The 144,179-nt window shown below is 42.4% G+C and overlaps 2 protein-coding genes across 3 annotated transcripts; both read right to left on the minus strand.

Annotated features, from left to right (window-relative positions):
- Positions 1-12,284: 12,284 nt before the first annotated feature.
- On the minus strand, positions 12,285-52,463 carry PGGT1B (protein geranylgeranyltransferase type I subunit beta). The gene is given in 10 exon segments (XM_054810148.1): positions 12,285-12,868; positions 12,871-13,002; positions 17,782-17,890; positions 18,186-18,370; positions 19,941-19,986; positions 26,411-26,543; positions 29,284-29,435; positions 37,154-37,221; positions 45,607-45,725; positions 52,300-52,463. Coding segments are annotated over 10 exon segments (1,122 nt in total). The 5' UTR covers positions 52,431-52,463; the 3' UTR covers positions 12,285-12,821.
- A 167-nt stretch (positions 52,464-52,630) lies between these two features.
- Positions 52,631-65,742, minus strand: CCDC112 (coiled-coil domain containing 112). 2 transcript variants are annotated; one of them, XM_054810146.1, is made up of 10 exons: positions 65,633-65,742; positions 64,827-64,942; positions 62,945-63,066; positions 61,256-61,345; positions 60,083-60,158; positions 59,111-59,501; positions 54,424-54,828; positions 53,620-53,715; positions 52,899-53,017; positions 52,631-52,814 (listed from the first exon to the last, which is right to left on the minus strand). In XM_054810146.1, exons 1-10 carry the CDS (start codon positions 65,687-65,689, stop codon positions 52,784-52,786), a joined length of 1,503 nt encoding a protein of 500 aa, XP_054666121.1. In that variant the 5' UTR covers positions 65,690-65,742; the 3' UTR covers positions 52,631-52,783. The 2 variants fall into 2 exon arrangements, with proteins under 2 accessions (XP_054666121.1, XP_054666122.1); XM_054810147.1 differs by having other exon boundaries at positions 52,899-53,045.
- Between the last annotated feature and the right edge of the window lie 78,437 nt (positions 65,743-144,179).

The following is a 144,179-nucleotide window of genomic DNA, read 5'->3' on the forward strand; positions in this document are numbered from 1 at the left end:
AGGGGGGGGTCTTGTCCCACTGTGCACCTGTACACCACGTTTGAAATTGTTGGCCATTATTACCTAAGGCAATCTACTTAAAGAGTGTTTGAAACCAGTTGCAGGTGGTGATATGGGAAGGGCTAACACAAATAATTCTGTGCGGAGGACAGAAAGAGCATTTTATAGGGTGCATGGGGGAAATGGATCTGTGTAGATGTACTTCCATCTCAGAGGACTCCAGTGCTGCTGACAATTGCAATGCCAGAGCAATGGAGATGCAAGAAAGTTGATGTTAAAGGTGGTGGAAAATAGTGCTGGTATTCAGTACGAACTACTTCAGTATTGAATTGTACATTCAATCAAACATTTGAAATCATGAAAAAACCCACCACTTAAATGCATATCCAAGTGTGCATGCCTCTGGTAAGGATTGTGACCTGCTTTTATTCTCTTAACAGTGTTCAGAGGCATGCATCCAGCTTAAGCAACACTAAAGAGAATTTGTGTAAATAGTTTAGGAATTTTATATAAACTGCTTCCTTCCAAAGGGAGTGACGTAGATGGGAACTGTCACTAGCAGAAAAAAATTTGCCATGAAACAGATGAGACCTTCTGGTGACTGGAAAGGTTTTACAGGCAGGACAAATGAGACCAAACTGTATTTCAAAGCTCACAGTACCTGCATGCAGACCTAAACGTCTCCCTGCAATAAACCCCAGCCCCACTAGTCCTTTTAGGCACCACAGGGGTATTTCCCCCGCCCCCCCCCCCCCCCTTCCCACCTGTGCTGCTCTGGGGAAGAAAAAGGAGCACAACTATCTGGAGTCTCTTGATGAGTGGTCAGGGAACCGTCTGCTTCTGCATCTCTTCCACATTCAGCTGAGGTCCCACCAAGGCCACCTCAAACGGACAAACTCCTGCACCTTCTCCCTGACAGTCCTGTCAATAAATCCCACTCAGGAATAGTATTTGGCCTGTGATTCCCTGGGAACCCCAGATATCTCTCTCTGATGCAGCTTCCAATTCACATCTTCACTTTCTGTTGTAGAATTTGATTTTTACCTCCTCTAGCCTTCCTTAGCGATCAAATTTTTACTCCCTGTCACCACAGACTGAAACAGGGTTTTATTTATTTTTATATACTTTGTTCTAATAGATACTGGCAAAACCAAAAAGGTGTACTAAACCCATGACACTAAATATGGCAAACAAACTGCAACAATCAACACGAGATACCGAAGCAGGTCTGCTGCTGTTCTGTGGCTGAGTCAGACATCATCCATTGCTGATGGCCAGAACAAACAGTCTCACCTTTAGCCTGTACCTCTCCTTTCCCTGTAGGGGCAGGGGAGACTGTAGGTCCTCTGGCAAGGGCAAATGTAATAAAATTAAAAGGTGAATTTCAAATCCATGATATTTTGGAGCCAGACTTTTTCTTCTACTGTGTTCAGACCTTTTTGACACCAGCCCTATCTTCCTTTAGGCTTTTTGTTCTTGCTCCGTTTCAAGACCTCCATCCAAATACTGTAAACATATTCATTCAGTATTTGTGAGGCACAAACATACAAAATAAAGTACAGAGTGAAAAGTGCATCTATACTATGTGAAAAATTCTCTTTATGTATGATTTCTTCCAAGCCTGTCCCACGTGACATGAGCCCAGTATCACATGCCCATGGGAACAAGCTCATTTAAGAAATATGGGTTAAGTATGTAGACTACTATTAATATTTAATATATTGAGTATGTTATTAGATATTTATAAGGAATCAGCTAAAGTACGTAATGATGCGTACCATGAATATGTAATGTAATTGCCATTTTTTGCTACAACTACAGTTAATCAAGTTTGACAATATAAAGAGAATTTTGGGTATCTAGAGTTTTAACAAATATTAATTGAGCAAAACACAGCAGGCTTGAGTCTATTAATTTACTGATTCTATTAATTTACTTAAAATAATGTATCTACTGAACAAATCAGAGACATGCAAATCAGGGAAGGATAAGGGTAGGATGAGTGCTACAGAGATCTGGCTGTGACTGCGGTGATGTATGTTTTAGTGATTTTGTGTGTTTTGCAGAAGGGCCATATCTGTAACAGCAAAGGCTCTGAAGAAGGTGGCATACAGTGGAAAGCTTTTCAGACACAGCTGGCCTTCAGAGAGTATTATGCCTCTCTAGAAAGCTTGTCCAATTTATGCCTTCAAGGTTTACACGCGTCAGCTGGGCTCCTGCACTTTTCTTTCAGCTTAACTTCACCAGGATTAGGTTTGAGTTAACTTTCCTTTTTCAAAATGGCATGTCCTGTGTTCCTGCAACAAAATTCTTCCCCTGCACTTACCCGTGGGTTAATACAGTCTTTAATCCCCACTGAAACTGGATTAAGCTCCCTGCGGATTGAATTTGCTGAGAGCAAGGCTGGTGCAGACCCTGCTGTGCTCTGCACGAGCCAGGCAAGCGCTGACCCTCCCGGCATCGCACTGCACCAGAAAGAGCCTGCCCCCTTACCCATGTCCCCTCTGGGCGTCTGGGGCTCTCCAGGCCCTTAGCACCAATAAGCTGCTTTTAACACCAGTATCCAGCTGGGATCAGCACTTAGGCAGACGTCGCACTGCTGGAGTACCTGCGTGTAGTGACCGGCCTTCCTGCGTCTCCTTCCCCCTCTGAAGGCTGACTAAAGTAGGTGCTGGTGACCCCCAAAGAACCACTGGCTTAAACAAAGTTACCTTATGTATATAAAGGGATGTGCAGTGCAGAGCAAAAGGCCAAAAATAGCACTTAGGGGAGTTTATCCAAAGCAACAACAAAGTGAAGTGTTCCTTGTTCTGTTAACAAAAAGCTGGGGGTGAAGCACAGTGACACTCCTGCTCCCTGGTCCCATTGCGTGGAGCATGGAGAGAATCTGGGACAGCAATTTGTCCTGGATGTGAGATGGAGATGGATGCCAAGGCTGGCCGTCACTGTTTGGGGCCCCAAATCATGGTTCTGTCTAGTTCCCCATGCGTGTTGCAGTGCAGAAAAAGCTGAGCACCGCAAGGTGCAGAGGCAGCTGCAGGGTGCCATGTAAGAGAGAGCCGCAGCCCCCAGTGCTTGGCTGTTGCTCTGGAAGATGTTCCTGTCCCATACATGCTGCAGTGCAGAGCTGTACAAACATTGCTGCATGAACTTGGTCGCTTTTATCACATGGGTGATATGCAGAAAGATGGTCCCTGATAATGGGAGTCCAGGCCCTATCATGGGCAGACAAGCACTTACACACTATGCTGGAGTTTCTAGAAAAGGAAATCTCCCTGGTTTTCCATGCAAGTTTCTTTTCATTCCTTTGACTTCTGCAGGCCTCCAACAACTTCAGCAGTTCTCCTTGGCATCAAAAGGCCTCCCTAATGCAGCAGCCTAACTGAGTGGAACAGATTTCTCTTTGATTCAGCTATAATATGCTAACTTCACGGAGGCATGCTCGCTTTGCCCTGCTGTGAAGGAGAGGAAAATTAAATACATGTTGGTTGGCCAAGGGTGGCTCCTCCCAGCATCCTCCCCAAATAACTCACCAGCTAAGGATTTCAAAGTGGTTAAAGACAAGACAAACCCCTCTCCTACTAGCTAGGAATACTGCATTATTTATTATCTTTTTACTGTTTTCATACAGAGCTGGGGTGGATGGGTGGGTATGGCATGCTATCCAGAGGGACCTTGACAGGCTGGAGAGGTGGGCCCGTGCGAACCTCATGAAGTTCAACAAGGCCAAGTGCAAGGTCCTGCACGTGGGTCGGCGCAATCCCAAGCACAACTGTAGGCTGGGCAAGGAATGGATTGAGAACAGCCCTGAGGAGAAGGACTTGGGGGTATTGATTGATGAGAAGCTCAACATGAGCCGGCAGTGTGCGCTTGCAGCCCAGAAAGCCAACCATGTCCTGGGCTGCATCAAAAAAAGTGTGACCAGCAGGTTGAGGGAGGTGATCCTGCTCCTCTACTCCGCTCCTGTGACCTGGAGTACTGCGTCCAGCTCTGGGGGTCCCCAGTACAGGAGAGACATGGAGCTGTTGGAGTGAGTCCACAGGAGGGCTGGAGCACCTCTCCTGTAAGGACAGGCTGAGGGAGTTGGGGTTGTTCAGCCTGGAGAAAAGAAGGCTCCAGGGAGATCTAGTTGCGGCCTTCCAGTACCTGAAGGGGCCTACAGGAAAGCTGGAGAGGGACTGTTTATCAGGGAGTGTAGTGACAGGACAAGGGGTAATGGGTTTAAGCTGAAGGAGGGTTGATTTAGATTAGATATTAGGAAGAAATTCTTTACTGTGAGGGTGGTGAGGCACTGGAACAGGTTGCCCAGAGAGGTTGTGGATGCCCCACCCCTGGAAGTGTTCAAGGCCAGGTTGGATGGGGCTTTGGGCAACGTGGTCTAGTGGAGGGTGTCCCTGCCCTCAGCAGGGGGGTTGGAACTAGATGATTTTTGAGGTCCCTTCCAACCCAAACCATTCTATGATTCTATGAAATAAACTATGTTGGCGAAAGGACATTTTAGCCTGGCTTGATTTTTTAATTTATTTTTGCCATTAGTTTAAAGCAATCAAGAATAATCTGTTCCTGACTGACACCAGTAGATGAGCATAAGTGTGTAGGTTAGAGCTGTGTCAGCCTGCTAGACAAAGCACCTCCGAAGCGTCTGAATCTTCCTTTGCTAGTGTTTACAGCGTATAGACCTTCACCAGAGTGACTGACGTCGGAGCATTTGTTTTTGAAATTAAAAAAACCCACCAAACTTCCTTTACATTCCTGTTCACTCCAAATCCAGCTAGCATCAAAACACACCAGAAGGCTCAGCTTGTTTTGATGCCGAGAGTCATCTGTGGGTAGCTGGAGCAGGCTGGGCAGCCAGCAAGGGGCTGGGAGGGGGATCCAGTCCAGACTGGCTATCAGATCAACAGCTGCTGCAGACTTTAATTTCCTTTTATAGAAGGGCAATCATGGGAACTGTTGCTCTTCATAGGCTGCAGAGCCTGCCCTCCCCTGGGACCAGACACTGTAACATCTCAAATGCTGGTCTGTGTGTTTGCTCAGGTTTCTGCCGCAGCCAAACACAGCGTGCTCGCCTTGGCTTCACACTGGGACCCGTGAAGCCTCCCTGTTCCGTGGCTGCTGGACCACAGCTTGGGAGTCACGGGAGGTGGGAAAGCCTGCAAGAGTCCAGAGGGGTCACAGGCGGGTGGTAAGGGAGATGCAGGGTTAGGGTCACCCAGGAGCAGGGGGAGAAATGTGCTAGGAGCCCACCTGCTGCTATGCATGGGGTCCCGCAGGGCAGAGTGCAGGCTGTGCTGCTTGTCTGGGTCCTGTGCTGAGGGCCACTGAGCACAGGAGCGTGCCAGCAGCCGTGACGGGGCTGGGGAGCAGCTTTCCCACCCATAGCTGAGTTCCCAACTCGTCCTCGGAGCTGGGAACACCCCTCGGCAGGGAGGGCTGTGCAGGTTCTCTGCACTTCCCTCGTATCTGTGTTTAATGAGGATAAGCCCGAGGTGGCAGAGGGGAAGGGGACAGGACTTGGCATGCAGCCAGGGAAGCTCACCTCATTAACACAGTTTACGCCTTTTCTTTAGATGCCCACCATTGCAGTCCTCACTTTTACCAGCAGCTCCTCATTCTGCAGAAGGAAGTTGCTTGAGGCTGGAGTTTATTTACTCTGAAAACAAACGTCAAGGCATGGAGCCATCAGAAAAGTTTGATGGTAGTGCAGTTTCCATGGTCTGCGTGGGAAGCTATCTATAGCAACTGGGAAGCCACAGAGGGCACGTGTTATCACCACTCTGCAGGGCACACTCTCTCTGGCCGTATACAGGGAGTTATATATAGAGCCATATACAAAAATACAGAAGAGCTCTCTGTTGGAAAGTCTCATCCAGACACATCTCTAGCAGAATCCTGCCCTTGGCCCCACCAGAGCGCTGTGTATTTTGGAGGCTATTTCAGAAGGATGCTGGGCAGCCAGCACTGCCTGAGGACAGCTGATCTGTAAAGTATGAGCGTACAGACCAGAGTGCAAATATGCCCAATCCTTCTAAGATTTCTGATTTCCTCTAAAGTATCTTTGTGCTATTTATAGAAACCCCCTCATTCTCATCTATGCACCTTGCAGATCAGCACTGTGTTAAACAGTCCCACCAGCAAAACTCTCCTTAATTTAAGAATTTACAGGCTGGGGTGGTGGAGGGGGGAGGGGGAAGGGCAGATTAAAAAAATTTCAGTGTTGAAATAGAACTAAAGAACTGTAAAAAATAGTCCAGGATGGTCCTTAAGAGCCTGCCCCAAGGCAGGGTCAGATGTCCCTAAATCATTCCCCACAGTTGTTCGTCTATGCTGTTGTGAATCATAGAATCATAGAATGGTTTGGGTTGGAAGGGACCTTAAAGATCATCTAGTTCCAACCCCCTGCCATGGGCAGGGACACCCTCCACTAGACCATGTTGCCCAAAGCCCCATCCAACCTGGTCTTAAACACTTCCAGGGATGGGGCATCCACAACCTCTCTGGGCAACCTGTTCCAGTGCCTCACCACCCTCACAGTAAAGAATTTCTTTCTAACATCTAATCTAAATCGACCCTCCTTCAGCTTAAACCCATTACCCCTTGTCCTGTCACTACACTCCCTGATAAACAGTCCCTCTCCAGCTTTCCTGTAGGCCCCGTCAGGTACTGGAAGGCCGCAACTAGATCTCCCTGGAGCCTTCTCTTCTCCAGGCTCAACAACCCCAACTCTCTCAGCCTGTCCTCATAGGAGAGGTGCTCCAGCCCTCTGATCAGCTTTGTGGCCCTCCTCTGGACTCGCTCCAGCAGCTCCATGTCCCTCCTGTACTGGGGCCCCCAGAGCTGGACGCAGTACTCCAGGTGGGGTCTCACAAGAGCCGAGTAGAGGGGCAGGATCACCTCCCTCAACCTGCTGGTCACGCTTCTTTTGATGCAGCCCAGGGCACGGTTGGCAAAGAGCACCCCTGATGAAAGCTCCCTGGGCAGCAGGTTTATGCACATGCCTTCCAGCATGATGCTCCTCCACAACGGGTCTGAAGTTAAAGGAGGCTTTGATGGTATAAAAAGAAGTACAAAGGTTGGGTTCAACCTTAAAATGTAATTTTGTAAAGTAAGCCTATTTTTGTAAGGCATGGTCATAATTTAAAGAAGGTTGCTAAATGAAGACTCCTGGATAGCATCACAGCAAATAAATGTAGCTCTGTGCCTAAGGAAACCTTTAAATTAGCCAAAGGCAGTATGTAATTTAAACAGCAGTCCTGCACTAGATGATCTTTAAGGTCCCTCCTAACGCAGGCCATTGTATGATTCTATGATATTTAGCTTTCTAGGCAGCATGAGCACCACTCCTTTCCTACAATCACTCAGGGTGGGTGATGAACAACACCAAGCTGTGCCTTGGCTTCTTTTCTGTCGTTTTCACATTAAATGATCCTTTTGTGGATTCCCCATGAAAGGATAAGGTGGGAACATCCCTCCTAGGGTGAGGTGGAGCCTCTGTCTCACGTGCTGTAGGAAAGGAGGCATGGGGAGAGGTCTGGATCGAAGCTCAGGGATGGCTCTTGCAGAAACAGCTTCATGAAGGCCTTCATGTTCTCTCTGATGAGAGAGACTGCAAGCATGTAAGGTGGTTGGTTTAACTGGTGCACAGGGGAGCTCCTGCTTCTCGTACCAGAGCCTGCTTATCATCACTGTTACACCTTAACACAAAAGCCAACTTCACACATATACATGACGAAAACTGTCAAAACACAGGCTTTGGTGGGTTCAGCTTGAAAACTCTTGGAGGCTGTTTTTCTCTGTGCCCTTGAGAAGACATTGTTCTTCACCCAGAACATCTGACTGGCTTGCAAAAAAACCCACTCCACAAGAGCTACAGCTTACAAGGGATAATAGAGTTTTCCCTGCTTCCCAAAGCAACAGTTCATTGATTTTTATTAAATGCAGAAACTAATGAGGCAAATAGAGACCAGAAAGACAAAAGCTTTAAAATGGCGGGCTGAAAGGGTGAATCTGTGACATACAGTAGTTACTCAGTGGAGTAATTGAATAATCATTTAGTTTAAAGATGATGGGACTTTCTTCTCTTTCACTCGGTTCTTGTCTAAAGCAAGCAAAACTTGTGGTCTCGATTTGCAATAGCTAAACAAGAGTTCAGAACAATCACAGTATCTAACCTAAACAGACCAGTATTCTCATTCAACTGGTGAATTTCAGAGACATTTCACATTTTAGTTGCAGCAATAGAATCTCCTCATGTGGGGGTCTCTCTCCTTCTCACGTCCCTACAGCAAGTCTTCTACCTCCGCAGGGACACCAGTAGCAGGGTTCTAAAATGCAAGGAGATGGGCTGTCTACAAAGGCTCTGACTTTGGAAACCATTGTTCTTTCCCCTCCTCACAAGGTAACCCCAAACCGAATGGCTGAGGACTTGCTGCAAAGGTGAAATGTATTTTTCTGGGAACGCTATTGTTTCAAAGGGATATGTCATTTTTGATACTGGCTTCCATGGAGAACGGCATATTTGATGTAGCTTCTTCAGCTCCTCTTAGGCATGAAGCAAGGTAGACTTAGTATGTCAACATACATATTTCAGATATTTCTTCAATGCCCAATTTACTTGTTAGTTTTGGGAGGTTTTTTTTTTTTTTCTTCACAGCTGATGATTGTTCCATTTAGAACAACATTTCTCAAGATGAAAAGTTCATAAATACAAACATACTTAGCAACAGTCTTCCAAAATGGTGCTATTGTACCTGCCAGCAGCTATGTACAGATCAAGTTGCTGTGAAAGCCCTAATGACAATGTTTAAAACCTCACTCCTCAGATCCTATTGAAAGGATACATTTAACTTCCTTTGTTCAACAAGCTAGTTCAAAGCTGTTTTTCTGGAACACAGACATAGTTTGTGATCCTTTCAGGTAAGATCAGGGCACCCAGCTGGCGTACATTTGACAGCCTAAGCCAACATCAGCAAGCTCTGAGTGGTGCTGAGGACCACATAAGGCATTATTTTTATAAATACAGCCTTGATAAACAGGAAGAATTAGGGAACAGGTCTGTTGTACATCATTGCTGGAACATCAAAAGGTTGTGGCAGTGTAGCCATCCATCTAGTGCAAGCTCTGATAGCCAAGACGTTTTTTACATCCTCAAGCACATGATAAAGCCATTTAATTTATTAGTTTCTTATTTAGGTTCAGCCTCAGCAATGTAAAGCTGTGGTTACCACAAAATTATTACAGGTTGATAGTAATCGCATGATTTGCTTTTTCTAACTACATTTAAGCTTCACAGTTCACTTTTAAGTTTTAGCTGCATTCAGATGTCTCCATTTTGAGAGATTTAAGGTTATGGATTCCTCTTATCTGTGAAACTGCTGTTCATCAATTTATCATTTAACATTTTTCTAGTCAAAAGACATGATAACCACAAAAATAGGAGAGGCAATCCAATCTAGCATTCACCATACAAGTAAGTCAGAGTCAAAATGTCTGCTACAGAGGAACATTCAATGTTCACCGTTTGTTTGCCTGACATCAGCTGGGGTATTTAGAATGGCAAATCATGCATGCAGAGTTAGTTATTAGCACAGATTTTTGTCAATTTAAAAAAGGATTGAAGATGTCAAACCAATTAAAGTAATTAGATTCTCAGTGTGGGGTGAAGGTATACACATTTTGTTGGCCTCAGAACAAACTATGGGAGTTAATGGGAAAGAAATACGTCTTCCACCGCCTTTAGAAAAGGGTAACTCTGCTGCCAATGTTCAGCCTGAAATGATGCTGTTATTTAGCTGGGAAAAAAAAGTTGTAGAATAACGGGGGCCTAAGGAGATGTGAAATGTAAAATCCATATAAAGAACTCAAGGTAGCTTACAGATCCAGAAACCAAAGCAAGAAATATTTGCTGCTTTTTGAAGCAGAACACTGTTTAATTACTTGCCATGAGAAATTAACTAGTTATGCACAGAATATAATTTTTGACTGTTGTCCCCTTACTTCTGCTTCTCTACCCTGATATCCCTCACAAATGAGAACTTGGACATAGATAGGGAAACTCAGCATTTTGCGAGTCCAGATTTGCCCAAGATAGTCAAATACATCATTCCTCATGAAGCAAAGTGAGAAAGTATGGATTGAAAGCAGCCCTGAGGAGGACTTGGGGGTGTTGATTGATGAGAAGCTCAACACGAGCCGGCAATGTGCGCTTGCAGCCCAGAAAGCCAACCGTGTCCTGGGCTGCATCAAAAGAGGTGTGACCAGCAGGTCGAGGGAGGTGATCCTGCCCCTCTACTCGGCTCTTGTGAGACCCCACCTGGAGTACTGCGTCCAGCTCTGGGGGCCCCAGTACAGGAGGGACATGGAGCTGTTGGAGCTAGTCCAGAGGAGGGCCATGGAGCTGATCAGAGGGCTGGAGCACCTCTCCTATGAGGACAGGCTGAGAGAGTTGGGATTGTTCAGCCTGGAGAAGAGAAGACTCCGGGGAGATCTAATTGCACTTCACAGTATCTGAAGGAGCCTACAGGAAAGCTGGTGAGGGACTGTTTATCAGGGAGTGTAGTGACGGGACAAGGGGTAATGGGTTTAAGCTGAAGGAGGGTCGATTTAGATGAGATGTTAGGAAGAAATTCTTTACTGTGAGGGTGCTGAGGTACTGGAACAGGTTGCCCAGAGAGGTTGTGGAGGCCCCATCCCTGGAAGTGTTTAAGACCAGGTTGGATGAGGCTTTGGGCAACGTAGTCTAGTGGAGGATGTCCCTGCCCGTAGCAGGGGGGTTGGAACTAGATGATCTTTAAGGTCCCTTCCAACCCAAACCATTCTATGATTCTATGAAAGTATCAATATTTGGGCTGTTTCCCAGCAGAGACTTAGAGTACCTTATTCAGCTCTTCTGAAATTCACAGCTACTTCCTCTAGCAGTGGGTGTACTAAATGCTAAAAACCTGGTAGACAGTTCTCCAGCAAGGCAGAGGCATGGGTAGGGATGGATAGCTACCATTACAATTCATCTTCCTTGTAACTTTACCATGTTCCAAAAACATCCCACTCTACATGGGTCAACTTGTGGCATCTGATGTCAAGGACAAGCAAATACTATTTTGAATGACTTTTACCCCAAGGGGTTGGTTTGTTTTCAATGGATGCTCTTGCTCCCATGACCTGAGAGTCTTCTGTTCAGGGAAGCTACCTCAGCCTTTGCTGCCCAACATCCCATTAAGCCCCTCCAGGAAAATGGAGTTCCCTGAGGAAATGCTGTAATGCACCCTCAGCCTGGTAGATCCTCTCTTTCAGGGACCTCTACTATGCATTTTTATTTGCAGGTGAATTTCAGGTCATCTCAGGATGTGGGGAATAAAACTGATTCCTAAGCGCTATCTTCCTCACTTTACTCCCTCATGTTGCTTGAGTCAGTACATCCCTCTTGCTTTTGCCCCCATCTGTGTATGCACTTGTCCTAGGCAGCTCAAATCCTTCCCACCATTTTGGTTCCACTCTTATTCCACATTCCCTTCCCTGTTTTTCTCTTGCCTCCACCCTCCATATCTCCCAGTTTTAAGACTCTGTTACTCTGCACCAGTCCTACTCAAGCACTCATTCCCCCTACACTACCCCAGGTCTATATCCTGTCTCTTTGGGCTCAGCAGTGGCAAATGGTGCACCAATCTGGCTTGAATGGTCTTCAGTTATCTGTTTGGAAATCCTTTAGAAAAAAGATGTGCCTTAGTGACTGGCAAGTACAAAGACATCCTGGTGTCTACTGTATGCCTGAAATGCACAAACTGACCTGCCAGAAACGCAACAGCTGCAAAGTTACTTGCTTTGATTCTGAGCAGCACTTCAAGCTTAGGAATTAAGGCACTATTGCTAAATAAGCTGAGAATGTTCATCATATCTTTAACAGTAAACTACTGCCACTTACTTTAAAGCCCAATGTTTCATTCTTTACACTGAATGGTTAAGAAACTCAGAATTATTTCACACTAAAAGGGAAATATGTATAAAAAAATAATCAGAGTGCAGTTGTACAATTTTAATGTATTGCAAAGGCTTGACTTCAGAAACAGGTTCTAATGCTACTCTGGCACATGGCTACTCATCCAAAAGACTGTGTAGAGTATCTCTTACGGACATACATCAGTATACCACACTCTTATTGAATTTCACATGAAGAAAGTATTTCAGATGAAAACTCTATGTCTGGCTAATGATCCACTGCATCTGTGTAGAAGCTACTCAGGAGAATTATGAAATCCATTTAGTAAGGCCACACAATTTTAGAAGTCCAGTATATTGAATAAAATAATTTTATTTGTATTTAGCTTGCCTTTTTTTTTTAACAAAGTTTATGGAATCTGAAAGTAGACGATAAAAGGTAACTTTTAACTGAGACTTAATATGGGAGTTCTCTACCCAAAAATATGTCAAACATTAAGATCATTAAGAACTCCAAGGTTCTGTGCTATACTGTATGATATGTAAACAGATTTTGAAAATACTTTCCTATTATATATTTTGACGCAGTATGCACAAATTTAAAAAAATAAAATAAAAATGAAGTTTAAACGCCTCAAGGGATTTCTTAGAAGTAAAGCCATTTGAAGAGCCATTTACAGTCTGTGGTGACAAACTTCTATATAATCAAAATATTTCCTTTTTTTTCACAATGCAGAATAACCTGCTGAAGGCAACTCCCTATCGAAGTGATGCCAGCAACACAGATCTGATTGTATGACTCCAGCACTTAAAAGAGCACATTGGTTATACATGGCTTTTAACCTTGGGCTACAATTATGCTACCAGAACTAAATTCAAGTCTAAATCAGTCATGTAGAGAGGTGCGTGTTGTCTGAACACTGTTTAGAGTCCTTGTTTTCCAGATCTGATGAAGGTGGTGAAGGTGCTCTGAGGTTCTCGTGCTTACATTCAGGGCGGGATGAACTTTGCTAATACCAGGTTCTCCAATTAACGACAAACCGCAGATCCCAAAGTACGCATGTAAAGCATCTGAAAGGACAGAAAAGGAAAAAAAAAAAATTATGTCAGGCTGTCACAGCCAAGCGCTCCTGGATTCCAACACCCCTGAATAATTACAGCCAAGAAAACAAACAGGTCCTACATTTTAAATGTGAGTTCTGACAGAAGAAATCAATTTCTGCTCAAAGTCACCAGTGTGAACTGACAGTCTGCAATCTCTAAAACTAGAGTCTAGTTTTGTTTTATAACAGTTCTTGCCCACTACTTTATTTCCTCTAACTGCTCAGGCCAAACAGCAAAAGAATTTGAAGAGCTGGAAATAATTTCTGTACACAAAGCAGTTATTTTTCCACAAACATTAAACAATTTTTTGACTGATTACTTGATGAACAGCTGACTAATAAAACACTAAGTGCCAATAGCTGCCAAACAGCAAGATTTAGAAGTAAGAAAGAAGTCATCACTTTACCTAGCTCCCCCCCTTCCTGAAAGAATACTCTAAGGATAGGAATGAGGTGGCTTGATCAGCCATAACAGATGACTGCCACCAAAAAGGGATGCTCTTCTTCCCCTGTCCCATGCTGCTCCTGCTGCCTACCTTATACCAGCACTACATCTTGCTGAACACCCTCCATGACCTAAAGCAATTGAAAAAACATGGAAGAAAATTAACCCAAGCAGGAGAAAATGGACAGTTTTCTGACATTTTAGTGAATTAAACTGGTTTGCAGACGGTTTTGATACACACCAAAGCTAGTGCAAAAAGGAGAAGGGACGTGCAGCTGTACTTGGGGAAGCTGGGAGGAAGAGAAGTGAGCCTGCCTCCTCTGGGCAGCAGCAAGCCATTAGATTGGATTATCTGCCCATGAAATCACAGGCTAAAGATGGAAAGAGGATGTGAACTTCATGTGCCCCTTACAAATTCTCGACATTTAGTAATCTTTTGGAGGTATCAGTAAATTGACAGTTCAAGAAAGTATCTGGACAGAGAGACTCTGGAAGAAGGTTTCTGCTTATCAGCATTAACATGCAGAGAAAAGCATCCTCAGCAGACAGAGCCCCTACTGACCTTGCAGAAAGTATGTCACGCAAGGAAACCTCAACTTCAGGAAGTATAGTATATTAACCCCTGTGGACAGCTGCACTGATATGCACTAGAAAACATACACAAACCTAAATACCTGTATATGGCTATGTGGCTGGTTTAACTGCAAAGTTCAACAGTTTGGCAAATCCACGCTGACTTAATACTGAAATTAGTTCTAGACAAAACATACATATGCAGCCTGTGTACTCCTCTGTTTCAAGCTGTGAAATACACCGAGCTTTTCAAGGTCAAAAAACATAGGTCCAAATATTTTGTTTCATAAGTAACAAATATAGAATGCAGCATGCAATCTCGCACCTGCTTGGCTACTGTCTTAAAAACATAACAAAGTAAGGTGTATTTATACTTCTACAAGAGCAAATCTCACTTCAATGTTTTCCATGCAGTGACTGTGAACAGTCATTTTCATCCTCTCACTCTTACGTTAAATCTTTTGATCTTTCTCTTGCAAAACCTATAATTCACAGGTGCTTCCAATTCTTTTACACTGTGTATCATTTAAAAATAACAGGCAAGATGCATCAGAGTTGAGGCATGACCTCTTGGGGCATGCAGCAGTACATCTAGTAATTTAAAATAAAAGTTTATTTAAATCTAGTCATGACTTATGCACAAGTCTGAAGAACAACACAAATCGCTCAGGTACGTACGTGTTCTAGTGAAATGTTATGGATTAACCCTGGTAGGCAGCTAAGCACCGCACAGTTGCTTGCTCATGTCCCCCCCTCCACTCCCAGTGGGAGGAGAGGAAAGGAACAGTAAAAGTGAGAAAACTCATGGGTCAAGATAACGACAGTTTATAGGGAAAGCAAAAGCTGTGGGTGCAAGAAAAGCAAAATAAGGAATTCATTCACTACGTCCCATCAGCAGGCAGGTATTTAGCCACTTCCCAGAAAAACACTGCAGCTCCAAACATCTCCCCACTTCCTTCTTCTTCCTCCAGCTTTTATGGCTAAGCACAATGCCACGTGGTATGGGGTACCCCTGTGGTCAGTGGGGTCAGTTGTCCTGGCTGTGCCCTGTCCCAACTTCTTGCGCACCCCCAGTTTGCTCACTAGTAGGGCAGCGCAGGAAACAGAAAAGGCCTTGATGCTGTGTAAGCATTGCTCTACAACAGCTAAAACATCAGCTGTTTTGACACTGTTTTGGTCACAAATACAAAACACAGCACCATGTGGGCTGCTAGGAAGAAAATTAACACCATTAAACCACATTAATATGGTTTAATGTTTGTCACAAGCAGCATTAATACAAGGCAGCAGATCTAACTGCTTAACATGAAAGACTTGGGAAAAAACTACGTATCAGTCACTTGTAAACAAAGAACAAATACAGTATGTGTTCAGTTCTGTTTTGAAGTATAAATCTCCCTACTAAGCCAGTGTCCGTGCCTGCTTTCTAAAACAGTAATACTACTACTACAATTATATTCAGAAGATTTTTCAGACAAAAGTTTTTCCTGTATTTGACAACCTGCAGATAAACAAAACAACAGTCATGTCCTGATTCACTTTGTTATGCTCATGTTTTCAGAGGATTACTAGCATTTAAGAGTCTTGTGACTTTTTAAATTTATTTTCGAAGGCAAGAAAGTTTTCTAAGCTCACTGCTCCATAAGCACGCTGGTCCAAACACTATTTTAAATCAAGAAAAAGTTTCAAATAATGCTACTGGCCTCCAGAACCAACAGTGTTTCATATCTGTTAGCATGGGAACTTTAGGACTATGAAAGAATGTTTCTCTGAATCATCAGTTGTGAGAAGTTACTTGCAACTTTGGAAGTCCATGTAATATATAGGATATCACAAGCTGTTTTCTGCAATTTCTTCTAGTCTTCTTCCTAAAACCAGTATTGCCCAGCAATGACAGGTTGACTATCCAAATTTAAACAGAGCTTTTATAAAGTAGGAGCTACAGAAATTCAAATTCTGAATCCATCATAGAAAGCACCTTTGAAAAAAATGGCATATTCTTACTTTGCAAACTTTCCCTGGAATATTCTGTCACATCTGAGTTTTGCAACAAAACCAAATTGAGGCCACTGTTATCAGCTTTACAAATGCTAAATGCTTCAAGGAGAATGAATCATTTCTGTACATATTCAGTCTCAACAGAACTATTAACTCATTTGCCAGATGACCCATAGCACTTGTGTTACCTTCACATTTTGCATTTACACTGAAGTCAAGACGACTGTGTACACGTAATCAACAGTATGCTTTTGAGAACAACTGAGCTGCACAGATGCTTCATGTTAGTAAAATGTGAGATCTTTATTGCGGAGACATACAATGATCAAAAGACAATTTGCCTTCCAGATACTAGACTGAGCCTGTAGGAAGCTCAGCTGTGTATATACGACAATGAAATCACAGTTCCATAGAAACAATCTTTACAATGCTGCATTAATAGTCATTCTTCACATTAGAACTGCATTAACTTTTCACTCTTTCTTCAAAACATTGAACACAGACTTAGGTCACCATCTGCCTGAGGAAAGAATGCTGCAATAAGCCCACCTATCACGACAAAACAAAAGAGAAGGCAAAATCTTGCTTTATAGGCAACAGCAGCGTTCAGGCTGGCACACCACACAGATCAAAGGAAAACAGCTTTATTGCTAGTCTTGCCTTTCTCAAATCTTATCTCAAACAATCACAGCTACGCTGAAAGACAGGCTAAGAAACTTGGCACATGACTGGGGTTTTAAACAGATTTTTTTAATTTCTAGCTCACTAAGTAAATGGTTCATCAAGATGAACAAGAAATATTTCCTCCAAGTGATACAGAGCGATCTATATAAAGCAGAGTAAATACAGCTAAGTCCTCAGGAATCCTAAGCTGGTTTTCAGGGGAGTGGGAGGAACACATCTATCACAAGCACTGTATTTTCAGTGCGGGTCTACTTTGAAAAATTTTCAACTGTTGTTCAGAATGAAATGATGAAAAGCTAAGATATCAGGGCACAGATTCTGAACAGACACATCCTTTGTTATGACTAAATTTTTATCTTATTTGGTCGGTTTACAGACTGTTTATATTCCCTGAACAAAATGCCACTGGGCAACACTACTGGTACAAGGTTCGTTTTCACAGGTTTGCAATACGTTTGTTGAATTCTAACATTTTTTAAAATTATGTCAAATTAAACGATTTTAGCTTCAAGTTTTTGACTACTTCAAATTATCCACTTCCAAAAGGGTAATAATTAACTTTCAGATATACTACATATAATTGCTATGTGCAACTACAATCTGTAAATCATAATATGTAACTATGTAAACTTTGACTATTTTTACGTACATTGCCATCTTCTGAATAAGCTTAAAGGATTCCTTTATTAAGGAAACAAATGTTTTGAATTATTTTACTCAGACGATTTACAAGGACACCCACTGCACGATATTCCCTTTAACTACAGGTAAACACATACGGAAAGGCTTGTCCAGCTCTAAATAGGCAGTAATACTCTTTTAGCAATAATCTAAACAACAACAGCTCACTTGCTCTGTGGCTAAACAAGGAAAAACCATACCTCTCTCCACATAAATCACAAAAATCTCATTGTATTTTAAGGGGCTTTTTCCATTTTTTGAAGGAGACTGAGGAGAAAACTTCCTTTACGCCTCTCAGATGTCTGACTGCTGGAACGAATTTCTAACTTAGAAGACACTCACCAAAATTTTGAAAAGTAAATTTACCTGGATGGCTATCTGGCCACTTGGCAAATCCACCAACAAGGCGATCTTGAGTTGACAGGATGTAATTTCGGTTTTTCTCAAAATTTGTATATTGGAATATGTTCAAGAGCTGAAAAGAAATTAGACCATTACGGTAATAATCTAAATCTTAGTATATTTTTAATACTAAAATATAATGCCTATTTATGAGATAAGCAGTGATAGCAGATAGCACTAATCTGGTAAACCTCCATAGCACTAATCTGGTTAACCTACATTTTTGTGAGATGAAAGACATTTATAGTGATCTGTGCATCTTCATGCACTTGTGTCAAATATGTAAATCTTTCAAGCAAAGAAGAAATACGATGCTTAAAGAAATCAAAATGAGTCAGTAACTATCCTGTAGCTGTTCTGTACTCTACCTTCAATGTTGCTCCCACCCAAAAGGAATAGCAAGTGTCTACAGGTTTGTTGGGTCGTCCATGGTAGCCATTCTGTTGCCTCATTATACACCACCTTCTTATTCTGTTCAGTTCTTTTTCCGAAAAAACTTCCTCCAGTTTACCCATCAAACACAGCGATGCAATACCACAAAACGTAGAGCCACCTGTGAAGAGAGAATTCTTTTTGCAATGGTTTGATACCCAGATTTTCACTGAAGCCTGTATGATCTCAGTCAGAACTTTAACTAGGGTAGTAACAATTAAATCAATGAATTTTTATAAATATGCAAGTATTAAGTCTAAAATCCAAATAAATAAAAACACTTTAGTTCAGCACACATGTCAAAGGAGACAAAAACCTCATCCCAATTCTTGCACAAATAAACCTGAATTCATTTTCTTAAAGCTGGATTGCCCCTCAGTGCTGTGCAATTTACATTACACAGTGGTCCAGAAATAAGTAAACTGCAATGCAACAGAAAACATTTCTTCATAAGTAACTTAAAAAAGAAAGCTACTGGGATGCCAACAATCGGACTGAAGCAAAGATGCCAAAGGCAGTCTCAGACACAATCCCCAGAGGATATAAACAGACAGAAGTGTCTGATGAGCAGAAAGAAAATTAAGGAAAAAAGAAAGGCATGGTTAATACCATAAAAAGACTGCTGGACTCTCATGGTTGTAATAAACACAAATTATGCTTCTAAGGAATTTTTTGTTGTCAAGGAAACTGCACAGTAAAATGTGAAATTAGAAGAGAAACTCATGTTCTTTGTCTGTGTATCATGGCCATCACTTTTTAAAGCCCATCAAGACATTATGAGTCTATTACCTGATATGATAAAATTACAGCCTGGGAAAGACCACAAGCCAGCTATTGATACAAGACCTGGGGCCCAAAGTTTCTTACACTATCCTGATGCTAGAAGACCCCAGGAACTCTAAGGTTATTTTCATTCTGGTGCTGAAATGCAGCAGGAGAAGGATGCTGAAGTAATGCTATCTGTTATCACTAGCATTCTACACTTACTTAGTTAACTAATTTGTTAAATATGTAGGGTATAATTTAAGTTCTTCAACTTTATCCATCCTGCAGGATGAAAACAGATGCAATCCTATCAAAGCTCAACAGTAAGGATAAAGCTAGCAAACATTTGATAGATTTATTATCAGTCACATACAAGTCAATAGTTTCTCTGTCACAAGCAGACCACTACTTCATGGCACAGAAACATTGTGTTTAAAAATACCAGTCTCTTGGGAATTCCTATCTTCCCAACTAACAAAAAATAACTGCCACTTCAAGATTTGAGAGCCCAATGAATGCTGTAATCTATCAGAGGAAACGTTTCTAGGTTTTACTAAAAGCTGCTGAAATTGGAGATTGTCAGGTGCATTGCACAAAATCTCTTGCAGATAAATCCAGAGCAGCAATGGTACATGTGGAAAAAGTTTGTTCTGTCAGCCAGAGATGAGAACCACAGCCAACACCTTTCAACAAAACATTCAAGAGGTAAGATTCATGGAGTTGATATATTAAGAGCCCATCTGGCCTGATATTAAGCTGGAACTAAGGGAAGAAGACAGATGATATTCTAAAGCATGTTTCAAGATTTACTGCTCCTCATCCCACTTCCTTAAAATAAGAAAAGAAGGAAAGGCATGACCTGCACCTCTTGCAGCATTTTCAAACCCAGTCTTAAAAATAGGCATAGAACATTTTAACATTCTTACCATGTGATTCTAGTCCAGCTCCCTGTGCCAGGCCGTTATCATAAGACTGAAGGGAAAAAAAACCCCACAAACCAGTTACTTTAAAACCAAATCACTTTCATAGACATTGCAATTTCTCAGTTTACTAGCAAAATTATAATCAGACCATAACCATCATTTCAACCTGATTAAATTCTGAACCTATGCCTCAAAAAGCTCTTGGCACAAAACAGTTAACAAATCAGCCTTGTTTCAATGCAGGCAGCTTTTACGACTTTCATGGAGTTCATTTTAGTTTGTGACGTATGTTAAAATGGGTAAACATGTCTTTGCCAAAAAGGGAAAGAATGTGATGCAGACAGCCATGAAATACAAAAATACACAACAAAAACACAACAATTTTTTTGTCTTTATAAAAAGAGAAAATGGGTATGTAATTCCAAACAAAATTAAATGGACAAATTAAATCTGTCTCTAACCCAAAAGCTGGTTAACATACAAAACGGCAAAATGTAAGGTACTACTGTGTGTACAATACTCAAGTACAAGAAATGCTTTAGTAATGAGCAAGAACATTAGGCTTTAAAAAAGACTGGGGAGAGGAGAAACCAGAAGCGACAACATCATAAAGCATACTATTGGACTAAACTTAACCTGCTCTAGAAAATATTATTGTTAAAAAATATCTTAACAATGCTGAAAAATCACTTTAAGTGAAAGAAAAAGGCGAAACTTGAGTCTGACAAACAAAGCACCAAGAATATAGTACACCTGTGTTATGAGCAATCTTGGAGCAGATGGTATCTTATATGTAAGAATAACAATGTTTCTTCCCTGAAAATTCATTAAATCATTTTGCATGATAAGAAACAAGAGATCAGAGTAAGCAACTCATAAAATGGAAAATGTTTATTTTACAAGAGTTCATAGAATACTTAATAAATAATCACTGGACAAATACCAAGCTGATAAGTAGCAACAAAAATGAAATTTAACTTTTCAAGTTCAATTACACAGGTCCTATATCTTCTATATTAACTGCTCAATTAATGATTGGTTCAATATCTGAACAGACAGTTAGAAAGCAATTTTAACCGCCCCCCACCCCTGACACTAACTAGGAATTTCTCCTGTTTTCTAGAAAACATTTACCAGTGGCTAGTAGATACAAGACACCTTGACAGACCGCTAATGACTCCTGTAGTTCTAACCAAAGAATGGCTACAGGAGCTAGCATGTCTTTAGGAATGACCTAAGGATTATTTTGTAGATCTGTTTTTAAAGCTGACATAGGCAAGAAAAAAGAAAACAGAAGCACACACAGAGGCTACATTAAAATTATATTCCTCAGTTTTTGAGTTGTTTCTGCAAGTTGAAGCAACTATAAAGACTAACAGCTGATACATACACTTCAAGCTGCAGCTTGACCTGAACCAGTCGATTTTAAGTAATCCCTGCGAACATCTGAACATTGAAACACGCAGTGTAAAGTTACTTTAAACTCCTTGCACTGCCATTTGAGAATGCAATCCAAATGTGCTACCACACTCCACAGGCCCATTAATTGCTAAGCAAAGGCAAGCTGATTAACAAAGCTATGCTGGCAAAGCTAATTAACTCTACAAACAGTAATTGTAAGAGGAGGTGGTTTGCTTTATGTATGACAAACTAATTAGCTCTGGAGAAAAGCTGTTAAGTGTGCATCCCAGTGTACAATGTTGGGCTGCACAATTAGCTTGAAAATTTAATAGACAATAGTCGACCTTTGGCTGACTGGTGCCTATTTATTTACGCACAGCAGCTGCTCTTTCGGGACTTACGTGCATTAAAGATTTAGGGAAATATTTTTCTTTCTTTGTCCTTTTGAAAAGACTCAGGAAATTATATGCAAAAGAGGCTCTAGGTTACTGCAACATGTAAACTGCATAATTAAACACTATCATCAGGAAATGTGTAAAGCCATTTGGGTGCAACCTTTGCTTCACAGTCTACATGTTTCACAACCAGCTTAATTATATCAACAGACCCACATACCTGCATTTCAAGAGGACTCCACTATACTTGAAGAAGCTAGAGAAGATTTAAAACTTTTTGCAATATCTCTACTTAAAAAACAAATTTGCTGTAAACCAAGCAATATTACAAAGAGCAGTATTTTAGAGTCTGTGGAAGTAATTAAAAATTTCAGCATCTCAGTGTCTGTTGTTTTTTGATTAGTGGTGTATCAGACTTTGACTGTGAAAGGCAAAAATCAACCTATGCTGATAAAAATTGTGTGATTGGAACCTATTTTACTGACAGTAAAACTGATTGGGAATTATTTTTGTCATCAGTATTGTATAAACACTTTTTAGTCAAGTCACAACAAGAGGGCCATCCATTCCGTATGAAGATTCAATTCTTTTTTAACATGATTACTTTTCCGAATAAAGCAACACCATTGTTTCATGTTCCAATCTTCTGCTGTTCTTGACATGCCTAATGACACAACCCCCCTCCATCCTTCAGCTATAATGAATTATCTCTGTCACAATTTTTATACTGCATCACTAAAGAGAATAAATTCCAAAGACTAAGCTAAAAAATCCAGGAGCTTATTACAAAGATTACTGTGTTTAACCAGTCATGTTACTCTCCATCCAGATTAGTTGCACTAATGCATGTATGCCAATTTGAATAACTAAAAAAAAAGTTTGTGAACTATCACTTGCTTCATCTATGTGCAAATGATGACATATGATAGTAAAACAAAACCACACCTTTCTGTCACAGCAGTTTACTACTAAGCAATGCAATTTCTTCTGTTTTGTAATTAATGGGAGTACCAGAATGAGGTAATACTGTAGCAAAAGAGGAATAAACATTTGTCAGAAAATCTACAGCACTATTCACTGTATAGTTAGTTATAGAAGGAATAATAAATGAAATAATCTCAATTAGAATTTACTTTGAATTGTAATACAAAATCTTAACAGGAGAAATGAAGCTAATATTCTTGGATACCACATTTCATATTAATTATATTTATTTAAGAAATACACTTTAAGAAATATTTAGTTTGTGTGACAGGTAATTGAATTGGAATCCATCTCAAGAAGGGTCATGGAAAGAGATTAATGAGAGGAAGGAACAACTACCACTGTGAAATGATTTTCACAAAGGACTATTCCCCGAATGTTTGAGACTTCTTCAGACACATCTTCAACTCTGCGATGTGACCATGTAGGATGCAAAGATTTTGTGTACTTGCCTAGAAGTGCCAGACACTTTGCAACTGAGTAAGTGCACTGAAATATTGGTCTGAACAAGCAGTGCACACCCAGAAAACCCAAACAAAACTAGTGTACATGTGCATACCAGTGAATTAGCAGTATACCAATGCTTTTAAAAAAGTCCTACTGAACACAGTGTGTAGTCAATCTACTAATTCATACCAAACCTGGGCAAAAATAGAGCATCTCTTGTTACACATTAGCATCTGCTAAGACTGCCTACAGAACACTGCTTACAGGATCTCTTAAAGTTACTCTTGGAGCTAGCCAGGAAAAGACCCAGTCTTTGTGATAAGCCACAGTGTCTTCTGGACTTTGACCATGCCCAGACTCCAGCTTTACTTCACTGGTCAACTGAGGTATTGAGCCCTTCTAAGAGGTCTTGTTCCATTCAGGCTTCAATTATTACTATTATTTTTTTAAAGTGGTGTCAATTTTCCCAGTAGGAACGTAACAACTGGAATTTGCAGGTACAAATGCTAAGGTTCTAGAAGCAAACTATAAATTTGGTTCAAGATCACTGTAGACAGGAATCTCCAGTGCTGTTTCACAGCTCCAAACTTTCAAAAAATCTCCACTTGCCTGGTCTACCAATGGCCTCATATGATGCTCTCTAGTTCTTGTCTTAGAAATAATTACTCCCTGCTCACTTCACCTTTTCAGTGCTACATATTACTTTACATACCTCTGTCATACTCCACATCTCACGTCCAGAATGAAGAGTCCTAGTAATATGAAATGCTCCTTTTATACAAGCTGGTTCATACCTCTGACAATTCAACTCAACTTTCTTTGTAACTTTTCCAGTTCCACAATATCCTTTGGGACAAAAACTGCACTGAAGTGTACAAAATCATAAACTAAGAGTTGATGTATAGAAAACCACAGTGAGGATTTTGCTCTTTGGTTTCATTCTCTATTCTTTCTTAATATTTGATTTTCCTTTTGTGTCTGTGCTAAGCTATCTGACTAAAGGCTAATCCAGTAAACACAAGGATCAGAGAAGGAAGAACCCTCCTGACCTAATCAGTGAAAAGTGAACACCCTGACCCGGCTGCTCCCTCAGACTGTGAAAGGAGAACAGATAAATCATCATCCCTGGGTGAAACCCACCAAAAGGAGCCAGGAAGGATCCTCTCACCCTGAAAACCCATGCTAACTGAAGTGAGCTACTAACTACTGGGGTACAGGGGCTCTTATGGGATGCAGGGGAATAAAATTTTGGGATTGTATAAAACTTGTTACAGGGTGTTTTCTGGGGAAAGCAGGGGTTGTGCACAACTTATTATGGGATGGCTAGGTAAAGGACCAACGGTGAGAAAGGGAAATATCAAAGCAGACTGGGGAGGAACAAGCAAGGGAAAACAGAGGGAAAAGGGGGATAAAAGGTGCTAGTAGAGTGTGAACAGACTGCTGGTCCGTATGCTTGTATGATTGAGCCCTGCCCTTGACCACCTCGGCCGGTCCAATACTTACTAATCCCATTTTTAACTATCTTCTGTGGACCTGCACTATCTATTCCCACTGTGTGCGCATGTGAATGCTAGCAAACTTTAGTTCCAAATAGCTTGTGGGTGAGACAGGTGGTCTGAGTACCAGCAACCGGAGTGGGATGACAAACCTCAGGGGCTTGTAGGCTGACCTGCTAGAAGTGGGGGAGACATGGGCTCTGGGGGACAGCTGTTGGATGGACTGTCGGCATCAAGCACAGAATCAAGGCTATCTTTTTTTTTTCCACTTCACCACCCCTGCAGCGAGAAGGCTGGAGGTGGGGAAGAAGTTGGGAGGGGACACAGTGAGGACAGCTGAACCCAACCGGCCAAAGGGATATTCCATATGTTGTAACCTCATGCTCAGCAATAAAACTGAGGTAGCAGAAGACGAAGGGGTGGGGAAGAGGGAGGTGTCTTCCAAGGTAGCTGATGTGTGGAGACTGGCTGGGCATTGGTCTGCTTGTGGGAGGCAGTGAGTGACTGATTGCCTTTGCATCACTTGGGGTTTTTCCTATTTTCTTCACTTAGCTAACTGTCTCTACCTTGATCCATGAGTTTCCTTGCTTTTGTTCTTCCTGTATCTGTCACCTGTCCTGCTGAGGGGTGTTGGGGAGAGTAAGCAGAATAGAAACATATTAGAAGGCATTAAAAGCAAATTAGGTGTGATAGTATAAAGTTTTGTTCATACGCTCAATTCCAGTATGCAGGCTAATGTCATGAATGCACAATGTATGAATTAGATTGATTTTAAATTTTTTTAAAAAGAACATATGAAGAAAATTATGTTCCTAACCAGTGTGCCAGAAAGCTTCTTGTGATGTACAGTAGGAAATGTTTATGCATCTACCTACCTCCTTAAAAAATAAACAAAAAATAAAAACCAATTTGGTTTGAAGCAGGAAATTAAGTCTTTTTTAGACTTGTTTCTCACTTAAATTTTACAATCTCACTGCTGGCAGCAACTACTAAAACATACTGGTTTACAACAGAAGTTGTATGTCATCATAAATTTGGCTCTTTTTTGTGGATTGGAAGATTTTACTATGTATATTTACTCACATTCAGGGAACTGTAGTTTTCAAGCTTACTCAGCTTCTTTGAACAACATTTATTTTAATCTTGGAAAATAAAACTCAATTAAACTAAGAAAAACATAATGAAAAAACCCTGAGAAGTCTTTTACTCCAACCAAATATGGAGACAACTTGCACAGACACAGAAAAAAATGTGTATATAATACACATTCCAAACATCTAATAAATAAATAATGAAGTGCATGTCTGGAAACACTTATTAAGCTTGACCTAATGTCAATAATTAGTTTCTCCTTTGATTCTGTATCTCGTTTAAAAAGCAGGACTACAGCTCATTGAAATGTGAGGATTTCATTGATGCAGTGCTTTATTTATGTTATAGGAACATCAGGACCCAGTTTTCAAAAACTTGCTTTCAATTTTAAACGGAGTTTTAAAGAAAAAATATCAGATTTAATTTTCAGTGAACATACCAAATAAACATACACACTATCTTGCTAGTACACACATTACAATGAAAATACAAATGCAAAAACCAATATACCTTTTCATTTTTAACTCACTAAAATAGGAACAGAAAAGAAATAAATTACCATAATATTTCAATTTGGATGGAGAGATTTTTAGTCATAGTTAAGAAATAAAGCTAGTAACTTTAAAATGTAGTAAGAAATAACACTGCGAATACTCACCATACTCCTTCTAATGTAGTCTATTGCTTTTTTCACATCCATGCCTGACCAGTTATCGAGCATGTAGCAGATGCAGGAAGCACAGTACACAAACCTCATATCATTCTCACTTCCTTCCAGCACTGCACAGAAACTGAAAAAAATGTTTCTGCCATTATACACTGTACAGCCTGGTATATCAGAAAATACGAGAAACAGTTTAAGGAATTGCATAAGTTTCCCCTTCAGAATGAGTTACTTCTACTTACAGTATCCACATAAATATAACCCAAAGCTATGCTAGATTTTCTTTACAGAAGACGTGATTCTAACTAAGCCAAGAAAAATTAGTAGAATTATTAACAGTTAGGGGCTTGGGTGATTTTATTTCCAGCAGTATAATGACACTGATATTCATTCTAAGATGTTAACGCTTACATTCTTTCACCTATCACAGCTTATGCTGGTGTGTGAGTTAATCATTTCAACATTTACTATTCTTGGCAGAATTCTTTGCTTCGTGGAAAACTTGATAGCTCACAAGTTTTTCTTTCCTGTCTGCAACTTCAGGATCAGTTTTCCATGTACGTACAAATGTAATTGCTATTATTATGGTGATAATAACCTTCAATGTAGGTTTGATTTCTTATGGCTACAATCTTTCCAAAGTTTATGAACATTTCAGAGTTGTGGTATCTGGGTTATCTAGGTACAATTCTGTGCTCTCTCTGAGACCCTCAAAATGAAGATGAATGCTGTGATTTGCTGCTTGTCAAGCCTCTATTTGATTCAAAGAGCTAATTAGAATATTTTAATGAATTAACCATTTGCAAGAAGCCAGCACAACAGAGTATCTTCATAAGTCCACCTGACAGATCTCCTCTAAAAAAAAGGAAAGGAAAAAAAAAGGTACTTCTGATTTTAAAGGTAGCTTTGTAAGACTATCACCACTATGACACCCTCTCTTTGACCCTGCAATTCAAGTATGCACCCCACTATCTTCTTGCATAGAAAAGCCTCCAGCATTTACTGGGAGAAACTTTCATCTCTCCTAATCGCAATGGTGCCAGGCCCTGCTCTTTGCAGCTCAGGTGGGGACGAACTCTATTGCTCTCTATGGCACAGGACATTCTGGGAAACTTAAGATCTGCCAGTACTATGTCCTCAGGGGACAACTGTATTGATTGTTATCCAGATATTTCAAATCACGTTCAGCTAAGGTAAGACAGAAATACACACATTTATTCACAACGTAAAAAAAGACAACATAACTACATTTATATTTAGGTTTTGTTTCTTCGCATGTCTTTTATTAACTAAGACTAGCACACTTATACTAGAGTAACAGAAAAATGTTTCTTTTCCTCATTCAGCTAACTTGCTGCTTCCACCTGGACAAGATGGTAGCTCAAGTTCTGGCCTTTGCACTTCCTTCCCCTTTGGTGCAGTAAAAGTGGTTTTCATAGGTATGGAAATGTCTGTCACACTAGAAATTGACTCCTGCCGCAGCAACAATTCTATACCAGAGATGTGCAAAGCACTCTCCTTTCCCTCTAGGGGCTAGCTGGCATTCTTCAGCAAGGCATATAAAACACAGGATTGTATATAAGAGTTATCAGTCTGTACATTAAAGCCACACATTATACAAATGTGTAGAAAAGGTTAACTGCATGTAGCTTATTACTGTAATCAGGCAAGATGACAAGTAACTACTTAAGATGCTAGTGGGTTGGGAGCTAGCATATTCCTTTTGGATCGACTTTAACAACAAAAATGTCCGACATAAAATAGGAATGCTTAGAGCACTGGAACAGGCACCTTCACATGCCTGAAGAAACTGCAGACTACAGCAGATCAACAAATACATGTATATCTATCTGCACGCACGCATTAGGACTTGGCACATTAAGGTCGGTCTGCTGTTATAAATGACAGAAAATTGTACATCATATAGTTCATATTCACTGCTTACATTCTGATCATTCTGGTGTTTTGCATTTTTTTTTCTTTTTAAAAAACATATGCAACACTGCATTTTAATAGTTGTGGTTAAAAAAAGAGTAGTTTTAATTATAGGAGATGTCAGGGTGATACAAAGATATATGACCAAAACAAAAGCTTTCTTAACTCATAAATGGTAACAACAATTTCCTTGGGAAGTCAAACATAACTCCTTTAGGAACAACATTTCTATAATTCTGCATTTCTTAAAGTACTCTTTCAAAAATTACATTCAGTAAAATTTAACAACACAGACAGATCATTTGCCCTAGCGGAAGTTTTCATTAGCTACCAGCTTCAGCTTGCATTAAAAACAATCTACCAAAAGAAACAGATCAAGAGGTATATACCATCTATTAAAAATGCATGCAAAAAGGATGAATCTTACAATGAAGTTTAGTAATACTGTACTTGTATCACAAGTAATACATAGGCTAATTTATCCTGTATTTCAACATCTTGAATCTCTCAAAACTAAATAAAGCTCATCCTCCAACAAAGCAGAGCAAACATCAAGACAACAGTGTTCCAGGGCCCTGCAAAAACCAGAGAATATGAACACAAAAAACCTCACTTATCTAAAGGACAGAGCAGAAAAACTACTATCCCCAAGACATAAACCAATCCATTAACTTTCCAGTAATAATTATCTACGATTGTAAGCAAAAATTGTCATTCTCTAACATGAAAGCAATCTGTAAACAAAGTGCTGTCTGGCCCTGTAAAAGGGCATGTGTTCTATTACTTATACCTATTAACCACAAAAGTATTTTCTAATACTAAGAAAACATTATACAGCTATTTTAATAAAAAACATCTTTCTTATGTTTCATTCCACACATGGGTTTTCTATTAACCCTCTGGAGAGTTGTAGAATATAAAATATCTTTTACCTTCCATCCTCCAGCTGGAGAGCTCTCAGTCCTGCCAGTAAGGCATTTTTATTTACTCGACTTAAATCATCTCCAAGAATAACCAGACATGACAGACCTGTGTAAGTCATTGCTATGTGCCCACTATCATAGGGATGAGATATCCCTGGACCCTAGAAAAAGGGGGGGAAAAATAAAAATATTGAAACATCAGATTACAGTCAAGCATTCATTTATAAAAAATAATTAAGAAGTAAACAAAGTTATCTTCCCCGTTAAACTGAAGGCATCCCACTCAACTTTTCTGAATCAAATGAAGCTACTTCATAGCTCTGCTACCCTTGTAAACAGTTGGTCAGTAGGAAGCTTTGGAACAAAGTTTTGCCAAGACTGATACTTATGCAAGACTTAAGCAAAGAGGCGGGATGTGCTCAATTGTACCTAAGTTTATCCTGACACACCACTGGGCATTAGCTTCCTGGCAGCTGGGTAAGCACTGTTAGACAGCCGAAACTCTGGAGAGTTTCCACAAAGACTTTATAATCTAATGATCTACAAGTAGAAAGCAGTGTGAGGGATTACTAGTAATCTCTCAGTCAATTGAAGCAATACCAAATTAGCTTCTCATCAATTTTCATGTCTTTTCTAAAACAATAATCAGAGCTTAAACGAAATATTTATACAGTAAATAATGTCAACTGGGAAGCTAAGATGAGACTTAAAGGCTGACTAGTCACACAATACAAATCGCAATAATGGGTGGGGGATTGATAAAGCTGTGCTAAAATTATAATTTTTCCTTCTGATATTTTATAGGCACATCCTGGACTGTTCCACTTCACGACAACAGAAACCACATGTAACAAGATGACCTTGGATACTTGGGACGGTTCAGTTTGGAACAACTGGAAGACAAGGTTTTTAAACAAGATAAAAGCTATTTGTCTCTACTGAGCAGCAGAGACAATAAAGCTTTTAAACCACATTTAACTGGGATTATTGCCTAGTTAGCAGCCATTGCTATTTTGCAATTCATTCTAAAAACACATGCAAAAAGTAGTATACAAACAAATTAAAGAAGATTATGTTATATGTATGTGGTATTTTTCAGGCAAGTCACACTTATTTCCAAAGCCAAGAAGCTTTGCTTCTAATAAGAAACTGGGAGAAAAATACTTATTACCCATTAGGCAGCAAGGGACTGTTCTTACGCAAGAGAATCACAGTTGGGAAAGGGGAGCACAAAACAAGGTGAAAGTGGCTGCAGCTGAAAAAGTGCTTGCTATGCAACAGAGAAGGGGAATAAGGGAATGAATACTGAGCTGCATCTCCTCTCCCTCATTTCCAGCCCTGGACTCTCTGCTGAGAAGAGGGCACAAATCTGAATGGCTCCCACTCCTACCCCCATCACTGTCTCCTGCCCTGCACGTCCCCCAGCGACACACCAACAGTCACAGAGTGGCTGAGGTGGGAAGGGATGTCTGGAACTCATCTGGTCCAACCTAGAGCCGGGTGCCCAGCACCATGTCCAGGAGGCTTTTGAACATCTCCAAGGATGGAGGCTCCACCAGCTCCCTGGGCACCCTGTGCCAGTGCTCTGTCACCCTCACAGGGAAAAATTGTTTCCTGATGTTGACAGGGAACCTCCTGTGTTTCAGTCTGTGCCCATTGCCTCTGGTCCTGTCTCTGGGCACCACTGAACAGAGCCTGGCTACGTCCTCTTTGCACCCTCCCTGCAGGGATTTGTATACATTGATGGGATCCACCTGAGCCTTCCCTTCTCCAGGCTGAAAATTCACAGCTCTCTCAGCCCTACCTTGTAGGAGAGGTGCTCCAGTCCCAGACAGACTTCCCCATGGGGCATCCCACAGATGGAGGACAGCTGTGCCCTCAAACGGCTTAGAAAAAGCTACTGTAGTTATGAAACATGTTTTTCTAACTTGAGTAGATGACAAGCTTTAATCCCAGAAGAAAAAACTTGGCCTATCGTACCAATTATAGGCATTCTAAATCTAACAGAACTAAAAATCTTCCTTTCAGAATACCCTCCCCTTAAAGATTTTATTATAAGCAGCTTAACCCTTGTGATGCATTAACTTACTTCATATGTAAAATTCTTCTCAAAAAATCCAGACATATCCAGTGATACAAATTTGCCCCAGCACAGAGAAGTATTCAGTTTAATGTAATTGATAAATTTACTTTTAAGCAAAGTAAGTCTCTATTGTAAAGAGCCAAATTTGAACCAGTTCTTCCCCTAACAGGACTCCGAATGTCCCAGCTCTGTAGCTAAAGCTTCTCACATATTTTGTCAAACAAAATACAAGATACACACTAGCCAATGAAAAAAACATCTGTAAAGGTTCTCCAGTATCAGGACCAACCGCTTACAAAATTCAGTTCCTGTCAGCAACTACGAAGAAAACTGAATTTCCAAACATCTATATATTTGAAGTTAAACTGGAATGACTTAGTTTCTCCCTACTTGGAATAACATGGAGCAGGGAAGTGCAGAAGATGCTTCTGCTCACTTCACACAAATACAATGAAAATGCCAGAGCCTGAAAATCAATGTTAATTGCTGAGCACTGCTCTGTTTACACACTTTTATAGGTAGTTCATCTCCAAATCAATATTGACATCGGGAATAACTTAACAGTAATAGATATAGTGAAACAGTTCGATTTTACTTTTGATAATATGATTTCCAGAGAAAGACTACATTCACTAAGCAAGGAAGGTTTGCTCTAAGGATATTCACACTTGCTTTTTAAAAACATATTTATGAAAACTCTAGTTCTAACTACAATAAATGTGCTTGGATATTCAGGAAATTTTCTAAGGCATCTATAAATTAGTACTGCCATCTGCTTCTGTCCTTGAACATCAAAAAATATTTAGGTACATGTAATGCAGAAAACACTTAGGATACATGATTTTCAAGTGTCATTTTGTGGGGAATCAGGGAGATGGTCTGAGCATTCAAAACCAGCTGCTCATAGGTCACACAACTACCTTCACTACTAATAGTTTCATCACAGGATTATCATGTGACAAGTAATTAAATTATTAAAGCCAGTGGAAGTGACAGAGGGTCCAACATACTGGTATGCAGCTAATGTCTTCAGAACATTTGGTTTTGGGCCAAAAATCCCAACAAATATGGCCACTATTTCAATAAAATTAAACACAGAAGGACCTGAATCAAATACAAGATCATACAGCAATTACTACAAGGCACACTCACAAAGGCCAACATGATGTTTCCTATGTGTAATTACTGCAGGAATTTGGAAGCTTTTGAGAGCCTAACAGATCTTTGTTCACCATATGCAGTTTTAAAAAAAATAAACAAAACAGATATACTTTCTCACCAGAAGAATAATACAATAATAATATATCCTGTATGCTAATTGTAATTGTTCAAATTTTAAGTGTACTGGAATTCACTTTATCTTCTAGGCTCCATATGATTATTTCACGCTCATTGGATAGTACTTACAGAATTTTATGTTGTACCTACACACATCAATACATACTTCACACACTAATGCAACAAAAAAACTGAGCCCAAGTAACAGGATGTCTTTGAGGGGACAACAATCAGAATAATCAGACATTTCAGATAAACTCCCCTCCCTGCCCCCCCCCGAAAACAATACTTTTTTTTCATAAAATTGAGAATTCATAAAATCTGTAGAATTTGATAATTTGATATCCCAAAGTAGGACTGGAATGGCTTCTCCGAATGAAAAAGATTACAGCGAGTCTCAAATCTTTCATGAGATAACTACTAATACCTCTAAAATTTGCATGACTCGGAGGAAGTGTTGCTAGACTGCCTCTGCTATGAAGGACAAAGTAATTCAGACATTGTGTAGAACTCTGTCCCAAATTTATCAATGACACTGTAGTGAAAGCAGCTGATTTTTAATTGTCATCTTCAGGCTTGGTAAAAAGAAGTTCCTTTTTAAGTTCTGTATTATGAACAAGCCTACTTTTAGTGAAATAAAACTATTTCTGCCTCATAGATACTGCAGACTAAAGCAAAGGCAGCAACTAAGCAAACTGTCAGCCTACGCACAAAAAACCCCACTGCTGCCACCACCTCAAACCATGACGTTCATGGACAAAGGACATAGAAATAAACAGAATGAAGTTATTTTAAGAATGGTAGTAGTTACATTTCAAAAACTATCAACAAGAATGTTGGTGGACCTTAAACACTTAGACTAAACAACCAGAAGAAATACACTTAATCCAGTAAGGTTATGTCTACATGAAGGAGTAACGCAACAGGAGCAGGTCTGGTGAGCAGAACAGTCGGTGCTGTGGTGCTGGTGTCCACTCTACATGCATTTCACAATTTGTGCCAGCTGTTCTCTGGCTCCATGGACTAACAGCCCACTAATGGAGAAGTTAATTCAGAGTGCATCTTCTGGTTCAGTATCATTCAAAAGGAGCCCCGTTTGTATGTCTTGCTCTTTTGGAGCAAGCACATTAAACCACTCTCATAAAGTCCTCTCTACTGATCTGAACTAATACATTGGTGCAGACATACTCTGAGAAGATAACAATGGGAATATGGCCAGGTCCTGTTCTTTCTATATGCTTCAAAGAATTAACACTTAAAGATGCAAGGCGAGGGGAAGCTTTCAAACATTTAAATCTGTTTCAGTGACATGATAATGTTCTCTACCACATTATCCAGAACAGTTACTTAAACATAACTCGTGGTCACCAACAACTCCTGCTGAGTACTGCAGACAGGGTTAAGAAACTCCCTCTGCTGTGAAAGCATGAGAAAGATCTCTCCAAACACTAATAAAGATTGCTGCTAAACATACTCCTACACAGGCAGAGTCCCACTTTCAAAAAACTGTCTTCTCACACCTGGCTTCAATGTCACATACACAGATTATTTCAGCTTTGAGAAAACGCAATGTTGTGTCGGGAACACAAAACAGATCTATTTTTTCCCAAGTGAAAGCATATGTTATTTACCTCAATCTTACATAAAAGTTCCGGGTATTGGCTTTCAGTATAGCCCCTAAAACTGATCTGAAACACTTTAAAGAGACTGAAAAGACCTAGGCCCGTCTGAAATGCTAATGAGACTGTTCACCTTTAAATTAGAAAGCTAGTTTAAACTCCAATAACACCTAATCAATGAGACTGCAGAACCTGGAGCCAATTCAGAAAATAATTGTTACCTAATTTTAAATGATTCATGTTTAGATGCAGTGACAGAAGCAGAACTCTTAGGCTTCATTTACAGTTAAGACTGTTGAGGCTTGTTAAGGCCGTGCGTGGTGAGTTGGTCAAGTGGATATGGTTTTGCTTCACTTTGGCTACAGTCCCAAAAAGCTGCATTGACACTACCATCAAATGCTGAAAGGGTAACAGCTAAAAAAACCCAAATGCCAAACCAAAAACAAATGAGCTATCCTGGTAATATTTGGTAAAGTTGGACATTCTAACATATCCCTTGCTTTTTACTATTATTCTGAAGGGTCCCTGGTGACAGAAGAGATTTGGCTACTTCCAGTATGGCACTTCCTTGGAATTCAAGAATGAAATCACAGTAGTGGCATGTAACAAATAGTAACTGTTAATACAAATCCAAAATGCTTAAAGGCTTTTTCAAAAATTACTTTTCAAGACATAGATTTAATATAACATTTTTAAATGATGAATAAAGAAAAATGACAAGACTTTAAACATAATTCAAAGTCATTGCAGTGGATTTCCAAGTCTCTCTGAGTTATTTCAGAACTTTTTAGGGCAACAGTGCCGGAAATACTATAAACCTTTGTATGCCAATAAATCAAGCAGATCTGATCCCTGTAATGCAGATGCAACGAAAAAAAGTATTGCAATGCTTGAATAAAGAGCACATCCATCTGCAAACAGTTTTCTAGAGATAATGACCTTGTAACTAATTTCCACAGGTTACATGATTCCACCCCTTTGCTCCTTCTGCAGATTGGCTAACACATTATGAGACACTGATGGGCCACAAGAAATCTCCTGAAAAGAGAATATTTAAGTATGAAGCATGTACTATTGGAAGTTGGCAGTTAAATTAAAACACCAGAAAGTGCTGGAAAGGGATAATGACACTTTGCCGATCTTACAGACTTTTTGTCTTCAGGGGCCTTTACAAGATCTGAGAATTATATCCAGAACTCACTCTTCAAGCTTTATACACTGCGGAGGATTAGAAAAAAGTTCCAAAAAGCATGCACTGATTTAATATACTATACCACATGGCACTAACCCAAACCTCTGAGGAAACATGACTGCTACATTTTTATTAGCTAGTTTGGTAAAATTATGTCCTTATTCATTTTGTAATGCTGTTATGCCACAATAATAGCATGACAACCTAAACTTCTTTAGATAACTATTATCAAAGACAACCATCCTCCTTCTGAATAAACCCAGTCTTTTTCTTACGCAACTACGCTGAAATTATTGTCTACTATTTTGTCTTAAAGCTCTATTTTTAACAAAGTATCTCAGTAAGTCACCACTACAGATCTCAAATTGTTTTAGGTTTTAAGCAGTAGTTTTCCTTTTTTCCTTCAAGATCAGCGGGTGGCTGGATTGCCACTGAGGTTAATTCCAATTAAAAAAGATGATGAATTCATCTTGCTACTACAAGCTCACTGCAGGCACCATCTGTAGTGTAAAACAGGATAAATATCAAAGCAAACTGAGACACAAATTACCTTGCCTGTCGCATGCTGCTGTAGCACCCACTGTAGGATGTAAAAAAAACCCTCTTCACAATTATTTTTTTCCTTGTTAGAAAGTGCAACCTCTGAATGTTACCGCCATAAGTACTTGGCTGACTTGCCATGCAAAGAGGCATATGTAGTTATTACTCCAATGCAGATTAACATTTCCACAAGTTATTCAGAAGCACAAAGTTATGCTGTTAAGAGTAAATAAAAAAGGCCCAAACAGGCTGCTGTACTACCTTCATACACAGGTTCAAGCATTTTAACACTCAACTACTACAGTGTAGCTTGTGCATCCGATGTCCATCCTTGCTTTCAATTTCAGCTCTCAATATTCATTCATTCATTTATATTTAAAATCTTGCTATCTGTCCACTACAAAAATCAAATACTTGGTGCTAATTTAGTGCTCTTCCAGATTTTTCATCCACTCTTTAGTGAGATTTGACTCTTCACTCTGAAAACATAGGATGGAACTACTGTGCCTCTTTCACAGTCCTTCCTACACACTGGCCCCTCCACTTCCCTCTTCCAACTGTATCAGACCTTCTGTAGCATCCTTAGCAGCCTCTGCTAACCTCATTTTTCTCTTGTGGTAAAGGCATTTTCTTTTTGTATACAGATTTAACTCTCTTGAACCTCAGTTTCATGGACTTCAAGTATCCTCTCTTACGGTCATGACAAACTGGGATGAGCAGAGCCTTGCCTATGTTTGAGTGGATACCAGGTGCAATCAAACACACGTTTCATTACAGGAAGAGGAATATCAAAGAACAGCATGTGCTGCAGCACTTAATATGGAGCTATTCCACCCTTCTCCACCAGCTGACAGTTCTTGAGTGAGAGAAGTTTCCCTACTTCAGTACAGATCAGAAGACGGGGAGAGTGCACTGAGACAAGCCACAATTTATATGTCAATTTCTTCACTGTTCTGTAAACTCAAGCAGTATCATTTTAGTATGTTTCTTATGACTGTTTCTTAAAAGCTCTGCAAACATTTCAATGTATTAACAGTGTAGAAATCCCTGCTTTCCAGGTATTCCATAATTATGCAGTTAATATTATACAAAAGATCATGTATACAAGATCATGTATTGGCTAATCAAAAATATTTCCCCTCACACACACAGACACACTTAACTGACCTTGGAGGGATTGAATGGCATCCCTAAATACGAAGAGCCTCTGAAGCCACAGCGATTCAAGTTTGATCCTGGAAAGATAAAAAAAACCAAAAAACTAAAAAAACCTCAACTAACTTGTTTTACTGAAACACTCATTATAAACCATAATTCTCCAGTCCAGATGAAAACCTGCTAGTTCAAAACTATTCACAGCATTACTAGAGTTTCCATGTGTCTTTCAGTATGTTCCCAACCTCAGCTTGTTACAACTCTGATTAATAAAAAAAACCAAAGCAAAGCAAACCACAAGCAAACTTGATCCTGCTGTAATAACAAAGCAGCAGATTTTTTTGATTTGGTGGAAATAGAGTGTTCATATCAGCACAGAATTGTCTTCCATGCTCACAAAAAACCAATAAATATTGCTGCCCTGGAAAAGTGACCAGAGTTAACAGTTTTTTTTCTTCTATGGATTCTGGCCTGCTAATACTGTCTGTTCCCAATCGGAATTGTTTTAAGATACTTTGCAACGTGTACAAGGACAAACAAACAGTGTGCAGTTTTAAGCTAACTCAATACTGCCAGAGTGAAACAGTTAAAATGATGTGAAAGGTAAATTTTTAACTGGAGCAATTCTTCTCTCACCCAAAACACAGGTACAAGAACAGCTATCAAGCATTTGTTAGTGATTCAATGCATTTTTTTTAAAATGTGTCACGGTACCTGAGCTTGCAGCATACAAAAGTGTGCACCACAAACTGTCTAGAGCTAAGTACAGGTTTGCAGGGCTCAAATCTGCTTCTGCGTGGCAAAAACTCAATTACTTCACTCCTTTGCCTCTGAAAGTAAAAGCCTAATGAGTGCTGTAGTTCAACAGTGCTTGGCTGTTCTTAAATTCTCTCTCCTTTTTAGCTCTTCAGCCTTTACTCTAAAAATCCTCATGGAGATTAAGAGACAATTGCACCAGACTAACCAAACAAGAATAGCTATAAAGCTGGAAGTCCTCAAAAAGATCACTATGCAATGTGGTCTACCAGTTTTGGTGTCATTTATCAGCACATTAGCTTCTAATTTTAAATACATTCTGTGCATATGCAACATTTAAACTAGGAGCTTTTATCAGTCTTAACTACTTCAACATGGTTAAAGTATGCAAGTTTCTCTACCAGACAAGTCTTTGGATCTAATTTACTTAATCTTATTATTCACTTATTCACTTATTATTTAGCGGGGAAAAAAATGGTGTAATGAAGGTCATTTCAGCCTGCACTAAAAAATGGTATGCTATAGTCATACCCACAAGGAGAAAACAGAGTATCTGTATTTGTAGACAAAAAATATGCATAACTTGTATTTTGTTATAATATAAAACTTCTCTGCAAAGGACATTTGTCCGTTAGCTCCTGGAGTCTTGTATTTCATGTTGCAACAGGTTCTGGAAAGAACAATAAATATTATTCTTAAGGACTAATGTAAAGTCCTGAATGACACTGCCCAAAAAGCATCACGATTTGAAAAATGACACAATGTGAATGAATTAGTAAGAGGAGAAATAGAATTCCTAATTCTTAAATACTAGATTTGCTAGGTGACATTGTGGAAAAATCACCATTCACTTGGCCCATTTTCAGTAAAAATGAATCTGTGTCTTAAGTGCTTAAATAAACTACAAAATTCACTTTGAAATGGCACCGATGTGGAAATCCTTCACCCAGAGAACAGTTGCTAGCCTACTAGCACACAGCTGTTCTGGCCTGCTGCAAATGAAAACGTGCTACAATTAGGACAGCTCTGCAGTTGGACAGAACTCAGCTGCTAGTTGCTAGATGGAACGATCCATCCCAGAAAGACTGATCCCCATCACTGGCCCCTTAGACTGCATCTTATAATTCATTATCAAGGTAGAAATGGCAGTACGAAACCCAAATGCACTGTCCTGTTAGTGGGTCACTTTGACTGCCTTCTGACTTGACAGCTACTATGAAAAAGACAGGTTAAAGTACATGAAGGAAATCAGGATCTATTATTGCCTTTAGCCATTCAATTTTAGTGTAGCATTTCAAAACTTTTCTTGTACTACTAAACTGCTACCAACTAAAACCCAGCATTGGTAATTTTAAAATGCTGGGTTTCTAGCTGTATTGCTATGATTGATTTAAAATCTATTTTGACTCTTTATGTCAGTGACTTCTGATCTCCCATCCTACACTGTACACACTGGCTGGCTCCTAGGAGAAATAGAACAGTATGGCTCTTCAATGCCCTTACTACTGTGCAATCTTTAAAGGGAATTTTATCCCCTCCTTCAAACAAAAAAACTTTGTCATTAATTTGCATGCAATAGATAACTTCCTAGACCTTCAGCATTGCAAGTGAGTTGCTAAATTTCTAGTTACAATTCTTGAATTAAAAAATGGAATGCTGAGCTGATAAAGGAAGTGTTAAAACAGGAAGTGAAAACAGCTCATTTCTAACCAGAGGACTCTGGCACATTGATGTCACGTCTCAATTTTTTTTTCTAGCTTCCTGTGAACACACGCATTCAAAACCAAATGGGAACCAAAGAGGAATTAGGGAAAAACCACTGTCTTTCAGTTTATGCACACCACCTCACCTTCTGTGAAGTTCACTCTACTGTTTCATTGTAAAGTACTTTTACGTTATCTTCTGTAATAGCTTAGTAGTGCTAATCAAACCGTTGCCTACCTTCCTGAACCACAAACAGCCTGTCAGAATCAGAAAGAGAATTAGAAATTAAACATATCCTAATTAAAAGAATGTTATCATAGTTTCTGTCCCTTGCAAAAAATTTCTGGAGTGACCCGTTCAGCTCCAGCAGTCTGCTGAAGCATCAGGAATAACTGCAGTTATGAAACGGTACCACCTAGTGTTCACTTCCAGAAATAGGCACATTTAACCACTTTCTGAAACCGCTTAAGGCAGAGCAAAAAGTAATAAACATTTCATCAATCACTGCATGACTACTGCAAGCTGAACAAAACACACCTGGAAAAAACTTTTCACATTTGGCAACAGAACTAAAGACAATTGACCCCCTCCCTAAACCAAAAGATTCCAAGCTTAAATCAAGAGCTGAGACTTTCCCATGAAGAAAAACGTATTATTTATGTATGCGTAGGCCAGAAAGTCCTTAAAACATGTAACAGAGCTCCAAGTGATGACCACAGACGGCTTATCTTGGGATCTCTTTTGTTACAGACAGGACATTTTTGGTTTTTATCTTTTATGATTTGCCTTGCATCGGAAGATTGATAATTTACCACTACTTCTTCCGTTTCAGGTTACCCATGCATTCCTCTGGTACCAAGGCTTTTCTCATTTTGCTAAGTACAGAAGCAAGCTTACCTACATCATTAAAATCTTCATACAAAAAAAAAAAAAAATCACAGCTTTAACATAGGCTGACACAGTCAGTACATCCAGACAAAATTAAGCATAAGTAATTCTTACTGAACTAGCCCTACAAATAATTATTCTTATAAATCAAAGCACTAGAATATGTCATAAAATGCAAAGTTGCATTCTCTAAATTGGAGGTCCATTATACAGCCAGATAAATACTTCAAATGTAGCCATTAAAGAAGTCTATGTTGGAGGAAAATTCATATTTCTGCTTAAGAAACTCATGATGAGAAAGCTCATATGTAACAGTAATCTCAAAAACAGTCAATGACATTGTATTAATTTTTTTTAGTACTGATACACAAGTAAAGAAGAAAGAAGCATTACTACAAACCTAAATTTAGACTTTGACAGAAGGAAGTTTTAGGTCCCTGACATAGCGTAATGGTTTTCAGCCTGCTATGCATGGGTCCTGGGGGTTCAGATCTTAAATTAACTACGTCTCAGCTCTCCTTTTGGTGCCATTTCTTAGTACGGCAAAGCCAGCGAAGCATCCAGCTGTCAAAAAGCACAATCTTCTTGCCCTCTCCCTTACTGGGCTGGCACTAGCACTCCCAGTCAACACAGTTCACCAATGCAACACAAAGCTAACATTCTGTTAGGTAAGAGAATGCATGCTTTTCTGCCACTTCAACAAGCTAAACCAGCTCTCAAGCAGGGTCAAACAAATGCCAGTGTTGCTGTGGGGGAGGATGGTGGATTAATATGGCCAAGGAGCATGCCTCCACTGTCTCTCTGTAATTAGATTCCTTTAGTACAAACCTCTGGATTCACCATCTTTCAAAAGTGCTGTTTTTAAATGTGACCTGCAAGAAACTGGGATACAACTTCCTTACACTGCTAAGAGTTGCACTTTAAGATAGTTAAAATAAATTTGAAATTCTGTCTAGGAGCTGCTCTATGAGTGAAAAAACAGTAAAGCTCTGACATGACAAGAATCTTAAGAACAAGCAGTTGAAACAGGGTCTTTTGTCAACCCTTTTCCAATTTCACTAACATTTTAAAAAGCATGTCTTAGTCTAAATACATCTGATAAGGATTGTAAAAGAGCACCACCCTCCTCAAAATGTAAAAAAGAAAAAGAAATACTTTTTTAAAAAAGATTTTGAAGTCTTTCTAAAAGGAAACACAGCCTGCTATTTCTGCAGTGAGCACACAAACAAAACAAAAACATGTATTAGCCATGCACCTAAGCAAAGCATTTACTACAAGTGAAGAAAAAGAAACAATGGTCAAAATCTACACAATATAAAGCCAAACTATTTTGCAAGAGTTACAGAAGACAGGAAGCCTTTCAAATAAGCAGAAAACTATTGAGAACAAGCACTGAGCTAAGGATGGTAGGTTTCTGTGTGAGGGTCAGCTCGTGCCTGTGACATACCATTCCCTCCTAATTAGAACTGGTATCAAGTCAGTCTCTAAAATGCTTGAGCTGAAATTATGGTACCTAAAGGACCTTCTCTGTTTGAATCACAACAAACCCACAGAATAATACAGTCTATCCTGACAGACCTTAATCTTTATCTTCCTTTAGTGCATTTGAATTAGGCTCACACAGTATATATTTGCTTTTTTACTACAGTGAGATCAAGATCTCACCACTTTGCATTCATGAGCTTTAGTTTCACATAAAAATTTCAAAGGCTACAAACCTCTGAATTGAAGCTTTCATTACCCATGAGACATATCACATACCTGTAAATACAAACACGTTACCTGAAACTATCACAGTATATTGCGAGACTCTACCTAAGAAGTATTTTAAAACACCAAATTCTGAATTTTCTACCAGGTTCTGTTATGCCCTGCTGTGGTGGGTTGACCCCGACAGCACCCACACAGCCACCTGCTCACTTCCCCCTCCCATGGGAGTGGGAGAAAACAGAGAGAAGGGGAGAAGACTCACGGATTGAGACAGACAGTTTGAAAGGCGAAGCAAAAGCTGCGGGCACAAGCAAAGCAAAGGAGGAATTCATTCACTACTTCCCATCGGCCAGGCAGGTGTTTAGCCACTTCCCAGAAAGCAGGGCCTCAGCACCCGTAAGGGTTACTCGGGATGACAAATGCCAGAACCACAAATATCACACCCTTCCTCCTCCTTTCCCCAGGGTTTTTATTGCTGAACATGGTGTCAGATGGTATGGAGTATCCCTCGGGTCAGGTGGGGTCAGCTGTCCCAGCTGTGTCCGCTGGCTGTATCTGCTGGGGGAGAAGGGGTGCAGAGGGGGAACAAGAGACAGCCTTGATGCTGCGCAGGCACTGCTTAGCAATAGCTAAAACACTGGCGTGGTACTGACGCTGTTTTAGTCACAGACACAAAACACGGTAGCATACAGGCTACTATGGGAAAAATGAATTCTATCCCAACAGTACACCTACTGTAATAGTGATAAAAATAAACAGATACTAAGTTTGCAAGGCATCAACTGCTCTGTCTCCTATTCGTTGGCAAAATGACTGTGAGGTAGGGGTCATTCTCAAAATTTGCAGTTGGCTTCTTAAAAACCTGCTTTAAATAAAAATCAACCATAATGCTATAGATATGGAAGCTTTGGAGAAACAAACATGAACAGCAGAGAAAGTTATTTTTCTGATAAGAATTACAGGAATTCTCTTTTTGCTCAGTTTAGGAATTCAACCAGTTGTGTGATCAAAACCAAAGAACCAAGGTTCTGTAAAGATATATTCCAATTTAAAATGTAAGTTTTAAATAGGTTTTCAGTCCCAGAGCCAAAAGTAATGAAGACTTATATCAAGTACAATACAGCTACTTAAGGCAAGGTTATTGAAATTAATCATTGCAGAAACTCCATAATAGAATAGTGCTATAACAGAAATGTTTGAAAATCATTTTTCCGTGGAAAGAGGGATTTATCAGCATACGTCAAAGAAGCTGCAATAGAATGTTTCTTTAAAAGCAGAGTAAAGATTTTTTTAATTTTTTTTTTAAGCTGGAAAGATTCTGATGCATCAAGCTAGCAACTGTTCTCATAAACTAGAGATGCACAAACATTCTGAAACCAAAAGCTTCAGTGCTGCAGCCTACCAGAGTTTAGCCACTTCTTCAAACAGGCCAAAAGAGGGAGTCAGAGCCCTACTGCTGTGAAGCTGCCAATTAACAAATATCGCACACAGTAGATATTACAGGAGGGTATACATTCCTTTCTAAACATATAGTCATCCAGTATCCAACTTGCTTCTGTTGGTATCATTAACATTTTGCATCATCTTTGTCCATTAGATGAAATAAAAATAGAATTAAAATAATGCTGAAGTTTTAGGTGTTAAGTGACCAGACAGAGTAGTGTTATTACCAAAAGCAAGAAAGCTTAAGAAGAACAGAGTTCTTATGATGTGATAGAAAAATACAGGATTGGAGGGAAGTTTGTTGTTCTGGTAGAAGAGAGAGATTTATTACTTAAAAGCACACAACACACTGCCAAAAGCACCTTCCGCAAAACTACTGTTTTGATGGGATGATAGCTAGAAAAAGAAGGAGCGCATCTCAGCTGTGCCCTGGACTGTTAGCCACCACTCCCCATCTGCATGCTGAGATTTATACTGCCCTCCCTGAGAGGCTCTTCACAATGGGACTATTCCAAACATTGGCTAGGTAGAAAAAAAAGCTGAGAATTACTGCATACTATCAAAGACAAACAAACAAACAAAAAAATGCCTATTCTAATCTCTGTTCTTGCAAACTTCATTGTTCTTCCACAATACGCTCCTAAAGACTGGGATAAAGATCAGAAAGTGAGCAACTCCTAAAAACAAAGCATGTACACCCTGGAAATTTTTTTCTGTGTTAAGGGACAGGAACCTTCTCATGATTAAAAACGTTGTGGGAATAATTATGCCATCCAAACCCCTAATTTTCTATAATCAGTCCTAGAATACAACACAAGAAAAAAAGAATCTATTAGAGCTAATGCCTAGAGTGAATCTGATGGTTTGTAAGTCACCACAATAAGAAAAGGGATCTTTTTATTACTGTAAAAATCAAGCATCAGCGATCTTGAATTTCGTATATTTCATAAAACTGCTTGTATTTCATAAAAATGCTTTTAGGGAAGACACCTCATTTGTAGTATATAATTAGACTAGATATTATACAGAAATGCACAATTTTCTTTCTATGACTATCTAACATAAAAAGTACTTGTTCATGATTTTACAGATGGAATTATCTCTCCTCTAGAGACCAGCCTGGAACTATCCCCACACCAGCACTTAACATGCCAGCACCTCCTGTCATAAAACAGCGGTGGCTCGCCCACACCTCCCACCCTCTCTCCCACCCCTTCTACTGCTATTAGCCATTCACCTGCACTGCCGCAGAAAAAATTGCCAATACCACCTAGCACACAGAACCAGCACCTCCCTGACTTCCCTCAAGTCACCGGGAAAGGGATGCTTCCTGTGTGCTCCCTCCCTGGCTTGGATTTGCTAGGCAGCTTCCAATCTGAGGACAGCTGGGATGCAGCAACAGCACTACTCCTTCTAAAAACCTTAGGTGAAACTAACCTTCACAGATCTAAGGAACAGATTTTTCATTTTAAAGCAGGAACTGCATTTATCCCTCTTGCTTCGTAACCTTACACCTCCCATTTTCCAAAAGCTGTTCCAAATAACCACCCCTGTGCTCAGAGCTCCTGGCATAGCTACAATTAGTGGAAGTCAATATAATCACTATTAGACTTAGAATACTTACAAAACATATGCATTTCTTTTAGGACCAGGTGAAACATTACTCTGAGATGCTTAAAGATGCAACTTCATTACTATTCTATACTGTCTTAACTTCAAATTATTTTCATAGCTTCACCTTGTATACATAAAAAGGCCAAACTAAGCACTTTTTCTAGCTTTATTACTTTAGAGGGATCTATTTTTAGGATTTGCTCAACATTGCTATCTGAAATGATCAGGACAGCACTTCAGGAAGGTCAACCTTGTATTTCATAAAAACCAAGAGCCATCCACTATTCCCCAGGTGAAAAGCAAAAGTAAAGATGTTAATATCAATTAAAAAAACTAAAAAACTCACTCACTGTCTTCTGTGGGAAGGACCTGCAGGGAATAAATCCATTCTATTATATCATCTTTGTTCACCACATCTAAGGAATCCAACATATCCAGACCAGAGAGTGCGAAAAATGCAATTGTCAACCTAAAAGAAAAAGATAAGACTTACACTTCCCACCATAAATATCATGGGGAAAATAACAAACGGTTGCAGAAACAGAAATACCTATGAATTCTCAGCCTTTGACAGTGGTGCAACACATAGTGCCTAGGTCAGAAAGTAGGAAATTTATCTACTGGACAAAATTATGTTCTTTGTACTGTAAACATTTCTCTGTCTCAACAAGGCTTTTCATGTAAGCCACCCCTCCTTTTATATAGTAATATAGTATAGACATTAACCTAAGGGCCTGCTTAGCTGAAAAAAACGCAGTACAAAGTAAACCTGGTTATTAACATCAGGAGCACTAGTTCTCTGTGGTGAATTCTTACATGAACAGTCCCCTAAATATGCAGTAAGTGCAAGCTAACCCTGAACTGCAGTAAGCTGTCTCTCATTGTGTCCCAACCCAATTTCAGATGCTTGGCAGTTAGATGTTAAACAGCAAGGCTTCCTTTGTAACCAATCAATGTGTAATAGGCATGCAGGATGTATTACCATCTAGAGGTACTTATTTCTTGTCCTTTGATATAAAGGAGCCTAGATGACTAACTTAATTAAACATCTAAAACTAAGTACGTCAAATTCAAGTATCCAGTACAGGAGTGCAGTAGGTAGCATGCTGAATGTCCTTCTTGCCCACAGCTCGTTTCCTTCCATAAAGAGGTGCTACCAAAGCCGTTAACCACACCTTCTTTGAGGGCCTTGTTTTTATCTCAAACCATTGCAGTCACCTAGCTTACAGCATGGCCCCTCAAACAGCTGCATTATGTGCTCTGACAGAGCATGAAAGCAACAGCACTGGGTTAGGAACTTGAGATAGCTTGCTATGAGAGAAAATGTTCCTGTAATGGTACCTTGGAATTTCTGACTCAGATTAAAATTAGCTGGATGTGTATTTTGCCACCCACACTTGCATCTGCCTATCCTTCTTCTAGAAATTCTTGCTCTCCTTTCATCAGGTAAAATGATGGATTGTGAAACAGCTGCTACACAGGCAGAGACTAGTTTAGCATGCTAAGGAAAACCAAAAAAGTTAATGCCAGCTTTCCTTAGGAGACTAAGTTATAATTTGCAGTTACCTCACACACTGGTGAGCCACCTTGGCCATCAGTAGTAGGCACCTCTGAAGAGGATGAGGCAGATGTGGACAGAAGCCTCTACAGCCACTTAATTTCTGCATGCGGTTCTGCATCAGACCCACAAACAGTAAGACCAAAGAAAATATGGTGACGTAAGCCAGACCAAAACACACCTCCAAAAGAATTCTTCTAATTAAAACATAGCAGCCAGATGATGATGCAGCAGACACTGATCTCAGTAAAATGGCACAACCTGACTGGCTGCTATAGTCATCACGTCGCCATTCAAAGGCAGAATTTAAGTCAACAACTTCTGCTTCAAAACTGTTATCATGTAGGATTACATAGCACAAGTGGTGGTCACAATTCAGTTGAATAATGATGACTTGTTACGCTGAGGTTACTTGATTTTACACTCTCTTTTACTTTGACCCTCAATTTTTGCATTGTTCTTCATACCACTCTTACAAACAAAAAGTTTTAATCTATAATCTGTTTGGACATTGCACACTAACATTCCCTCTTCAAAAAAATCCATTCATGACATTCTAAGTTTTTGCAGAAAAAAAACCCAAAAAACAACCAAAAAACCAAACACGGAATAACATACAGCTCCATTGCTGCATGTATTCATGGCAGAAAGTGTACACTTACTGTGTAATCACTGGATTCTAAAATATGTCTCTTCACTGTTATTACTACAAATAAAGTTTCTGAGTATAAAAAGCCAAAAAAAGTATGTTGCACACAAAGGTATTTCTATGTGGAAAAAGAGTATCTTTTAAGCCATCTGGTGACTAAAAAATTGTCTTCCAAAGTACAAAATTAATACTTCAAGGCTTGTATCAACTTTTGCCATTGATCAGATCTGCGTAACCCAAAATCTGACTTTGGATAAAACCCCACAATTTCAAGTAAAACCACTACTTTTGTTAAAACCCAAGGAATTTACTGTTCGGCTAGAGTCTATTATTTCTTTGAAACCTTGCGTATATTTTCCGATTTTCACAAACACTAACTTTAACAACCTTTTAGTGAAACTACTTAAAGACATTTTCACACAATGGTAGCCAGCTAAGCGACATCCAATAAGGCACAAACATGCCAACTTCAGCACTAGAAACTGCTGCAAACTAGGTCCAGAACCAGAAGGCTGTACATAAAAGACAGACAATAAATCTCATCCATGCTTAAAAACACATCTATCAGATAAATGAATGTAAAAAGTGGTTTTACATATAGTTCGGTTTCAGTTTACTTGTTTAGAGCTGATTCTCTGTGTTAATAGTACCAGCATGACTAAGGAACAGCATGTTGGAATTCACATGATGGGCAAGAACCTCACAGCAAATTAACAGACACGTGTTCCAAGACTAACAAAGACAACCTCTTAGCAGCACCTTAGTTGGCACATAGCATGAAGTGTAAAAACTTTAAATACAATGATTTCCATAGAGGGCAGCCCTTTGTAAGACAACCCCTAAGTTTGGCATCACTTTTGTTGTATCTTTTCTTCATGCCTTCTACCGCTGTACTTATTGCATGTGTATTAATTTAGGAAGTCAAGCATCAAAGCTTGACAGCTGCAATTTAGCTGTTAATTGACCTACTGAAAGCTTACAAAACAGGTATCATTTGTCTTAAGTTCCTCCCCAAGACAAGCACGTATCCTTATCCTTGGTGGATAAGAAGTTGGCTGGATGGTTGCACTTAAGGAGTTATGGTCAACAGCTCAACATCCAAGTGGAGATCAACGAGTGGTGTTCCTCAGGGGTCAATATTGGGACCAGCACTGTTTAACCTCTTTGTCAGGCTTGAGAGGTGGGCCCCTGTGAACCTCATGAAGTTCATCAAAGCCAAGTGCAAGGCCCTGCACATGGGTCAGGGCAATCCCAAGCAGAAATACAGGCTGGGTGGAAAATGGATTGAGAGCAGCCCCGAGGAGAAGGACTTGGGGGTGTTGGCGGATGAAAAGCTCAACATGACTTGTCAACATGCACTTGCAGCCCAAAAAGCCAACCGTGTCCTGGGCTGCATCAAAACCAGTATGACCAGCAGGTCGAGGGAGGTGATTTTGCCCCTCTACTCCGCTCTCATCAAAGCCCACCTGGAGTACTGCAGGCAGCTCTGGCATCCCCAACATAAGAAGGACATGGAGCTCTTGCAGCAAGTCCAGAGGAGGGCCACGAAGCTGATCAGAGGGCTGCAGCACCTCTCCTATGAAGACAGGCTGAGCGAGTTGGGGTTGTTCAACCTGGAGAAGAGAAGGCTCTGGAGAGACCTTATAACAGCCTTCCAGTACCTAAAGGGGCCTAACAAGAAAGCTGGAGCGGGACTGTTTACAAGGGCATGGAGTGATAGGACAAGGGGTAATGGGTTTAAGCTGAAGGAGGAGAGATTGAGGTTAGATATTAGGAAGAAATTCTTTACTGTGAGGGTGGTGAGGCACTGGAACAGGTTGCCCAGAGAGGCTGTGGATGCCCCCTCCCTGGAAGTGTTCAAGGCCGGATTGGATGAGGCTTTGGGCAACCTGATCTGGTGAGGGTGTCCCTGGCCATGGCAGGGGGGTTGGAACTAGATGATCTTTGCGGTTTCTTCCAACCCAAACCATTCTTTGATTCTGTAAGTAAAGGCACTTCTGATGACAAATTCAGAGCTCTTTGTCTTCATGGACAAAACCTGCTGTTTCTCAGCAGAATTCAGAAAGCATTTTAAGTGACAGATTTGAGAAACTGTGCCACAAAGAGCACCATGAAGAACTACAATCTGAAAGACTTCAGAGACTAGGAGAGTTGCATTCTCCTGCAAAACCTCACCGTACTGACTGATCACGTATGAAACGCTATTAACCAAACTACTTAAAAACTACTGTTGCTGATGCTGCATGCAGTAACTACAGATAAAAATAATTATGAAGGCTCTGAGCCAGTAAGTTGAATAAAGAACGTGAAATCAAATTTCTTTATTGTTGTACCTACTCCCTTAATGTTTGACAAACTACAGTTTAAGTTAGAATGGACCAGCACTGTATGGAAAATTTCATCCTCTACCACCCTGCCTGGTGACAACAAATGCAGTTCTTTCTGCTGCAGTGCAGTGAACCAAAACCAACTCACTGACAATTTTTTTTTTTTTTAACAAATCTCTCTTCAATTTAGTTGAGTCTCCCCATCTAATTCACCATGGAACCACACAAATGCAGGAACAGCGGAGGTACGAATAAAAGGGTAACAGCATTTCTTTCTTTCTGCAGCAGTACCAGCTCTGAAGGCTTGCTAACTCAGTGACCTTGAACTTGTCCAAAAGGCAAACTTAGTACCCTCAAGGTCAAACTGGGGAAGATACATTTATGGCTCAATACCCCACTTGGATTTGTTAACAGACATGTATGTATATCTGCAGAACTCTGATCTAAAAAACAGCATAAGAGAACTGAAAAACCTCTCGCTGAGTAAACACTTCATGACTTCAAAAAATGCATTAATTTAGATGACCGCTATTTTTATTCCAATTGAAGGCTTGGACTGTGCTCATTGGCCAAAAATTAAGGCATCCAGAAATAGTTTCTAATTGACAGTTCCAATTTTCAGAAAACAGAGGTTTTTCTGTGTTGCACAGACATTATGTACAATACACTGGGCACTGATTATCTAACATGTTGTGGCTACTATGACCACACATTAAATTTAAGCTCAAACAGCTCATTATTTTCTTAAAACTTCTCAAAAGAATTAGTTGTAGTATTAGCATTATTCATAAAGTTTTGGGAAGACCCCATGTAAACTAGAGCCTCTGCTTCAGCTCAGTGGCAAACTGTGACAGCTTGGGAATGTAAATCACAGAACAGAAATGTCTAGGCTGTCAAGGGCCTCTGAAGATCACCAGCCCGATCTTCTGGGGAAAGCGAGCCCTTAGATGAGATGACCCAGGACCCTGACAAGCCAAGTCTTCAAGGGAGACTCCAGCACTCCACTAGACAACCTATTTGTGGTTAAGTATTCTCATGATGAAGAGCATTTTTCCTACCTACAGCCAATATTCCCTGCAGCAACTTGTTCCCATAGGTTCCTGTCCCTTCGCCCTGCTCCCTTGAGAAGGGTGCACCTTCATCTTCCTCTGTAACTAGTTAGTAAAGGAAGACTGTGATGAGATCCTCCATTCTCTACGCTGAACCACCCCATTTCTTTAGCCTTTCTCCATATGTCAGTCTGGCTAAAGTTAGCTCTTTGCGTTATGATGCTACTACCTATGCACATTAATGTACCTTTAATGCCTAGAAAGAGTTAAGAGTACAGCATACTTAGACTTCCTCTTGTCATTGTTTAAAATACTGGCAAAGTATAGCAAAGCATCAGCTAATTCTTAATGAATAAATTTATGTCTCTGAAATCAGAATTTCTAACTTTCCTTTTGAATATAGAGCTATGTGTCACCTTACACACAGTTCGGCACTATCCATACTAATTCTTGCATGTTTTTGTCAAGTGTTTGTACTTTCAACTGAAATTATGTTGATTTAGCAGGAAGACTTAATCCAAACCATTAAGCATTCTTTACAGCGTGACATGTAGGAGATTACAAAGTGAAAAGCATCTGATGATTTTATTGATTGAATAAAACATCAAACCCTTTACATGTCTCCAAGTTTTTATCAAATGCAGCTTGACAATCAAATTATTGATCCTCTTGTGCCTCAGATGTAACTACCTCACATGAAGACTTTAAGAATCTGAAATAAATGCATTCTGAAGCCATTACTCTAATTCAAAGTGAGGAATTTACCTCATTAGTATTTTAACTCTTATACTAGCTAATGAAGACTTAACTTTTTATGTTAAGTAAACAAGTCTGCATGCTGACTTCGAGCTACAAAAGGCTTAAGACGTTTATTTTAAAATCGGCTTCCAGGGTGGATTAAAAGAGTGAAGCACAGGTCTGAAAATAGATTAAAAGGATCAACAAGTCTTCCCTCGTGGATATCGGAGAGTTTAAGGGAGCACAGGTTAAACCCCTGCATCAACACATAGGGGTTTTTTTTTTTTTTGAGAGCCGTCTGCTGGTGGGCAGATTTAGTGGGCGCTTTCCTTTCGGCCACCGCGGCGCCCAGCGGTGCGGGCTGCCGGCACGGCGCGGTGCTGCACCCTGCCCACAGCCGCGGGAGGCCGCGCCGGGCGCGATGTCCAGGACGGATTTCGCGTCCACGCGACTGCCCGCCCGAGAGGGAAGAGCCGCCGCCCCCCGAGACGGGCGGGGGGCGCCGGGCGAAAAGGCAACGGGGTCAGTCTCGCCTTCCCATCGCGCGGCCCGAAGGCGACGAGGGCGCGCCCACGACCCCGACCGCCAACCCGAGGGCAGCGAGGCCCGGCGGCCCCAAAGGCCGGCACGGCGGCCACCGCCGCCCGGGCGCGGCGCCGACCCTGGGCAGGCGGCTGGCCCGCCCACGGCCCCTCCGCGGCAGGAGGAGCCCAGCCCGCTACCTGCTGGTCTCCAGGGACGAGTAGCGCTCGGGCAGGATCTGGAGGCAGCGCTGGAAGAAGCGCACATGCCGCTCCCGCAGGAAGTCCAGCCGCTCCGCCTCCCCCAAGCACGGCGACGCCGACGCCGCCATCTTGCCGCCGCCCGCGCTCGGCGCGCACGGACTGCGTCATGCGGGGCGGTGGCCCCGCCCCCCGTGGTGACGGCACAACCAGCGGAACCCCGGCCCGCGGACGGGTGGGGGTCCGCGCCTTGTATCACTGCCACAGGTGGCAGACTGTTGGGAAATGGGCTTTTAACACAAACGGAAATAATATGCTGTCACACAAACTCTGCCAGTCTGAGGTTTCCAATCTGACACTCACAAAATACAAAGGTAATATACGTCATTGCGTCAAGCAAATTTTGTGACAACTCCTGAGAACTGCTGGCCGCTTCACAGGCAAGGAAGTCATCATCGTGCGACAGGGACAGGCAGGTGCTTGTCTATAACCCTTGTCTCCAGGCTGGGATAGCTCTAAAAAACAAGGCAAAAAAGCATAAAGAGAACGTATATAACTGTATTTTGGTCATGCTACACATCCACCATTCTCCTCCTTACCTATGAGGAATACGTAAAAACAGTTCTGAAGCTGCTGGTGCGATCTCTTTCATGCGTTCCTCCCAGCCCTTGGTAGGTCTGTACAACCTGGAGCGGTCTCTGGCTACATGAATCTCGACCTCGGAGCAAAACGAACAAAAAAGTGGTCTTTTTCATTAATCACAGAATGAGTTACATACCCTTATTAGGTCTTCATTGCATGAATATGTGCGGAGTAAACAAAACACAGCTGGCTAGCTAGAAAGAGACTTTTACCTCCACATTATCACAGGAAATGGCAGAAACATGAAATTAGTAAGAGGGGCAACAACTGCTTGCTCTCATTAAATTTTAGTAATTGAAAAGGTTAAACTCCAAGAACCCAGACAACATTCCCGAAACTTTTCTGGAAGTCAGCCTACTTATTTAACTAATGGTACAAAAACATTTTTTAAAAAAAATTAAGCCCCCATACATATATTGCAGCTCATTCCTATGAACTATAGGCTTTACCTGGAATAAATATTGCCAGGAATAATTTTTTTTTTTTTTTTTTAAAGCACAAAAACAACTATGCCTGCTGCATTTTTGTCTCCTGATAACAAGTATAACATCTAAATTGTTTTCATTTATCAACATTTAGATAAGTAAAAATAATTGCTTTTTAGATCAAAGAGGAAAAACATTGTTTAAACAACTAAGCTGAACACACCTCAGATTAAACCAGAAAAAGGTAAATTACCTTCTCTCTTAACTTTGCCAACCTTTTTTCTTTTTCTTGTTTCTCTACTTCTTTAGCTTGTTTTCGTAGAATCCTCAGCTCCAGTTTACGTAGATCCTGAAACATATAACGAACAGAAAAGCATATTTTTCTTTGGAAGCAAAACAAATATATATGCAGCCTTTTAACAGTTTTTTGGGGATTTTTTTAAATTATTTTGTCATAGTACAGAATAAAGTTGCACTAGGCAGCTACATGCTATAGCTTGTCCTGCACAAACAAATTATAATTCCACAGCTGGGGGAGGGGAAGGGAAGAAAAAAGACTGTGTATAATCTCTGTTTATAAAAATGAACTCTAGTATGAATGCTGAAAATACTATCAGTTCTCCAGTAATCAGATTTACACTGATATGGGATCTAACTTGACCTTACAGCCTGCAGGATCTTCAAACATCTCCTTTTCTTTCAATCTGCATACAACAATCAGGTCTTCTGACATTTTCTATAGCATGGAGAGCAAGGCAGCCCAAGCTGGTTTTCCCAAACATTTTCACGTTGAAGTAAATAAAACCACTTCTATATGTAGAAAGAAATATGGACTTGAATAATCGTTTAGAACTTAGATATTGAGGAAAAGGAGCATCTTTGTCTAAAATAAAGTTTCATACTGTTTCTTGCATGTAACAGATGTTGTTACTCATAGTGAATAAAAAATAGATTTAAATGAATGAAACTTGGATTTTAAAGTGTTTAACAGATTATATTGTAGGATGAAGTAGGCAAATTTGACACAACATGCAGAAGTGGAGATGTAATTACGCACACGTTCTTGAAACTTCGTAATTTCTTCTGCAGCAATTTTCCTCCTTTTCTCCTTTTCAGCTTCCTCTCTCTTCTCCTTCTCAAGCTTTTCCAGTTCCTCCTTTTCTATCTTCTGCAAGGTATACCCTTCCAACAGTAACTTCACGTGGTGTTGACGCTGGTGTTCTTTTCGTTGCTTCTTCTCCTTCTCTTCTTCTAGTTTTAGTTGTGATGCTTGTTGCAATACAAATGCTATTGCTTTCTGTTTCTTCCATGCTTCAACTGCTGCTTGTTGTCTTTTTCTTTCTTCTGCTGCTTTTTGCTTCTGAGCTTCACGCTGTAGCCATTCTTCCTTAATCATTTTTTCTGATTTCTCCTTCAAGTTTCTTTTTTCTTGCTGCTGCTTTTCTTTCCACTTCTTAATTGACTGCAACAGAACAGCAGGAAAAAAAATAAGGTTTTCCTGAAAACTTTACATATTCCTGTTGATTTGGTCTGATGAAAACATATGCTCCAAGGATACAGACTGCAGATAGGAATCAAGAGTCTACTAAAAGGAAAACGTAAGGCAAAGAAGCACCTATGTCTGCTTTCTCACAATTATTTTTCTATGTTATAGATCACACAGGAAGGTTTAATACAGGCCTGCTAAAATTATTTAAGTTATGGCATTCATATTAACTTTGGGTAGTTATGAGTGTTGGTGTAATATGCTTTAATGCAAACATAGTTCAAGTCAAGTTTTCTTCAAATTAACAACTCTAGATTAATTAACTCTAGATTTTATGTCGATGTATCTTTTGTTACTTAGATGGATAGTTCTTGAAGGAATCATTCTCTATGTCAGTATGGCATAGTATACTACCTGTACACAGAATAATAGAATGGTAGGGGTTGGAAGGGTCCTCTGGAGACCACCTAGTCCAACCCCCCCCAGCCAATGTAGCATCACCTAGAGCAGGTTGTACAGGATTGCATCCACACAGGTTTTGAATATCTCCAGAGAAGAAGACTCCACAACCTCTCTGGGCAGCCTGTTCCAGTGCTCTGGCACCCTCAGAGTGAAGAAGCTTTTCCTCATATTGAGATGGAACTTCCTGTGTTCCAGTTTATGCCCACTGCCCCTCATCCTGTCACTGGGCACCACTGAAGCGAGGCTGGCCCCATCCTCTTGACACCCGCCCTTTAGGCATTTATAAGCCTTGACAAGATCCCCTCTCAGTCTTCTCTACTCCAGGCTAAACAGACCCAGCTCTCTCAGCCTTTCCTCATACAAGAGATGCTCCAGTCCCCTAATCATCCTCATAGCCTTCCGCTGGACTCTCTCCAGTAGTTCCCCTTCTTGAACTGGGGAGCCCAGAACTGGACACAGAGCTCCAGATGTGGCCTCACCAAGGCAGAGTAGACAGGGAAGATAACCTCCCTCGACCTGCTGGCCATGTTATTCTTAATGCACCCCAGGATACCATTGGGCTTCTTGGCCACAAGAGCACACTGCTGGCTCATGGAGAGCTGCTTGTCCACCAGGATTCCCAAGTCCTTCCTTCTCTGCAGAGCTGCTTCCCAGCAGGTCAACTCCTAACCGGTACTGGTGCTTGGTGTTACTCCTCCCTACATGCAGGACTCTCTATTTGCCCTTATTGAATTTCATATGGTTCCTCTCCGCCCAACTCTCCAGCCTGGCCAGGTCTCACTGAATAGCAGTGCGGCCTCCTGGTGTATCAGCCACTCTTCCCAGTTTTGTATTGTCACCAAATTTACTGAGGGTACACTCTGTCCCCTTGTCCAGGTCACTGATGAGTATGCTGAATAGGACTGGACCAAGCACTGACCCTTGGGGCACACCACCAGCTACAGGCCTCCAACTAGACCCTGCACTGCTTATCACAACACTCTGAGCCCTGCCAGCCAGTTCCCTACCCACCTCACTGTCCACTCATCCAACCCACACTTCCTAAGCTTGCTTAAGAGGATGTTATGAGAGAGTGTCAAAAGCCTTGCTGAAGTCAAGGTAGACAACATCTACTGCCTTCCCTTCATCCACCCAGCCAGCCATGCCATCATAGAAGGCTATCAGATTGGTCAGGCATGATTTAATCATAGAATCATGGAATGGTTTGGGTTGGAAGGGACCTCAAAGATCATCTAGTTCCAACCCCCTGCCATGGGCAGGGACACCCTCCACTAGACCATGTTGCCCAAAGCCCCATCCAACCTGGTCTTAAACACTTCCAGGGATGGGGCATCCACAACCTCTCTGGGCAACCTGTTCCAATGCCTCACCACTCTCACAGTAAAGAATTTCTTCCTTATATCTAATCTAAATCGACCCTCCTTCAGCTTAAACCCATTACCCCTTGTCCTGTCACTACAGTCCCTGATAAACAGTCCCTCACCAGCTTTCCTGTAGGCCCCGTCAGGTACTGGAAGGCCGCAACTAGATCTCCCTGGAGCCTTCTCTTCTCCAGGCTCAACAACCCCAACTCTCTCAGCCTGTCCTCATAGGAGAGGTGCTCCAGCCCTCTGATCAGCTTTGTGGCCCTCCTCTGGACTCACTCCAACAGCTCCATGTCTCTCCTGTACTGGGGCCCCCAGAGCTGGACGCAGTACTCCAGGTGGGGTCTCACAAGAGCCGAGTAGAGGGGCAGGATCACCTCCCTCAACCTGCTGGTCACGCTTCTTTTGCTGCAGCCCAGGGCACAGCTGGCAAAGAGCACCCCTGATGAAAGCTCCCTGGGCAGCAGGTTTACGCACATGCCTTCCAGCATGAACCTCCTCCACAATGGGTTTGAAGTTAAAGGAGGCAGCGCACACTGCCGGCTCATGTTGAGCTTCTCATCAATCAATCAATCAATACCCCCAAGTCCTTCTCCTCGGGGCTGCTTTCAATCCATTCCTTGCCCAGCCTACAGTTGTGCTTGGGATTGCGCCGACCCACGTGCAGGACCTCGCACTTGGCCTTGTTGAACTTCATGAGGTTCGCACAGGCCCACCTCTCCAGCCTGTCAAGGTCCCTCTGGATGGAACCCCTTCCCTCCAGTGTGTTGACAGCACCACACAGTTTGGTGTCATCGACAAACTTGCTGAGGGTGCACTTGATCCCATTGTCCATGTTGCCAACAAAGATGTTGAACAGGGCCGGTCCCAGTACCAACCCCTGAGGACCACCACTCGTCACCGTTCTCCACTTGAACATTGAGCCGTTGACCACAACTCTGAGTGCAGCCATCCAGCCAATTCCTTATCCACTGAGTGGACCATCCATCAAATCCATGTCTCTCCAATTCAGAGACAAGAATGTTGTGCAGGACAGTGTCAAATGCCTTGCAGAAGTCCAGGTAGATGATGTCAGTTGCCCTTCCCTTGTCCACCGATGCTGTAACCTCATCGTAGAAGGCCACCAAGTCTGTCAGGCACGACTTGCCCTTAGTGAAGCCATGTTGGCTGTCACCAATCGCCTCATTTTCCCATGTGCCTGAGCATAGTCTCCAGGAGGGTCTGCTCCATAATCTTGCCAGGCACAGAGGTGAGACTGACTGGCCTGTAGTTCCCCAGGTCTTCCTTTCTTCCCTTCTTAAAAATGGGGGTTATGTTTCCCCTTTTCCAGTCGGTGGGAACTTCGCCGGACTGCCAGGACTTCTCAAATATGAAGGTGAGTGGCCTGGCCACTTCATCCGCCAGTTCCCCTTGGTGAATCCATGTTGCCCGCTCCTGATAACCTTCTTGTCCTCCACATGCTTAGAGATGACCCCCAGAATGAGCTGTTCCATCACCTTTCCAGGGGCAGAGGTGAGGCTGACTGGCCTATAGTTTCCCGGCTCGTCCTTCCTGTCCTTTTTGAAGGTCGGAGTGACGCTGGCATTCCTCCAGTCCTCAGGCACCTCTCCTGTTCTCCATGACCTCTCAAAGATGATGGAGAGCGGCACAGCAATAACATCTGCCAGCTCCCTCAGCACTCATGGGCGCATCCCATCACAGCCCATGGATTCGTGAGTGTCAATTTTGCCCAAGTGTTCTCTAACCTGATCCTCCCTGACCAAGGGAGAGTCTTTCTTTCTCCAGAATTTCTCTGCTACCTCCAGGGTCTGGGATTCCTGAGGGCCAGACTTAGCAGTAAAGACCAAAGCAAAGGCAGCATTCAGTAACTTGGCCTTCTCTGTAATCTCCATCACCAGGGCACCCATCTCATTCATCAGTGGGCCCACATTTTCCCTAGTCTTTGTTTTGCTACTGATGTACTTGAAAAACCCATTCTTCTTGTTCCTGACATCCCTTGCCAGATTTAATTCCAAGTGGGCCTTAGCTTTCCTCCTTGCATCTCTACATACTCTGACAACAGACAGACAACGGTGTCTGACATTCTTAGGGACAGATGTAACAAGAACTGCAGTTTCAGACAGGATCACTTACTGCTCTGGGACTGGCATCTAACTTGCTGGACCACTGCCATTAAAAGTATTTATAATATACTTTGGCAATCCACAGCTCACCTCAGTGTGCTATTAGGTCTACACTTACTGGTAATTCTTTAAGACAAATATTTTTGACAAGTGGAGGATGCTAAAGACTGCAGTTATATACCATCAACTATAACAGAAATCCAACTAGCCCTATCACCAGAGAGGCAAATACAAAACGAAGAAATGCATGCATTTTAAAAATAAGTACTTTTTCTTAAAGCTATAAAAGCTCTAGAGGGTTTATTTTACCTCTTTCTTTCTTTCATGTAAAATTAGAAATTCTTGATACCATTTGTCATGCTCTTCAATATCTTCTTTTGTTCTTCCACAAAGATACTCAAGGGCTTCATCCACATATGACAGCCTTCCTTTGTGTTTTGTCCATACTTTCAGAAAATTTTGATGATCGTAATCATCCCAGCCTCCTTGCCGCCCTCCTGTTCGCTGAAGAAATCTTTCAAACTCTACTACTTCTTCAGGTAGATTATTTTCCAGTGTTTTACCAACTGAGACCCTGGCTGATGGTAATTTCGAAACTTTTTCTGTTGTTGAGCTGCCTAACGCCCACAGTTCCACTTTTCTCTCAAAGATACTGAGCTCATTAATGGCAGTTTTTTCCTCCTTCAAAAGCTGTTCATATCTGAAAAGAGAACACTGAAATGTAAGAAAAGAAATCCAGTATTCATTGTTCATTCACTGAAAATTAATTTTGGAATTGTTCAATGCCACACAAAAGCTATTCTTCAAAGATTAAGAACTGAAATTGTAATACAGATGACAGCACAGTTGTAATGATCTCGTAATAAAGCACTACACAATTAGAATTAAGTTACCCTTTTAGTGAAAGCATACATTTATGGCATTCAAACAATTAACTCAATCCCCTCCTGACACCAGGATAGAGAAAGAGAAAAAAACCACCCCAACCAATTAAAAATAAAAACCAACAGCAACAACAACCACCCCTCTCCCCAATCTAATCTCTTCCGCAGCTTTTCTCTGAAAAGCCTTTTCATACGCAAATGATTGTTACATTGGATCACTCTCTACAAGGCTGTTTATCAAGATTCTAACATTGATAGCTTGAGTTTTGATTTACATACCACAAGAATCACTACCAAAAGAGTAAAACAAAACAATAGTTTTACTTTATCAATGCAAAGTTTTCACTGTGTCTTATGAAAGCACTTTTTCTTGGGGCCGCAGAATGTATAAACATACATTTGCCTCTGTTCCTCTTTAAAGGCATTGATTGCATTTTCAACTTCTTCCATCATTTCCTTGAGCTTGTCAACAACTAAAAAGGAAAAGAAGAAGAGAGCATATCACTTAAGAAGCCTACAGTATTTATCAGTAATTTAGCACTATCCAGAAATGTAGGCACTTGCAGAGACCTCTGGGACACTTATTTCAGTGTACGAAAAAGCATGCATTTCCATCTCAAACAGTCTTAAAAGACAGACTCTCATTGTTTCAAAAGGTGTGATTTCATAGTGATTTAGCTAACTCAATGCAAATCCCAGTATAAATAGTAGTCCTGATACAGAGAAAGTCAGTAAGACAGCTGTCTAGAGAAGATCTAGATTTTGCAATGGTAAAAAAAAAGTTTTAGAATCTGTTTTAAACCAGCACAACATCCCTATGGACACATACTGAACACAGTATAACCTGGCTTTAAAAAAAAATCATAAACTAAATTAGTACAGTTATATAATCTAAAACTCTTAGTTCAGCTTTTATGGTTTGGTATCTTTGTTGATAACTTAAGAAGATGATACTTTTTTTGTAGAATAGACACTGAATAAGTAAAATGAGATGCATTTAATCTAGCATCAGAAAGCCCTCAGCTATTAGGCCACCTTCAACCTGAGCTCCATATAAGCTAGTAGAGTATCACAGGAAAATGGTTCTTTCAGAGCCTATTTCCCAAATGTTTCAAAACATCCAAACTGAACGAGTTGTTTCAGCATTTTCCACAGAATATTCCAACTTACACTTAAAGCCATGTGGACAGCTGGAAATGAGTTCCCTGTAGATCCTACCTGCCCTGTGACCTCTCACCAGACGAAAGGGAGCTATACCTAAACAGGACTAGAATACTAACTTTATTTTACATAAGGCAAAGATTTACATATAGAAAATATCTGGCTTTCAACAGCCTGAAGAAACAAACCCACACCACTTCTAAGACAGAGTAAGTTTCTCTGTTTCCACACAGAACTGTACCATCTTTCACTATTTCTTACATTTCTGCATTCTTCCCTTCCCAGATTCCTGGAAAAGCAGACAGACTGGAGAAGCAGTATCCCAAGTCAGCAGGAGAATCACAAGCCCAACTATGCAAGAAACCTGTCTATAGAGGAAAAAGTTTTTAAATCTGTCATCACAACTTACATTCTGGTGTAGGCTTCACATCTTTTAATTGTTGCTGAAGTCTCTTCACATTATTTTGTATTTTTGATAGCTGCTGCAGGATTTTAGCTTCTGTTAAACAAAATAAGGTGCTGATAGTACTAACAGTTTCTTTGTGCATTAAATTCAATACAAGAGCAATGAAGTGTCCAAAATAAACTGGGAATGTCATCTAAGCAGGGACATAAGTTCTGTTTGATCATAAAAAACTGCCATAATACTAAGCATTTTAACATGACTAACTGCATGTAGCTGACTGCACAGGCCACTTATCTCCCCATACAGCATCCACAGATTTTAAAATTAGTAGCTCCTATTTCTAAACAGGTTAGCAGGATCGGCTAGATATCCAGATTAAATCAGGTTTGGGTAACTAGAGTTTGGAGAATATTGCTTGTGCAGATGACACCTCCTTTAGAATTTTGAGGGAGACTGACCTAGGCCTCAAAACACTCAGCAGCAAAGAGAAAACAAACTTGGAAAGTGAATGTACTACTTCAATGAGATTTATTTATTTGCTGTGCTAACTAAAGTAGAATCAACATTTTTGTGTACTCCAAGCACGCATGCACATATTTGCTTTGTTACCACTTGGCTCCTCAAGAGTCCATAAATACAATACTGATGAGGATGAACTTCTGGATAGATCTAAGGTACTAAGGAGTCTGGGGACTGTATGTTCTACCCTAAAGGATTTCCACAGAAAGTGTAAAAGCACATAGATCATGCTGACAGACCTGAACACAGCCAGTGGGAAGTTTGGGGGTTCCAGTACACACCCTAAAAGATCATACCCTAACACTCCTTCACATCTCAGGTAGTGTCTTACACCTCTCATTTCTGTCCTCTTTATTCTCACAACAGTATCTCCATCCATGGTTCCACGCTCCCTTCTTACCCCTGGAAAAATTTTCTGAACTTTTTACCTTAGTCATTCCTTGGAAATATTTATGTTTCTTAAGGATTGCAACATGTAAAGGATATGATAAGTTTCCTTTAATTAAAGCACAAACAAATTTGAAAGGTAAATGTATTTTTTCTCTACGTGTCCTTTCCCCTCTTCAATTTACCTTGTTTTGATCTTCTATATCAGAAGGCATAGCATGATGTATTTGATTACTTTTGAAAGAATCTAGGTACTGTAACCAGGGAGTCACTGTTTTTCCTGAAGTATTTAATTAGTCCGTAAGTGGAACAGAAATTATAGGACAGACTGTGTACCATCTCATAGCATTTGAAGAATGTAAGCACAGAACTGTTAAAAGTCTATTTAAAGCCACAATCAGCATGAAAAACTTATGTTGTGCTAAGTATGCATTTATTGTACCTTAGCTGGACTACATTAGATTTTGCAATACACACACAAAATTGATTCCAAGCTTCTAAAACAGTAACCAAAAGTTTTTGTGCATTGTATCTGCTACATTCAAGGTTACAAGAAAACAGTTAATAACACAGAAGGCCCAAAATGTTTATGCTTCTGAATTTTGCAAGTGAATTGTGGAAGTATTCTTTATAAGCAGTACACATGGTGAAATACCACACTTGTATCAGCATGTACTTTCCACCTGAACTAATCTCTGTGCTACCAATTATTAAACCATTTACACATACAACAGTAGAGTAAAAAAAAAAAAAAAGAGCAAACAACCCAAATAAAACCCCACTTACTTTCAGTTTTCCTGCTGACAGTCATGCTATGTTCCAGTTCCTGTAGCAGGCTGTGTTCTACTCTGAAATCACTCTTCCTATTGTAAAGATGTCCACTTTTGTCCTTTTCTGCATTTGCAAGCCTGGGAAAAAAAAGTTGCCACGCTAACACAAACACTTAGCAAAGCCCCGAGATTTTCCAAGGTTAGTATCCAGCTGAGGCTGTGTCAACAAGACTGTGTTAGTTTTTATATAAGTTACCAGTTTGTTACTACAGCTGTTTTCAATGAAAATCTTTCTGCAGTTATACTACACACCAAAGTAACCCAAGAACTTGAACAAGAAGTTAGCAATGGAATTACTTCACTGACAGGCAGTGGTTCACACTGAAATGGCCTGAAATTTTATCCATATGCTCACTATCAGGAAGTCTTATGAGAATTTTCATTGGAAAGTACAGGGACAGAGACAGGCTGTATTAATGCAGTTGCACACATAGATGGAGCTCCCGCACAGACATAACACGTAGATTCCCTGAGCCTTAACGCTAGTAATAGTACTACTGCAACTGAAGATTCAAATTCATTAGCATTTAAATAACTTCAGATATTAAAGCTGTTACCTTACCTACTGACTATGCTTTATGTATAGTACTGAGAGCTATAGGTGACTTTTGCTTTCTTACTAAGGTCAGAGGCTTAAGAGTACAACTCAGAGTGGGATGTGTTTTGCCTTACTACAACCAGGCGGCAAAGGTTTGACCCACAGAACAGCAGATACAAAAGGACTGCAGATACTGGAGCACCAAGCACATCTGTGAAGTTTGGTACCATCGCATTAGAGATCAGAACATCACAACAGCAGGATACTGATGCCATACAGACATCTGGTAGGATTCCTAATGCTAAGCAGCACTACTGACAGCCCAAGAAACCCTGCCTCTCAGTAGCAGTTTGGTTCTTCAGCAGACTACTGCTGCTATGTGGTTCAAACCCCTATATGGTACAGTTTATGGTCCACAGTTTAAATGTCTTGCTGTTTGCTGGAATTCACAGACCAGACCCAAGTACCAAATCTCTCCAAAGAGTGCACTAAAAGCCTTCAGAGCACAACTACAGAAGGACAATGTTCCGTAGTTAAATAGCATGCCTTGTTTGAAGCTGCTTGGGCACCTCTACGTTACCCAGCAGTCAGTTTTTGAGCCATAACCCAGGATCCAGAATAACTAAGGAAGAGCCGATTCAGTCAGACAGCATAAAACACTGATGTGAGACTTAAGTGTCACACTTCATTCAGGATTCAGAACTACAAACCTCTCCTTCAGCCAGGTGGCTACATCAGCTCTTCCTCAAAGCTCATCCATGCAAGAAGAAACCTCCCTGTTCATTCAGCTGCCAGTGTCATTCTTACAACGCTTACTCAAGATGTGGGGAAACAGATTTAAATAATTTCTGTGCCTGAGCTGTCTCGAACCCCTATTTTGCAAAGCAGTGGCCAAGATATTCTAGATAAAGTGCTTTCAGTCTTCTCTGAGAAAGCTGTTGTAATGCTGTGGCAATTCCCCTTTTGTTGGTATGTCTTAAGGGCTTTAGGTCCTTAGAAGGCTAAGCACAGCTGAGTAGGAAAACTGAGAACTCAATTATGCCACACCAACTTTCTTTTCTGTGCATCTAGTACAGCAATAGCTTACTAAAGATGACTGACCAAAGCCCAAATGTTAATTACAACAGGGCGTTTTGGAGCTCATGAGCCTATCATAAACAACCACAATAATCTGTCTAAGCTCCTGAAAAGGAAATCTTAGCCTAAAGGTTTCATTGCCATAAATTCTTACCTTGAAACTTGTGTTATCTTACCTACAGAACAGCATGAAAATGTATTTATGATGAAGTGTTTAACTTACTGGGTTTTTAGCTTTTCTGCAGTTCTTATGAATTCAACTTTCTTAGCTTGTTCAGCTTTCATCTTCCAGTTCTGAAATTGTCGACCAGCACCTGCAGTACTGGAACAGTTGTCATTCTGTACATAACAAAATCAAATATTATTAAAAAACCCCAGTATTTATTTTTTAAATGCTCATCTTTTAATTTTAAGCAGATACCACCACAGTGCAGGATAACAGCATTACTTTGGTTTTATACTGGCACAATTAAAAAAAAAATTAAGTCATACAGGTATAAAACTGGAGTGATGTGATGGCACGTTGATAACTGTATACAAAAATGCATTCTTCAACAGAAAAGTGGAAAGAGTGCAACATCAGCTTGCTTTACCACAGGCTGCTCACTACACTGCAATACTCAATCAACTGCTTTGCCTCTCACAGCAGTCGGTCTCTGACGAGTCTGAGTCTACCTACCTGACTGCAAGCATATAACCTTCATTAGGCAGATTACCCCCATCTCATCTTGTTCAAGAAAAGCACTAGCTTAATTTCTGAAATCTGCTCAACATCCCTTACAAATTACCAACTCTTATTCATAACAACCCTGAACATCCTTAACATAATCGCTGCGAGGAATGCAGATAATGGAACCGCCTGTTCAAGTCATGAAACTACCATTTTCAGGCCGGCCCGGCACGCACTGCTTCCTACAGGTTTTTTAACCTCATACGAGGCTGAAACTCCTCAGCGGCCGCCGCCCGGCTGGCCCACAGGGAGTAGCTCCCCCCAGCCGGCGGAAGACGCAGTGACTCCGCGGCCTTTACCTGTTGCTGCCCGGCGGCCACCGCCGCCGCCGCGACAGCCATAGCCAAAGCGGCCATGTTGGCGGCGGCCCCGGCTGCCGCCCCACCCCGCCGGCAGCGCTGAGGGGCGGGGCGCGGCGCAGCGCCCCGCCCCGCGTGTCGGCGATTCCAGCCTCCCGAAATGCTGGGATGTCGACAGAAAGAAGGGGGGGTTTTTGTGTGGAGGGGCTGCCTCGTGTTGTCTCGGCCGCACGGTGTCGGTGCGACCCGTGTCGCCTTTTTGGAGCGGCAACGTGCTATCTGGTGCCTGACAGCCGCGGCAGCCCCGCCGGCGTGCGCTCCAGGCGGTGGGCGTCTGGAGGAGACAGCCGCCTCAAGAGGGCCTAAACTGTTCTCCGGCGCTGTTTAAGTCCCTCAGGTGGCTTGAAGAGCTGGGGCCATAGGCTGGGCGTTGCAAGCAGGTGTGGTGTCACAGTGACGTGCGGAAAACCCGGTGGACAGCGCTGGCCTCACCTGTGGGCTGTTAGGAATCCTGCATAGGAGATCCATGGAATGTATGGCAGCAAGTGGCGCTTGCTGTAGCATAGCACTGTGTACTGCTCTTCCCTCAGTGGCTGGTGGTAATTGGGAAGAGCCATGTATGGTTGCAGTTTGACTATGGCTGATTAACTGTCTTGCATATATGATTTAACACTTTTTTTTTTTCTTTTCTCAACTTGTGGAGTGTACTTGTTACTATCTCCGGTTTCATTTATGTTGGGATTTAAGGTTTTGTATTGATTGCTTCTTTCAGGAAGCACAAGAGTATATCCATCCTGACAGAAAATAAACAATTTCATATTCAATACATTTTTTGAACTGTGGAGGTCTTGTTTTTCACTCACATATACCAATCAAACTTTTCATGAGTTGCCAATTAACATTTCTGCAGAATAGAAATAATCTATTCATGCAGTGGCTTTGCTAGCTAAAGAGATTTTATGAACTGGTGTTTTCCCAGCTGCAGAACACAAAAGCATTCACAGATGCTAACCACATGGCCTAAACTGAAGACATTTTATTGCCTAATTGATGTTTTTAAGAGCACTTTCCTGACAAATTTTTCCTCTTTTTACTTTATGACTGCACTTACATTTGATTTCTTTGTATTTGCTGAATAGGAATTAACAAGTAAAGAATATTTCAAAACCTGAAAATAGGCATCAGCATAAATTAAAGAGGATTGTTCTCACAGATTGCTACCTGAAATGGCGTGTAAAAATATTCTCTCCACGGCAGTATTTCAAAGTCTTCTGTGTCTTGTCCTTCACTATCGGATGTAAGAATAAAAAGGGTGTCTTCTAGAATGTGTTTGTATTTGCTTTCCTTTAGTGACTGTCAGCCCTTCCAAGGTTTCTGTTATTAGGATCAGAAAACGGGTAATGGGTCAGGGATTGCTGCACAGCAAGCACCTGTTTTCAGCAAGCATTTCAGCAAGGTGGCTCGGGTCATAGTGTAATTCAGGTACTGTTGAGTAGTTCACCAATTTCTGGATGGTTGATCTGTATTATTGTCTGCCACACACTTTACTCATGAATTACTAGACTTGACTAGTTCTGGCTCTAAGCACCAGCAGGGCCAGGCATCCAGTTGTGATCCTAGTATAAAGATGAACCCTGGCATTCATCTGGGGCAGGACATTAGATCATTCCCTCTGTGGAGGAGGACTCCTCTAAACCAGGATATGCCTGTGGTGGGTTGGCCTTGGTGCCCAGCAAGCTGCTTTATCACTCCGCCTCCTCAGCAGGATGGGGAGAAAATAAGCTGAAAAACTCATGGGTTGAGATAAAGGCAGTTTGACGAATAAAAGTAAATGCCATGCTCATAAGCAAAGGAAAGCAAAAAGATTTAGTCTTCACTTCCCATCAGCAGGCAATGTCCAGCCACTTCCTGGGAAGTAGGGCTCCTGTACACGTACTAGTTGCTTTAGAAGACAAACACCTTAATAATGAATGCCCCCCTGCCCCTTCTCTTAATTTTTATTGCTGAGCATGACGTCATATGGCATGGAATATCCCTTTGGTCAGTCTGGGTCAGCTGTCCCAGCTATGCCCCCTCCCAACCTCTTGCCCACCCCAGCCCACTGGCCTTTGGGGGAGTGTTGGAGAGACAGCCCTGATGCTGTGTGAGTGCTGATCAGCCCTGGAGTGGTATCAGCACCCTTCCAGCTACAAACACAAAGCGCAGCTCTATGTGGAATGTTAACTCTGTCCCAGCCAGACCCAATATGGTGCCACAACTCTTGGGTGGCCTCTGTGTATGTTTTGTAAACAGCTAACCTAGATCCAGAAGAAATGAGCTAGATAATTACATAGCATAGCTACATCTGGAGTTCTCCCACACTCACTCAGCTTTGTTTGGTGTTTGAAGTTAGCAAATCCCTGACTTCCGTGTATGTTTTGCTTCATAAAATCTTTCAAGATTTTGCACAAAAATAAAACACGGAAATACAAAGAGAAAACATAATGCTGTTAAAATTCAAAGGAACTGGGTATACATAGAACAAAAAAGCCCAAATAACAAACAAAACCCCTGTTAACCCAGAAGATGCAATGCCAGCAATCAAAAAATTGGTCACAGCAACTTATCTTTATGGAAGAGGCCTCATCTACCAGTATTGGTTCAGCAGTATCTCCTATTTTCCTGAAATCCTTCAAGTCAAATAGAGAAAAAAGGATTGCACAGTAATGCTGTATTCCCATCCATGGGATCCCTGAGGAAACCATCTATCTTACCAGGAGGCATAAGCATCCTCTCACTGGATGGAGATCCTCAGAGGAAAGACTTGCCTAAGTAGATGTTTCTCTCCAGGTGAGCTCAGAGTGTTTTGGGGTTTTTTTATTGGTGCCTTATGTCTGGGTTGTCAACAAGAATGCATTAGGGCAGTCGTAAAGTGTCAAGCAGAAAAGACAGCCAGTGTTACAGAAGCAAACTGGAAATAGTTTAAAAGAGTAAATGGTCAGAAGCAATCAAAGCCTTTAACCCTATGAGTACAACTATCCATTTGCGAAGGCATTCATAAAATTGTCTAGGTATCCTAGACTATAAAAGTACCCAAGTTGCTGTTAACAACATGGGCTTTCCTTGTATTTTTATTTCTGAAAAAATTGTCTCAACTCTAGTCTAGCCTCAGACTCGCAGGTCAGAATTAAACCAACTCAGAGCATCAGCCAGAATATGAAAAAAAAAAAAGTAAGCAAATAAAAAAAAAGAGAAAAAAAGAAAAAAAAGAAGCTATTACAGGTACATGGATGATATGTGCTTATTCTGGGGGGCTGTAATAATGCACTCTGGGGTTGGAACAACAGAGTAGGGAGGGCACCTGAAAGGCACACCAGCAGTAAGTGCAGATGTGAGCAGGGATGATACAGTTCTGCACTGTAAAGGCAGGCTGCTTTCATCACTTTAGTTTTTGTCCACCAGGTGTCATCTGAGAAGCACCTGATAGCTACTAAAGACATAGCTTTTATGTTTTTTCTTTCTAGAAACCAACAGCAAGCTTTTACTGTCTATAGGTAACATAGTCTGCACTCAGCCCTTTGACTGTCTCTGTCCTTCTTTACAGGATGATCTGATCTGGTCCATACTGGCACCATCAGCTCTGCTCCATTTGATTAGGACAGAGTGGTCATAATTTCTCCCTGAGAGACCTGTCCTGGAGTGCTAGCAGACCTGACAGCCTGGAAACGCAAAGGTTTGTTGCTCTGCAGCTGCAACTCAGTGTCAGTGTTCCCCGGTACCTTGTCCTGCCAGCGCCTAACTTGCCTCAGAAGTCGAGGAGCTCCAGACTAGACAGGGACAGTATAGAAGATCCCTTTTATGTCCCCTGGATGAGTGCCTATTCCACTCACTCTAACTCATTTTTGCATAAAGCTGTGCTTTAGGTCGAAGGGACTTTGCATGGTGGTATGATGGCAAGGAACGGTAGCTTGGCTTTCATGTTTTGTTCTGTATAGAAAGCATCTCCAAAGAAACCAAAAGCACAAGATACTGAAAGAGGCCTAGAGTCAGTAGCTTAGTTTTAGCAAATGTTTGTAGGAGAACGTAGATGGTAGGAATAAAAAAAAGCTGTATTCATAATGTCCACAGAAATATCGGCTCATCTAATCTACCATTTCTTTTCCTTTCCTTTCTGTAAAACAGAACCTATGTCTTTCAAGAAAATAAACCTTTATTTGAACCCTGATTGAAGTCTAGATTTCACACTAAAAGTGAAGTGGAAGACCAAAAGGGAAATGAAAAAACTGAACAAATCCACGTGACAAATCCAAGGATCCCAAATGAACGGGAACATGTCATTTTAGCGTTCTTTACTCTTTCCTGATTTATAACTGTAAATGACAACTGAATCTGATCTCTTAATAATTCATCCTATTCCTTCCTTTTTTCCTCCAATTCTTTGCTTCTTTTTTTCATTCTCTAGAATTTCCTCATGTATTTTCATGTCATTTCCCATTCTTGGCTCTTCTGTAATTCTTTTCTTGTTCATCTCCCTTTCCTGTTAGGAAAAAGAAAATGTTTCCCACAACTGTACTTAAACAAATGAAAAGACATAGCAGGCATGCCAAACACAAACGTTTCCTAGTGCGTTACTTAAGCCTCACAGGTTTTCTTGAAATCATTCTGAATGTCATGAAGGTGATAGTCCCGGTCTTCCAAAATACCTTCCTCCTTAGATATGGCAAGTAGAGGACTGAAATGTGCTCTGGCAAAATTACAGAAAGTTTTAGGCTTGGCCAAACCTCAACACAGCAAAAAGTTGGATGCTTTCCCTGGTACACATTTGTATATTCAATCAACAACCTTAGCAGCTGCTTGTGTTTGAAACTGGCACACTGCATAGGTCACACTACTGACAGCATCAGTCATGCTGGGGCTTCAAGACCTTACTCAGCAGCTGTCTCTGCCACTTCTTTTTCATTGAGTTTTTAATTTACCAGGTCCTATGCTACTTTTCTGTTACTGGTTAGTAATGCAGTCAAGTGTGATGAACTTTCTTAAGCCTTGCCTATCATTGGCCTTTTCTGTGGCTTCTGCGAAAAACTGGTTGCCTACTTTGGGCTGTCAGGAGCTTTTCTTCCTCCTGTCACATAAAGGCCAAGAGTCTACTAACTCAAGCCACTCTCAGCAGCAGTCCAAAAACCTCAAATAAGTCAGAGGCAGATAAATGAGGATGCATTGCCAACATAATGAAGCTTCTCTAGGGAAGTGTGCCTTGCAGAAAAGTGAGGGGTTCCTAGGTGCGTGAGGAAAGTGGCTGGCTGGCAAAGATGGCCTGTACTAGGAGCAAGTCCAAGGATATTTGTGCATGACGTCAAAACTGCCATACACAAATAATCACTTGGTCTGTCACAAGTGTATGGCCTGGCATTACTACAACTGGAAGTGTTTAAGAGGTTTGACACTGATTTCATAATGGACACATTGAAGCTCTAAATTTTTGTGATGACTTTTATTTTTCTCAGTTCTAGTGCCTACAGCTCACTATGGTAGCTATGAGAGTTAAGTGATTAAATTAGTAATCAGAATTAAATTTTTAATTAGAATTAAAAAGCTACATTTTCAAATGTCATACTTCTACATTTTTTATTTGTAGTTACTGGATGTCCTTATGCTTAAGCAGCTAACTGAGCGTGTATCTGACTTGGGACTATAACTGCACAAACCAGTACAGCAACACACATATGTCACAGTCACAATTTTTGCCTCCATTATTATGGCTGAAAGATGCAAGGCACACTCACTGTTAGTTATCATGGAAACAAGTCGTTGTAGTTTAAAAAGAGAAAACATAAACAAAAAGTCCATTTACAGCAAAAAAAGTCATATTGTCCAAATTCAGGTTAAAAAATAAACTTGAAATGGTGATAACAATTACTATTTTCATGGCCACCATAAAACTACCCCAGTTCTGCAGATTGTTACTCAGTATTACTGAGTTAAACATCGTGTGTTTCACAGATCTACTCTTACAATGAAAACTAGCAGTTGGCTAGCAGTTTTTATTCACATTCACTGAGTATTCTTTGACTAACACCCACTTATCAAAGAAAAACACCTTCCAGACCACATTAAACATTGCCTCTGATTTCACACCCAGCCTCAGAACAGTTTGCTGTAAAACATGACAGTATATAGCCACCGGTGCCAGTATTAGGTCAAATAGTCTTTGGGCAAAATGTGGTAATTTTTTGTGGGTGTAAGATAGGATCTTGGTACTATTTTAAAAGATAGGGTATGTTGAAGACCTTTAACACATTGACCTATTCCTTTAGTCTTTCATGGTATCTCTCATGTGGAGTATACAGTCTCAAAGTTGTGTGATGCTGGGGTAAGTACTCCTGGTTTCTATCCTGACTGAACATTAGCCCCAGTGAAGTCAGTAGAAATGTTGGCATGTGAACAAGTTGACACAAACACCATTTGTGTCTAACATGATGGTTTTTACTAAGGTTTTGGACAGGTTTTTCAGGCTTTTAACACTGCCTTTAGGTTTTAGGACTTCTTGTGGTCAGGTCTCCAGCCACAAATACCACAGAAGCAGCATTCACAAGCAATGTGAGAGGAAACAGTGAGCTCAGGAGGCTGTAAAGCTCTTCCTTTACACTATTGTCTTAATTTTTTATCTTCCTGGATTTTAAAACAATACTTAGAGCTAGAAGAGCCCCAGTGGAAAAACTTCAGAAGCAGGAACAGATGAGACAACAGGCAAGGAGAGACTACCAAACTGGTCTGGTAGCCTGCATACATTCCTACAAAACTGTGCCTGTAGCAATACCTTTTGGCCCTCCATGACACCAGTCTTGTGGTTCCCAGCATAGCTCCAGGAAGCTGAGGCTGTGATGGGAACCTGAAAAATACTCTGTGCAGATAATTTGCAGATGTGTTTGAAGATACCGATTCCTTATATATTTGGCCAACAAGGAGCATAAAGTGACAAGGATATTTTTTTTCTTGGATTGCTACTGCTGCATAACTACCTTAGAAGGATCGGCATGGCCATTATTGATTTCTGTCTGCAGCAGACAGAAATTGGAAAAGGTTTGAAATTAGCCAAAAGTGAAAATGAATTCAAGGAACATTAGTAGTACTCTTCTACTGGAAAACTTCAATGTCAGGCAAGTGTTGTCCTAACAGGGGTTGAAAATGCTATAATCAATAATTATCCCAGGGTCAAACTGGGATCAGTAATTAAATTATGTTCCTGTATTTTTTATTCTTTCCTATTTGGGGTTTTTGCTTTTCTTAGGATATCAGATTTTTGTCTCTTTCAAAGTAGAAAATGAAAGCAGAGCACTTTTGATTAGTCCTTGCCTGTTGGCAGAACAGTAAAATATCAAGCTGTTATTTTCAGTGGAAATTAATGGGCTATCAAGATGTATGAAACGCAGTCACTTGCATGTAGGTGCAGAATTTTTTTACATACATATTGTGATATCAAATATGCAAGGCACTGGAGATGTGGAATAGCTCACGGTGGAGGTACACGGATGCAGTGGGCCTGGAACAGTGGCAGGGATTCAGAGGGTGTCACTCCTGCCTCCAGCACAGCTTCTCGGAGCACCTGTGTCAAGCTGCAAAGGCACCACATGTCCCTACCCTGGAATATGCGCTCGGGTGTGTAGTGCGTGGGAAGCTTGTGTGGACAGCACTGCCGCGCACTGTAGGAATGACATGTCAGCATTCAGTTAACTCTTCACTTTGTAACACGCAAGATCGAATAAGTAGGCACATCTGCATTTGTGCTTGTCCTACTGTTAGCCACACCTGTAAAATATATGATTTAGAAAAAACCCCGTGCAAACATATGTAGAGTATGTATATAGTATCCTGTCCTTGGCAGGTAGCATGGACTGCACAGCAGCCCTTAGATAATCCACAGAAATATGTTTGTCTGAAAAAAACAACACCGTGGGGCACAAGAAAGTGAAGCATTCTTGCTTTCCCCTCACAAACAAGTTCTTGTACCAGCCTTAGCCACGGTTCAGGCAGCAAGCCATAAAATGAACTTTTTACCTTAGTGAAGTGTGTAAGTAAGGGTAATGCTGCTGATTACGCTTGAGAGCGGAATTAGCCTGCCATACATACTTTTGGAGGATGAGAGGTGTAAGGAAGGCGAAAGGCCTGGCTGTATATTACAAAGCTCTCTGGCAGGTTGGAGAAAAATATGTAGCACAGTATATTGCATAGTTCCAGAATAATACACACAAGTGGGACTGTTAGGGGAATTTGTGAGGATAATTTATCAGCAGACAGCTCAGGATAATTAGATGGTTTTAGCTGTACACGAACATGTACCAAAATCTAACGGTCAAGGTGAGGTTACAGGTGGTTTAAATGCTGGTGAGAGTAGCATGCTCACAAAGCCAGCTGCTAAACAGGTATGTGATGGTGTAGACTGTTCTGTAGCACTGCTGATAATAACATCCACAGGTTTCCACTTTTTCATGTGTTTCCCATCGGTACTAGTCACAGGCACCATCCACTTCCCACACAAATACTCACAGGAGACTTCCAAACTCCACTCAGATGGGTAATCCCCAGAGCTAAGGCAGCACAGAAGATTGCTTAAAGCCACTTTTGCCCCTACCACTCTCCTCCTCGCCTTCTGGCTGGGTGTTCACTTCAGCACCCACAGGACAGGGAACCCACAATGAGCTGTTGGATGCCAGGGCTTTTCTCTTGTTAAAAGGCATGTGTCTGTAAAATGATGAGCACATGCTGTCAATATCCTATAAATAAACAAATGGTAGTTACTACCCAAGCAAAACAACATACAGATTGGTACTCTTTACAGATACTTAGCTGAATCTATGTTGAGAGAGGTATTAAACCCCTGAGTATATAATAGTCCATTAATCCATTTGGTAGCATATTCTAGATTGTTACATAATAAAGCTGGAAAACATCCTTCAAGCTCAACATTGTTCTTGGAAACAATTTCACTGCACAACCACACCATTAAGCAAACTGTTATATGCTCTACAAGAACTTGTCAGGCAATTTTCTCCATTTCCAAGCTAAGTTCATTTTTTTTCCTAGCGTAATTTTTTTGTTTTATTGGAGAACTTCAGTAGGACTGACATGCTCGCTCTCTTTCATCCTTCCCCATCTGAGAGCTATTCTCATTAATTATGTTTTCTTTTAGAGAGAGAAAATATGGATCCTGACCATTCCTGCAAGTCAGATTACACTATCAGGGCATGCCACCCTATTGAGAAGCTTTAGTATCCCAATTGTATCCTGCAGTGCTGAGGATAATTAATGTTTATAACAGGGTACATTGAGTTTTCTGATCCCTGCTGTGCGTAACAAGAATTGTCCTTTTTTTTTTTACTAGACCTCTGCTGATCTTTTGGGGTTTTTGTTTGTTTGCTGGTGCTTTTCTGTCACAGCAATACACTGAGCACTTGAGTGCACCATTTGCTAGGACCCAGGGATAACTCATGTGGCAAACGATGATTAAATGTGGCATTTAATTAGGCCCACTGACTGTCTGACAATGCTGATATAAGGTGATTTGAAAAGTTCCCCCACTTGCAGAACTCTGCTGCAGAGAAATGAATGGCCTTAACATGATCGTTGTGTTGAAGGCATCTGCTAACACATCAGTGTATACATATTAGCATTTCAGTACCTCTTCAAAACAAAAGCAATCCTTCTAATACCCTACTTTTGTGCCTGTGGCACTAGATCCTGTGATGCATTAAGATCACTTTGTGTCTTCTCCTGCAGCCAGCTAATATGACCCAGAAGGATTTTCCCAATGTACCCGTGTCCCAGCTGGCAAAAAGCTGACATCGTGTCTCTTCCATTCCCCAGCTGTGGGCTCAGGGCACACGGCGGGGGGAGAAGCTTGTTTGAAAGTGTAGGAGGCTGCATACCTGGAAACAGTTGAGTTTGATGGGGATTTGGCCTGATGAGTTACCCCCGTGGGGAGCATGGTTTACCTACAGACCAGCTTCTTTCCATCCCACCCTCAGTTTCTTTTTGGGTGCAATCAATGTGAAGTGAGTGTCTGACTTCCAAGTTATTTTTCACATCACAGTTGTTCCTATTGTGTTTGCACTAATACAGGTTCCTGCAAGGGCAAAGGGGCAGGCACAGTGGTGTGTCCACAGCCATGAAGACAAAAGGAAATGCTGGGCCTTTCAAATCTGGCTCTGTCATGTCGTAACTTAGTCTCAGAAATATCCGAATGAGAAGTGATCAAAATGTATTTTAACCCTTTCATTTCCTACAGCTCTTACATAGCTGTGCTTTTGTTGCACGAAATTTTACCTGGGTCGATGAAGCAGCAGATGCTGGCAGTGCCCTACCACTGCTGCTGGACCACTTGTGAGAAATAGGAGCTGATTGATGGCCATGGAGGCACCCATTCAGACTGGGCCTGTGCCTGTCTGCTGTGTCATGTCACATGCAGCCTCCATCAGAATTAAATCCTAGTCCAAGTGCCTAATCTCATAACCAGGTACATGCATAGATAACTTGACATGGTTGAGTAGGTCCCCCATAAAACAAATATTTGTGGTCTCAGATTCCAAGGTACTGAGGAATATGTTACACAATCCTCATCCCAGCACTGATTGCTAACCTCAAGACACATTCTTGTGGGAACCTACTGATACTGATATTCTGGTTTTAAACACTCTTGAAAATAAGCTTAGCTATCATTCCTTATCTAACAGTTCTATCTTATCTCTCTTTATTGTACAATATCAAGGTTCTTTCCTTATGTTGCTATGTCTGGTGTGCCAGAAAGATTTAAATCCTCTCTATAAGGATCCCAGAGGACCAAGGGGAGAAAGATAACTGCTTGGGTCACAATCAGCAATTAGAGGAAAGAACAGCAGCAAGGGAATATACAGATGGTTGTGTAACCCCAGTGCAGTTCCTGAGACTTAATGCACAGAAATTAATATTAATGAAAACACAAACATCAAGTTCTTCCAAATGCTTTTTATTCAAAACACCAAAATTTTGAAGGTTTCAATCATAGTGTGCTTTAGTGTGCTTATTAGTGAATCAGGCCATACTTCTCAATACATGCTTCTTCTGAGTTAGCCTCCAGCTTACCAAAAAGATGTTGCATGAAAGACAGTGTCTGCAAGTAAATGTGTTACAAAATTGTACCGAATGGCCAAGCCCCAGACCTATATTGTAACTCCCTTACATGACGCAGCACAGAGTGGTCTAAGCATTCCTCCTCATGTGTGGAAAGCTTTCTGTGGGAAGCACCTGAGACAGCAGCTGCTCACCAAAAAAGCATCAAACCTACCTCTTTTCTGTCAGTAAATGATGTTTTCTCTCATGCTGCGGTCCTGAGGACATTTTAATTCTGGCTATCTGCACACAGGTATGCCACCCGCTGCGTATTGACTGGGAGGCATGGACACTGTCTATGCAGTTGCCCCATGCTTGGGGCAACCCTGCACACAGCTGGTGCAGTGTTGTGACAGCCGGGTGCCCAGAGATGGATGCCCCGAATATTCAGACATATTTCATGTACCAGATTGTAAAAGTAGGCAGAAAGCACTCAAAAAGTGGACAGACTGTTAAACTGCCCTTTTTGTCAAGTGATTGCACCAAACTCTCAGTATTTATCTACAGTTTTAGAATGTGCCCTTCCCCACAGTATCTGTGTGTGCAGCTATATAATGGAAGTAACATCTGTCTTTACAAACCTGTATATGCATTACATGCATTTCAGTTACATTGTTTTACAGAACTAGCCTGAAAGTAAAACATAATTAAATTCAAATACCTCTTATTATAGTGATTAAGAGCTATTGAGAAGTAAAATTTTGGACTTTACTTCAAAAAGAAGTATTCACTGTTGACCTGCAAAATAAAGACAGCACCCACTGAGTCTCAGATATGCCATGTCGTGCTAAGAGTGTGTGAGCATCAAAATTCATTTTATTAAACAATATCTTTATCAAGTACAGAAATACAGGTTTAAGTGGGCTTGGGCATATTGTCACGCACAAATATTTTGAAAGACTGTGTTAATCTGGGGCTAAATCCTAGATGTCATTTCCACCCAATCCTGCACTGTGGAGGGCACAACCAAGTTAGGCTCTTTTGTTCTGAAGTCAATTGCTCCCCATTTAAAATAGCTGCTCCTCTGATTACAATAACTAGTAATAACAATACTGGTATATTTCCCTGCCTCTGCACCAGTACTCATAGTGGAGATAATTGAAAAGCTGGTTTAATGTTAATGTTACATTTTCACTTGAAATGTCTGAGCAAAAGCCAGTTGTCTAAAAGCCAGAGATGGATCAGTATTACAGATTTTATGCATTGCTTGCAGAACTGCTCAGAACACTGTGCCCTCCAGAAATATTAATGACATAGCTGTTAGCCAGGCAGTAAACACTTTTGGTGCATATGGAATTAGGGGGCTTAACTGCTGTTATCTTCACGATTGCATAAATATTAGCAGACCAGAGCATAACAGTATTTATGTTTTGAAAAAAAATACAATCCAACATAAAGATTAACGTAAAAAAAATCTAAGGTCTCTTTTGAAAAATCAAAATAAGAAGCAAGGTAATATTGATAAAGAAATTAATCAGATAATCTAATGTTGAATTGGACCAATAGATTGCATTTTCATCTTATGAAAGTTTTACGTACAATCCAGAAATGTACAGGCCTCTAAGTCTTGCTGATATTGGCAAAAGTTTGATTTCTAAATACATTTTAAAGTTCTGTCTGTATGAAAATAAGAATATAACACCTGGACTAGTATGATGTGAATCAGGAAGAGGAAAATTAAATTCTGCTGTCCAAGGCATCTGTGTCATTAGTCTTGAGTGCATTATCATTTTCTCAGCTTTTGTCAATATATTAAATGTCTTCCAGAAACTTTTCTTAAAGAACAATATTAGCACATTTAATTGTTCTTCCATGGTATCTAGACAAAATTGATGTGGTCTATAGTGTCTGCTCTAAAATATATCAAACATTAAAGTGCTTGAACAGCAGTTCAAATTATCTGAATAAATATATGGCCCTCTGTTTTCTAGATTTTATTTGTTTTTGCTATTGCAGTTTAAAAATACATTAAAATAACTTTAAATATACATTAAAATGTTAAATGCGTTAAATGAGTCAACAACAGAAGTTATTGTCCCAGCAGGATGGTGATTTTAGGGTCTCTTGAGGCAGTTCATAGGAGAAGACAAGGCTCACTCTCTACTCTTGTATGTGGCAAATCCCTTCGTGGTAATGAAGAAGCTCCTGAGGGGCTAGCAGGGAGGGAAATAAGAAAGGGAAAGGCTGCTGATAAAACACATCCAAAGCTCACGGGGAAATGACCACCGTGCAGCAGAGTGCCCACCATCACGTGGAAGCTCACACTGGGACAAACCCAGAGGTTGCCCCCCAGAGGCTGCTGAAAGGCTGCAGGGTCGTGGTAGCAATCTGTGCTTGGGGTGGTGACCGCCTGGAGACACACAGCTGTCCCCCTGTGAGGCCTAAAATAGCTAAAAAAGCTGATGAGTGGTCTGCAAACATGCTAAGTACACGCACTTGCCAGGCATCCCCTCAGAGGCAAATGCATCTAACAGATGTTTGCAGAGAAGGATTCCATCGTTGTCCTCTGCGTCGTGTAACTTCTGCTATGAGTGACATCGTTTTAATTTACACCATAGATGCATTTATGGTTTAAGATGGGCACACATGCAGCTAATCCTTCCCAGAAACAGACTCCAGAGTAAGCTGGATTGCTGGTGTGCTCCCTGCAGAGCACTACTCCAAAGCCAAAACAGGGGTCACCATTTGGTCCAAATGAAGATGCTTTTGACCTGATGCCTGATTTTGTTTACATCACATATGCATTCCTTAGTTACACATACAAAAGGCAGAACAGAAGAAAGTCCTGTGCCTATGAGGTGGCAAAATGAAGTACCATTAGGCTACGAAGTTCAGCTTTGCAGAAAATGAGCTTCACAAAAGCACAAACACATGTTTATCAGATCAAATGTACATTGACAAGCACCGTTGCCCAATTTATCTTGCTTTGATCATATCACATCGTTTGCCGAGCTTATCTAGTGAGTGAAGCAAGCGGTTGACACAAAGTTTTGCCCTAGCAGAAAATGAACTTTGGTCAAGTATCAGGGAACACAGGCAAGTTACTGGACTTGTTCATATGCTTAAAGAAAAATAAATTATCTAGCTTTAATTTCTTCTGTGGACACCTGGCACAGTCCACATAAAACTCAAATTAAGAGGCAGGTGGGTTTTTTTAAACCTATAAATCACTGCAAACATGGACATAAGAAAAAACCCATAAACTTCAGAAAGACATACTGCAGTGATTAAGCAATCTAGATTATGTCTTTTCTGTATTTGAAAATTCAGCAAAAGTGGTTGTTGGAAAGAAGGGCAGCAGTGTGAACAAAACAGGCCTGTATGGGTTTTTTTGAGCAGTCAAAAGTTACAGGTCACTTTGACTTTGAACCAGCAATAGCATTATCTTACTGCATTGATTCCATTTGATTTAGTCATCTACGATTTGCTTTCCAGCTGTTCTCCCCTGGAAATGGATCTATTCATAGAAGTCAATATATGATTTGGGTGACCCCTTACAACATATATTTTTTTTTATAGTTCAGCTCAACTGTGAGTGTTTGATTGCTTTATTTTATCCTGAGATATTTAAAAGTCATAGAAGAGGGGCTGAAAGCCACCTGGACTTCTCCAGGGTTGGGGTGATGTCCAGCCAGATCCCGACAGAGGTTAGGGAGTAACCATAGCTCCTTACATGCCACGGACTTAGACAATCAATGTCCTGACTTTCCCAAAGTCATGAAGCTCCTGGGTTTTCTCTGCTCTCCCAAGAAAACTGTAAGGTTTGATATCCAGGATACATGCTGCAAAACTCAGGGATCGAAGTTACGCTGGGCCGATTTTGCTTTCTGCTCACTCTGGGGTAGGTCTCACCCCACCAAAATGTAGATCAGATTCAGGGTCTCTGTGCATTATGGCTTGTAGCAGGGCCATCCTGGGATCATTTCAGCAACTTGAAGATTTGTGGGAAAAGGGTGCCTCAGTTCTGGCCCCTTTCTATGAAATGGTCTCTTCAGGGAGCAAGAACAGCGAGGCAAAGGTGATGCTGGGGCTTTCTGCACACAAGGTGCCACGCTGCTGCTGTGAGCTGGGCGACACTGCTGAACCAAGGTGGAGCAGCCAGCTTACAGAGGAGAGTGGTGCCCTACATGTATTTACATTTTTCATGCCAGATTTCTTACTGTGCCTTAATCACTTTTCAATGATTTGGCCACCTACTGTTGAAAAAACAAAGGTCCTCATTTTCCCCATGCTGTTAATAGGCACCATGCCTATTAACATTAGTACTGCTATCATAGACTCCTGCTTGGTTTATATGAGAAGCTATTCTCTTAAATGTTCAGAGGATGGAAAGTTCAGTAGAGTCAGGAAGACCCCAGCAAAAAAAACTTCCTTCCTTGTTCCTCAGTGCATATTCAAGAAATAAATGGGACACAGGTTCGGTAAGAGAACTAATGTTACAGCCACCTGGTCTCTTTGGTGAATCCACCTCCATTCTCAGGAGTCCAGGTTAGGGCAGTTTGCCCCCATGTAGACCTCCTGTGAAGCATTGCATTTCACTCTTGCGTCAGTCCTGTGAACGTAAACAGATTATCTGCCTCTCTCTCATTTCATTTAACACCAGGTTTGTGCAAATGGAAACTGATGACTCACAAGGATTGTTCTGGGACTGGCTTATTAGACTTTGAAGAAAATACCACAATGACTTTTCCAGAGAGGGCAAATGTTGTTCCCTGAATAAACGTACTGTACTAACTGCTAAGCTCCCCTGGTGGGCTCCTGTGGTTGGGCTTTATTGCTCTGTGTGTGTATGTATCTTTCTGCCTGCCCCTGAACGAAGCTTATTTATGTAAAGCCTACTTGTGCAAATGAAAATGCTCTTGATCCAAAGGACACATGCCAAGCAGTCAAAAAGTGTATCGAGTTTCTAGTTGACAAAAAACGAAGGCCTCAGTGCTTTGCACAAAGAGTACCCAACTCATGAGTAGCACACACAAGATGATGGAAAGTAGTGGCAGAGTCTGGCATCAAAAAGCTTTTGCATAGTTTGGAGTCTCAATTACAAGAAACCCCCAAAATGGTGTATACACAGGTATGTCTATTGTTATATTATAAATTTCTAGTGTCAATACTGTAAATAATTAAAAACAAAGGTAAAAAGGACTAGCGCAGCAATGATAAACAGAGCAAAGCGGTGCCCTGAAGTGTTGCGAGGTAACAGAGTGGGAAACATATGCATTGAAACATCTACATGCTTGAAAACACCATATGTTGCTTTGCCAAGAACTCTAGCTGTGCCACTTAACTGTGCTGAGCATTACTCATGAAGCAAGCCACTTTCCTGGGAGGGAATTGGTGTTAATGATCTCGTCTCTTAAACAGGCTTCCCAGTGCAGGAACCCTCTCCAACCGCAAGCCTGCATTCTTCTAATGCAGCAGGGGCTGTCATCCTTGTTCGGACTTTTTCTGTGGTATAACCGATAAAAATAAAGTTTGGAAGCCTAGTTACAAAGTGATTTCTAATGCATTTTCTAGGATATTACTACCCTGTGGGCTGTTCCAAGGCTTGATGCCCTTTGGAAACAAGAGACCTGCCGTAGTTGGTGGTAGGTCCCTCCCAGCTCACCTTCTGACATCATGCAAGAACACTTCTGGGAATCCAACTAAGAAGCTTTGCCAGGGCTTTTTGCTACAATGGCTTGATTCACACTAGCCTTTGCCGCCACTAAGCAGATGTTGCCATTGCAAAGCATCTCCAAGTCTGCCAGATTGCATCCCAGGGAGTATCTCCCAGTGTCAATGAAATCCTCATGTGGCTTAAGGGACATGCAGGTGTCATTTGTGGACTCTCAGTGAAAATGTTGACACCAAGTGTCAACCATCACTGATATGAAGAAAGAGATAAGATATACCTCAGCACTTTAGTGAAATCCTGTGTCTCCTGTAATGGCATTTTGCGTTCCCCATTCACTGACTAGTGCAGAGCCTTGGCACCCACAGCTCACATGTTTCCCTCCCTTTGAAGGAAGCTGGAAATGCAGAGAGGTGGAAGGAAGGCTTTGTGCATCTGAACTAGCAGTTGGAAGAGAAAACAAAAGTGTTCAGAGAACAGCACAAAATATTCAGTGCCTTGCCAGGATTTGAAAGTAAATAATGACATTCTGCTATATTCAGCCTAAAATTCTCTTTAGAGTTTCTCTCAGACAAGGTTTAAATACCTAATTCATCACATTAATTTAGAGAATGAAGTTAAATTAGGAACTGTGCCTCCCTTTTTTTGGCAACAGGAAAAAGAAAGGGCTTGTAGAAGGTGAGATTCATCCAGCAGAAACATCAACTCAGTTCTCAGCAATGGTCATGAAAGTGAAGGAAGGTCCAAGTTGTTCAGAAAATGGTAAAGGACTAAACAGGGAATGCCATTATGCCACTGTATGTATATTTATGATATATCTGCATCTTGAACACTGCATTTGGTTTGAAACAGATCAGAAGTCGTCAAAGTATTGCAAAGTTACAGTGAAGAATGGCAAGATTTCTGAAGCTATAAAACAGCTCTCTTAGAATAAAAATTTGAAAAATTTAAGACATTTCAGTCTGGAAAGAAACAGAACTCAAGGGTCTGCAAAATCTTGAGTGACTTGAAGGACTTGACCATTTTTCATGGGCTCTTCCAACACAAAACCTCAGGGACAGTCACTGAAATGAACACAGGTAGGTTCCAGATGAGCACAATGAGGTGGCTTTTCACAAAACACACAGTTAACTTGTATCACTCTTTGCTGTGCAAGACATTGTAAATGACAGAAGTTGCTTGGGTTTTCAAAATAACACATTCATGGGCAAAGTCCATCTAGGTTTACTAAACACAAAGAAACCATCACCTAACAATAGAAGAATTCTTTGGAAAGTACTCACAAGGTTTTTCTAGGTCTTCCCTGCCCTTTCATTCAGACTAAACAAGTCTCATTAAAGGTTATGTGGTGAAATTTTGTAAGACTGTTTAAACAAGCTTTGTTGGTATTATTATCAACTAAGTTGGAATTAGTCAGTAATCTGTCCATTTTGGGGAAAATATTCATGACCTGCAAAAGACTTAGAAAAAGCTAGGCAAATATTCAGAGGCTGAATAATCACACGAGTGAATGGAAGGAGTGAGTTTGTCTGTGAACTGGTTTGTAAGATTAGTAAGTAAATCAATCTGCACACCTAAGTGTAGCTTTGAGGATGGAGCTTCTAATTTTTATCATCAGATTATGCTTTCCTTGTCCGATTCTATCTGACCCTGTCTAGGAGGTTCCTGCTTGAGGGTACACCTGCAGTCTTGTTCATGTCTTAACAATTTCTGATGATTTTTCATTCATATTCCAGCTGCTGTAATGGAATAGAAAATGTATGTGTGGCTGAACTGTGGCATGAAATCTCTAGTATCCGAGGAAACAGAGAACACACATAGAATCATAGAATCATGGAATGGTTTGGGTTGGAAGGGACCTCAAAAATCATCTTGTTCCAACCCCCCTGCCATGGGCAGGGACACCCTCCACTAGACCACGTTGCCCAAAGCCCCATCCAACCTGGCCTTGAACACTTCCAGGGGTGGGGCCCCCACAACCTCTCTGGGCAACCTGTTCCAGTGCCTCACCACCCTCACAGTAAAGAATTTCTTCCTTATATCTAATCTAAATCGACCCTCCTTCAGCTTAAACCCATTACCCCTTGTCCTGTCACTCCTTACCCTTCTAAACAGTCCCTCTCCAACTTTCCTGTAGGCCCCTTGAGGTACTGGAAGGCTGCAATTAGATCTCCCCAGAGCCTTCTCTTCTCCAGGCTGAACAACCCAACTCTCTCAGCCTGTCCTCATAGGAGAGGTGCTCCAGCCCTCTGATCAGCTTCGTGGCCCTCCTCTGGACTCGATCCAACAGCTCCATGTCTCTCCTGTACTGGGGCCCCCAGAGCTGGATGCAGTACTCCAGGTGGGGTCTCACAAGAGCAGAGGGGCAGGATCACCTCCCTCGACCTGCTGGTCACACCTCTTTTGATGCAGCCCAGGACACGGTTGGCTTTCTGGGCTGCAAGTGCACACTGCTGCGTCATGTTGAGCTTTTCATCCACCAACACCCCCAAGTCCTTCTCCTCAGGGCTGCTCTCAATCCATTTTCCACTCTGTATTTGTGCTTGGGATGGTCAAGTCATCTTGTAAAAAGCTAAACCAAATTGTCCATATCATTTTACTTGTCCAAGGGACTTATTTTCTCACTCAGATAAGCCAGTGTAAGAATAATTAAAATGTCAAAATTGAACCCAAACTACAAAATATAGATCCTAGTCTCAAGCACCCTGGTTCTTAACAGCATTTTCATCTGCAGTTGTAATTTTGGCCTATTAAAATCACAAGGATGAATCACAGACCCATTATTTGTCTCCAAAAACCTGGACCATCTCTTAAGATGAAAGGTTGATTGCAAACAGCTGGAGACTGGACATATTTTCTTGCATGTTGCTAGTTCATGCCTCACTAATAAGAAGGAAATTGTAATTAGGTGGTTAGGCAAAAAATAAGATGTACTGGAGTGAAAATACTGAAATACTATCTGGTAATCTCAAAAGAACCACAAAAGGAAAATGTCCTCTGATGTTTTCACTACAGTTTACCTGCTGCCGTGTAGAAATGAGAACTGCTGAAGTGCTAGGAAAAATGTTTCTGTCTGGAGCTTTCCATTGCAGCAGGGTGCTCACATTATGAGTAAAAATTGGAAGAAACTTTTAGGCAAACGGTATGGATAACTGACTCCTTTTGATCTGTTTTGTGTAGCCAGGCAAAGCCCGTGTAATGCTTTTTGTTCTGTTGTTTGCATTACATATATATATATATATATATATATATATAAAGCCAATATCATTATCCAGAGTTGCTGTTTCAATGAATAACCAAGTGCAGACAAACCCTTAGGCACAGCGGAAAGAGGCCAAAATGGGGTCCAGAAGCCGTGTTAGTTTCCATGGCTTATTTTTAGAGTTAGGAAAAAAAGGAAACAAGAAAAAATGCAAAATCTTAATGATAATCAGTGTAAGAGCATGCTATATTCCTTGTTTTAAAGTATTGTGCTTTGTTATTGCCCCATAGCATGCACTCACTGTACAGGTAGGACTGCCTACACACACTGATCAGCTCTGCGGGGTGCCTGAGTATGGCCTAGACAGTTCGAATTTGCCATAGATAGATTGTCAAGTCCAGGGGAGAGATTATAGTCTACTGAGAGTCCAGGTTGCCCATGTGCATCATGGCTTTTCACGGCATCATCTGTTGGGTGAGAAGTGGGCAGGACTAGAGCTGCCCAGCCTTGAATCTAGACCATCCTGGCAAATTTAAATGCATAGGCACATACACGCATAAACTCCTTTCAAGCAGAGAGCAGAAGACAAGGCTAAACGGGTCTGAATATAAATATAGTATCTATACAGGCACAAAAATTGCACTGGCCTCAGTGGGAGGGGGGTCAGTACCCCCTAATACTGGCACTGGAGCAGTGTGCCTCTGTGCACAGTCCATCCAGACTGTGAGGAGTCATGCAGACCCCTAGGAACGCTGCAGCCTTACAGACAAACCATACCTGGTGACAAGGTGGCAGTCTGGCTCTTCACTTACAAGCTAGGGCAATTAATTGCTAGACCTCCCCAGTGTGAGGGAAACCTGAGCATCTACTGAGGCATGGAAATTTACAAGGACATAGAATAAACTTTTGCAATTTTAATGACTGTAAAGTGAATCCCATTATTCTGGGAGAGTGAGATGTCTAATCGATGATCTTTGCTGATCTGGGGAAGGCTCTACTTTATTTGCAAAAGAGTAAAGCAGAGGTCCACACTGCACAGCCAGGACTTCCTTGGTCAGTACTCAGTTCAGTGACCAGCTCCAGCAGCTGTGGTGGACACTGACAGCTAAGAGCTGCACCAAAATGAGAAATTAAACAAAACCAGTTAATAGTTAACCCAGGGAATTTGGTTGGCTTATCCACTGTATGTCTTAAGAGTCAAAAAATGACCTGTTGCATAGATTGACAGCCTGTGCTGGAACCAAGTCTGCTCCTGGGTGTGTAGTGCTCAGTGACAGAAGCCGGCAAGCTCTACTTTTAAAACAGTAATACCTAGGGAATGGTATGACTGAGAAACTCCTGTTAACGTTTACTGTGTTGCAGAGAAGAGGTCGTTCATTTCTAAGAACACCAGGTTCAACTGGAGGTGGCCAACAAGAGTTCATTTGAGACCAGACCATTCTGGCACTCCTCTCCAGGTGAGCACTTTCAAGACCTGGGGGATGGCTTTCTGTGTCCCAGAACTCTTTTGATAGATACGGCAAGAGTCGTCACCTATATTGAAGATGATTTCCCTTATTTTCAGGGTGTTTCCAACCATTTCTTTTCATCCTTCAGCTCTTTCTCTCACTCCTGCAGCCAGGGTGGTCTCAACTATGTTGTCATTTATCCATTTCTACAGTCCACCACATCTGACAGTATAGTCTGAGGTGTGTGGTGAGACCCTGGTGCGAAGTGCAGCCCATCAGCCCATGAAGTACTTGTCTGTCAGCCATCGACCATAGGAAGCCAGAAGAGAACCAGGCAGAAATGCCTCTGAGGATGCTGGCAGGAACTGCAGCACCTTTGCACTGTGAAAAGACACAGCATCAGTACTGCTTCAAGGTGCTGTTCCTGTGGCAGCACAAGAGATGAAGTCAGGGAGCTAAGACTCCTTCTGTGCCATCCTTCTTGCCACCTTTCTCCTCACCTGGTGCCCCAAGAGGTGCGAGCAGAGCCAGAGGCTGCACGTGAACTGGGTTGCCTTGCTTTCCGCTCTGACGTGAGCACCTTCGCAGAAGCTGACCCTGAGCAAAGCTCAAAGGAGGGGGATGAGCGGTAGCATAGCCCTGTGACTGGTGCAAATGAGCACTGATAATCCCAGATGTTTAAAAATTGCAGGACCCAGCAGAATAATATAATTAGCTAGAAAAAATATCAGGAAATTAAAATAAAGCTTGGGCTCTTTTTCTTTGCTGTCTCATTTTTTTGACCTTTAGAGCAACATTCAAGTTGTATTTTCTAGATTTTCTTCACACCTGTGACAAGTAGAAATATATGCTTATTTTCTCTTTTTTTTTAAAAAAGAAAGAATACTACACTACCATTATTTACTCCCCTGCCTTGTCATGAATAAAGTGAGATTCAGGATCGAATTCTGGGAGGGGTAGGAATGCCCTTCTCACTTGTCATGCCTACAGGCCACCCTTGCAGCAGAGCACTGGCACCTGTGCTCTCACACTCTTCTTATAGGTCCTCACCTTTTCAAGCACCTGCACTGTGATCTCATGAACTGAGATGATGGGCAATCCACATAATGGAAGAGCAACATTCCCCATCTCGTCTGGTCTGATGCAGAGGTTTATTTCTTCATGTCTTCCACCTCCTCACTAAACGCTTCTTTTAGAGTCTGCAGCATACAGCTGGGCTTTCACAGCTCGACAGAGGCATGGGCTGCAGACAAAACCACGATGCCGTCCAAAATGACTTTACAGCTTCTTGTATGAGCAATGCATTGATTTTGTCTCACAGGTTTCTTTCTAATAAAATGAATTTCAATAACTATAAATGCGCTGACAAAATGTGACATACTCAGCATCATAGGAACCAAGCTCAATTAAGCAAGAAGGAGGCAGTTTTGCTCTTATTTGAGAACAGCAGGAAGAGAGCAGGAGGTGGAGAACTGTAAAATGCTCCTGTCTGGGGATGAACAGTGCACAGCATGGGGAAGAGGGAAGCTGAAGGAGTGGGATTATGATGTGTGAATTTCCTGAGCTGCGCAGTTATTCACTGACCTTTTCCACCAAAGCTTCACTGTCATTAAAGGACACCCAATTAGGATGTATAGTGAGGCAAATGTATTCTCAGGCTCGGAGGACTGTACTTGCTTGTGAGCATCATCCTAATATGCTGCTCAGTGTATTTAAAGCAGTGGTGATTAAGGCCACCAAAAATAAAGCTACCACACATTCCACTTTATGATGTTATCTATCCTCAAATTTAGGGACGATAGTGAGGCATTTCAAACACACCAGAAATTATATATAGACGGAATTCCTATAGGATTTCACTGAAATATATGTTTTTATAGTCTTTTGAGCCACCCTGTAAAATTTAGTAGGCACCCTCCCCTGCAGAGTGGGGCAGCAGAGGTTGCACTGACATGACGCGCTGCAGCTGCCCCAGGGAGAGAAATGCCGGCTTTTCCGACATTACTGTCATTGCAAGCTGGCATTACTGAATCCACCAGAGATGTTTCTGGACACAAGAAAAACGTATGTGTCCTCTTCCTGCTTGACAGCACGCTATGCTGAAAGTTGCAGGGCAGCAAGGGTTGCAACCAAAAGTGTCACAGAATGGGGGCTTACAGAGACACACAGTCAGAGGCAGGGTTTGGTGCAAATGGGCGCTAGCTATGTGACGGGGGCTCCCAAAGTTGTGGTAGCATCTGGCATCAGGGTTACAGGTATAGCTATTTTCACATGACAAGAAAACTTGTCAAGGCAGCTTCAGCAACAGAGGGTTTACAGGATGGAGGAAGTCTTGGTGCTGCTGAGGGCCAAGCTGCACCTGTGCTGAGGACAGGAGGAGAATGTATTCAGCATGATGGAGAAAAAAAAGGAACAGACCGTTGCTTAAACATGCTCATTTTGTTCTGGGCGGACATGCCAACTGAGCAGTACTGGGTGCTGACTCAGCTGGCAACCTGCTTCGAGGGATGCACCTGGGCCAATGCCAGGGACCCTCTGTGGGGTGGAGAATGTGATGTCTTCATTTCCAGGTCCAGGTCCAAGCCCAGAGGGCAGTCCAGCCCTGTCTAAGCGTTGTAAAGATGGCAGTGCAGCTCCTTCATTGTAGCAGGATTTGGGGTAAGAAACAGAAAAAGCCTCACTTTTTCTTTGGTGCTCTCTGCCCATGTGAAATGCGAGTGGGCCTGGGGGTCTCGCTTAGGCTGTCTCCTGCAGGCATGCAGCACTGCCAGGGAGCAGGTAGTCCTGAGTATAAGCGCTCAGCAGCACTGGAGAAAGAAGCCCACAGTGGGAAGCAGCAAAAGTTATGATGAAGGCAAATAATTCTTGATTTTGTTACAAGAGGATGCTGCTTCTTTTCCCTATTCAGTGAAACAGCCTGCATTACCCTACTGAGTGTAAACAATATCAAGTAAACAGTGGCCTTTAGAGCCATTGCACTGAACTTACTCATTTTGTGAAGATTGTATGCTTATCATTTTGTAAAGAGTATGAAAGAAAAGTACTGCATAAAGCTGAAATCCATTCCTTCTAGTGCAGCAGATGCAAAAAGCTCTGTACTGGCAAGCCATTGGTGGTCCTACATTTTTTCCATAGGCCAAGTGAAAATAAGTCCTATTGCTTTGCACAGGACTGTGTGAAAATTAAGAAAGGGTAACGATTAAATGTCTAGCTCCTGATCCTGCAACGTGTCCTTCGAACATGCAGAAGCTTCATCCTCAGTGGAAAAACAAGTAGCCAAAGAGGCAGGAACCCATGGACACCATCCTGATCACCCTTACTGAACTGGGTGCTTTTTACCCAGGCAAATAAACATTAGTGGAGTCAGCATGACACCTAGCAAGAATAAACTTTACCCTCATATAGGAAGAGACTGGCAGGTAAGGTTAAATTTTAGATAATCTTTTGCTACCTCCCATTCAATAAAACAATTTTCTTACACTAAAAGGAGAAGGAGAGGAGACATGGTATTGCGTGCTTATGAAATATACAAAAAAGGCTCCTATTTATTATACTAAATTGCAGTAATTTATTATACTGAATGCCTTTGATAAAACTTTAAAATCTAAAGGATTAAAAACTTTATCACAGCTTCTGCTACCAGTAATGGCTGAGTCAAGCCAATAGCAGTGTGTGGTACTTTTGGGGGAAGATAACTTTAACCTGCACTGAAAAACAAATCTCCAGAAGTGAGGGGGAAAAAGCCCTTACTGATTTTTCACATCAGCATGTGAATAACTCTCCTGAACAAAACTAATGGATGTAGTGGGAAAGAGTTCATACCTGCTGCAGAAAGGAACAGAAATTGATACCCAGCGCTCAGCTTATCCAAAGTGCTGAGTGGGTTTAAGTCACTAATAATTACCACTATGCACCAAGGAAATAATTGCCCCTGTTGTTAGTGCATGGTTTAGGAGGCTTTTCAATTTATACTGTGAAGGATATGATGTGAAAATTGCTTTTCAGGCAGAGCTTTGACAAGGGGTTGGGAGAATCCTGAAGCACCCCCAAAATAACAGGAGGACTAGAAGAAGGCTGGAGGAACGGGGAAGGAGCGGAGCATTTTCAGACCCACCGCAGCTCTCCAGCAATGTGCTCTGCTCCAGTCCACAATTTTGCACAGTAGTGCAATTTTGTCACCCACCACTTTCCCATTCCCCAGCACATACGGCGTACCAATTACCTGTTGTAGTGACAGCCATAATAAGTTTACTGTCACTTCTGAAAAAAAAGGCATTAGAAAAAGGTTGTCAGTAAAAGTCAGTGAAAAAGGCAATGGAATTTGAAGCCTGGGAGTTTTTGTTAGGTCTTCTTTCTTTCCCACTCCCCCTCCCCCCAACATCACTTTCTAGAAATACATACACGTATTTAAAAATATGCACACTTTTTTCTGTCTATTATCAGACATTTCAACAACACTGCTAAGAATGTCAGCCCTGCAAGGCTAAATTGGATGAGACAATGAGAGAATCAGTCTACTGGTACAAAGTGGTGCAGTTCTGTTGAAATCAATGGACTAATTTCAATTCACACCTGCTGAGCCTTTCTTTCCTCTAGAATTGACCGTCTCATTTCATACCTCCCAAAGTGAGCAAAAATGAGCAGGGGTTTTCTGGCCTGCCCTGGAAGACACTGCAAGCAGAGGCACAATAAAAGAGATGGCTCCCACTGTTAACGATTAACTGCTGAGCGCATTGCTTTTGGTGTTGGTGTCGCTGCCTGCTTGTACAGTGCCCTTGTGCAATGGGGGCCCTGAGGCTGTTGCTCCTGAGGGGCTTATGCAGCTTAATGACTGCATATTTGCATTTTGGCAGCAGTAACAAACCTTTAAGCCAGGAGGGCTCAGTCCTCTAGGTGCTGCACAAACACGGCCTGGGGACTCAAGCTGCAGAATACCTTCTCTGTCATACCCACAGCTCTGCGAAAATTGTCCAGTCTTCACTGACAAGCTTAGCTGTCAAACTCTGCCCCACGTGTTCAGCACTCGAAATTAAAAATCTTAAATAAAAGGGGTATTTTAGGAAGCTAAATGTATTCTAGAGATGAGAAAAGCTATATTTATGTATGTAATTAGTCACACTTGATAGTAATAATAGCATTACTTGGATTATGCTATGTTATTCATATTATGCAAAATACTAGATATCAGTTGTGACATTATCTTTTCTTTTTTATGGCTAGACCATAATTTCACCAAACAATAATTTGTCACATAAACTCTTTCTTTTTTTCAATTTTCTTTTTTTTAATTTTACCTCTCTCATGTAAAGGCATAAGTGTACCCATGTTAGAGGAACAGCAAGGAGCAGAAATCCTGGCAGGAATCAAGATGCCAGACAAGGACCCCACGCTGGCTGGAGAACACCGAGCATGGTGGCAGGTGTTTTCTCAAAGACGTTAATTTGCAAGAACCATTGTTCAGCACTGACCCCCCCCAAAAAGGGCAATGCATGCACTAGTTGTCACTGTCATTATTAAGGACTCAGCTAGTTTAGCTGCAGAGAGGGTGGTGGTGGTGCACTGGAAACCTGCTGCACTGGGAGAAGGGTGCCAGCTGATGCGGCAGGCGGCACCCAGGGCACACTGGCTTGCTTGGCATGCATGAGCCAGCGTGCGGCTGCAGCGTGCTGGACGTGCTGGAGATGCCAGCAAGTCCCCAGGTGGGCTGGGTGCCAGCACCCTTCATCAAAACGCAGGGTGGCTATTTGGAGCTGTCACATAAGCAGAGGTTTTATTCCTTGCCTTAGGCTAAGGGCTGAGGCTGTTGGATGTGGGTGCCACCCTGCAAACATACCCTGAAGGGGGTACATTCATCTACCTGCTTCTGGTTTTTTGGGCAAGTTGGAAGCCCTCGGTGCAGGACCCATGCGATGGAGGAGAAGGACACAGAGACAAACTCTGGTTTGGCACCTGTTGCTCAGGCAGCGAGATGTCCTATGCCTGGGGAGAAGGTGCCTGCCCCAGGCAGGGGTTGCCCCATCCTGTGGGCACTCACCAGGGTCGGTGCCAGGGAGTACATGTGCAAACATCTGAAGGGGAGCCAGGGACATTGCCTCTGGTTCTCAGACTCCAGCCTTTGAAACACCAGATCATGTCAGTCCTCCATGTCACACCACAGCATATATGTGCCAGTGCTGTCTGGGGAGCTTCCCTCAGATTTAATAGCAGTGGACTTTGGGTTTCGTGGTGTTTAGTTTAGCATTCAGCCCTCTGTTCTGCAAAAAAATACCTCTCTTCTTTCTCAGAAATAATATTTGTTAGTTTAAATAGATACTTATGCCTTTAGCCAAAGATTTTGGTTGTATTTTTTTCTCCTTGCTAAGGCAGCCACCCTCCTGGCAAAGATACATTTGCCCCACTTAGTGGGGTGGATCCCATCTCTCTCAAGCAAATGCTGATCTCCAGACAGGGTCCCATGATTCAAAACCAAACCCTGTTGCTGACCCCAGCTCTGAAACCAGTTGTTGACAGGCAGTACCAGTGCTCTCCTCCTCCTCACACCCTCTACCCTCTCTGATAGGACTGAGAACATCACCTGGGTCCCCATGCCCCTGACTGTCACCCCCAGAGCTCTGTAGCCACCTTTGATACTCTCCAGGTTGCCCCAGCAGTACCATTGGTGTCCACATGTAAGAACATCACAGGGTACTAGTCAGAGGGTCAGACAAGCCTTTGAAGTCTCCCCACAACATGCTGGATCTGGGGCCCTGGCAAGCAGAAAACTTCTGTAGACCACAGGTCAGGTTGGCAGGTGGGTGTCTCTGTCCCCTGCAGCAGGGAGTCACCCACTACTGACACTCACTGTTTCCTCATGGTGGCCTTGCATGGTTCAGGGTCAGCTGGCCCAGCTGCTTCTCTTGAAAGCACACTGAGCTCCTCCTCAGCCTTGAGGGCAGTGGACCTATGTGGTAGTCACAGGCCTTCAGATAGAGCAGGAGCCTTCCTCTCGGTGCCAGAAGTCACCAGCTTCCATCCTTTGCTTTGCCCAGAGGTTGCACTTGCTGTTCTGCTGGGGACATTCTCTGCCTGCATCTCCACTGCAGCTGGGGTCTGGGGCTCTTGAAGCTGTTATGTGTCTGAGAAGATCCTGTCTGTTTCTCTCAGTTCTGCTACCTATTCATTTTCTTTTTTTATTTCTTTTTTTAATATGTGGGAGATGTTCTTGTCTTCTGCTGTGATTTCTTTATTACAAAGAGAGTGACAAGGCAATTACTTTGGGTTCTTGCATGATAGGACAGCTTGCATAAGCAGAAATACCTTATTCAGCATAATCTTCTATCAACCTGAGCAAAAGGTATTGGAAGCATATTGGAATAACATTGTTTAGATAGCATGGGATATTAGGGGAAAATTATTTGCCTACAGGGAAGGCAAAAGGTCAACATACCATTTGAAGTTGGTTGAAACCATATTTAAGCTCAAGACAGGGCTGGTAGTTTCAATGGAAAAAATGTAGCTGAAGAAAGCGTCTTCATCAGACAAACCAAATGCTCCCACTTGGCCTGACAGTCCTTTGGTGTGAAGCAGAGGAAAGGGAGGGGAGAGGTGGTAAATGGTAGGAGATACATTTTTACTAGGACCTTGTAAACTAAGGCAGAATGGGAGGATGGAGGGCACAAAACAAATTTCCTGCGAAGTATTTGGGAGTATTCCTAATGTGAAATGTTCAACTCTGCCAAAAAAAAAAAGTTATTTATATGACTGTTGAAGCCAAATACCAAATAATTTCTGACCAGTATTAATGCCCAACCCTGAGCTAAATCTCTGCGGAAAGTATACCGCAAACATGCACGAGAAACTCTTCCTGGCTCTTTTATCATGGCTGAAAGACTGATCTTGATAACCTGTGCCTCACTGTGGCTCAGAGAGAGCATGGAAGCAAAGCATGGTTGTATTATTTTCTTTACATGACAGCATAGGGACAGATTTTTGGCTCTTTGAAAAAAAAAAAAGGACCTAAAACATCCGAGTGGATGAAGTATGTTGGGTATGTTTGTTAGTTGGACAAGAAGGTCAGACCTTTGCTCCTTTTCAAAAGAGCAGAGATGATTGCAAGAGCTGACATACTTAAGTTTGTGAGACTGATCCTACTACCTGAAAAAGTTCAACCAGTTGTGCCTAAAAATTAATTGAACAACATCAGATTAACTGGAAAGTATGCAAATGCTTTATAGCAAAGGGAGGAAAGTATCTGGACTCACTTGGTTATCATCTCAGGTACTGCATATTCAGAAATACATCACAAGCTATCTCCTTGGCAAGCAAAATAGCTAGGTAACCTCAGATAACCCTGCAGGGCATGCCAGCCCGTGGTTGGAAGAGATCTCAACCCTGCTTAAAGGTCTGTAGGGTCCTTGCTGTCTCAGGTTTCACCCAGTTGGCTAACGAAGTTCTGCACATCGTGTGGCTGCGAACGTGCAGGGCTCCAGCATGGCTTCATCTCTGGTGCTGTGCAGCCAGGGACTGGACATCTGTGCCTGTGCTGCCTTGCTGACAGTATGACGTACACTTCATTCAGAGTTATTGGTATGTACCATTTGACATCTATGTGACAAGCCGTATTACATGCACTGTGACTGGCCTACAAGGGATGGAGCTGGCAAATCTGCATGGGTCTGATCAACCAGGTGAGAAAAGAGACCCTGTGGTACTCCTGCAATATGTGCAGTTTTCCTATGTTTCAGCTGGATCCTGAGAATGGACCGTCATACCTGAACGTTGGTTTAAGGTATAAAACGCTTTCAGCATCTAAAATGTTTCCTATCATCATGTCCAGACTTACTCAGCCAGCAAGCCTGTCCGTGTCTTGATCCCAGCCAGCAGAATGCATGTAAAGATTTACCACCTCCGTATTAGCCTCGCACAGCAGCAGTCCTGAGTCCTGCCAGTGTGAGGGACTATTTTAGAGCAGCAAGGGATGAAACCATGGCATATTTTTCCCATGGCACTGCTGGAGTCTCACTACAGACCCCACACCTCTGCCTTGGGATGCTGTGCTTGTGTAACATGGGCTTTGGGCAGTGGGCTGACTTGGAGCTCCCCTGTTTTGGGGACAGAACTGGAGAGCTGCATGGTTAAAGAAATATTTATTAACACACTGTAACCCCCAAGTGATCACAAAGGGCTATTGACAGAAAGACATTGTCTATGTCCTCCACAGTCTAAGCCCAAGGCTTCACTGCAGACTACACAGTCCCTTTCCTTTTCCCTTTTTTGCCTTGGTTCTAGGCAGAGAGCTCACAGGTATATATAATGCCACAGAGTCATAATTGTTCAGTTACAATTTTTCCTGGAATTCACACGAGGATAGGCTATAAAAGAAATCTTTCAAAGGCATAATGTGCCAAGGGAGCCTGACAGAATTAGTGAGGGCAACACAACTTCTCTCTTTACCTTGGCAAGGATTTTAGAAGATCCTTAGCACCAATTTTGTCCATCCAAAGTTGGCGTACCATCCAAAAATCACACATACTTGTGAAGACACAATGCTGTCCATAACAAGAAGATCTGTTCAAGGAGACCTGTCCTCTCTCTGAGCTCTGTTCTACAGGTTCCCAGGACTCAATCACAACTGAGAATGAGAAAATAACCAATTACAGAAAGTAATCTCATAATCCTCTCACCCTTGAGACTGCTATTACTTTATGCTTCCTTGTTCTGAGCTTCCATTGCCAACTTTCAAACATGCTACCCCGTATCACCTTGTTACTACATCAGTACGGACAGTGCTTGCTTTGCAAAGCTGGCATAAAGGGATCATGTCTGCTCCCCAGCCACGCTGACATCGAAGTCTGACATTTTGCCTGACCGGCACAGCAAGCACCCACTGCCATCCCACTGATAGGTATGATGACCTGAACATTTATCACTCCAGGGACAGAGAACGGCTCATGTTAAAACAATCAATTTGCAGCGAGCTTTTCTGCCTGCCACTGCGAGGAGTGACGTGCCTTTTAGGGCAGGAATGTGTCAGGCTAGTGCGAACCCACACCTGTCACGGTGTTATCTCTGTTCCTCTTCATCGATCCACTGCTGTTGCCTCTGGCTTGCAATAGCTGGAAATTTGATCTCCTGTTATTTTTAATAAAGGTTCTGTTGCTCTTTTACTAGATGATCAAAGAGAGTACATCTCAAATAAAGGGCATAGGATCAGCCTGTCTCCTTACAAACTAGTGCCAGCATTGGGTAACAACTTGGAAATGAAACATTTCCTTTCAGCTGCAATAATGTGTGTGGGTACCTTTTTGTCCACAATTACCTTGCAGAAGCTATCACATGAAGTACAATTCATTGAATGGGTTCTTTCTATTTTGCTCAACAGTATCTCTCCTTTTTTTTTTTTTGTTAAAATTACAGGATACATTCTCTGTTCCTCCTCCACTTGAAAGGCCATGAAGTAACATTTTCTGTTACCATCTTAGTGACTAAAATACTTGGTAATCCCTTGTCACTGCTCAAGAGAGCATGCTGGGAGCAGAAGGAAAGGGTAGGTGGCATTGCCTGGTGCTTTCACAGCACATGCTTGCATCTTCAAAGCACAGGACTACACCAATGCCAGGTATCACAGTACTGGTAAGATTAACATTTTGTTGCCTGACTGCTGATGGTTTTGAGTCCCTGCAGGATCAGTAGGATACGGAGGTTCTTTGAAACTTGTTCACAGATTACGCTCTTAAATTTGATTAAAAAAGTAACAGTCTTCTAATAATGGCTGGAATCATTGTGGTAATTGTCCTTTTCTGTAGTCCCTTCAAATTTGTTAAACATGCCTTTTAAATAGATTTGTGGAAAACTCTAAGAAAGACATGTCTTGATGCCTGTCTGGATTGTTAGTCTCTCTTGGCATATGCCATCCAAAGCCAGGGCCATGTTTGCATTGTTAAGCATGTGTGCTTTAAAAACAGTTCTGGAGGTATGGAAAATTGTGTATTTCCCTCCCATCCAGTCCTGGTGCTGCGCCCACCACATAACTCTAGCACAGGCTTTCACCTGAGAGGTGGTATGGGAGATGCTGGCCATATCACTATCCCTTGAGGCTTTCCAGGAAGACTGAGAATGAAGCATCACTTTTATCTGTAATCCTGAGTGAAGGATTACATTCTGCCTGCCTAAACTCATCCTCCACAGTTTTAATTAGATGATTTCCCTCCTGGTGTCCCAGTAGTTAAGCTAGGTTTAGTGTCCATAGTGATGCAGTTGCAGCATTTCACACCAGAGGTGATCACAGGTACTGTGGCAGGCAGAGCAGCTCCTCTGAGGTACCTATTTGCACATGTGTGTATGTTTGCTGCCCACTTAGGTGTACGGCATCATAGTACGCTCCTGTGCTTATAGAGGCAGAGCTTCACCTCCGTTCTGGTGGTGAGCTGCTGGTGCAGGTGAGTAATATATATGTCTAGCTGAATTCTGGAGGCTGTCTTTTATCCTAGTCAGATCTCACAGATCTAGCATAATTTCAGCTCTGGTATCACAAGGGCATCTGCTTTCTTGAGTCTTCAACATGATGGCCTTTGTATTTGTGTTCCTAATGTTATAATTAACACATGTATAGTCATACACAGGCTGTACGTGGCATCTTGCACCTCACAGCTGCTAAGAACTATTTCCTTTATGGTAGCATCGATTTTTTATGAGGTTATGTTGGTTCTTAGCTAGGGAATTAACCTGGGGCTGCCTAAAATTGTACTGATATCGAGACAGTCTGTTCCTGATTTTGAATGTCTTCAGACACTTTTTACCTTACAAGTGCAGTGGTTGCTTTCCCCATTGTGCCATGAGGAATGTGGTTTTTTGGGCGCTGGAGAACAGCAAAAACTGCTAGGATGAGTCTCTAAGGGTGTTGACATTTTTGTTAAATGCAGCTTGCTGTTGGGATGATACAGATGAAAAGTTACTGATAGAGTTTTCGATTTTACTGTTTCACTTACCATCCAAAGACCAGTGGTTTCATGCAACTATTTACTACACCAGAAAACCAAGTAGATTAAACCAACACCTCACATCAACAAAGGTCTAGCTTTTCCTAGTCCTGAAGAATTTTATTCTCATGCATTTCCTTTTTAGTATTGATCATTAGAAGCTCACAGGAACTTTTCTGCCAAAAGAGGGAGGATAGATCTCTTTTATGAAGAGGCTGCAGTTCCTTATTTTGTTGAGGGCACAGACCTCCTGTTATTCAAAGGAAAAGTACTCATCAATAATCAGAGTTTATTTTTTCTGTGAATATACTTACTGGTGTTGGCAGAAAGCCAGTCTCCTCCAAGACAACTCGAAGTCAGCTCCTTCACATGCAGAAGTTGCACTTAACAGTGTGACTAATTAATTGCCTAATTAGCAGCTGGTGATCTATTATTATTTTTAATTAACTGATCCACCTAAGCTGATTCTAAAACAAGCAACTGCATAAAAGTTAGATCCTGATATTATATGTTAAGCCCAGCTAATATAAAAGGCGAGACCTACAAGAGCTGTAGAAAGCCTATGCATTACTGACTGTGTCTGCATGTGTTTGTGTGCATATATACTGCCTTCATACTGATATACCCCAACCTGCACACCCCCTCTGATTCCTACGTACATTTTTCAGCATGGCTTTCAGGTCATATCTTGTCTGAATGTTTCTTGCAAGTGGTTCAGTGTCTATGTAGGTATAAATCAAGCCATGGGAACAACACCTGTAAGCTCTCCCAATCTGTTTATTAAATGTAAAAGATTCTAAGGTAAGTTTTGCTTTACGGCATGTGAACAACAGTCTGTGTAAACAAGTACGGTCTGATTTGAAAGCAGACTGAGGAACTTGTTTGAATTCAATCAGTTGATCCCAACAGACTCTGTTTATGCAGCTGCGGCTTTTTACAAACTTGCTGCGTCATATAAGTACCATATAAATATAACTTACTGAGAAGTACGAGGGGCCATAAGTCCTGGAGCAACTGAAAAGATATTAATAGAAAAGTGGTCTACAGCAGCCCAAGCTATATTAGACCAGGTTCGTGTCCGCCTGAAGCCTGGCAAGTGGAAACTCTGGGAGATTTATTCCTATGGGGGAAAGGGCGGTAGGAGGACAAGCAGGACTGAGTCCCTTATCAGAAGGAAAATAAATTATTGAGAAGCAGCCATAGGAGATGGAAAACTAGACCCACACACCAGCCCTGTCCTCTGCTTGCTTTATTTTCCTCTGGCCTTTCACAGTGCGGATGCTTCCCGAGCAGGAGGGACTCAGTCCATAACACTGTGTGAGGGAAGTGCCCGTCACCTGCAGAGTGCCCAGCAGGGCTGGGAGACCAGGCACTCTCCTCCAGAGACCAGAGACCAGCCAGAGGAGAGGGATGGCTGGTGACAAATGGAAATATCTTTCTCACTAACCTCCGTCTGCCTGCCCACCCTCATCCGTCCCCTGCCTGCTCGCCCTATCTGACACGCAGACCCCAGTCCACTGGCTGGGCACTGATTTGTTTGGGTCCCAAGTGGGTCCTGAAAAGTCATGGGGCTTCCAGTGTCAGCAGGGTGTATAGAAGCCTCAAAAACCTACAAAAGCAGCTAGTGCTGGCTTAGGGAGTGGGAACCAGAGTCAATTAATTGTGGCCTAAAGCTTGTGGGTTTTATACAGTTATATCCTGAGGAATTGCAGTTGGAGGGCCAGGAGTAACCCTGAGCAAGGTCTGGTTAGGAAGGCCACCATGAGCAGTGGTTTGAGCCCACCGTATATGGACCTAGCTCCAAGTCGAGCCATAAGGACAGTCTGTCCTAAACCTCCAGATGCTTTCCATCTGCATCAGACAGGCAGTGTGCTGTGCAATGCCAGAGCAATCACAGTCCAGCACAGATGGGTCAGACTTAAGTAATGCCAGGCTGAGCTTTCTGCGGGGACAGCTTCACAGGAGGAAATCATTAACCTTGATGGTACCGGTGGTCTTCCTACCAGCTAATGGCGTAGCTGTAGGGCCATGCCTGGAGAAGAGGTCGCAGGCAAGGCTGAGTCTCTATGGCAGGCACCTGTGCCAGTGCAGTCACCACCCGCACGGTGAGAGCTTTTCTTGCCCCTCCCACCTCCCTGGAAAATGCTGCATAAGGGGTTTTACGTCTACTCAAAGCACTTCAAGAGATATGAGCAGTTCATTATCTTTAATAGCTCTGACGTCATTATCAGGCAGGGATTTACTGAAAGGCTAATGGGTTGTTGTTTGCCACTGCCTTTAGCACTAACCCCGTGGTGTGTGCACACCCAGACACATAACGCAAGCAATTGCATGGCCTCCATCTTCGCCTTAGGGCTACAGTCCACATTTTTTAAACCGCCTACTGCTTAAGAGTCTGGAACTTGTACTGGAAACATCACTTGCTCTCCAAGCATCTTCTTAGTGGTTGTTATGGAAATACCAGATTCTTTAATGGCTCAGAAAAGAGGAGAATTTTCTTCTTTCTCATACCAGAAATACCAGAAGACACTGAAATTTCCAGTGGATGAGTAGACACAAGATTATTTTTTCTGTTTTTTTGTTTGTTTATTTTTAAACTAATGTCCCAAATCTTCCAGCCTAAACCAATTTCCTATTTAATTTTTTTATTAATAAAATAAAATATAATATTCCCAAGTCTATTTACTGTAATCAAAATCAGAATACACATAGGCATTTGGGTGGTACTTTTAATCTGTTTTTCTCCTTACATAATGACACACATCCCTGTTCAATTAGGTGACTCATCATACACTTCATCAGCAGTGCACTCTGAAAAACAGAGCAAAATGCATTCCTAACAATTAAATCCTTCTTTCAAAAGTTATAATCAATCAAGATTGATAGAAAGAAACAAGGTTAAGCCCCATTTATGTCATTTAAAATGATAGCGTGGTCTATTTCACCGCAGCACTCATTTTAAAAATGGCAGCACAGTTTGTGATTCATACCCGTACCCCCGTCACATAATCACATGTTTAATTCCGTTTAGCCACCTACATACATTGACTTGCTTTTCACCTTTATTGTTTGCTCTTTCATGCTTCACCCAGGCTAATGTGGTCCCAGAGCTCTTCTAAAGTAGCAACAAAGTCATGTTTGATTGATTTATTTATTTACAAGCTGCGTTTATAGGCTGACAGTTGCTTTTGAAGTTTAACGCACAGTTAGCCTGCTAATATGTAGCCAGAAACATCCAACTCTGCTAAAAGCACAGCAGACATGTCTAAGAGGAGGGATGTGTTTCACAGAAGCCGCATGGGAAGCAACACAGGGAGGAGATTTGGATGCACTCACTTTCCACTGCTCTCCCAGTGCAAGGGGACCTGCAGCCACAGCCAGGTCATGCACGTGGAAAACCCCAAGAGAGCAACTCTGTCTCACAGCCAGCCAAGTTAACCATCAGACTGCTCAGTTAGTTTGGCTCTCCTGTGCAAGTGGGATTCAGAAGCTGTTTTGTGGGAATGCTCTTCCATGAAAGAACAAGGCCTGCCTGCAGACCAGGCACCAGGAGAAGGTTGTTATCCAAACCCCAGAGATCAGATATTGTCACTATCAATTTCCGCCTCTCCAACACCTCAAGCCAAACCTTGTAGGCCTTGGAAATCTAGACTCGGGCTTTAGTTTTAAACAGCATGAGAAATCAGAGCACTAGGCTGATATTCCTGTATTGCTCCCAACAGCTGAAATCGGCGGGTGCTGCACAGTGCACCATCCAGCGACTGTGGGTTCATCTCTAGGTGCAAGCATCAAGTCCATGGGACACAAGCGTGGACCTTTGTGGCATCGCTGTGTATCAAGTGGGAAGGGAGCCAGCTTTTAGTTTGCTGTAACATGAAAAGAAGTGCTTCTGCAGCTTTGAGATTTATGTATCCAGTATGTAAAGGAACCAAGAGGGACAATATGTGATGTCAGTTAGAGATTTGCCCAAAAAAAGGTGGGATAAAAGTCAGATCCAGCCATAAGGATTTGATCTATAAGATGAAAAGCATTGCAGAGCTGTGACAAGTTCAACAGGTGATTCCTGGATATAATTAAGATATTTACTGAAATACCAAAACAATGACAGAAAGGTTCTAGAGCTTCTGAGGGAAGAAGCCCTCTGGGGATCTTCTGTGGAGGACTCTGTAGCAGAGCCATGTCACCAAAAAAAAAATTATACAGTAATTAGAGGAATTGAGGAGAGTTAGATAAGAATAAATCCACACTATGTACAGGTCAGAGAAGCTGGTGAGTAGCTGAGAGAAATTACGAAAAGTTTGAGCATAGAAATTCTAACAGTGTGATATAGTTTAAAAAGGCCAAATATTTAAAAGATAAATGGAAATACACCATCCAGCAGTATATCTTGTGGTTTAGCCCCAGCTGGCAACTGAGCCCCGTGTAGCCGTTCGCTCGCATCCCCTCAGCAGGATGGGGGAGAGAATTGAAAGAGTGAAAGTGGGAAAACTCCTGGGTTGAGATACAGACAGTTTAATAGGTAAAGCAAAAGCCGCACGCACAAGCAAAGCAAGACAAGGAATTCATTCCCCACTTCCCATGGGCAGGCAGGTGTTCAGCCATCTCCAGGAAAGCAGGGCTCCATCACTCATAATGGTGACTTGGGAAGACAAATGCCATCACTCTGAATGTCTGACCTTTCCTTCTTCTTTCCCCAGCTTTATATGCTGAGCATGACATCATATGGTATGGGATATCCCTGTGGTCAGTTGGGGTCAGCTATCCCGGCTGTGTCCCCTCCCAACTCCTTGTGCACCCCCAGCCTCCTCGCTGGTGGGGTGGTGTGAGGAGCAGAAAAGGCCTTGGCTCTGTGTAAGCACTGCCCAACAGTAACAAAAGCATCTCTGTATTATCAACACTGTTTTCAGCACAAATCCAAAACACAGCCCCATACCAGCTACTATGAAGAAAATTAACTCTATCCCAGCGGAAACCAGGACAGTATGGAACACCTACCATTCCTCAGACCTCCTGTCTGTCCAGCAAGGACCTGTTCAGCACACAGAGACATGCCAGTGCTTCAGGTGTCAAGAGGCACACCATGATGCACCAGATCTGCACATTTCATGTGAACTCACTGGTTATCCCTTGGTTTTGGTGAGCAGCCTCCTGACTGGAGATTTTAGGTGAGCTCTACCTGGTGTTCCTGCTTATACCATGATGCTCAGCAAAATCTGTAGGTCTCTGCTCATTTATTATTTACCTCTGATGTTCTTGTCATTACTGGCTGCATTACTGGTACCAGCTGGGTTTCATGAGGTCTTGCATGCCAGCAGGAAAAGGCTTCACTGAAAAAAGAATGCTCCCCCTGTCAGGTGAGCTCTGCTATCGTGCTGCACTATGGTAATCATACTAGAAAAATGCATAGAATCATAGAATGGAATCATAGAATGGTTTGGGTTGGAAAGGACCTCAAAGATCATCTAGTTCCAACCCCCCTGCCATGGGCAGGGACACCCTCCACTAGACCACGTTGTCCAAAGCCCCATCCGGCCTGGTCTTAAACACTTCCAGGGGTGGGGCATCCATAACCTCTCTGGGCAACCTGTTCCAGTGCCTCACTGCCCTCACAGTGAAGAATTTCTTTCTAACATCTAATCTAAATCGACCCTCCTTCAGCTTAAACCCATTACCCCTTGTCCTGTCACTACACTCCCTGATAAACAGTCCCTCTCCAGCTTTCCTGTAGGCCCCTTCAGGTACTGGAAGGCCGCAGTTAGATCTCCCCAGAGCCTTCTCTTCTCCAGGCTGAACAACCCCAACTCTCTCAGCCTGTCCTCATAGGAGAGGTGCTCCAGCACCTAGACACTGTGTATGGGGGGCACTTTTTACTAAAGAAAGCCTTTCTAAAGCACACAGAAGGCAACCTGACAAGCAACTAGCAATCATCCCCAGTTACGAAAGCATGTAATGGAAGTATCTGAAGCTTTTGATCCTTGGGCTACCCAAGGACTTATAGCCCTGTTCACCTTGAGAAAATATCTACAGAGACATCAGCCGTGAACTGCCCATTGTGTGTAACTAGGGTTTGCATCTGTTTGGTACAAAACAGACAGAGTAGCATCCTCTGGCAGTCAGAACCATTCGTTTGCCTTCAGGAAGTGCCTGGCCTCGACCTGCTTTGCTCTATGGCAAAAGCGAGACTGTACAGTAGATCAAAGAAGCCCTAAGAAAATCTCCAAGAGGCATCTGTTCTGATTTTACCTCATCATTACAGTATTAGATCACTGCTATATGAGGTAAATGCCCAGTTGATCTACGTTTAGGGTACTACCTTGTTATCTTGCAGATACCTGTAAACCACACAATATTATTCCACCAATCAGGTGGTGGAAGAAGACAGAAGAAAGATGTTTTTCTCTTCTCAAAGTCCAATTTTTCAATGTGATTGCTGCAGTTGTTTTTCAGCTCCCTCTGTAAAGGGAAGACTCTGAAATAATTACAGACCTTCTTTAAGCTCTCTGACCTCCCAGAGCACAAAAAATGCAACAGAGCATTCACTGATTTATCTGTATGAAGAGAAGCAACTGAGATTAGATTTAGGCAAAGCCTAATCTACTTCTGCCTCTATAGTAACTCGGAGGAAGTTTTTTTCCTACTCTGTATTTTTCTGCAGTTTGTGTTATCATTGCTAAATATATGGTGACCCAGTATTTACCTCAGTAAGTAGCTCTGAAACCTTTATGACTTTTACAACTTCCCTGTAGGAATTTTATAGATCAAACCAGATTGTTCCAACTCCAGTGAATATCACTTAGATCAGAGACCTATTGCATTCCTGTCTTGTGTTTGTAACCACTAATTTGGTTAAAAAGAAATACTCAGCCATAAAATAGCCTGAAGAATAACATTGTGCTTTTGCAAAAGTAGGGACTCGATGCACTGTTTTGAGTAAAAAAAACTTCCCAATCAACAGGCTTAGTAAGAAAAACCCCCATAATTACTGGTTCCACTTTTACCCTTCTGAAAAGAAAGTTTGTATACGCCTACGTAAAATTCCACAGAATTAGCTGATGACTCTTTGCAGACCTTGTGTTAACAGGTATGTATATGTACATGTGGCTGTCCAGCTAAGCAGCATGTGGGAGCCTTAGCCTCTGCTCAGCCTCCCAAGTTTACCACACCAGTTTGTGCTAGATGCTCGATGCAAACAGGAAATACTGAACTTGGTGCAAGGGTGGCTGGGTGTAATTCCTGAACCTGAGTTGCCCAGCGGTTGTGTGGGGGGACCAAACAGGTGCCCTGGCTCTGAGCTCTGGTGGACCTGTGTACTGGGGTGGTAGACATGGATGGTGTTTCCAAACTGGAACGTACCAACCTGTTAGCCAGCAAGGTGTTAGTGGTGATCAACAAATTTAGAAGCCCTACCCACGTCACCTAAGGAAAGTTCATATCTTTTGTCTGGTCCACAGAGAAAAAGAAAATTAGTGTTTCTAAGCTGGTGTGTAGAGATAGCAAGTTAGCCCTTTTAGGACAGATAGAGCCACAATCTTTAAAAACTATATATTTCAGTTGATCTGAGTGGGTCATCAGCTTCCCTAGACATCTTCCCCTGATGGCCAAAAAGGACCTGTTTTTTCCAGTCACGTTATCTCTGTGAAGTTATGGCAGAAGCAGACCTAATCCTTATTATCAAGCTTGTTATGAAGCTAGGATGCTTGACGCCGGGTTAGCTGATCATAAAGGGTCCAGGTTTCCCCATATGCTTTACCTTGGCTAGCTAAGCATATCTTAACTCAGAGTGCCTATATACATCAGAGTCTCCAGACAAGCACAGAAACTTATACCCAGCAGCCCCCTCTATCCCAGCACAGCCTCTTTTCTAAAGGAAAAAGTACATAAAGGATGTAGTTATGTGGTGATTAAAATATAATGTGCAATTATATGGCAGTTTTAGAGCTCTGTTGGACAGGGGTTCATTAACAAGATCATGTTGATGAAAACATGATTTTGCTGCCTTTCTGTCCTGGAAGGTCAGGAGTGGGGCTTGATATCAGAGCTTTCCTGCTTGAGAGCGTCACTGGGAATAAAGGTATCAGTGGCTTTATGCCAGCATCCAGATTCTGATGGAAAAGCATGCAGTATTGCTGGGATTTGCAAAGCATCCGAGCTGTAGGAAGGGTGATGCCCCAGCCACTGGCCCCTGCCATGGCAATCCTGGAATTCTGTCCTGGAAGCCAGCAGCCACACATCCCATTTGCCAAACCTGCGCTGCGGCATATGAAAACATGAAAAACGCATTAGCCCTACAGACATAGCTGCATGTGAAAAGACTTGCATGCAAAGGGATTTTGATGCAGAAGATTTTAAGTTGTCATTAATTACAGAGACATTTTTCTGTCTCCATTATATCCAGAGCTCATATTACAAGAGATAATTGCTTCTGAAGTGCATTTAGGCTGTAAAATTGTTATACTAAAAAGCAATGCACTAATAAAATGCTTATTCTGGTACTCTGTACATTAATGTCTTTTTGAAATAAGGAATTGCTCTGTGCTCAGTGCTGATGCATATAACTTTTTTAGAAAAGGATTTAGTAACTGGTTCCCAAAGAGCTGTGATAATTTTCTGTTTTCTGCTGTGACCTTTTTATCATTCCACCATTTGAGTCTTCTCTCAACAGTGTGACTATATTGTGTCCAAGATGCACTGAAGGAAAAAGATAAGTAGTTGCTCTGGTTAATAAGAATGGAAATGCATGGGATTTTCTACTGACATAGAAGATTTTCTTCCTCATCTTTTTCCAGGCAAAAAATCTCCTTAGGAACACGACTCATATTGCAGGCAAGGAGAGGTTTATGGCCAGTAGCTCCCAAGAAAGTGATAACCCCACCATTTACAATGTTGTCCATTGTGGAACAAAGGAGAAACACAAAATTGTTGCTTGTAATTTCTCAGAAGAGTACAAATGTGGCATTAGGTCTCAGTTCAGTCTTCAGTCATATTTGGGCCTCAAATCCAGCAATGCATAAAAATGTCAGTTAAGCTGGGAAAGTAGGAAAAAGAGAAGGAGAAGAAGGAGGAACTATTTGTGTAGCCATTGAGGAATGTTACCATGATACAATTAATCAGATGTACCTCTCTGCACTTCAGTAGGAGGAGTATTTTAAAAGGAACTAAAAAATGCTGTAGAAATATGGGGAGTAGGAAACGTGCTGCATATTTGATAGGAACAGGGAATGTACTCAACTAAAAAACCCATCCAATCTTTCATTTTCCCTGCACAAGAACTAAAGCAGGCACTATTATTTTCATTATATTTTGAACTCTTGTTGGCACTGAATAAATATGTATATCTAAAGACTGTGAAGTAACTGTAAAATTGGCATCTCCTGTGAAGAATGACTTCAGTGTGCAAGCACAACCTCTTCTGCCTCTCCTTCACCCCCTGCTGCTCCATGCTCACCCCAGGCCTGTGCTGCCCCAGCATGTGTTGTGCACAGCTGAAACACAGCATCCCATTGAGACGTTAACACAGACTGGGACAGAAAAAGATTTTTTCTGCACAGACTGATGATTAGCCCCAGCTAAACTGCATAGGTCTGGAGGGTCCTGGCCACGTCTTTGGCTCTTGCAATCCTGTGCAGACCATCGCACACTGTTACCCCCAGTGTACCCAATAAGTACCCCGTGTCCCCCAGCTCCTGCCCCCATTGCAGTGTCCTTGCCAGTTTTAGGGGCTGGTGTTTTCTTGTTGGAGTTCCCAGACTGCTTACCATGCTGCTATTTATTTGCCAGAGCTGGAATAATTTCAGTCCCAGCTGATGTAAAAGCTTCACTGGAAATATCTCCACTCCAGCTTGGTGCTCAGTGGAGTACATATGCAACAAGTAGAATTTCACAAGCAACTGATGTGAAGGTCCCACAGAAACCACAGGTACTTTCTGGGAAACATTGTACAGCCTGCTCAGTGAGGAAACCAGTGCTAAATATAACAACAAATTGCTGCTTAATGAGTAAGATTTCATTCAGCAGAAAGGATTCCTCCAACAACTTCATCAGCATAAACACTCAAGGTGTGGGAAGCCTTGTAATGGAGAGGGTGAGGATGGCAGGGTGGCATCCTCAGGGTGAGGATGGTTGGCAGGGGTGATCTGGAAGTAAATAGTCTTAATTTACTGTCAAGAAGATCCTTCAATATTTTCTGATCCTGAACAAGATAATGTACTTTCGCACAGGGACAGGAAAATGCCTAAACCTGAGACAGTCTTTTCAGTGTGGCAAATGCAGCAGAATAAAATGTGTTTCTTGCAAATGATTCCTATAGGAAATAAATGCATTTCTGTAGGAATAAAATGATATTGTGAGTAATTCCTATGGGAGGACACATATAGAGCAACTGATTAAGAATGGCATGATTTACTGAAGGAAAAGAATACAAAGATGAAGAAGTTTCCAGATCTTGTGTGAGACAGACTGAATAACTTCCTGCATTTCGAAACTAAATAGTAAAGGTGCTAAAGATGAGACGTAACTACTACTGCTGGTATTCATGATGCAGTTGGCTAATAGAATCATAAAATCATAGAATGGTTTGGGTTGGAAGGGACCTCAAAGATCATCTAGTTCCAACCCCCCTGCCATGGGCAGGGACACCCTCCACTAGACCAGGTTGCCCAAAGCCTCATCCAACCTGGCCTTGAACACTGCCAGGCATGGGGCCTCCACAACCTCTCTGGGCAACCTGTGCCAGTGCCTCACCACTCTCACAGTAAAGAATTTCTTCCTAACACCTAATCTAAATCGACCCTCCTTCAGCTTAAACCCATTACCCCTTGTGAAATGTCATTCTTGCAGGTTAAAGTGGAACTGTGGGTCCAATTTTCTCTTCACTGGGGAAGTCTGTGCAGGGAATGTGAAGTTATGAGTCTGCACTGCCCTGCAGTGCCCGATATCCTCGCAGACATCGATGTCCTCCCCTGCTCTCTCAGGAAGTTTGCTCTGTTTGCCTTTAGGTGGTATGAGATGCAAAATTTCAGCTCTTGTTCCTGGTCTGTTTGTAGTTGCAGGCTGAAATAATAGCATACAGGCCTGAAAAACAGGAAACCTAATTATTGGAATGTTGCAATTAATGTAATAGGGTGATTGAGAGTGCAACTCGTAAACAACTAGATAATGGGCCAATGAGGAGGATGTCTGGAGTTCATCAAAGGACTATCTGAGGGCTCCACAAGACACCTGTGGTATTTTATGACAAAGACATCCAAATATAGCTCTTGAATATGGCATGAATGAACACATGGTGCTGCTAATGATGGGTGCTGGAGTACATGCTTAGCATAAAGATAAAATAATTACCCAGTTAAAAACACGTGCTAAATGTATAATAGACAGTAACAACCAAAAGGCATGATGCAAAGTGTAAGGGATTGACTAAACTTAAGTCCTGGGGAGGTGGTGATGTGGACAGCCTCCATGGCTTTCACTTCATTTATCTACACCTGGGTGCCACAGTGAGCTCGGATGCTGCTGGCCATCGACGTCTGGTGCATGGTTAGCTGGGTCCCAGCATCTCCAGTAGGCATGCACAAGCCCAACCAAAAAAACTCACAAAAAATTGCAGCTTTGAGTGCCTCCCCCAGAAAGTGCTTGAGGAGGGGAGGGAGCCGCCGTCCTGCCACTGAGCTGACACAATTAGTCACTGCCGCGACAGCTCATCTCTGCCAGTGGGTGTGAGAGGGAGAAAAGACAAGAGCTCGAGAGGAGGCAGGGGAGGAGTGGATTGGGAAAACACACGAAGGCAAAGCTGTACACAGACAGGGTTAATCCCAGTGGGGTTTACACTTCTTCCCACTCCTGCACCCCCAGAACCTTCAGAGAACTCAGATTGACTACGTAAATGCACACGCACAATGAAGAGTTCTTTATGCAGACACAGCGGGAAGGAGTTTTTGCAACAACACGAGTGCTGTTGTCAGAGCAAGAGCCGCCAGGGCATGTCCATGGGGGCTGCAGTCTGCCTGTGGGGTTTTGCCAAAAACACAGGCCCGGGGTGCACTAAAGTGGCAGGCCATTTCCTGCCAACAAAGTAGCTTTCCCTTTACAGAGGAAAAAAAAAAAAATAGAAAAAGTATAGCTTGATTAACTCCAAAGCTGTCCAGGCAAAAAGCCTTGCAGACAGGGGACCAAATCCTTGCTCTGACAATGTTAGGCTATTACTTTCTTTCCTCCTGGAGATGCTCCTTGCTGCGCAGATGATTCAGTACCCGCCAGACGGCAGCATGGCAGGCTGGGTAGATGGATGGCTTGGGGCATTCACCTGAGGCATGAACATTGAGTTCAAACCTGCGCTGCAATTACCAGGTGCTGACACAGGGTGAAACTGCTCTGCTCCAAACTGCTCTTCTCCAGAGGCTGAGGGTGAAGTCCCTCACCCCATGGCTGGGGCACAGGAGGGCTCTGCACCATGATCCGCTTGCCCTTCCCTCCCTTTTGCCGGCTGAGCTTTAACATTTCGATGGTTCATCCTCCTGTGGAGCAGGAAGACAATCAGAAAGTTGGAAGAAATACACAGAATGTGAACAGCACGTATTTTAGAAGATTTACGTTCCAGTAGGGAAAACTTAGATGAGATACAAAAGTCTCAGTAAATTGCATTTCATAAAAGGAAGATAGTTGCCTTAAAATGTTTTTTGGGATCAGTAAAATTAAATAAGAAAGAATTCAAGGACCAGTGCTTAATTTTAAAACACAATACATTATACTTAGTCTGTCACTGGCCTTTCTCACTGAAGGGTTAAAACAAATTTTATGAGAGGAAGAAGGTTAACATAATTCATATTAGAAATTATTATTATGGCAGAGAAATCAGGGCAAATATTTTTATTCATGCCCACGTTCTGTCAATGACAATTTACTTTTCTAATGCCTGTGGGACCCCGCTGAAGAGCCGTAAATGATATTATCAGCCATGCCTCAGCAAATTGGTACCGCACACCAAGTGGCATGCTGGCAGGGCAGCGGCACAAAGAGTGCCCAGGCAGGATAGCAGCTACTTTACATCCTACAGACTTGTGCATTGCTTTTCCACCTGTAGGGTGGTTGTCAGCATGCTAAAACCAGTGGGGTTACATCAGGGATGAATTTAGCTGGTATTTGCAGAACTTTTCAGTAGCTGTGTTGTTGCTATCACTGTATTGCCACTTGAAGACATTCATGGCATATGGGATGTACTGAACATACAAATCCTTCAATTACTCACCAAATGCTGTGAAACTTGTAGGTGGCTCAGCACTCAAGCAAATAGCACTTGCAACTCCCAGTTACTAGCAGGATGCCATATACAAGCCCACTGTGTACTTGAGAAATTAGTAGATAATTAACATGGATCAGGAGAATTGAAATGTTTCAGATTTTTCTATAGGTCTATTGCTAGCAGATCTGAATGTGTAACGGCTAGTTCTGAGCATGTTTATAATACCAAGTCTTCAGCTCTTTAAGGCAGAGCCCATCTCTTGGCATGGGTGTACATAGGTCCCAACCAAAGTAAGCTCCCGACACGTGTGGGCTCCCAAAAGTCTAGCTATTGTAATTGACATAAATTAATTCATAAAACACAATGTTGTCTTGTCAGAGGAGGCTTTGTATACAAATGTTAACTTCTGAATAAATAGTATGTTATATTGATTAAAAAATGTGTAAGCAAAAGATTTCAGGTTGACAATTCACCTTTGGTAGGATATACAAAGAGGAATATAGTGTGTGATGGAGCCCATGTCAAAGAATTATTAAGCAAGTCCTGAGGGGAAAAGAGATCATATGAACAACTGGGAAAGTGTCATAGGAAAGCAAGGGGAATATCCTGCAATATAGGTTATGACAGCTGGGACTGAGTATGTTATTTCAGATCTACTTAAATTGGCTCAAGATAGCTTTGCCTCAGACTGAACTAGAAAAATAAATTGGGAAGGAGCTGCTTCCCTGGCTTTGAAGAGGGTGGGGAAAGCCAGGTGGCTTGGGATGTGCAGAAGGTATTTTGGGAGTTACGGATTAAAAGAAGACAGAATTCTTGCTGCTGTGTCATATTGCAGGGGCAGTTGCCATAGCACCATTTGCTGCTAAGAATAGATTTCTATAGCCCAGCAGCAGGTCAAAATATTTATAAGAGGATTTTTTTTCAGGGCCAATTCAAACGAAATGCAGGACCCTGTACACAACTGTTGCAAAGCACAAGTTATAACTCACACATCCCAGCCCCAAACCAGAATGAGATGGGATAATTTGGAAATAGGCATCTAGTGTTTGACATGAGCTTCCATGAAAATCAAAGTACTCTGTGACACTTGATCTGTCTTGCCTGTACCTTGTATTGGGAGATGAAGAAACAGAGCTTGGACATTTTAAAGCAGAAGATTTTGTAAAACAGGGGGACAGTGGAGACAGAACAATGATCTGAAATGATTTTTCCTCTCACCCACTGAATTTTCCTTCTTAGGGGACCTGGCAGCTCTCTGCACTCCCTACAGTGCAGAAAAGAGATTTCCGAGTCCAAAGCAGGACTCTGTCCTCTCTGCAGTTGTTTCCAAAACGTGGCTGGCAATCCAGCTGCCCCAGTCAGAAACAGGTCAAAGGCACCATGACACAGTTGCCCCTTTCAGGCACAGATATAACTTGCCCCAGAGCAGAGGTCTGGAGGCAGTAGCTGGAAGTAGGTTGCCTAATTGAGCTTGCATTGTGCATTGATGCAGCATGGGAACTGTTCTTGCTCCCTCAGCAATTATCAGGTAGAGTTAGAGAGATGTTGAGCAGCACAGAACAATTCCCAACACTGTGGTGAACCAGAATCTGATCAGGGAAACACGCTGCTAATATTTGACCCTCTGCAGTGCAATGGATTCACCTTCCCTGCATCTCCTACATGCGGCTGCACATGTGGACAGGACTGTCAGGGCAAACTCTGCACAAGCATCTCTCCTGACGTGGAGCAGGGTTGAAACGTGGAATTCAGACTACTCTTCAGGAAAAAAAATAAAAAGTGACAACAGCTTCCATAAAAATGACCTCTCTTTGTCACTTAGGAAACTTGTGACATTAGACAGTATTAATTTATGAGAATTGCAGTGCCACTCCTTATCACACATTTGATTAAATCCAAGAGACTTACTGCAGGGACAGGCAAGCTGTGGGCAGAGGATGCTGACTCCTTTTTAGCAGTTCTGGGGGAATATTGTGCTTTATGGAAATATCAAAGGGTGAGCAAGAAGGAAAAGGCAACCACAAGAGTCTGTCATCTTTAGAGGATATCAATTAAGCATACTGGCTCTCTGGAAAAATGATGATACACCTCTGCCTCTGAGCACTACTGCAGAACAAGTAGCTTGTTCTGTGCAGGTTATCTGCTAATTGCTTATCTACCACTCTCATCAGAAAATCATCATTTCGAAACTTGGGTGTATAAAATAAATGAGATGGACAGGGGCTTACTACTGACAAAAAACCCCCAGGCAGTTCTTAAAAGTCACCAATGCACAAACAGCTTCCTCTTATTCTTTTCTGACATGCCTGAGCTACACACAGAACTTCCCACAGCATTAGCGTGATGAAACCTTTTTTACTTCCTCACTGTGACATTCACAAGAAGACATTTGCTGCCTCTATGTATTTGTTCCATGAACATCTGTATGGTGCCTTCTGTTTCTGTTTCACCCACATCTTTCTATACCAGCTCATCTTTGATTCATTTAAATCTCATCCTTTTAGAGGTGGATAGAAGTTGCACTGCAGTGCAAGCCATCTATGTACACAAAGAATTTCCCATAAGAGTGTGTAAGAGAAGCTAAAGTGGGATATGGACACATCCTTAAGTGTTTGTGTCTTAGTGCTGGTCTTATTGGAGAGAAGAGTTATCAGCCTACTTTCCTCTCAGGAGGAAACCAGAATATGCTATTGGCAAAACACACAGCATGCCTCCCTCTTAACCACAGCCTAACTTATCAGTCCAATAAATGCATGACTCTGCTTGTGCTGATCTGAAGCTAGGATGATTTGGATAGCACAGCTCAAAAATAGAGGCCAGTCCCTACCCCAGTCAAGGTGGGGTTTTCTTATTATTTGGAATGCCCCATAACAAGTTCATCTTTGAAGTCGCGTAGGAGGAGTGTGAAGAAACATGGATCCTCTCAGCATATGAAGCTCTTTGCAACTGTGCACCCAGTACGAAGGTTTAGCAAGCTGGGAGCAAGCGTACAGGAAGTGGGTAGGAGTAGAGAGCTAAAAAAAGAAAAAAGAGTAGTAATAGGATGAACCCCGTTGGGTCACTTCTCCCACCATGTTGTACCTGGGCCAAAACCACTGTGTTCTGTACAGCACATGCTTGTAGGAGGGAGGACTGCAGGCGGAGAGGAGACACCTGCTCACTGGGAACAGGCATACAACTCCCAAGAGAAAAATCACTGCCTCAGCTGCATGCGAGACAGGGTCGGGAACCTGGAAAGCCACTTCAGCTGCTGTTACGCTGGGCTATTTGCAGTACATCCCACGTATAGGTGTGCTAGGTGTCACTGGAGTACAGCATGCCGCATGGTGCTGTGAGGCTTCAAAACAAAGGCAGGCAGCATCCCCTTACCAAGCTGGTAAATCTGAATTACAGATGGATATTAAACCTGTAGCCATTCTGCACTAGCATGCTTTTTAAGTGATTGCCCTGTCTTTCTAAGGGATACGAGACTCACTGTATCGCCTGGGAACACACCTGCTCGTGGTGCTGGGTATGGAGGGTGGGAGGTATGGAGGCCACAGCTGGCAGGGACATCCCAGCAGAGACGTGGAGAACCTCCCCTGCATCCTTTCAGTTGGTGGGCTTATCTGTGAGCTTTTAGTTTCCCAGCTGGTAGCTCTGCTCTAGATTAGAGGTAATTTTTATCTGTATGACTAGAGTACTGTGAAATCTAATGCTCACATTGCGGGAAATGTAGTGATGATGCTACAAATTATCAATATATATATTCTGAGTCATTGCCTCTGTAGAAATAACAGGATTTGGGTCATGAGACACAGAAACCTCTTTATCCTCTGACATCTGATATCAACTGAATGCATGCACTTGCAGAAAAAAAAAAAAAAAAGAGAGATATTTCCAGATTAAGGAGAAAACACGCCTCATTTCCCTGTAATCAGCTACTTTACCCCTTACTGGGGTGTCATACTCCCTACCTCACCAATGTTTGCTATTGACTCCTCAACCAGTTTTCTTTTTCCGACACTTCTGCTGTTTCTTGTTTTCTTCTCCACCCCCCCCCCCCCTTCACTTTCAAGATCTTTCTGCACTGCTCAGAAATGTGCGAAGTTAACAGCTCCATCCCTGCCACTCATCACTGTTGCTTTTCCCAGTCACCTGTCCCAGTTTCTGTGTACACCTCATGCTGAACTAGTGGTGAGGGCAGACACGAAGCTCGGAGGCAGCAGCGGGGAAGCAGCTGAATTTGCAGCCATTGCCTTGGGAGACCAGACCTGTGTGATGCATGTTCTTAACACATGTTGTCACTGGCAATCAGAGGAGAGAAAAGCACCTATTGTTTTCCTTTCATGCTCTAGGCTCTCCCAGTGATATATTTTGCTCACTATGTTTTTTCTGCCTCAAATGGTGTAATTCACAGGAAGCATCCTCATATAAGAGATTATTGAGAAAATAACTGTTTACGCAAATCAGCTGCAGGCTTAAAGATGTTACACACTGAAAGAAGCCAGCTGCATCTTCTTATCATATCCTGTTGGGTAAATTATGTTAAGATGCTGGGACATTAAGTTCACTGAAATCCTCATTGTTTTCTGTTCTAGCATCACTGGAAGGTACCTGGTGGACAGGAGACTTGTCCTGCAGTTTTATAAAAGTGGCATTATTATTTACAAAACAACACTGAAAGCAACAAGCAAACATGGCCCATGTAAAGAGTTGATGGTGCAATTTTTCTATACTAAGGCAAAAAGATAAAACTTTAATGGCAAATGATTTTTGTGTGGGCTACGTAAGAATTAAAAGAAAAAAAATCCCAGAAGTCACGTTTGTGAAAAAGCACCTTGTGCATTTCCTCTTTGAAGGACTCTTCACAAGCTACTTATCTTCTCAAAACCTCAAACTGTGAACCACTGGAAATGTGAAAGCAAAGCACTAGGAAAATAAGTGTTGCTTTTGCCTAAGAAGCTTTTATCAGTGCTGGATGGCATTCTGTTCGGATGTAGTGACTACAGCTTGGCAAAACTGCTTAGTCAATTATCAGCAAACAGAGATTGGGAAATTCAAACAATCTGCAAATTTGGGAAGTCATCTTGACCCTGCTTAACAGAAGTGTCAGGACAGACATTTCTTAAACAGAGAAAATTCATTTGAAAATGCAGTGTTTCCACATTTTTACTCAGAGAGAAGTTTTGATTTTTTTCTGAGATTTGGCTGACCTAGCTTCCACCTAAGTGCCTGAGGTCGTCCTGAAGAAAGGGGGTTAGGGCAGCTGCCCAAACCACAGGAGCCTGACTTGGTAGAAACCAAGCCAGACAGGTAGGCAGGAGCTTGCCGTTCAGGTCAAACTCAATCTGGGTTAGCAAGTGTACTTCTCAAATCACACAAAGTGATGTTGGTTTTGCTTCATTGCAAAAGTCACAGAAGGTCTGCCAGAGCGTGGTACTAAACCCGTGCCAAGGCTGGCTTTTCAAGTCAAAAGTGTACCTCCTAAATTTTTTATTCTACTGGGGGGGGGGGAAAGTCAGACTTTGGGAAAGAGAAGAAATCACAGACATTTGTTTCTATCTGGTTTCAGCCTCTTCTCCCACCACAATGCACAAGTGGCACAAGGGCCATCATCCTGGATCAGGCTGACAGTACCTGCTTTTAATATTGAGAGACCTAAATACAAGGTTTGGGGGGTTTTCACTAAAAAAAAAAAAAAAAAGGGATAATACAATAAGACAAAAATGCATAGAATATAACTGGTTTTTTATAACTCCTAGAAATGCATATATTAACAGGTAGGGGAGGACAGTACTTTTCTTAGAGTATTGCATAGCATGGTTTTGAAAGTGCAAACAAGATGCCCTGCAAAGGCCCAGTGGAAACAGCATAGACACGTGCTGCCTTTATGCTTTTGCTCAGCAGGAGTGTAAAACAAGGACAATCTGTTGCACTTTTCACAGCATCCTTTTCCACACGTGCCCGCTTGAGAGGCCCCTGGCATCCTGGGCAGACGTTCTGCTCCCAGCGCGCCGGGGGGCACCAACAGTAAGACCTGGGTGACTCCATGGGCTGGCATGGCCATCACATGCTGAACAGCTGCTCGTGCACAGCCTTGGGTGTTGCAGTCCTATTTACTGAAGCATCTTCAAGGTCATTCTCTATGCTTACAAACGTATCTAGAATTTTTTATATTTGTACTTAACTTTCCAGCTGGATCAGCACCAGCCGCTTCCATGTCATGTGTCACCCCAGTGACAGCACCACTGAGGATGGCAACGAGCCTTTTGCCTGCGTGATCCCACTACACTGGGGAGCCTTGGCTGGAAGGTCTGACCATCCCTGATTTAGCCAGGACTGCTGGCAGAGAGAGGATGGCTACCACATCTGTGTGAGCCCTCCTGGGACTTATCCTCTGTGGACCATGGGCAGAGGTCCCTTTGGGCATCACCTGGAGAGGAAGCAACTGTCCAGTGCATGCTTCTGCTTTTCAATGTGGTTGGGGAAGAACCATGTTTTTGGCTGCAGGGGTCCCCAGCACGTCCGAGGGCGCACTTGCCGTAGATGGCAGCCATCATGGCAGCACTGATTATAAGCCTATTTGCAAGATGTGATTCTGCCCTGCTGAAGGGCTGATACTAAAGCTGTGGATGATCTCAGCTAAGGATTCACCGAAAGAAGGGCAGCCTTAATCTCCCTCAGGAACGCAGCTGGAGTCATGCAGTTGGAAATAGCAGTGTGGATGCAGTAAACAAGTGCAGCATTAGCTGCCCTTCCTCTATGTCCCAGCACTACCTACCCAGCAGAAGGGGCCTCTCAGGCCCCTGCATCCACCTTTACAAGGCCTAGGCACTCGGCTTGCCCACCAAGCACTGGTTTACTGTCTGTAACCACAAGTTCACCACCACCGACCCAAGGGGAGAAGACTGAGCAAGTGCCAGCTTGCTGCCACAAAGAGCACTGTGCACTGCTGGCATGTCTTTACTGCATGTTTGCTGTGTTTCCATGCAGAACATGACCTCTGCTATCAGTTAGTGTTGTAGCAGCATATGCTCTATACTGGCAGCTAGCAACTTGGAAAAGCTGAAATCATATGCAGCAAGCAGCCACCGTCACAGGGAGGAGAACTGAATCTGACCAGGAGTTCAGCTGAGCCCTTAATGGTCAACACACACTCACAGATGCTTTCATTGTTTACTGAAATAACCATTGCAACCTGTTATTGCTGTCTTAGCACAGCAACTGAGTATCTTAAGAGAAGCTGCCTTTTTTGCTTTTTTTTGCAAGATAAATTTTTCTTGTACTGGTGACCCCAGAGCTGGACGCAGTACTCCAGGTGGGGTCTCACAAGAGCGGAGTAGAGGGGCAGGATCACCTCCCTCGACCTGCTGGTCACGCTTCTTTTGCTGCAGCCCAGGACATGGTTGGCTTTCTGGGCTGCAAGCACACATTGCTGGCTCACATATGATTTTTCATCCAAAAGGATCCCCAAGTCCTTCTCATTCTCTTCTCCCAGTCCATTCATCCCCCAGTCTGTGTGGTGTCCAAGGGGATGGGGAAAATGGAAAAAAAACCTCACAGTTTGAGGTAAAGACAGTTTAATAGAATAACAAAGGAAGAGAATAATAATAATAAAAAATATTTGTATTAATTATTTATATTATTATGCTCTTTTACATATCTGTATAAACCCCAAGTGATGCATAAATGCAATTGCCCACTGCATGCAAAAGGGAAAAAAAACCACCCCGATGCCCAGTCCATTTCCAAGCAGTTGAGCAGCGATCCCACCTCCTGGCTAGCTTCCCCAGTTATATAGGGAGCAAGACGTTACATGGCAGGGAATATCCCTTTGGCCAGCCTGGGTCAGCTGTCCTGGCTGTGCTCTCCCAGTTTCTTGTGCACCTGGCAGGGCGTGAGAAGCTGAAAAGTCCCTGACTTAGTGTAGACACAACAACTACCTAGCAACAACTGAAAACATCAGTGTGTTATCAACATTATTCTCATATTAAATCCAAACCACAACACTCTACTGGCTGCTAGAAAGAAAATAACTCTATATCTCAGCTGAAACCAGGACATGAGGGTTGTCCTTACCCAGGTGCAGGACCTTGGTCAACCTTGCTGAACTTCACAAGGTTCACGCGTGCCCACTCCTCAAGCCTGTCAATCTCCCTCTGGATGGTACTTTCTTGTTAACATGGGTGTGAATAGAGAGCTGGTTCTGCATTTGTTTCTGCACCAGTGAGGTTTTAAACCTCAGCAGCTCATATGAGAGAAGAGCCAGTCCTCAGACCCAGCTCTGCAAGCCCAGCACCCCACACTGTCCTGGGACGCATTGTCCCCTGTCCGGATTCACAGACACTCTCTGGCACCCAGCTGCCAGCAACAGCTCCGCACAGAGCGTGGCAGGCTCCCAGGCAGGGAACAGAGCCAGCTTTGTCTCCTCACCCATACTGATGGGCTCCATCGGATTCCAGCCCTGCAGGACCAGCGGCTGCTGCCTTGCCACATCCATGCCTGGAAGAGCTGGGCTGCCCATCTGGGCACTGCAGAAGTGACTGCTCAGAAGTGGCTTGGAGAAGCAATGCAGGAACTCACTGGAGGGGACTGAGACAGGAGGGGCAGACAGGAGCAATGACACAGGAGGGTCACCCCTGCTCCTCCTAGCTCTGTGCTGAGCAGCGCTGATGGAGACGGCCTTTAAGCCTGGGTGGGCTCTCCTGTGCTCAGCAAGCAGCCTTTCAGCTGAAGCCCCCAGGCACTGGTGACAGCTTGTGACATGAAATGCAAGTGCTCTGTTGGGGCTGAAATTGACCCATTGTTAAATTATCTCTCATTAGCAATTAAGTGATTTCACCAAAGTCCCTGGCTATCCTTTGAAAGGGATAAAGCACTGATTAATGTTAATTGTAGCAGGAGGTAGGCAGTGACACAGGTGGAAGTTGTGGGCTGGTGCTGCCACTGCCTCTACATCCCCCACAGACGACAGACCAATTTCATGTTCATGCTGCTCTTTAATATCTGTTCATCAAGATATATTAAATCTGATTTGGATATGGAGCCTATTACTGAAATTGTTCTTGGTTTTAATTATTTAGGTTTTTGACACTGGCTGAGTAAATTAAAGAGAACAGAAAATAAGCACATTTGATGTTAGCTTAATAATGCCAATTCCTTTTCTCCATCCTCCTATTATTCCATTGCTTTTTCCTAATGCACTCACAGTTCTCTTATTTCGGAGACATTAATTTGTGAACAGAAATGCTACACTTCATCAATCACGCTGTGAGGTTTTTTATTGAAGTCCTTTACTCTTGCTTGCCATGAAAAACCTCTTGCTGTGCTATTATGTGAAGCTACAGAACAAAATATGCACCTTTCTAGTGTTTGGTTTGGTTTTTTTTTCTCTTTGCCTACAAACCCCTTTGTAGGAAATAAGTCTCTTCCTTGAAGTAAAATGCTCTGTGTGACAGTTTCACAGCTATGTAAACAACCTTTCTGAGCTGCAGTTCATAGCACAACCAATGTTACACACAAAAGTAAGTTCACCTTTTGTACGTTCAGTGATTTCCCTAAAGCTGAAGGTTGTTTCTTTCATATAGGTAATGTGATACACGTACGTATGTGTGCATGTGTATGTATCTGTCTAGATACATTCTTATACCCACATACACTCAATATAAGTGTACTACAGCTCAGATTTCCCATTTCACACATTTGAGATGATCACTTTGTTCAGACTCTGAACAGAAAAAAAAGTCTGCACACACCCATCACTCTGTATCCCTTAGTCACATACACAAAAGCCTTCTTACTGCTAGAACACATCAGCTGTCCTCTGGCCATTAATTCCTCCCCCAGGAAAAACTACTAAAACACATAAACCTAAATTGGCTTCAGATGATGAGAAACCAGAGGGAAAAGTCAACTATAAAGCAACAACAGGTATAGAAATGTACCCAGGTTCTTGGGGGGAGGGCAGGGAGGAAAGAAGGCATACTTTCAGACTTGCATCCTTTGACTTTAAAGTTGGACTTTAAAAAGGACAAGAGGACTTTTAAAGGGCTTTCTTGGGCACAGGATGACACAGCAGCAGCATCAACTATGGCTGGAGAAAGCTTTGATCCTCACAGAGGGTCCAGACTCTCCTCTGCCAGGGGGGTACCACCGCTGGCATCACCAGTGCTCTACAGGTGACAGCACTGTCACAGTGACCACGCCAACTTTCCGGCTTTTGCCCAAGGGTGATATCACTTGGGAGGACTCTTGCTAGTAGCTGATAAACCACAACAAATATGCAACAGTATGTCACTTTGAATGAGAAAAGTATGACATTTCTCCAGCTGTTTTTTATCTCTGATTAGTTTAAAGCCATTGTTGTATGAGTTTCAACAGGCTGCTGATACAGATGGGGGAGGATAGGGGAGAGCTAAGTTGAAAGTGCACAGAGAGTGCCTGCAGTAGGTGCTGGAATAGCCCTTCCTTGTGGGTGTATTAACTGTACTTGACCACCTCTCTGGAAGTATACTCATGCTAGTCATGAAATGATACATGCAGCTCAATAGCAGATGCAAATCTATGCTCAGGAGTATTTTGCATGCTAGATGGATTATTAATCTTAGCATGCGTCATTGTGCATGCAGGTGAGGAATGGCTTTTTTTTAAATAAACTAAAGTATAATCAAGTTCTAGATAGGAAGGGGGCATAACTTTTTCATTAGGAAAAGCATTTTGCAGATGGGTCTGATGGAGACGTTGACCTTCCATTTTGGTAAAGTTTTACTTTGGGTTAGAACTAGCCTGCTTTAAGCACTACCTCCATTAAATTCCACGCCAAACTTAATCAAACATAGATGTACTCTTTGCAAAGTGATAGTACAGCCATACTGTTTGAAGTACAGCAGCGTATCTGTATAAAGTAACTGTAAGGCAGGAAAATGCTAGTCATAAAAGAAAGCAAATAGAGAGTTCAGTGGAACTGAGAAGGGCAGTGCAACAGCATTGCACGGAGGCTCAGAAGAAGGTTGGGATGATTTTTATGGTTTCTCATGCAGGTAGCTTCATTAAGGACCATGTTAGAGGAGGTCTTACACAGACCACAGCTCTCTGAAAACTGCTGAAAAAAAAATTAGAGTAATTTCCATGAGAGGGATGGGGAAAATGCAAGATTTTAGTATTCAGAAGGGTCGACGTGACTTTATTTATTTATTTATTTAAAGGCAATTTTATTTGTAATGTCAATATGAGCACTCAAGAGGCCCATCCTGGGAGCTGGCAATATGTTTACTTTAGTTATAACTGTGAGATATTTTTAAACAGAGCAGAAGGAACTGTGCAGTGACCTTGCCTCGCACAAGCACCGCATTTGCAGAAGCTTAGGAAAGTATTTTTGCCCTTGGAAAGGTGCATGCATATTTTAGCAGTTACTTCCAATATTAGAAAACATCTTTTCCTGTAAAAGTGCTTTGAAGTAATAGAAAGCAGATAGGGTATCTTACAGTTAAGCTTGGTTTCCATAAAGAAGCTGCAGCTGACAGCATACTGCCTGAGACCCCAAGAGACCCCACGCTTCCTTCCTCCCTCTGCTAAAAGTTTCCTGTGTCATCTTGCCAGTGAACTATTTCTGTGTTCTCTGTTTCTTTGCCTACCAATAAAATGGCAGTGCATCTCTCGGGGATGTTTTGTGACTTAAATAATTTGCTTTAAGGCCCTAGGATTAAAGGCTCCATAAAAGACCAGTGATAAATACAGCCAAGATTGCAATTTAATTAAAGTGCTCCAATTATTTAGGGAAAGAGGAAATGTAAACCAGAAGCTGCCAGATGTTCTTTGCACTCCTTTTGAAATTTCCCTGTCAATAACTTAGCAGGATTTTTTGTCCCTGGGAAGTTTTCGTCAGCTTTCAGTCTCTTCTTGCATCCTCTCTTGGAAAGAAATCCAGACCAGCAGTACTTATCTTACCAGCTGTGTGAATCTCTTCCTTAAGACCCATAGCCTTATACAACAGATAATGACACATACACACAAAAATCTACTGATGTTTACTCTGGGATAGACATCATCTTAACTTGTTATTCAGCACAAATCATATGGGAAGAAGTATTTACACCCCCTCTTTTAAAATGCAATCCAGTCATGGAGAAGAGTGAGCTTCACAGGGACAGGAGGGAAAATTTATCACATCCAAGTTGGAAGCATCCTGAATAGCTCTGCACTCAGTGTCGTATATATTCTCCTAAATGTGTTGTTCTGTATGAGTTGCTATAGAATTATAACTCAGAAGACCGTGGTAAGGTGCAGCACTGGTCCCAGTGAAGGGCAAAGCTGTGCGCCCGCAATCCAGTGATGTACAATATACATATGTACAACAAATCCCCCCACGCTGCCTGGCACTAATGTGGGGGCAAGGAACTGATTTTGGCTCATGGTAAACCCATGGGCAAAATGTCTCACCTGACATTTATCAGGTTCACCATTGTACTTGTTGATGCACAGCTGAAAAATAAACAAAACAGCGCCGAGATCAGCAGTTGCATTCCCAGCACCGACAAACAGGTTATGCCGCCTGCGTGGCCAACAACAGCTGCCGTGTGTGCTGGCTGCCTGCTGCTCTCGGTACATCCCTCCTTTAGAGATGATGATGTCTGAGATTAGGGGGGATTGACCAAAAGTCCCCGTAGTGACCTCCCTTCAAAGACAGCCCTACATAAAAAGAACAGTTGGTTATCTTCTCTGCAAAAAATGTCTTTGAAGAGAAGCAAAAGCAAGTAGCCAGCAGACAGCCGTGTTTCACTTTGAGAGGTCTTGCTAGTTAGACATTATAGATAATAATCAGGAGGCTGCAAACCTTTGATTATAAATCGATCTCTGCCAATTAATGACTGTTTAGTTTATTGTGATGAGGATCTTGGCTTTCTTTGGGAAGTCTTAAATACTTACAGCAGGTCACAGACTCTGCAGTGCCCTGTGCAGCGTGTGCTGCTGCTCCAAGGGTGTGAGGATATGTGTAGGGCCAAGAGTCCCCTTTACTGAGAGGCAGGCTCTATCCACCCCAGGAGCTGTTGGTTTCAAGCTTGGAAACAAAGATATTAATAGCAGAGGGTTTTCCTCTTTAAATTAATTAACGTGGATCAACAATGAGTTGGTCAGTCCTGCTGCTTAAAAACCCTTAATGATCATCCATGTCACTACATTACTGCCCAGTTTTCATACTTTCATCTTGTAGTAAGGATGTTTTTACAGCAGCCAACCTTCCAGCAGCTCCAGGACCCTGCATATTCCAGGTTTCACATGGGGAGACCCCACCATCACTATAAATCACTTCTGGTCTGCAGCTCCCATCACCTACTTATTCACTTCATAAAATGAATCAAGGTCCTCATCTGCAAAGCTCTCAGCAGCTTAAGACACCGTTTACTACTTGAGACCCAGCTCATCTCTTCACAGCAGCCCTTGCCAGCCACGGTTCAGGTACTAAACACCCACAGACCCCAAAATTTCTGTTCTCAAAGGGCTGGAGAAGAAACTCTTCTGAGAACAGGATGCAAACTTTGGATTTCCTTCCAAGGAAGACCTGCTTGTGTTCCAGTGTGACTGCCATCATGTCAAAGTGAATCACATGCCCTTTCAGTAAGGTCAAAAGATACTTAGAAAAATCCACATACAGATCCATGTATGTTTTACTAAGGGGGAACACATTAAAAACCTCTCCATTTCCCCACGGACTCCCCCTTCACAGTTCCCATGGTACTTCAGTTGGCAGAGATGGACATCTTGAAATGGGGCAGAGGAAGAGCTTCTATTGAACCAGGTGAGGATAGTTTCTCCCTGTCCTTTACTCAGCACTTTTACTGTCAGATTTTCAAAGGCAGGCATAATTCTCTGGTGTAACGACCTGAAATTTCAGGCAAAGGTTTATTTACCGTTTCAGTTATGTCAATTTCCAAACCTTTCCCTATTAACAGGTTTGCTCTAGAAGGGGTCAGCTGAAGGTGACCCTCCACCGGTCACTGCAATTTCCTTTCCTTATGGTCTTATGGCTCTTTTCAATGAATTCCATTAGTATCTACTAACTCAATATGCATGGTCTAAGTAGGTTGTTCTGAATTTAGTTACTGCCCTCCTTTTGTATAAACCCAACCTTGTTATGCATCTGCAGCTATGCTGAGCTGCACTCACCAGAGGAGGACTGCTGTAGGACCTAAACCTTCCACCCAAGATCATCATCAACATAAGGATTGTGAGGTCAATCTCATTGACCTCACAGCAAGCTACAGCCACTGTCATAAGGGCCTCAAAGTTGACACAAACAGCAAGTAAAAGAAAGGTGATCGTCATTGCACGAACGTAAAAATAAGGTGCTAAGAGAGGACACATCCATCAGAAGTCTGTGGCGGAGGACAGACAGTACACCAGGTCTGCTCTGGCACTGTATTAGTTTTACTACTGAGTTGTCAGTATCATTTTCTAACACGGATTTTGATTTCCCAGCCAAATCTCCAGCCAGCAAATTGGTACTTGAAACTTTTTTGCTCTTTCTGTGCAGAGTGATTACATATCTATATTCAGGCTTTTGCAGGCTGCCTCAGAAATTTGACATATTAATTGGTTTAACTTCCTGCTCTGCCTGCGACATACAACCAATTCACTCCAGCAAATTTGGTGATTATGACACCATTTCTATAGATCCCAGGCGGGACTGAAAAATCACATAGCAGGCAGTCTCAAAGTACCAGTGTAGATGACAATCAGGGAGACGACAGCCCCAGTGGGGTGGACTGATTCAGACCAGATCTTCAAGGATCAGAAGAGTTTGCAGAAGTCAGCTTTCCAAGATGATTCTGAAGGAAGTAGCTTCCAAATTTTTTTGATTGTGCACCCCTAGCAGTAAAAAATTTTTAAGCGTACACACCCAATATATGTTTATTTATATGTTTGTGAATAATATACATATACTACTGTACTAATATGGTGCATTGTAAAACTCACTCAAAAACAGAAATTAAAAAAAATATGTAAAGATTAAATAAACACTATTTTTAAGATGTAATTTTATCTTTATTATTGATGGTATAAAAAAATATTTTATTTCTGCACCCCAATGGGTTGTCTGGCACACTGCCTGGGGTGCATGCCCCCCCAACTTTGGAGACCACTGTCCTAAGGTACCAGATGAACACGGGGAGAATCCACACAGTGAGCTGTTGAAAGCTGGTAAGAAGGGGAAAGGGACAAAAATAGCACTGTGCAATGAACATTGTGCTCATGTATTGCATGACTCTGGCTATTCTAGGGATAAGAGGAGCACAATCACTGAAACAATAACTTAATTAACTGCTCTTCTAGGGGCTTGTTATCCACAGATGTTATCTACACCTTTCAGTGCCAACCCAGACAGCTGTGAACTGTTTTCCAAGAGTTGCAGCAGGAAGAAATTGTGCAGGCCCAGGGAGGATGAGCAGAGGGATTTTCGCAGACCATAGAAGGAAAAAGCCCATTCTTAGGTATTTAAGCACGCACTGTGTAGAGTAACATGGGCCAGACCCCTGCCAGACCCCTGCCAGATCCCTGCCGTCTGGCAGAAGGACCCACAGGTGGCAGGTTCGGGATCCTCCATGTAGAAGGCAGAGCTGCAGAGACGACAGCATGCACGTAGCAGTGCAAGACAATATGAAGCAAAACAGAGCAACAGCTCCCCAGCATGAGTCCAGACTAGTGCCATATTTCAGTCAGACATCAACCAGCAATAAATGCTTAAGGCAAGAGCATAAAGCACAGCACAAGTATGAAGCAGTCCTTTCCCTAGCATGAGCTCTGGAAATCACAGTTTAGGGGCTCGGGTACATGCAGACCACGCAGTGTTTCCTTGAGATGTCAATTTAACATGCCTAAACCCTTTCTGGACCTACTGGTACTTTCAGCCACCTCAACCCTGTGGCAAAGTTATAATTAACAGTGCAAACTGCAGGCAAAGTAGCCCAGGTAACACTGACAGCCAGCTCTGGTGCTTCTTACAGTGGGGTCTTGCTGGTTGGTTCCTAGTCATGGTGCAGCTTCAGCAACCGCTTTAGCATCCCCTCCCCTAGCCTGTGCAGGGGTTCCAGTTGCCTTGATCTGAGTGTCAGCAAGGACATTCTGCTGTTCAACACATTATACAGCAGAAGCACACATTTTCCTGGGGAGTTTCTAGCTCTCAACTCCTCTGAAGTAGTACGAAACCAGTGTATTTATACAAACATCTTTCAATAATGTAGCCCTCAGATTCAACTTAGTTCATTCATTCTGAAGTCCCTGAACACATAAATTACTTAATTTAGTTTGAGGTAATACTTTTGGTTTACAGGCAGTTGTTGTTAAATAGGAAAAAAAAAATCAAGTAGTGGTCCTTTTGGAGGTTCTTGTTTCGTTTGTTTTTCTTTTAACTAAGATGTTAAATTAATTTCTAAAAGATAACAAAGAAGTGCCATACTGGCTAGTATCATGTGGTGGGCTGTTCTTGTTTCATGCTGCAATGGCTGTATTCAGAAGTTTTGTTTGTAGAACACTTCTTTAGGAAAATGAATTGGACTACTCAGAAGTCACTCTGCAAGTGGAAAATCCTCTGCATCGCAGAGTTACAGAGAAAACAGAAGGACTGACCCCAAATATGCATTAGTTTCTTTCTGTTTTACTTTCAGCTTCCCTTTCCGTAACACCCTGGCACACACATTCCACAAAAGCAGTAACCAGATTTCCTTCCCTGCGAGACACTGCACTTAAAACAATCGGTACCCGATAGTCAGAATTACATTAACATCTCCTCCGTCTGTGGGTGATCTCATCTGGTGCTGCATAAAGGGACCTCAGCTTGCTTTGGGAGGTGGTCATGGACCCCCATGCCCTGCTTTGGGAGGCGGTCACGGACTCCCGCACCCTGACCACCCCACGGCAGAGCACAGCTGCTCCTGCCCTGCCTTGGAGGGGGCACTTGCCGGTGGCAAACCCATCACAGTGCAGCCCCCAGGCACTGCCATCCCTAGCCTTGCCTCCCCCAGCACAGGCACGTCATACGGAGCAGATGCTGCTGAGGTTGAGGGACTCCGGAGCTGATTCGAGACACCCAACGTACCGGTGGCAGCAAGCATCCCTGGCAGGGCAGAATAATTAGTTGCCTGGCTTCTCAGCTATCCCGGAGGCTGCAGCTGGGCCGTTCAAAGCTAACACCCCGGCTGCCGCAAAGGCCCACACGCGTCCCGCCAGGTCCCACAGCCCACATGAGCTCCAGGTCCTGCCCCTCGCAAAGCATACAGCAGGGAAGCGAGGAATGGGGAGAAGCCACCAAGTTTTTCACACCAGCGCTTGCTTGGCAGAAAGCAGAAGAGGGGCAGACTTAGGGAAACAGTCAGGGTCTGCTGTGGTTGAATGTTTTGTTGCATTTTGCTTAGGTGTAGCTTATCCTATAGAGTCCAGCACCTGCTACAAATAGCACTGCTGTGTAAGCTGTTAAAGCCACGCAGACACAGATGCGCTCCCAAGCCTTCATAACATTTCACACAGCAACCTTTGCTCCATTGCTACACTTAGCAGAACATCATATGTGCATTAATGGCAGAATTTTTCCTTTAAAGGAAAGCTTTTATGAGCTGAAGAAATCACGTGTTTTCTCCTCTGGTTCTCAGCATTATTCCCTGCAAGACCATCTAACAAACACTTCTGCTAGAGAAACACAAGCACATTTGCAAGAAATTGTCAAGAAAAAAACATGTCAAATTTAAAAGATACAAGTCCAGCACTATTTTGATTCCTTCTGTAGCAAATATTGAACTATATTTATTTTAAAAGTCTGCTATTTGGTTTCTGTTTATGAAGAATGGTGATCCCAAGGATTATTAAGCCTTCAGCACTATTAATCAAATAAATAATAATATCAAGAGTAAGCAAAGTGAACCCTAGAATTTTTTTTTAACCACTAATATCTTCAAGTTTTTGCAAAGCATCAACTCTGTTCATCATGCTCAGGGATCTCCTTTTTTCCTCTGCCCAGCTTGCAATGCCCAAGGCTCTGTTGGCACAGCTGCTGAACAACCTGAGTTCCCACTGTTGCCTCCCAAGTGCTTCACTTTTCCAAACTGGGGATTCATAAACTGAGACACACAAAATAAGTAGATGCATTTGAAATGAATGTACTTGAGTAACTTATTAAAGTTGGCAGATCCTGGTGCTAGCAAGATAACCCACTCTGCCTCTTGGGTATTTCAGCAAAGATAATTGTAAATGTAAATGATATTTTCAGAAGGTGGGTGGTTCCCTCCCATGGTCTCAGCACTTCGTGTTGCACTAAATCAGCAGTTCTCGGCTTGCAGCCCTGTGAGGGATGCCCAGGAGGGCAGTTAGGACTGCTGGCTCCCATCTTTGCTTTAGAGGGGAGAGACTGTGCGCTGCACAGATCTTGCAGTACCCACAGGCACTTTGCTTAGCCGTACCATCCCAGCTGAGCTGCCACTGCTACAAATGTTGTTTGCATTTCATTCCTCTCCATCATGTGGTAGTGGAAGAGCCCTGGCACCTCACCAGCCACTTCAACAGTCACCGTTAGGGACTCGTGGGTGGTGGTCCTACTGCCACTCAGCATTTCCCACTGCAGGTCAGTTGCCAGAGGAGTGTGCCAGCACTTGGTTCCATCCACATCTCCCCAAAACAAATTCCCCCCAAAAAGCACCAGCTGAGCAGTCTGGTCCATCAGACCTGTCTGCTGAGTGGGTGGCAGACAGGAGGCGTCCAGACCATCCACCGAGTCATTTCAGTCACTGCTGCTGCTTGGCCACCAGTCTATAGCAGCAGATGGCTTGGGAGATAAATTCCCTGCAGAGACCCCTCCCGCCCCATTACAGAGCAGGGCTGCTGAGGGTCTCCCTGGAAAACGCTAACTATGCACAGACACACACGTGTGCTCTCGGGCTTGTCACACCGTCAGCAGCATCTGCCTGTCCCACAGCAAAAGGGACATTTGCTCTTTCCTTAGCCATGGTGTGCCCTTGTTCCCAAAGGCTTGTAAAACTAATGAAATTTGAAAAGGGGAGAGAGAGGGAAAAGAGAGGGGGACAGAAAAAAAAGTAATCTTTGTGTTCTGTGTTTGTTGCAGTTGGTTGCACTACTTTCCTCCTGAGGATTTTGTGAACATCAGTTTAGTCGTGGCCAGAGAAATGAACTGCAATATGACCTGCAGAGATTAGAGCTGAGTGGGCTGCTGGCAGTGTGAAGATATTTGGTATTAACAAACGTATAGATGCATAAACCAGAGAGCTGGTATAAACATCATTGTGGTAAGTGGGAGAGGTAGGTGATGTCACCAAGCAGCTGCACTGTCAGAAGGAGTTTAAATTAATCTTTGATCCCTTATACTGTCCCACAAGTTTTAGTCCTTCTCATCAAGTAGCGACTGTGCTGCTGGGAGATGGGATGAGCTGTAAGAAATACATTTTAGGAGTTGGTCTTAAAACAATACGGAAATACAGTGAATGCAAGATGAACAGTTGTCTGTCTAACAAACTCATCCTTCTGGAGTTTTCTTGTAAAACTGCTGTGTCAGTTCCAATTAATATCTGATTTTAATCTCCTTTGAAACCAGTGTTCCCTGGAAATGAAACAGGATTGCTTCCTCACAAGCTTTTGGCTAAGATTAGCATCGCACTCGTTTCACATCAGTCACACACACCACTGGGGACACATGTCCTGACGTTGTTTGGGGGGAGCAGGGAGCATCAAGTAAATCTTTCCATTCAAATGTCTCCACGCTCAAGTAACTTATATTTTAGTAAATGCAGACACACTAAAACATGCTATGGCAACACTGAGGTTGTGACATAGAGGAAGTGAAGCAGAAAATTCAGCGTGAAGGATTACACACCAGCCGCTCCTCCTGTTACAAAAGAAAACCACGGAGCTGTGACCGGGCATACTGTCAGTCCCCACACCCAGCCTTCCCACTTGTTCCAATTCATTTTACTACATAAGTGCTCTTTAGTGGCTCTGTAAAGCTTTTTCACGTAGTTTCCTAGGATAATTCTTGATGTTATGGTTTACTCCCTCCTGTTATTCATATAGCCTGGAGCCAGATCATACCTTGAGGTAGCTCACTCCTATTAGCAAAGAAGAGCTAGAAATTTGTATTGTGCAGACCTCACACTTCTCAGCTAGCTTGGTTGCTAGAAGCATTAACAAGTCTTGTATCAACAAAAGTAAGGGCATGCCCTGGTCTGGGTTATGGCATGCCAGACCACCCTGCAGCCGCTGGTTTCCCAGGGACGTGGCTCCTCTATGGACAGCAAAGGGCAGAAGAGTGCTCCTGTGTCTCCTCCCGTGGTCTGTCACTGAGCTGCACTGCTGATTAGCTAGCTACAACTTTTACTGATCATGAAGGTATTTGTAGGATACAGGCAAATCCCTAACTACATCCTCTATGTCCTGCCCCAATCTACAGACAGAACTCTCTAATGTCTTGGGCACGTGTCATGGAGATATTTATTTTAGGGGAGATGTCCCATAATGCTCTACAAGAAGTTGAAAAAAAATACATATATTCTTAATGACAAATCACCTACTTGTTTGCCTCACTAAACTAGATTTCATGTGACTGACTGCAATGGTTCAGTATGACAGATGCTGAGGTTGAGCTCACTGAGGAACAACTGGGTGAGGCCACCTAGTTTGTTTGGGTTTCCGTTGTAGAGGTGTGCACTATTGTATTTCACATACACTGAACCTCTAAAAGATATTGTCCCGTTTTTCATACCCCACTTTTTCAGCCAGTTTGGTTGCCTCCAATTTTTACAACAAAAATTTGCTTTCTAGCAATGTTCAGGTAAGAGTAATTGTTATGCTCAAATTACCGCACTTAAATATGGACTTTTGTAGGTATCAATCCACTTTCATGCTAACTACCAAAACTGACAATACTGTATATGATTTAAAAACACCAACTTTACTCTAAAAGTGTGTACCTACTTTTTAATTAATACTTGGGGGCATCTGCCCCCAGTATTTTGCTGTGGTTAAAGCCCTGCAGCTCCCGTCAGTACTCATTCATGGTACTGTGACTCAATGCCAAAGATGCCAACTGTGCCGAGAAGCACTGCTGAGATTGTATTTTCTCAGTGCAGTGCAGGTTGCTTAGTGACCTGTCACCAAACAAATGCAATCACTTGTATATTTAAAGAGCAATCTTTCCCAAAGGGTCCAGCATTTTACAGGGACACCTGTTACTTGCATGCTTGAAATTTCTGTCCTGAAATGACAGGCTCAGTATCGTACTCTAGCTGGTTAGCACTTTTTATAAGGAAGTCGTGCAACATATGTGCAATCCTCTCTGACTCATCTCACACCAGCATTGCTTAAATCACACTTCAGTGTGCACGTTGTCAGACCGACCACAAGACCAGGAGTCAATAAAGCACTACCCTTTCCCAGACACACGGCAGTTTATACATTTGTTCCTATTTCTCCCTCCTTGGTGGAAACTGAAGATAAACAGCACTCTCCCTATCAAAATACACCATTCGGTCCCATGTGAACAAGGACACGGGGCAGTATCTGAGGGAGAGGGCTTCCCACCAGTTGGGACACAAGTTGTCCTGCGATGTCAGATCACCCCACGCACCTACAACAGCGCTGAGCACTGAAGTCCCCCTCAAGTGCTGGACGGGCTCTGCCCTATAAAGGTCACACCTCATATTTCATGTCTGCAGGTTAGGCTATGGACTCAAGGGTTGTGGTTGGAGGTTAGAGGTGCATGGCAGCCAGTGCAAGCTCTGGTAGAAGAGTCCAGATACACTGGCTTGTTACTCCTTACACTCAACTCCAAAATTAGCTGAAGTCTCAGTAAATACTAACTGAGTAATAGATTTAATTAGTAAGGCTTTAAGTATCTGTAACAACAGAGTGAATGACACCAAAAGGAGGTCAACTTAAGAGTCATTGATATACATGCTCTCATCTCATCCTTCTCACCTTGGCTTGTCACCCACAAAACCAAAAAAGCCCCAACCAAACAAAATACGTTATATCCATGAAGGTAGACACTTTATTTAGAAAATTCCAAACCCAAAGGTTTCACAGGGAACTTTTTATTTCAGCCCTCTTGCTTGCACGCTTGACACTGGCACAGCTGATGACTGCCTTTGCAGTCCTGTCTTTCCAGGACTGGGGTTACGACAATGATTTCTGGTCCAGCCATTGAAAGCAAGAAGGCAGGAGGGCAGAAGGGAGGCCCATCCACGGGAGAGGAGTGCCTGCGGAAGCCACAGCATTACCAGCTCCTGCACAAAACAGTAGTCATTGCTTCTCTTCACAGTAGAGCCAGGTCTTTTTCCTGGCTCATTTCAGAGTGGTGCATGGGGCGGTACGCCTGCGGGACATACAGGACATCAAAGACCAGTCTCATGAGCAACATGTAGAGTTTGCTTTCTATGGGGGCTTGGTACCAGCCGGGGCTGGAAGAGGCTGGAGCACCAGCACCACCACCAGCAGCCTGCTGCCCCACACGCACACCCCATCCCCCTGTAACTAGTGCATGTAATTCCCAGCCTCCCTGCTTAACACTCCCTGCTTTGAATGAAGCTGTTCTTAATCACAATTTCCTTTTATTCGCTTTGTTCAGAGCATGGCCTTTAATGGACACCTCTAAGTCTGGCATCAGCTGTCAGAGAGGTTTCCTCCTGAGCATGTTCGTGGAACTCCCACCATGAATGCTCACATGCACAAATGAATTGAGTCCTCTCAGCACATACATCATAGTTGATTGTGGCCCTCTTTTCATTTTAGAGCTTAAGAAACATTCCTAATGCTGTCTTAAACAAGATGTGCCTCCTTTCCTTTTCAGTTTTTGATGTCCTCTTTGAAACATGAAGGGGCTGATTTTTTAAGAATACAGGAACAGTCAGCTTTTTCGTATTTCTTTATACATTTAAAGCAAATCTTTTCTATTGACTTCAGTTACATCTGTGAAGATACAGTTTCTGATGTCACATATCCAGTGTTAAGCACACCCAGGAAGTGTGAAATGCCAGGTGTAACCACCCGTGAGAATTAGGTGGAAGCGACTTGCTTTGCACCACCGAAATCCCATACCAGTCAGGTGTCATCCAACTGTCCAGGGCAGCGTTCAGCCCCCTTCACCACAAGGGTATCCTTTCGCTTTTCCTGCAATTGTTGGGCCCTTGTGCTACAAATGGTTCAGCTCCTGCCACAGCAAACAGCTTCCGTCAATACACAGCCCTGACTCACACCCAGAATCACATCCTGTCCAAGGAACGAGGAAGGGTTTTGTGAATAAAATAACTTGATCATGTAATTATCAGCAGCTTGATCAGCCATGTGCGTGTGGGAATCCAAAATGAGACTGCTGGCAGGCCTTACTGAATTTTTAATTGTTTGACTTTGTCATCATATTTTCCCTTTAACTTTGCTCTTCTGCATAATTATATACACACATAACTATCCACATGAAGAAGCTGTTCAGAGTTTAGATGATGCTGAAGCAGTGTGGGATCAGAGAGGTGAGGGCAGTGGGAACTTGGAGTGCATCTGGTGACAGAATAATCATCAGAGACGAAGAAGCATAAAGGAGAAATAAGACAAATATGGAGAATCAGAAAACGCTGAGGAAGGAAACCTGCAGTTTGCTGATCTATTAAATTAATATTAGCGGAAGAAAAGCACAAATCCAAAGAGACAAATACATCTCAAGCAATGCATGCAACTTACAGATGATGTGTTCGTGGAGCTTACTCTCCAGAGGCTGATGCATTAAGCCAGCCAGGACAAAAAGCAGAAAATACCTTGGCCTGACTCTGGTAAAACACGCACATAGTTCTACAATGAAGAGAATAAACGAGAAATCTTTCTCTCCAAATATTCAGCAGAGAGGCTAGATGATTCTGTAAGAAATATTTACCATCAAGACTTTCAAGACCCAACTGGATAAGGCAACCTGGCCCAGCTTCATAGCTGGCCATGCTTTCAGCTGGAGGTTGGATGAGAGACATCTTGAGCTCCCATCCAACCCAGATTATCCTGTGAAAGACTAACTAATGGCACTGACAGCTAGAAAACATGCGGTGTCTCATGCGTACTTAGCATTTGGCAGCGAGTCACACATAAAGTACATTTCCAGTCTCCTTGACAGCAGTGGAGCTACTCACGGGAAGAATTTGAGCAGAAGCACGTTCTTAGTTATCAGCCTGGTTTGATAGGCTGTGATACTGTAAAACACACTGTTCCAAAACCACTCTGATCTAAAAGTTTCCAACAGAATAACAAGAATGAAAGTTGGATGAAAAGCATGAGACCACCAAAACCAGGAATTAGCCAAGGCATGTTGCAAATATATTTTTGGAAGGTTTTTATGTGTTTGAAAACACAACAACAGTTAGCTTAATCAGAAGTTCCCTGTACTCTGTGAAAACCTAGATTTTATATTAAATAGCTTAGCATGCCAGGCAAAATTCCACTTTGCACAGCAGTGTATACAGTGTATTCCTATCTCTGTATGAACAATTCAATCCTATTTTAACATATTGTGGATTGATGAGAAGTGAGCAAACCAATAATTCAGAACCTTGTGGCTGCAAAATTCCCCCAGGAGCAAGAGAGGACCAATGTAATCATGGCCTCACACCTGCGCACTTTACCTTCGGGGCTGAGGACCACATGAGCTGCTAGTGGGAGCAGCCCTCCTCAGAAGCATTTCCCCCATTTCCCATGTCCGTGGTGATGCTATTAGTGGCTGTCCCCATTTTGCGTGCATCCGCTTCCTCACACACAAGGTGCAAGAGTATAATCAGAAAAAAAGCAATTTGGCAGCTTCCACCCCTCTTGACTTGAGAAATTTCTTAACTTTCCCGGGGGCATGTGCCAGACTGCTGGCACAAGGGTCCCTCGGTGATTTATGAAGCCTTAATCCCACTGATGGAAGGCAGAAGGATTCCCTGCTGCTGAGCCACTGCATCTCTTTCCTCCCTCTGCCCTTCAACAGTTTGGCTGCGTCATTACAGTCTTGCTATGCTGTCCGTAGTCTAGTTGCCAAAATCTACCAAATTTGACTCCAGTGTGCTCTGAAACATTAAGAAATACCTTGAATTCCTGGAGGACAGGGAGCGTACTGGCAGCCTGCCATTATAGTGCTGTGTTTGCACGAGTGTTTTGGTGGCACAAACTTCCCTGTGTTGGCAAGTCCTTAGGCAACATAGACTTCCTCCCAGAGAAGAGTGTTGACCTCAGAGGACAGCTAAATGCATATTTCAGCTGGCAGAACACATCGCCACCAGCGAATTGGTGACTTCTGTACCAGCAAAGAAGCAAGCAGCATGGGTACCCTTCCAAGGGAGGTTCAAAGGACGGAAAACTGAAGGAAGTCCCCGGGAGCATTGCAGAGGGAGTGCATGTGAGCTGAGTGCAGATTCCTGAGGGAACTGCATCTGGCCATGCCCACAGCACCAGGTGGGAGGCAGTGGGAATCAGGAAAAACAAGGAATGTGATGGCACCCTCCTACGCTTCACTAAGTCTTGAAAGCCAGCACAACGCTATTGATAATCCTGACATTTCTTTGCCTTTCCTAGATGCTTTAGCTGGCATTTGCATAGTTAACAATGCTGCCGTATCATTGTGAGATTTCACCACCATCATCCTGGAGAGATGGCTGGGAAACAAGTCGCTTCTGAACGCCAAAGCTTCAGGCTGTCTGCAAACGTGAGATCTCTACCACTGGTTCACTCCTGAATGCTAATGTCATAGCCACAAACACTAATGTCTTCATTTAATTTAAAAAAACACAAGTCCGAAATGAGGGAGCAGGCAAAGGGGATAGATGTTAGTTCTGCAACCTGCTGTCTGTTCTTTCCTGTCATTGATACTCACACTTGCAATTTGCCCTATTTCAGAGGTGTGTCTTACCTGTACATGTTCTGCAGCACAAACCATAGGTAGGGACATATTTTAGTAATAGTAATTACATACTGAGGTGCACACCAACTAAACCACACTCTCTCTACTGCAGCATTTCACTGGGCATGATGGAGAATTGCTGTGCTTTGACCTCTCACAGACACTGGAGACAAGCCAAAGAGATTTCTAGTCTTCATATCTGTGAAGAGTTAGACAGGTTCTCAGTTGAGCAGTTTTGCAAGTGAGCTATTTAAGCAAACCACACTTCCACTTTGCAGATAGTATGATCATTTTGAAGGTAAAACACAGTCATTTTGTTGCAGTTCTCTTTTACATACAGTTATTCCATTTGGGGGAAAAAAAGCCAACCCACGAAAGCTTGTAAGAAAAAAACCTCTACAGAACTTGAGTCTGTAGGTGTTCCTCTCAAAAACGTCATATCTTTATCAATATTGGAAAACACTCTTCTTCCTCTTTCCATTCGATGAGCAGCCTCAATGGAGATATTCTGTGAATACCTGCCAGATTTCATCCAAGAAGTATCTGCAGGTGCAGCTGGGCAAAGTACATGTGGTGGCTTGCACTTGATTGTAAAATGCTCACTGCAGGAAAGGAAACAAAGGCAGTTTTGGATTTCTTTTCCCTTCTACAAGGGGAACCTCCCTTCTAGGTTGTCACACATTTTTCTAACCATGCCAAACCAGAAAAATAGCGTCTACTTATCCATGCATGCAGTTGCATTATATGTCATTAAATACACAAAATCCAGTAATCTCAATGAAAATTAGTTTTCAGCTCAGTGAATATCTTTGTCCAAGTGCACGTTTCTCTCTGCGGCCGCTATCAAACAGCCACATAAGCCATGAAACAGTGATGATTAATGCTTCTGTTTCACTTAGTGCCTTATTTTAACTATCTAGTATCTCTGCAGTTGCCTCAATGACTTGAAGTCGCTCCTCTTTGCCTTTGCTACTTCAGGCAAATGAAGAGAAGACACATATTAAAAGCACGCTAATTGCTAAGGAAGGTTCACAGCTCTTGAAAAAAAAGAGCTTCTTTCCCTATTTATAAGTATGTACATGCCTGTGCCCACAGTGTTCTGCCACACATGCACAAGCATACTTATGCCATGAGCTATACACACATATTTTGATGTAATACAGGCGCATTTGCCGGGCCCTGCCTGGTTAACAGCGATGGAATGTCTTAAGCCTTTTTCAAGTTGTTCAACACCCACATGTGCTCAAACCCGGGTGGTAAGTCCAGGAGCTTCAGGACAGCTTTCAGCAGTCTGCATGGTTAAAATGCTCAGGCTGGAAATAGAGACTACAAATTCTAGGCAGGTTTTTGATTTGTAAGTCTTTCTGATATCCTTGATTAATTAAGTATCTCACCTCTGTATGAAAGCAGATGATTTCCCTGATTTGAATAACAGCAACATTCCCAGAACTCAGCCATCTGACTGAACAATTACTGAATTGTGTCCCACTGTGAGCTAAGAAGTGCTTTCTTGGAAGAAGCGTCATCAGCCATCTTCCAGAGAACATATAATAAAAGATCTGGACAACATCACTTAATCTTTGTTCCAGCCCTCAATAGACAGATTTCCTGAATTAACGAAAGGATGTACGTTCCTCCCCACCTTCTGAAATTTCTCTTTTGAACAAGAACTTATTCAGAACTGAGTTGCTTTTTAGTTTTCTGATGCTGTTGTGTGCTGCCTGGAACATTTTTGTCTCTCCCTGATTGAGCATTTCCTCATTTCAGGAGTGCTCTTTTACCCAAGTAGATTGCTGAAGAGTTGGCTGTGTATTAACTCTGCCTAGAAGGTACAAAGTTGGTGCTAAGAGGCCCTTTACAGAAGACACTGCAGTGACTTCGCATCGATCATGGTGGAGATTTCAGGAATTTTTAACATCATGTCAGAGAATGGTTCGATGACTACGCATAAAATCTTAGCTGCTTAGAAAAGACACAAAGCTACATCTCTATTTATGTTTCTTTTTCTGGGATCAAAGCTTGCTAAAATTACTGAGGTGATACTTCAGATTTATTTTCCAGCCTGGCAGTTCACAATATGTGAACACAGACTCTGATCTATCTATAGTGGCTGCCTTGCACTGCTTTTTGCTGTTAGTACAGTAGCAATACTTCATTTTTCCACTGAGTGTTCTTCCAGCATCTTCTCACCCTCCAAATAAAATTTACTATTGCCTGCTAAATCAGCTTGGCTTTGCAGTAGCTGCATGCCTTTCTTTCACTTTTCTTCTTGGCTGTTTTCTGCCTGTGTAAGACCAACATCACACAGTTGAAGACTAAACGGAGCAGGGTTCAAGGGTTTATTAGGAAAGAGTCGCCCCCCCCCCCAGCTCGTCTCCACACCACTTGCAGTCAGAGCAGTATGTTCAGGTACCTTGACTGGTATTTCATCCTAGCTACAGATCGTGGTGCAACTCAAAGTAGGGGGCTGCCTAGATCGATGCACTGCTTATACAGTCCCTATTCTGGAGAACAGGAGGATGACAGCTGCTGCATACAGGGGACAGAAGAAGAGGACTTCTGGCAGCAGCCATCACTACCCCTGTTGCTGCTGGCCACAACAGCAAGAGCGGAAGGTGCGCTCTTCAGCCTCGTCCCTTGCACTTGCTGCAGCAGGAATGAGCTCAGGCCTTTGCCCAACAGCATGAAATATGCAAGATGGTCAGGAGAGACTGCTATAAAGCTGGTGAATGGAGGGGTTGATGACAGACATCCATCCATGGCACCCCTCAGTCATCTATAGCCTGTTAAAGTCCAACTGACCATCACATCTTCTTCTTTCCATAAAGCCCTTTCTGGCTTTTCTTCCCTATTCTGTTCCAAAATGCAATCCCCTGCCAATGCAAGATTACATTTTCTTTTGCCTGCTTTGCCAAGCAGCCTTTAGCCAGGTCTGTGCAGTTAGCGTTATTTGCTCTAAGTCCACAGTGGTCTAATTATCTGGCCATGGTGAAGTTAGCATCAGCCTGGGTGTGAACAGGGTCATAAGTGAATTTACTTGCTTCTCCAGTCCCACCAGTAGGTGCCTGTACCTTGTCCCAAGGTGCAACCGTAGCATGCTTGGTGTTTCACTTGCTAGAAGTACGTCCAGCTTCCTTTTATTTTCTCTTTTTTGGATTTAAGAAAATAGCTCCATATTCAATTCAGGTTATTAAATTATGCTTCAACAGTAACCATTTGCAACTTTTCATTATCACCTGTTTTAAAATAGTTTTTTTAGCCTAATAGAATTTATCCTCTGAGATAGGTGACCCTTGCCTTGTTAATGGCAAGACAGAGTCAGGCAGAACACACAGTAAAAGGCAATTTTAATGCACTTCCAACCTTACTGGTGTCAACAGACATCTTGAGAAGAAACACATGAAATGTCCCATCCCTAATATTAACACATATTTCCACAGCACAGAAGGGCAAAATGGGGTCATGAAGCAACAACCAGGTGGACAAAATAGAGGGGCTTAGAAAGACACTTAGAGTATGACACATTTTTAAGGCAGATTTTCAGAAGTCACTGCAAAAACTGCAAAATGAGCAAGTTTGAAAACGTAGGACCAGGTGTTTAAACAGGGGAAAAGCTTTTCAAGTACCTTGTGCATGGGACAAAATCCAGTATTACTGATTCCAGGATGAGATTTTCTTATGGAATCGTAACAGCTTACACCAGCAATACCTGCACAGTGCACCCGCAACCTCATGCGAAATAAAAATACACTGTGCAGAGCAATTAACGGAGCCCACATTTCACACTAATGAGGAGACTAAGCAGCATCCTCACCTTGCTTAAGAACCAGGCGGATGAAGAAAGGGCAAGCAAGCTGAATCCTGCATTTCTTCCAGCCCTCCCACTTCCCAACTGACACAGTTTAGAAACAGCACAAGCTGCTTAAGGCATGGCAAGGGCCAAATCTCCCCAAGCACTTCCCATTTCAACACAGGCTTGAGTCAGCCACAACGGCAGCAGGGGAAGAGTGGGAAATGGGAACCTCCCCAGAGCAACTGGGAACAGTAAATAGAGAAGACAGAGAACACAATGAGAAGCAACGATGGCATGGCTAGAAAAGGGTCATGAAGGATGGAGGAAAATCTGAACTTTTAGGTTTTTTATTTTTATTTTTATTTTTTAATGGCCATCATTGCTTATCCTCTGTACCAGACTTCCCCAGACATCACTGTCAGAGAGGGGCTGACTGTTTTGGCAGCTGGGTCCCAGTAGTAGCACAAGGCGAGAGCGGCTGCAGCCAGGCAGAGTGCACGGGTGTGAGGGCAAGGCGTCGCAGCTGGAGAAATGCTGCTGCACAAAGAGAGCCCAAGAGAGCTGGGAAATTAACCCAAGGCATGGACAGAGGTGGGGATCTCGGGAAAATTTCTGCTGGAGACTCAGGAGAGAGCAGACCTCACTGGGCAAATTTTCAGAAGTGCCAGATCCCTTTTCTAACAGAACTGTTTTCCACCAGACGCGTGTTTCTTTTGCCAGAATTTGTTTCATATCGCTTTAAACTTTTTAATATAACGATTACCATCCTGGAGAACTGAAATGCAGGATTTTGAAAGAGAGTGATTATGAACTCGCACTGAGGTTGACAAAAACCAGGATGCAAACAAGGTCAGAAACCTTACAGCTGAAACAGGAGCCACTGTTTTCCCTCTTAGCAGGCAATCATAACTTCTCCACAAAATTAGCTGTAAACAATTTTGGCATCTATGCTAAATGGATTTAATATAGTGCAACACTCAGTATACAGCCAGAGATGGTCCTAGGGTTTCTCATTTTGAGCAGCTTAGTCAATTTTCATTTACATTCTGTGCCATTACAGCTAACTACAACTCAGGACACTGAGTAACTAATGAGGGAGATCAGACTGTACAAAACAAGATAATCCATTGGTCAGACGCTAGCACCTTGATGAACAGATGCAGGAACTGTATGATATACGATGTAATGAATGTATGACAAGTCCTGACCGGTGACTGGATCTGCTGCTCTCTAGTAAAGCCCAGGCTGTGATCAAAGCCTTTTCCATGGTCATGGGTATTTTAATCGCTGTGGATTCTCTCACGCCTAGTAAAAGTCAAGCTCATGCTGAATCCAGTTCTTCAGTGGGAATTGTTAGTAGGGACTCTGCCTTCTGCCCAGTCTGCTGTTCTCAAGGAAGCTACAGGCACACATTATCTTCAAGGCTGCTCTATTTCTGTTGAATTTATTAAACTAGCCCAACATGTTCAAAAATTACGGAGGGAGAGGAGGGATAGACACACACAGTAAGACTGTGCAATGACATCAGCCTAATTTCCCTAGGAAATATTCTTAGTGGTTTTGGGTTTTGGTGTGGTTTTTAACCATACCTGGAGCAAAGAGTCTGAAAATTAAAGTCCCTAGAGCCAGATGACCTGAACTCTGCTCCTTCCTAGAGCACAAACTTTTTATGGTCATTTTAAGAGGTCGCTGAGTCTGTGCCTTAGTTTCTGCATTTGTATAATGGAGCAGATATTTCCTCACACCACATCGACAGCACTTTGTACTAAGGTCAGTCATGCTGTCAGGAGGAAGTATCAGCAACACGTACAGCACAGCTGATTCATTTTCCAACAGCTGATGATGTGGTAGATCCACCATAGCAATCAACTACATCATCTCATTTTAATTTTCCAGCTCAAAGTGTAACATGGATTATGGGATGTTACGTTGGATAGGCAGTAACCACTTACGAGCAAGAGAAAAAAAACAAACCACTGTATGTGTCAACTTCTGTTTAACATAGGAAGAGAAACAGATAACTATGGCTACACCCGTATTAGCAAGGAGCAGATCTGTGGCATGGAAGAGTTGGTGCCAAGGATCAAAAAGCCTGTGACACTTCAGGGGGTTGGAGGGAACAGGAGAGGAAAAAGAGGCTATTTCAGAACAACTTACAGTCTGCTCCCATGAACTGAACACCCATTAGTGGTCGGAGCCTGTTAGGTGAGCTTTTGGAGCACATCTTTCAGCTCAGTTTCACTCAAAAGGAATCCAGGTCGGGGACTGAGACAACCCTGAGATATGAGCCCAAACA

Source organism: Grus americana, chromosome Z (assembly GCF_028858705.1).
Source record: "Grus americana isolate bGruAme1 chromosome Z, bGruAme1.mat, whole genome shotgun sequence".
Taxonomy (NCBI): Eukaryota; Metazoa; Chordata; class Aves; order Gruiformes; family Gruidae; genus Grus; species Grus americana.

What these genes read in the sequence shown, in the direction of transcription:
- CCDC112 (XM_054810146.1), bottom strand. Translation starts at nt 65,689, where the DNA reads ATGGCCGCTTTGGCTATGGCTGTCGCGGCGGCGGCGGTGGCCGCCGGG. An exon ending in GCAGAAAAGCTAAAAACCCA is followed by an intron (nt 63,067 to 64,826) that starts GTAAGTTAAACA and finishes TTTTTTTCCCAG; the next exon opens with GCTTGCAAATGCAGAAAAGG. An exon ending in TGTCAGCAGGAAAACTGAAA is followed by an intron (nt 61,346 to 62,944) that starts GTAAGTGGGGTT and finishes TTTGTTTAACAG; the next exon opens with AAGCTAAAATCCTGCAGCAG.